This window comes from Phragmites australis, chromosome 14, assembly GCF_958298935.1.
Source record: "Phragmites australis chromosome 14, lpPhrAust1.1, whole genome shotgun sequence".
Taxonomy (NCBI): Eukaryota; Viridiplantae; Streptophyta; class Magnoliopsida; order Poales; family Poaceae; genus Phragmites; species Phragmites australis.
The window spans coordinates 18,493,890-18,628,271 of NC_084934.1; the positions used below are offsets into that span (position 1 = coordinate 18,493,890).

Sequence of the window (134,382 nt, forward strand, 5' to 3'; positions counted from 1 at the left end):
TCTTAGAGCTCTGAGCTCCTAGATGATTAGGCATCACCTGGAGAGCACCCAAGCTTGTGGAGTGCCTCAGAAAGTATGTGAAGGTCATCCTCGCTCCTGTAAGGAAAGAGAAAAGTCGAGTAAGCCCCGAGCTCGATCTTCGTGATCACTGGGTGAGGATAAGGGTTGAAAGAGACTCAGCTCTTTGTGAGCACCTCAATGGAGACATAGGATCAATGGATCCGAATTTCGGGAAACAAATTCATGTCTTTTTGCTTAGTTTGTTGTTCTAGTTGATTTTGGGCGATTCTGATTTACGTGATTGTGTTTCTAGCTACAGGTGATCTATTAAAAAGCTTCCATACATCCTTAGGAACCTGTGGTAACCCTAGATTCAACTAGACTTGCTTAGATTTTTCATAATTTTGCTTTTCTTGTTCCAGCCGGACTATCTGGGTTGAGCTCGGAACCTCCAGACCCCAGAGTCTCTAGTTTGACCCGGAGTATTCGGATTATGTAATCCTCTATAAAGTTTTAATTTTCAAGAAACTCCTATTCACCCCCCCCCCCTCTAGGCGACATCACCTACATTCACATGGGAGCTGTCAAATTTGAACCTTGGAAAGAGATCTAGAGAACATGGGCTCCACCTCGTTGCAAATTCTTCTTGTGGTTGGCCTCGTTAAATCGATGTTGGACTGCTAACTGGCTGGCCCGTCGTGGTCTAGACCATCCTGACCATTGCCCCCTCTGTGACTAGGAGGATGAGAATGTGCAACACTTGCTCACATCATGTGTGTTCGCAAGGGAGGTTTTGTTCTCTGTGTTATCAACTGTTGGCCTACAGCTGCTAGCACCAGGATTAGAGGACCAAGCGTTCACTATGTGGTGGCGCCAAGCACTACAGCACATTCCCATGCAACATGGCAAGGGGTTTAACTCGCTAGTCATTTTGGTTGCCTGGTGGTTATGGAAGCAAAGAGATAGATGTGTGTTTGAAGGTGCATCACCTAGTTTTAGTATCATCTTGCAAGATATTCGAGATCAAGTTAAGCTATGGTGTTTGGCAGGAGCCAAAGGTCTTAGTAGTTTCTGACCGTGATGCCAATATTAGTGTGGTCATTTGGTCGTTGGTCTATTTTTTCTGGTGATTCCTCATGTAACTAGTGTGGCCCTGATGGGCGCTTGTGTGTGTGGGGGGGGGGTTGTTTGAGTCATCTTAGACTCCTTTCCTTCTTAAATAATGATATGCAGTTCTCCTGCGTGTTTGAGAAAAAAAAATGATGCTTCACAAGGATGAAGCATGGGATTTCAAGAAAAATATACTCGTAGGAAGTTTCCAAAAGGTTGGAACTCGTTACATATTTCCTTTAAAAGTCTTACCAATTGAGCCATTCTAAAGGAGTTTCATTGGTGATTCAGGATTCTGCCCCTCCATCTCAAACAACTTTAGAAATGAAAGAAGGCTATTGAAAGAGAAAGCAACAGATTGAGCACCCATCCCATTCTAAAGCACATATGTTTTCTTGCTCAGTTCCTCCCAAAGAACAACGAGTAAATTTTCCATAGAACTCTACTACTATGAAATTCTTCGAGATCAGTACCTAAGCACATCTCTTTCTTTCTTGGTTTTACCTTTTCCCCATTTATAATCCTAGACATGTGAAGTGAAGCACTATGGTACATTTGGATGTTGTGCACCAACCACAATAGCACCACTCTACTCCGAGCATTTCCATGAGACTACCAATAAGCCGTCCCTAATAAGTTGTTATTGGGAGAGTCCCAATAACATTTTTAGTATTATTGGGGGAGCTGCTTCAACATACTACCAATAATCATCTCCTCCAATATTTCATTTCCTTTTATTTCTCTTCCCTTGTGCATATGAACTCTATTTTAACTCTATTTTCACATCATAGTAATTCAAACTATTATGTTTTTACTGCACACAATTCAACAATATTTCAAATCTATAAATTTTCAAATTCAAATTCAAATTAGAACATAACATAATGTCCAAATGAAGCAAATAATCTAAATAAAACATGAAGAAACATGATGAAACTATTGCCCGCTTGTTTGGGTCGCTTGTTGCACCCAATGTCAGTAAGCAAAGCCGCCACCATCTGGAAGTCATCATCATTGTCCGACCATGAGTCATCAAAAAACATATCCATAAAGGAGCTCATCCGCACAAAATCCATGAAAAAAATCCATTGAACTTCACCACACATCACAATTTGATCATACCAATTGAAAAAAGAAAGAAAAAATATCTTCTGGGATTTTGGTGGAACACCTTCCGGGCATCAACCACATCGCCAACCGGAGCAGCGTGGGGTGGCCGCGGAGCATGATGACGGGGTGGCGGAGGGGTGGTGGGACGCACTAGACCTCAAGCTGGCCACGCCAGAGCTCGCGGCAGCCGAGCTCGGGTCACGCGGCTACGACACGACACGGGGATGGGGCGGGGCCGCGGATGACCTCCAGAAGGAGGCGGAGGAGGGACTGTGGAGGGAGAGAGGGGGCTCAAGCGACGACAGAGGGGTTGCGAATGGCTGGAGTCGTGGTGGCGGCGGCGGACGCCATGAGCACGGGTGGCAGGAGGTCGCGGGGGCTGCGCTAGTCCAAAGAAATCGACACGGGGGATGCGGAGGGGATGGGGCGGCAACGGCGGACGGCCGGTGGAGGCAGACTACATGGATGCGGCGACGGAGGGAGGGGGCGAGAGGTCAGTAGGTACGAGTCAGAATGTTCACCCGCCAAATTTTCACGATATTGGGGGAGGGGGTCTCCCTTTCTTTTGGGGAGAGAGGGTTGGATTTTTTGTGGCCAACAAAAAAAATAAAAGGATTGGGGCTATTGGTAGTTTGTTGGAGCACTAAAAACCCCGATATTGATAGTTTTTTTTAGTATTGAGGGTTATAGGTAATCTTCTATGGATGCTCTCACCGAGGTGCTAAACTATCCAGCGCAGCTCTTTGGAAAGGTAGTAAGTCAATCAGCACTGACCAAACCTTTCCAAAGGGGATGGACGTGAAAGAGAACAAGAAAGCCCTCATCTTAATAGTGGGCCCCATATGTCATACATAGCAGTGGGCAGATGTTCCAAGTAAATTCATCAGAATTTTCACTATGTTCATTGTTGTTGGGTTTTTTTATGGTACACAAGGTGGATAGAGAAAAAAAAGTGAATATAATTGTTCCGTTTGGGAATGAGGGAGTATTTCTTTGTTTACGTCGGAATAGAAAAAAAGTGAATATAATTGTTCCGTTTGGGAATGAGGAGTATATCTTTGTTTACGGGGGAATTCAACTATTTTCGTATGAAATCCTTGCCAAATTCTTCTAAATCAACTTGCTCGTGTGGTCTATACTAAACAAAAAAAAAATCACTTGTACGCATGTACAACAAAATTATGATTCGATAAATCTAATATTTCGTACTCATTGACTTGAGTATCTAATCTCTGTTCAGATAGAGACACCCAAAGGCAAACTATCCAAAATATAATCATATCTAACAATTCTTTCCACGGGATTCTAAATCCTCATGCTCCACCCATGCAACTATTACTATGGTCAACAATTACAAATCTGCTTAAACTAATGAGAGCGAGTGCTCTTGCATCTAGTTTGTTAGGTAGCATCTGATCTACTAAGTATCTTTGGTTGGTACTAAGCCTCATGCATATCATATGGCCAATTGGGCATTGCTACTTGCTAGAGGACGTGATTAATGGTGGTAGAACCGTAGACCTGCCTTTTATTTTTGCATGGAACATTTTATTTTTATTTTTTTAGTTTAATTTATTTGTTGTTTTGAGATCTCCGCAACGTCTCTATGATGTCTCGCTTCTCCTATCCCACGGCCACGGCCACGGCGACGGTGACGACGCGACTCCACACCCACCAGAAATAGAACCCCGCACGCGGCGCACCAGCTGTGCTACTTCTCTCTGTCGACCGGGCCCCATAGGTGGAGCCCGCACGTCAGTGACCCGTCCAACGTTACCTTTAACCTTTTCCCCAACGGCTGCCGCTTGTTAAAGCGACGTGGTAGTGGTACACCCTTTCTAGTCTCTCTCTCTCTCATCTCACTTGTACTGGCACTAACCACTCCGCTTAGCTTCCACACTACTCCAGTCTTCTGCCCACTCCAGCGCAGCGTGGCGCCGACCGCGATGCCGAGCTCCAGGCGGACTACAGGCCGCGGCGGTGGTGGAGGTGGCGGTGGAGGCGCGGGAGCGGATGGAGGTGGCGGGGACGAGCAGGTGCCGCCGTTCATGGGGAACAACCGCGACCACAACCCGCGGGAGCTGCGCTCGTGGGCGCGCCGCACGGGGTTCCACTCCTCGTTCTTCTCCGGGGAGTCCAACTCGTCGTTCGCCTCCTCCGCCGCGCCGCAGCCCCCGCCGCCGCCTCCCCCGGCCAGCTCCCGCCGCCCGCCGCGGCCGCGGCCGCCGCCGGGGCGGGACCCGGACCCGGACACGGAGGAAGACCGCGATCCCGCGCCGCCGCTCGATCTCGAGCGCGGCGGCCGCGGTCGCCGCCGCAGCCTTGGGGACCGCCAACGCCGCCGCATCGACCTCCGCGGCGAGCTCGAGATCCCACCGGGCTTCGGCGGCGGAGGCGGAGAGGCGGTGGGTTCGGCGGAGCCGGACGCGGCGAGGGGAGGAGCGCGCGGTGACGCAAGGAGGAGGAACGGCGTCGAGAGGGAGGCGGCCAATGTGGGCAGGAATGTGAACGGCGTGCACGCGGACGCGGAGGCGAGGAAGAAGGCGGAGGAGGCCGAGGCCAAGAGGAAGGCTGAGGAGGCTGAGGCGAGGAGGAAGAAAGAGGAGGAGAGGGACGCGGAGCTGGCCGCGTACTACCAGGAGCAGTGGGCGAACGAGGAGGAGGGAGCTGCGGACGGTGCCGCAGGCGAGATAGCGCCGCTGTATGGGGCGTCGGGACTCCGTTGTGGTGTCACCGAGAACCCCGGATGGGGTGAGTTCGCTGGTCCCAACTTTCTATTTCTCCATCATCCATAGCGATGTGCTGATATTATGGCGAATTGCAAGCTGCATTTTGCACGGAGGATTTTCTTGGTCAAGTGTTGCTGATAGTGATGTTCTAGGATTAATTAATAATCCTCGTGATAGTGATGGTGGCCATACTGACTTCAATTCATGTCCCTTTATCTTCGCAAAAAAAGTCATGTCCAATTATTTGCTACTCCTGATGCATTAGAATCAGAGCAGCTGATTTTTGCAGTTAAAATGGTTGAAGCCAGTTTTGTTGGTCAATTAATTGTAAATGTCGTTGGTTTCCATTCTATTTTCCTTGTAGAAATTGGAATACAAAAATAGCTGAAAATGGAATGAGGTATGTTTGTGTTAATTTACTACAACAATAACAACAAAGCCTTTGTCCCAACCAAGTTGGGGTAGACTAGAGATGAAACCCACAAGATCCAACTAAAAAGATGATGAGAAAATAATAATGACAATAAAGGTAATAAAAGTAATAACGGTACAAGGAAACTAAAGCATAAGTTATGGTTTTGGCACATGGATTGCTAACCTCCACGCGCTTCTATCCGTGAATAGTTCTTTAGGGATAGCTGAAAAATTAGTTGTGCATTATGCTCAATTTGGCTATGCATGGCTTGAGTGTGATCTGGTTATGTCATGGATGTCTGCCCCATATGCTTCTAGTGACTGCATTTACCTGATACCACTTGAAATGGCTGTAGTTATTTTGAAACACTGGAAGGAGGCCAACTATTTTATTGTTTTGTTGATATTTTACCTAGATATGAACTCAAGTAAACAATCTGCCATCATTGTGTCATCATAGGGATAGGTTAATATGGATTCTTATTTCATATTTCAATAGTATTTGCCATCTTTTGAGTCCCAATAGGAATATTCCAACTCCAATATTAATCAAACAACTAATGCTGGAGGTGTGTATTCCTTTTATCTGGCCTCCATTCCCGCATGAACTATGTTTAGCATTTAGGGTTTAAAAAGTGATTTTAGGTTAGCTGACAACTTCACATCACTTTATTTTGGCTAATAATGAAATTTGCAATTTTTAGGAGCAACACGTGTTAAGTTTTTTGTTGATTAAATCACACTATTTATATCCTTAATTATTCATTATAGTGGTTTAAAAAAAATCAATTCCTCATATTAAAAAGGAGGGGAGGCCTTCTTCCATATGAATCACACTATTTATATCCTTAATTATTCATTATACTGATAATTTCCATATTAAAAAGGGAGTATGTACAGGTGAAAAATATGTACAAGGATCATAGATTCAAATGGAAAATCAATTCCTCATTGTAATGATCCATTTTTTATATAAAAAAAAGTTCAGCAAGAGAGCTTCTGTCATTCTTTGATTAACAGAAAATAATGATCCAAATTTGATCTGTGATTCTTTCACTGTTTGATGATTTCTTATGTCAGTCCAATTGCAACTGCTGGGATAACTATTAACGTAATTTTCTCTTTCAATTGCAGTGCCCCTCATATTTTATGGCATACAACATTACCTGTCAATAGCTGGTTCACTTGTTTTTGTTCCTTTGATATTGGTACCAACCATGGGTGGATCTGATGTATGACCTTCCTTTCCTTTCTTAATTCCTCTATTTGCATTGAAAACTGCCTTCAAATAATAAGTTCCTTTCATGTGTCAGGAGGATACTGCAACTGTCATTTCCACCATGTTACTAGTCTCTGGTCTTACAACAATACTTCATACTTTTTTGGGCTCTCGGCTTCCATTGGTTCAAGGAAGTTCTTTTGTATATTTGGCTCCTGCATTGGTAATTGCGAACTCCGAGGAGTTCAGAAATCTTAGTGAAAATGTATGATTCAATCCTAGACTCCTTTTACTTGACCTACACTTCTCCTCTTGCATCATACACGCAATGTGGAAATCAGATACTAACCTGCATGTAATGCAGTTGTCCTTTTTTCTTTTTGTATTTCTGGGAGGTTCAAATGGGATGACATCATGTAGTGTCAAGCTCAACTTTTCCCTGGATATATATGACCAAACCGTTAGGATTCAAATTGCGGCCTGTTTGGAAGAGGGGGGGGGGGGATTCAGATCTAAATCTTTAGGGTTTAGTTCAAATTTTAACTTAATCCTAAAATTTCTGGAGCAATCCCACTCTTTACGATTCAAATTGGGGCCTGTTTGGAAAGGGGGGGATTCGGATCCAAATCTTTAGGGTTTAGTTCAGATTTTAACTTAATCCTAAAATACCTGGAGCAATCCCACTCTTCCAAACAAGCCCTTGGTGGTGATGCACTGGTGGGAAAGTATCCATCCTTTTGTACCAATTATTCAGATAAGGGTGCAGACTAAGGAACTAAGCATGCCTTGGTATCTGGTTTCTGTAGAAGTTGAGTGTAATCACATCTAAGTTTTGCAAATTGACTTGAATACTCAAAAGGGAGATAAACAAAAAGAGCTATTTAACAAAGCATGTGTGCTGTGGACTAAGTTACACTTAAAGTAAACCTGGAATATCTTGGCACTCAATTATTAAACCTGGCAACAGCATTGCACCCGTTCAAGCTTACCATGAGCTCGAAGATGGAAACTTTATGGTCAGTTGTGAAGCATGAACATTGAACTGCTGCCCTACTGCTATGGACAATGGGTCATGTGTATTTGGTGGTTTGGAAACATATGAGCTAGACATCACCCTGAAAATAGGAGTATAAGAACAAGTGATTTTAGCTATCAGATTTGATAAGTCAAGGACATCTTTGAAAGACCTCTAAAAATATATTCCTCCACCTTTACCCCCTACCAAGCCAGTTTCTAGTGGCAAGGACGCAAGGGTGTGATCTACATTGATCTGCACCAGCCAGATCTAATCTGACAGCACCCAAGATTTTCATTTAACCATGTTCTTATTCCAATAAAAATGTTTCCTTGGTTATATATAAGAGGTTATGTTGCATGTGGAGTCATGTTGCCAAGATATGATGTGGATGGCCTGTTATTGCATTGAGCTAAATTTGAACATTCAGCATTGGGTTTATTTATCTACGGATTTAGCCTTGTAGATACTGTGAGCAAAACTTTCACCGTTTTGAAGATAAATGGGTCTGCATTAATTTTGGTTTGTCCTGTATGACATGCAGAAATTCAAGCACATAATGAGGGAATTACAGGGGGCTATACTTGTTGGTTCAGTTTTCCAGATAATCCTAGGATACACTGGTCTTATGTCACTGTTCCTGAGGTATGTCAAGAAACCTAGCCACCCAACTTTTCCAGTCTAGAACACACACCATGAAATAAGAATATATCAACACCTAACTGTGGTTTTGCAGGTTAATAAATCCGGTAGTCGTGGCACCAACTATTGCTGTAGTTGGTTTGACGTTTTTCAGTTATGGTTTCCCTCAGGCTGGCAGCTGTGTAGAAATCAGCATGCCCCTCATTGTATTGGTTCTTCTGTGCACTCTGGTATGCCGTGACTTGTTCATATATTACCATTTTGTTTTCCTTGCTTCTGCTTGCTTAATGATGTTTTGTAGTGTTGAATCATTCCACTGTGTGTGTGTGTTTTGATCATGTATTGCTCCCATACCTTACTGATTACTGTACTTATCCATTTCAGTACATGAGAAAAATATCCCTGTTCGGCAACCATATCTTTCTTGTCTATGCGGTATTTTTCTAATCCTCTCTCCCTGTAGATTCATCATTAATATTTACGCAATACTGGGTTGTGTGCTGACTGCACTGGTATCTGTATTGGCAGGTGCCCCTCAGTGTTGCAATCGTATGGGCATATGCATTCTTCCTAACTGCTGGTGGAGCATATAACTTCAAAGGTTGCAGCTCAAATATACCCAGTTCGAACATATTGTTGGATTCATGCAGAAGGCATTTGGAAACCATGAGACGTTGCCGAACTGATGTTTCTACTGCATGGAGAACTGCTGCCTGGGTGAGGGTTCCCTATCCGTTCCAGTGGGGAGCTCCGACATTTCATTTCAAGACGGGTATCATCATGGTAATAGTTTCACTGGTTGCATCAGTTGATTCGGTAAGTAGTTTCTATCAGCAAAGCGACCACTCTTCAACAACTGTCCAAAAACTCCAAATGCTTAACAACTATCCTGCATTGGCATGTTGGTACATCTGCAGCTCGCAACATATCATGCTGCATCACTGCTGGTCAATTTAAGTCCGCCAACACGTGGAGTTGTCAGCAGAGGGATTGGACTTGAAGGGATTTCAACTTTTATTGCTGGATTGTGGGGTACAGGTACCGGGTCGACAACGTTAACTGAGAACATACACACCCTTGAAACGACCAAAATGGCCAGCAGAAGGGCCTTGCAGCTTGGGGCAGCCTTGTTGGTCTTCTTCTCCTTCTTTGGTATGATAGCATTTCTTTATGGCAATTGTATGTCAGAATTTATTTATTAATTGTGGACTTCCTAAATCTGATTTCCTTGGCTGCAGGGAAAATCGGAGCTCTTCTTGCTTCTATACCTGTGGCTTTGGCCGCCTCAGTTCTATGCTTCACTTGGGCGCTGATTGTCGCACTTGGCTTGTCCACATTGCGATACACCCAAGCAGCAAGCTCGAGAAACATGATAATAGTTGGATTTACTCTGTTCATCTCCCTGTCTATCCCCTCATATTTTCAGCAGTATGAACCCAGCTCCACTCTTATCCTGCCAAGCTATCTTCTTCCATATGCCGCGGGATCAAGTGGACCAGTTCGCACAGGCAGCAGCGGGGTGAGTTCTTGTCAGTTAATTGCTGGAATAGTGGGACCCCATTGACGATGAGGCAGTTAATTGGTCTAATACTTTTGCTGCTCTAACTAACTCCAAATTGATCTGCAGCTAAATTATGCGGTCAATGCCCTTCTATCCATCAACGTTGTGGTGGCTCTCCTTGTTGCGTTGATCCTCGACAACACGGTGCCAGGCAGCAAGCAAGAACGCGGGGTGTACATCTGGTCAGACCCGAGCTCCCTGGACGTGGATCCTGCGACCTTGGAACCCTACCGGCTGCCTGAAAAGATTTCGTGCTGGTTCAGGTGGGCGAAGTGCGTTGGCATCTAACGGCTCTGTGCATAGTGCTGTTGCAGCGCTCGGTGGCAAATATTATATTTATTCCATTGCAACCTGCTATAGTAGGATTCACTATATATACGGATGCTACCTGGTCAGGGGCCTCTTGCTGCGGTTAGCTTGAAGGCTCTGTTTTTTCACGGTTAGACTAGAGGAGTCTGAGCTCACAACCCCTGTAAAGTTAATCGGCTTTGTTAGAGCCAGAACCACCTACGCCATGTATTTTGCGGTTTGTAGAAATGCTACGTTCAGATGGATGATCATTCACCGTGTTTGCTGCAGCTTCGCACAGTTCTATACGAACAACACATTCGATGATCCCATACGGTGAGATGCATCTTACAGATCTGTAATTGCACCGCTTAAGTGCGACCCGACCGAAAATCTCTACACAGGAAGGTTAAAATGTTGCAAAACTTCCTGCAACATTCAGGAGCGAAAAACTTCATGAAACATATATAGGGGCAAAAGCCTTCCTGCACTAAACAATTTGCAACAATCGCAAATGATACTCCAAAGCATAAGGCTCTTTCAATTGTCTTCAAGATTTAAAAGGTATACTAAAATCAAACATAACAAATCGAATCTCCCTCCAGACGGAACAGGAAACACATTTGTGCAGTTTACAGTTTACACGACCTGTATAGACTAAAAGCTAGGGTACAACAGTATTTCGACGATGGGGCATGGTGTGCAAGGTTGGGTTCAGTTGTTCGTCGGGGCCGGCCTGCTGTATGAGCATCCTTTCCGGTTGCACACCATGCGGAAGGGGTAGTTCAGGTTGTTGCACTCAGGGCAGGTCCAGCTTCCTTCAGGGGCATCCTTGTCCTTGCGAGATGAGCTCGTGTTAGCTCCCTGCAAGAGTAAAACAATTCATTCTCCAGAAAATTAAAAAGGGGATGATTTGCATTGTGGTATTTTCTTTCCATTTTTTCAGTAATTCAAACAATTGTTGCAAGAGGGCTTTATCGATTTTTTTCTTAACAAAGTAGTTGCAACAATTGCAATTGAAAAATAGACTGCATTTAACCCAAGGTGAAAGCACATGCAGGGACCCCCACAATGCTGAGCAATGAACATACAGATCTATGTATAAATGTTTGTTCATTGCTCAGGAAAATGCTGCTACCATGATCAAAGCACAAACAAGATACTCAAACTTTGTAGGAATGGAGTAATGATAATCATGCCCAAGGGCTTTTAGTTCATGACAGTTTTGTAGAGTTTATTAAGTAAAACACCTGGAACTTTGTCTTATAATCAGATCAAAAGATCTATGTATAGTCCCTTTTGGAAAGAAAAGTAGTACTTCTGTAGTAACCGCAAATCCAGTAAAGGGGTCATAACGCTTACAGGAGTTGGCCTCGGAGCTCCACATTTCTTCATGTTGCAAGTGTTTCTGAAGGAAAAATTGATATTGTCACATTTGGGGCAGATCCAGTCACCCTCAGAAAGTCCATCGGGGCCTATAAATGAGAATTTCATAAGAAACAACCAGGAATGAAAGGCAAAATCGGTTCCATGTCAAACCCAGGATCTTTCAATGTCATGAAACCAATTTTTACAAAGAAAAATGGGGACAGGAAAACTATGTTGTTATACGCAATGTAGACAGGCAAAGGGGAAAATGAACAGCTATATAGCATTAATGAAACTATGATAGACAGGTTCTACCACCAAAGAACAGGCTAATCAATTGTATTTACTCTGCACCACTTCTCCAACCTCGATCGAGCAAATATGAAAGATAATAACCAAAAGGTGAAAGCACGACTTCATGCTGATGAAAGCTGTTTCATTTTCACCAAATGGTTTAATTAATAGACACCCAAATTTAGATGACAGTGTAGAAAAATCTATTACGGCCCTGATTAACATGAGTCAAGACATGCTTGCACTTCAAGGTTGAATTAATCTATTCAACAAGATATACAAAACTATCTAAGTTTTTTTAACTACTGTATGGAACCATAAGTTTCTCAAAAAAAATGTCATAAGCATCACTTAACGTTCAAGAAGATATCCAAAAATGTTAAGCAATGTCATCAGAGATAATCAATAAATGCGAATAAAATTACAAAGAGACTATTGAAACAGAATAATGCAGCGAAAAGGAGAGTCTCACTTACCTCCACGGCGCTTTCGTGAAGCACTGTTGTCATTGTTTTCCACTAATGCTCCACCAGACCATGGGCTAGAAACCTTTTATAGGCACATAACATTATCACAATGCCCCAAGAAAAAGGCCAATATGCAATGCATAAAAAGATTAAGGGTAATAGTGAAGACAAACCGGCATTGGCGATCCTCTAAACCCATAGCTATATCTGCCCAGCTCGGGTCCAGGGCCATATCCCATGCCTGTGACAATTACCAAAAAAGAATCATGAGCCAATCCAAGTAAATGCTGAAATAACAGCAATTATCAACTGTGGAAGAAATACTGACCACCCATCGGCCCAGGTTGACCATAAGAAGAAAAAAGGCCATATGAAGCAGGAGGTCCTACTGGTGGCCCATAACCATATCGCATCCCAAGTTGTGGATATGGAGCACCATAGCTACCAGATCCAAGAGGGATGGGAGGGGGGGCACCACTGCCACCGTAAAATAGAGGTGACCGATCATATCCACCGGCAGGAGGTGCTGGCATCATTCTCTGTAAAACAAACAAAAGTTAGTAAAATGCGTTACAAACTTTTGATACCAGTCATGTGACAGCATAACTCATTCCTCTTATATAGCTTTTATCTCAAACGCATAAACTTTTAAGCAACCACCACCAGAAAGACAGAAACATACATCGTTTCCCAGCTTGCACATGTAGATGTTAGTGGGGGCCTCATGCGACATACAGATTAGAAAAAGCTTTGGAAGCATGAATGAAGACTAAAACCTATATGTGGATGATTGCCCAGGATGCAGTGGGGGGGGGGGGGGGGAGCAAGCAATGCTCCATTATTGACTTGTTTTCCATTAGACACTACAGATCATTAATGACATTACTTGGGGAGAATCTACGACAACTTACTGGACTTGGACTCGGTGATGGACGGGGTGCACCACAGGCTCCACGGTTGCAAACATTTCTAAAACTGAAGTTGACGTTACCACACTGAGGACAATTCCAGTCCCCCTCCCTTACAGACACTGAAAATAGTAGAACCTTTTTTTAACCAACAAGACTCAAAAGTAAAACAAGAAAGTATAATGAGTTTCTTTTCCAAAAGGTGTCGGAAAAGACAGTGTAGTACACAAAAGACATTTTAACTCTGGGAGCTTTCCTCCGAGCAATGCTAAGTAAACCATGGAACTGACAATTAAAGAACACAAGCATGAATTTTGCAAAGGAATAGCAACCACTGCAAGCTAATAACCATAACATTTTATTATATCACATAACTTTATACTCATTTTTTGGGTGATGATCTTTGAATCTCTAGAAACTATTTTACACAGCTAAGATAAACCACATGTACAATCCACGAGGGAGTAAACAGAACCAGTTTTTTAAAAACTGTGGTACTACCAAATAACTTAAACAAACACATTTTGCTCTCCATGAGGACTCCATGCAATACACATAAGATCAACTACTCTACCATAAGAGGGGATCAAACATAGCATGCAAAGATTAAGACTTCCCAAGCCTAACCAACAGCAAAAAGTGGATACCACAAAAATTACCCCAACCGTACCGAAGCCAATTCTAGAACACCTCTTCTCTTTATTGCAACTACTCGAGCCCTCGGATCACGCTCAATCATACCGCGCACGCCCCGCGACTAATCAACCCCTAATTTCCCAACCAAACCCTGCCCGAGAATTCCCATAATTCCCCGCTCAACAAAACCCTAACCAGAAGGACATATAGCAGCGAGCGAAAACAGATCAGAGTGGGAGAGTCCCCATAGAATCTCACCGTCGTTGCGCGACCTCTTCGACAACGCGCCGCGGTTCTCCACCTGCGGGGCAGCACCCAAATCAATCGATCAAGGAGGGGGGGAAACGCGTCAGAGACCAAACCCTAGGCCGAGGCCGGGACCAGAACCGAAGGGAATCGGAGCCAATGGAAAGGGGGATTACCTTCGCGGAAGCCATGGGAGAGTAGAGGGAACACGGCGGCGGCGGCGTCGAGAGGAGGAGAGGAGCGAAAATTATTTGTTTATTTATTTATTTCTTCGGGGGCGTGGAGATGGTGAGCTGCTGTACGTGGATTCGCTGCGGCGCTGGCCACGCGCTGCGGTGTCCCTCGCTGTGAGTGGGGCAGGGTCGCCGCCGCGTGGAACCCACCTAGGGGCTTCGGTGGCCGACGGGTGGGCCCGGGAAGGACATGAGCCGACCGGATGTTCGCTGGCCAGAGACTGCCTCCTCCGAGATGGCACAAAAACAGTTGGTTCTCAGTGTCATCATTAGCTTGCAGCTGCACAGGAACATTTCTTCATACTGAAAGAGGTCCCAAATTTCTTAATAAGCATTTTAATTGAACTGTAGCAGCACAACGATCATCTCTACTCCACTTTTCAGCAAATTTTTGACATAAACCTCTAGCTCGATGATAAGCTCACAATACAGCCACTTTTTCTTCAGTTGATTGACCATCAGCTTGCACAGTACCTTTAAAATTGTCAGCTCGCGGTGGTAGTGGCAATGGCGGACGACCACGAGGACTAGATTTGTGCTGATAGTCAGGATCAGGACGGCAAAAGTCTTTTCGTTTCCACGGATCTCCAACTTCTCCGGCAAGTACGCCAGCAGTATCCATATCAGGCGAACATTGCATCATGACAGTAGATCAATAGTTGTTTCATAGCAAGCTAACATATCGACCAATTCAGAGAATTTTTCTATGTATTCTGCTACTGTGCTCGTTTGTTTTATGTGGAATAATTGCCTAATCAGGGTTTCATGTTGGTCACACCCGAAACGATCATGAACCATTTTGCGGAATTCATCCTAATTCATGAAGCGCACCTTAAGTTCTACTGATTGCAGCCAACGTGTTGTTGCTCCCGTGAATTGCATATATGCTACCTTGACCCACATACTAGACTGCACACGATACATGTTAAAGTAGTTTTTGCATCTAGTTTTCCACAATTTTGGATTCTCCCCATCAAACTCTAGAAAATGCACTTTAGACAACCTACCCATCCGATGATAATACTATCAAATATGCCTTGGAACAATTGGCTAGGTGAAGGAGGTGGAGAATGAGATGTAAAAAATTGAGGAGATGTGAAATTAGCGGTACCATTGACCGGGAGATTGGTAAAGGTGGTTATCAACCCATATCCCTGTTGTATAATATGCGATAAACAGAGCATGGATTTCAATATTCCATAAATAAAAATATAAGTGTATGACAGATCAACACTAATACACATGATCGTTGTACAAAAAGACAGCATAACTGATATAACAGTTCCAAATATTATGTGTAAAACATGGACTAGACAGCATAAAAAATATTATGAATAAAAGTGCTCCCAGATTTAATGAAACAACAATTGGCCCCAAAACTTTTAAAATTCTGCTCCCTAATTGTTCTAGTGTAAATATCATGGATAGAGCAATGTTTCCGAGTGTCCAACTAGCAAATAGAGTTTAATCTAGTTCTCAAACATCTAAATAATCATCCGGTACATGGCTATCATGATCAAAACAAAATCATCAAGTTCTGCACAGGGGTAGCAAGCTACTGTTGAATCAAACAGAGACAAGAGTCAATTTGCAAAAGGGCATTACTGAACAGCTAGCTATCCAGGTACCAAGTACTGGAAAGATTAAGCAAAACTGAGCTTACAACAGCACATATACAGGGATCACAGTGACATGAAATTGCACTGGGCGGCAAAGCCAACAAGAGTTTAAGTGTATAGGAACAGAATGAATAATCACCCAAAATAACCTCCAAGTATAAGCTTTGTATCACTGAACTAGATTCATCACAGTCCTATGTTAGGGTACTCAGAAACATGCTCAATCTCAATATACACTCATCATCATCAAGCAACCATAAGTACGAATTTGTTGTCCATAGAATAGAAGGGGAATAATACTCATAGTGCAATTCTCTGAAAAGCACCGATGAATGAGGCAAGGCATGGCTCACTAGCCGCTGTCTCAGAAATCCGATCACCCGCCAGTTGCCCCCGGTGAGAGGAAGACGGAGATAAGAACACCTCAACCGTACCACCACTGCAATACGGGCAAGCGTTAACGAATACAACTCCGAGGAGCACCAACACAACACCTCCACCGATTAAACTCCCAAATAGCCAAGCTCTGACCACCAGAACTGAGTGCAACTCAGCTCAAAATTAGATCAAGAAAAGCAAATCAGTGAAGAACCGTGTGAAGGAGATAGGGAAAAGGAAGAAAGCTGATTTCTCGATCTGCCTTGAGAGAAGGAACCGGCCTCCATCATATAGGGCCGGATGCCACCATCCAAACCCCAAGCAAGAGAGACAGTCGGCCTAGGGAGAAAAAGAGAGCCCAAGAGACATTATAAATTCATAATTTCTCAACAATCCCATCTCCCGGAATAGGTTGTCGACATGGTGCCTCTGAGGGCTGACGGCTGGTTTTCGATAGAAATGAGTGTTGTAGCCATCTCCAGGTTCTTGAGCAGACTCGTTTTGGTCGATGCTTGCTCAAAAACTGCTCGATCCATGTGCTTAGTGAGTCTGTTCACATCTGCCTTCAGATTGTGGACTGTTGTCCCTATCTTTGGCTTCCACAACCCCATCGCTTCCAAGGTCACATCCATAACCTTGAAGCGATCTTTGTTCTTTTGGTCGGAGTGCAATTGCTTCTCCAATTCCAGTTCCATGCTATCTATCTTCTCGAGAATCAATTTGGTGTTTGGATCCATTGTCCCAAGCTTCCACTGAAAACGAGTGAAATGCTCATGGCTATCCAAACTTAGGTGGTAGGAAGGAGGGTCTTGGATACTAGATGTGAGCGACCTCTATGGAAAGGGAGGTCTCAACAACAACCAACGAGAAGACACAGTTGATATCAGAGAGAACAATACCATGCATCTCTCATTTTCCTCTCATTCTATTTATACCGATTACAATAGGCCCAACCTACACTCAAGCCTCAAGCCCAACCCGACCCACACACACGTTTGTTATCCTTCTTGGCCCTAAGGCTCTTTCTTGGTTGCACTTCGGATGATCCATCCTTCATTGGCATTTCCTATGTAGTGCTAACACATTGCTAGACGTATTTCGGCCCATAGTGAGCCCATCACAAACTACTTGTCTCCTCTCCGGAACAGACACGTATGACAACTCTATATCTCTACTACTTAAAAAGTATGTAGTTGTTCTTGGACCAGGCAGAACATCATACCTCCATGTCCTGCAAACTATCCTCAAACATCACAGAAATTACTCCATAATGGTAACATCCTGCCACTTCCGAATCATCGGATGCTTTCCGCTCGTCCCCCGCTAAACCCAGGCAAAACACAACCACCCACGCTACCTCCGGTGCCCCCTTCCCACCTCCAAAACCGCAACCAAACTTGCACATGCGCCGGCCCATCGCCTGTCCCCCACCCACCGCAGTACTCGCCTCCCAGATTTGGCTGCACCGCCCCTGTCCTCGCCCTGCCTCTTGCTCGGATGGCAAGCTCGGCCTTGATACCCTCCTTCCCGCTCTCCCCCCTCTGGTGCACACCGTCGTGGACCACCGACGGCAAGGGGGAGGTGCCAAACGTGGACGTTGTGGATGACGCGGACGAGGCAGTGGATTTGGTCGACGGGACAGCAGACTGCAACAGCAGCGACAAAACGTGCTCAACGAGGACGCTGGCGTGATGCCACCGCTCGGGGTCACGGGTCATGGAGCACATGCGAGGGAAAGGAGGAGGTCGCCTCGGGATGGCGAAACACCGAGGTTCTGACTGGTTACACGGGTGTGCATGTCGGTGTGCAATGAGGGACTTCATCATGCCATGCAAGTGCAAGGGGACATCCAAGTGCGTGCATCGCGACTGCCTCGACCACTGGAGGGCTGTAAAGGTGAGCACTTCTACTCCTAGCTGCTCAGTACAACAGTGCAATCCCTGAGGCTGAGCGTGAGAAGCTGAAGGATGGTGCCTTTGAGGATGTCCTGAGGGCGGCGCAGGTTTACATCAGATTCAGATATCATTGGATCACATTTGATCCTTTTTGTTTTCTCTGCTCCTGTCCTAACCATAACCAATGTTTTATCATGCAGGAGGCGATCGTTATCCCGCCATGGGTTGCCCTTGCCATCCACCCTAGGCCTGGTGCGTGGGAATATGTGAGGGTCAATGTGAGCGAGCTTGCTATTGAGGAGTTGAGGGTCCCTGAGTACCTGTAGTTCAAGGAACAGCTTGTGGAAGAAGGGTATGATTTACACTTGAGAATTGTGAATTCCAGATATTAGGATCATGCTAAACATAATTTTTTTTCTTCATATATGATAGCTTGTAATTCTTTCGATGTATATATTTCAGAAACAATAGCAACTTTGTGTTTGAGCTAGACTTTGAGTCATTCAATGCGTCCTTCCCCTGTCCTTCTATGTCGAAGTCCATTGGAAATGGTGTGCAGTTCCTCAACAAGCACCTGTCGTCTAAGCTCTTCCATGACAAAGAGAGCATGTACCCTTTGCTCAACTTCCTTCGCACGTACAACTACGAGGGGGTGGTGAGCCAATCTTTCATTTGTTTCCTTAGTCTAATGTTACAGCAGATATTTTTAGTCAAATAGAATGTCATAAAAATTTATTAGTAAAATAAAAACTTTGGATCATCAACCTGTGATATGTTAGCTTCTTACCTATTGATCCTAACATAGCACAGTTGGTAGACTTCCCTTAAATGTTGATCTGTCAGATAATAGCAACCAAAAGTTGCCGATTCTTCTAGGCACGACAAGAGGGCAGGTGGGCCTCCAAGGTGCTCCGAGGAAGGCTGAGGAGCATCTGTCTAGCCTTCCAGCAGATACGCCTCAAACTTTTACCATAGGTACTGATTATATCTTACACTCATTTTCACATTAACCCTGTGAAGTTATGTAGTATTCTTGTTACTTAACAAATTTCATCTGATTGGAAAAAATAGGTTCTGGGAACTTGATCTGGAGAAGGGTTAGGGTGATTGTGCTAAGCGTAAGTAGGAGACTATTCACGTCCTCTTGGACCTTCTTGAGGCCCCAGATTCGCCCACATTGGAGAAGTTCCTTGGAACAATCCCCATGGTGTTCAATGTTGTCATCCTCTCCCCCCATGGTTACTTCACCCAAGTTAATGTCTTGGGTTACCCTGACACTGGAGACCAGGTAAAATCCTTACTCAGTTTTGACAATGATACACACTTTGTCCACTAAACTTGTTCTTATTAATCTTTGTTTATAATTACCTACAGGTTGTCTACATTATAGATCAAGTCTGTGCTAGCTAAAGATCAAACAATGTGGTCTTGATATCACACCAAAGATCCTTATTGTAAGTGTCATATCTGATATGCTAAACAAAAAACTTTTAAGCTAAAATGATGCAATAGTGAAGATTTCTTTGGTTTTGCACAGGTCACCAAGTTGCTCCCTAATGCAGCTGGCATCACCTGTAGTCGGTGTCTTGAGAAGGTCATTGGCACTGAGCACTGCTGTCGGTGATATAGGAACCAGGGATCCCCGAGTCCCGATGCCAGAACAGCAGAATGCCACGTGGTGCCTTCCCTTGGGGACTATTTCCCCGAGGACCCGAGAAGGCAATTTCGGGAGAGAGCGCTCGGGGCCATGAACAGTGGTCCCCGAGTACCTGAGTTCCCCGAGGACCCGAGAAGGCAGTTCCGGGAGAGGGCGCTCGGGGCCATGAACAGTAGTCCCCGAGTACCCGAGTTCCCCGAGGACCCGAGAAGGCAGTCCCGGGAGAGGGCGCTCGGGGCCATAAATAGTGGTCTCCGAGTACCCGAGGACTCGAGAAGGCAGTTCCGAGAGAGGGCGCTCGGGGCCATAAACAGTGGTCCCCGAGTACCCGAGTTCCCCAAGAACCGAGAAAAGACATATCCGGAAGAGGGCGTTCAGGGCTATGAACAGTAGTCCCCGAGCACCCAGAGTTCCCCAAGGACCTGAGAAGCCCCTTGCCGGTGGACCCCATAAGGGCTCAGCGGTGAGGTGTCAATTGGTAAGAGACCCGATGCTGCATTTAAGAGGGAGCGTGGCCTGTCACTTCCAACCACTCCCCTCATGCCTGCTGTCAGTCCCTACCACCGCCTGGCAGGGAGGCGTGGGGAGATTTAATACGACTGGTCCCATCGCACGTCATCTTGCGTGGCTTGGAGATATCGTCGCTGGGCTCGAGGCTTATCGCCTGCCCCCCCTGCTGTGTCAGGCCTGCTCTGACCGAGCGGGCATACGGGGTGGTTCAGCGGCTGCCCAGTGGGCCCCCTCCTGCAAACGGCTAAAGCCGTACGTAATGGGTGACAAGACCGGTTGGGGACACACTTTTCACCCCCTGTAATGCCGAGCTGCAGCCCATGATGGTTGCTTTCCATTTATGGCTCATAGGGACTTGTGCCCTCCTTTCTGGGCACGCCAAGCCTCCCCGACGGTATAAAAGGGGGGTGGACACCCCGGAGAAGAAAAAGCTCAAGAAGTTGAAGAGGACGACGGACGGCAGACAAGCCAATGAAGTCAGGACACATGAAGCTCGAAGCAAGACCGAAGCTCTAGACTTAGACAAAAATCCTTGTAACGCAAGAGATCCACAGAGAGGCATTCCCAGAGCAATAATAGTATACACACAGGAGTAGAGTACTACGCTCCGTGCGGTCCGAACCTGTCTAAAATCCCTCGAGCATTTACTCCACTAGCATCCGATCATTCGTCCCACCTGCATCCCACATACTCTCATTTAATTCACGTACGAGGTAAATTCAGAATCATCCCCCGGCCGAATCTCAAAGGGGGTCCCTCCGGATCCCCGCTTGAGGAGTTCATCCTCCGACAACTGCCAATCCTTCATGTGCCATTTAGAACTGAAAATGGAATTGTTCGCAAGTGGATCACGCGCGCGCGCGATGTATCTTCTATCTCTATCATTGTGGATGTGAACTTGATCCTACAATTCTCATCCTCACTGTTATATTTGCATGCCTTGGTAAATCAACTAATATTCATACTTATTTTACTGATTATAGCATTTCTCATATTATGTATGATTATTGTGTGTCTTGATTTTGGAATCTTCATCTGAAGTGTTGTTGGCAAAAGTATTGCTTCAAAGAGTAATGTTGCAAGTGCCTCTGCTGAAAAAGAAAAGGCCAAGGATGTTGGCCGTGGTTACTTGCATATCTGCATCAATTAGCTGTTGCAAGGTTTACATTGACTACTATCTTTTGTTCTATTGTGATTTATCATCTGCTTACACTAAGTATACGGTTGCATTATTATTAAAAAGAGAAGTACTCTCTATGATTGTAAATATAGGTCGTTTTAGCCTCATTAACTATTCTCTAAATATAAGTCATTCTCGAACTTCTATGCACTTTTTTCTCTTTTGTTCCCTTCTTACCCATGTTTAATAAATGCTACCACTCTCACAAATGAATACGTTATCTTTTCCAATGCAGAATAAATAAAGGGCAACAAGGTTATTTGATCTACTTTCTTAATCTCTGTGTACAAATCTAAAATGACCTACATTTGCAATCGGATGGAGTATTATTTATTTTCAATTTCTTCCTCGAAAGTTTAATTTTTTTTCTTGTTGTTTGTAACTTCTTTACTAAATAGATGGGCAAGAGATTGATGGAAATTGCCAAAAAGGAAAGTATTCAGGCTAAAGAGTTGTGCTCAGTATCTTTTCCGGGTTCTGCTACTGATTTATGATGAATATATTTCTCCTTTTACAGCTATTGACAGGTATTGTCCTTTCTTTAGTAATTACGCTAACTGCAGCAATGTGTGTTGCATTCATATTGCATCGTTGTATATAGTCTCTTGTATGATTTGATAGCTCATGGATACATGTATCGTCATCTTTTGATGTTGATATACTTTGTGTAGGATATGATCTAAATATTATTCGTCCTAACATTTAAAAACCATAGCAACGCATGGACACAATACTAGTTTATACAAACAAACGCAACATGGTGCACGCTTGTACGTGCAAAACCAAGACCTATGGCTATGGTGGACATTGAGGACCTCAACCTCGGAGGCAACATTGACGTTACGAGACCAGAGCACGACAATATGAGCAGCTGTGGAACGCTGTCCGGTGGCGCCTGTGTCGCTTTCCCGCTCATCGCCATCTGCATCTTCCCAGTGCTCAATCTTCTATTGTGCCCATCAGACTGCCTCCCTGGGTGTTCGCGTGGTGGCTATTGTCCTGCTCGGCTTCGTCATCACAGGTTGTTGTTGCATTTCTCTCGTGGAAGCTTTTCTTTGCGGCAATGCATAGGGGAAACCGCAAGCCGATCGAGGAGTAGTGCCACCGCCATACAGGGGGGAGCACTGAGATCATCCATGCATATAATATAATGCGACAAATGGAGATCGAGTTAAGTTGATCGATCAGTTCTTCTTCGTGTTACTGCTATCCTAGCATGTTCTTCTTCTCGTTGTCGCTGCTGATATCAAGTCATTGTGTAGTTTGTCAGTTTAGGATCTGTTTTGCAAAGCTTCAGCCCATAGCTCCATATCAGATATTGTATTTATAGGTTAAGATAAAATGATTTAAGTCTCTATTTTTAGACTAATATGGAAATAAAATGGTTCATCCAAATACTCTCGGTGTATCTGCAGTTCCAGCTCTACGAATTTCTAGAGTTAGGAATATTCAACTCTAAGAATTTTTAAAACTAGAACTCTGACAAAAAAGACCTTAATTTGAGTACCAACATGGATCAAGTCAGACACTTAAAGATCAATGGATTTTAATTTTTTTTTAGGCAAGATCAATGAAATGCAATTGCTGTGTGACAAATTAATTAATTAAGGGAAAATCTACTTTACTCTCTCGAAGTATTGCGAGAGTATAGTTAACCCTCTAAAATATTTTTTTATCTACTTACTCCTGATGTAAGCTAATATTACAAACTCAGTAAGTTAAGTAGATCAAAAGATACTTTCCACGAAGTGGAATAGGGGTCATGTTGTATGTGTGAGTATTGGGAACTTATATATATACACATACCCATTTGAAATTTTGTAAGACTAGGCTAATGTCGCTCCTTCATTAGGCGAGAGCAAGGTCTCGCTCCATGAATGGGTCAGCCTGGCTTGTTGCTGACCTGGCACAGAAGGTGTCGCCCTCTGGCGACACCTTTATTTTGCCTAATCAGAGGGCAACAGTAAGGTGTCACCCAATCAAGAGGAGACATCTTGTTGTCCCCTAACTCGATTTTGTTTATGGCAGAATAGGCATTGTTCGTGTGCCGATATTTTTTGTTGTTGATTCGTCCAATGCCATTAGATATTTGTGAGATATTTTGGATACCCGGATTTGTCGTAAATGAAAGGTTGAACACAATCATTTTAATGGGAGCTATGACATACATGGTGGTATATACAGTACACGATCATGTACCGTGTCTAAATCTGACATGCCTTAAGGAATTTAAATAACAGGATTATAACATCTAGTTTACTGAGTGCAACATGAGTACTTTCCCTTCCTCACCACTTCTGGACTTGTCTCACGCACCTAACATGCTCTCTCGCGCTTCCTCTCCCTCTCTGCCTCATGGTCCTCCGTTATCATACGGTTATGCTCCTTCCTTATCTTCTGATGCTCCTCCTGAATGCGCTTGCGCGTAGCCTCCCTCATCTCGTCAGCTTCCATCTCATGGAAGCGTCTCCAAGCAGCGCAATGCTAAGTGTGAAGGAGGAACACATCCGCTTCCGACTGCTCAGTATCTAATCACTGTAAGAAGTCACATAGTGGTAGCAGAGACTACAGTGGAGACCAAAATATTCAGTGGTAATTCTCAATTGTATTTGGAGTAGTTTGGCCAGAAGTAATTACCTAACGACGGGAGCCAACATTGGTACTGTCCTGGGGTGGATTGTATTCATAAGGTTGCAGCACATGAAGAACATCCACAATTCGACACGGTAGAAGAAGCCTATCAGCATGCAACCTGCAACCAAAATACAGTTAATGAACCGTTGCAACAACAAGCTGTAGACAACGTAACATTGAAATGATACAAACCTTATGATCCAGGGAGCGTCAACCATCATGAGCTCATCCGGTATATGGGGTTGTAGTACTGGGAGCTCGTCACCCTGCACGACGGTGAGGTACGAACGGTGCTTCACTTCGAGCTAAGTATCAAGCAGCTCAAGATGCGCCATATCTGCATGTTCAAAAGTTATTTACACTTTGATAATCACAACAAACATAGAGTAACAAGTGAGAGTACAACATATGACATGAGAGATTAAACTGTTAAATATGTATACAAATATGTTACCGTAGTCCCATACATACATTCCACATGGCACAATGTACTCATAGAAAATAAGAATCATAACTTAACACGGTACAACCTCAAACATAATAATAATCTCACTACTACAATGTTGCGAATACGAATATTTATCACACAACGAATTACAACATTAATCGAACTCAATGAGTCGATGCGACCGACGATTGATGGGCACAAGGACGTCTCCCATCTGTAGCTAAGCTTCAGCGGGGTTGGTACTTAGCACACTGAATGGTGCATTTCTTGTAAGTGTGCTATGTTTGGTTACACTTGTTGCACTATTTCAAGATCATCTCTCTCCATCTGTTCAATTAGAGAAGAGATTTATTCCCACTTGTCTGCCTCACCGATGGATTCAATCGGATCATCCGATGATTATGTAGCATCCAGTTCGCCATCCTCATTACCCTCTTCCTAATCACACTCTTTCTCATCACCCTCCTCCTCCTCTGCATACCCCATCATGCATCTTCCTAACTCCTTCCTTATTCTTCCATTGCATAAACAACATAGGTGACCAACCTCTTTCCACTACATCCTATAGGTATATCCTCCATACTTGATTTTTAATGAGCGGGTACATCTCCTAGTACACACCATCTCTCATACGGTTGCCAACAATGCTAATGCTTATCTCTTGAACTTCAGGGTCTATTTTGAAACCTGGCATCAACCAGTTGTATAAGTGTCCAACACTCTTCTGCATATGTCTGAAAATACTATCCATTGACTCAAAGACCGACAGTACTACCCTTTTTTGACCATAAAATATTTCATTGTCCCATAAAAAATTTATAATCTATCACTTATCCGATATACCTGCCAACCATCGATATAAAACTCTGACATTATTCCGATAGAACATAAAAAAATATACATAAATCTACATCTATAATAATGCAGCATTGATTAAAAATATGATCCAATAGTTAATCTACATTGCAGTAAAAAATCCCCATATCCCTACATCAAAATCTCTAAACCCTACATCTATTACCTAAGTTCTATCTATACTATGTCTAAATCCTACATCTAATACCTAATATATATCTAAATACTACATCTAATTACTAAACTATATCTAACACTAGTTCTGAACCTAGATCTGTATTCTAATCTACGTCTAAATCATAAATCTAACCTCTAACCTATTTTAAAATTTAGCACTAGTGACTATCTTACCAGGTTTATAAAAAATCAGAGTAAAAATATATCTTTTTCCTCCGGTAAGACTTCGCCTCCTATTTTCCCTCCCTCCCTTCCCCTCTCCTCCTCTTCTCCCTCTCTATGTGCTTCTCAACTAGGCTACGGCTCAAATGACATGCTGACGTCGACCCGGAGTGCACGACACCCTTTTATAACCAAAAGGTCTCATCCGTACAGGGGCAACACCTTTTAGGTGGGGCCATTGTGGGGCGCTGTGATAGAAATCTCGCCCATTCACAAAGCGAGAGCAATGTCTCACTCGATGAATAGAGTGACATATTGACGTAGGCCGTCAGACCAGTCACATTATTAAAATCAGGCTGGTATAATCGTAGGGCTCATAAGGTATTGCCTGTTCATGAGGTGAGACCTTACTCTCACCTGATAAACAAGCGACTGTAGCCCATCTTACAAAATGTTCTACCGGACATGTAATTTTGTAAATATTAAAAAATATAGAAAAATTTCTGAGTATTGGTGCAAAGCCGTACTCTACCTTTTGCAAACCAGCACCCAAGTTTCTTTTATATTTAATTTTTGAGAGGACCAGCACCCAAATGTGTGGCATGGCATACTGATTCCAATCATTCCAGGAGACAAACAACGGGCCGACCCTCCGACTCTAAGGCACATAGCCCGTTATTGGACCTTTTCTCTGAACCGTTGACTGGATCTTTTGTTGATGCTAAAAGATATCATGCTAAATATGGAGTATTTCATGTGTAATATCTAGCAAGCAGCATTTAGAATACCTTGGTTGTGACGCTATGTCATTAGATCTTCATCGTCACCTAGCTCAGGAGGGGACCGTAAGAGCGTGGATGATCGACAGCTTACCCCTTGATAGTCGAGATCAAGAATAGGTAGCAATGTAGATTGTAAAAGAGAACATGACTATATGAGCTAGAAAAAATAGATAAAAACGAAAGGTAATGTAAATTGTGTTTGATCAATCGAGAATCAACCATGACTCTCTTCTATTTAAAAGACAACAGGTCTTAGCTGTAAGAGATTAGACTCTAATTTAAACCGTATAAGACTTACAGATATGATTCGGTTATACCATCAGGTCTCTAAACCTTCTATAACTAATATATCTTATGTATTAAATCACATAAGTTCTCGTATATCTACCCAAGTATCATTTACTGTGTAGTCTGGCATTCTTGAACTCAACTACCTGCTCGGCCTAAACCAACGTGCTCAAAATTTGAACAGCCACTGCTCGGTCTCAACCGGTCCTTCCACCTGCTCGGAGATGCCCGCGTCCTTGGATTCGACCAGTCACTGCTCGGTCAGACTACCTACTCGGAGACCAACATGCTCGAGATTCGAACAGCCCTTCTGCCTACTCGGAGATGCTCACGTGCTCGGATTCGACTAGTTGTTGCTCAGTCCGACCACCTGCTCGGTCCGATGTGCTCGAATCCGACCAGTTACTGCTCGGAGATACTCACGTGCTCGGATTTATCTAATCGAAGATACCTGGCTGAAGATCACCTGGTCCAGAATCATCTACTCGAAGCCTATCTAGCCAGAGATCACTCTCTCAAAACCCTCCTAATTGTAGATAATCTACTTAAAATTCCCCTTATCGGAGATTCCCTACCTGGATTCGATCAGCCTTGCAATTTTAATCTGCTCTTCGGTCTCGACCAGCTTCCGCTTTCACCTTCTCATCTTCCTAACATACGTGTTCCGATGTGCTAAAACTTCCAGGTCCAAGACTCTTCTCAAGATATCAATTTCTATCATCAACACCTTTCTTAATTTCCTTCTTAAACAAAGACCTATATGCATGTACTCCATTGACTTTCCATTTTTTATAATTAGGAACAACGTGCTGACTTAACTCGCAAAGTAATCGAGCCATGGCATAAATAGCTCGTCTTGTTTCATCCGAAAGCCACAATAATCTTCTACTCTAAACTTCCAAACATCTTATTATTCTACGGAGTATTCTGGCGCTCTAGTCGCTCTACGATCCTGGATGAGAGGTTCAACATCTCCTTACACGTCATCATCCCGCATACCTAGGAGCGAGCTTGTTGCGTCAGGGCTGTCAATGAGCTAAGCTTGTGCGAGCTTGTTATTTTAGGCTCGAGTTTGATAAAAGATCAAGCCGAGCTCGAGCAAGACTACGATAGAGATCAAGCTAGGATGCGCTCGAGTAGGCTCGAATTTAGCTCATTTAAGTTTGATAATGGAAGAAATCTCGAGAAAACTTAAGTAAGTCTTGTCACATTGGTTGGTTGTTATGATACGATCACTTAGGTATGCTTAAGAATGATCTCTGTTTTCGTCCCTTGCAGCGTCTGGCATTAGAGATACATTAGGCTTGCAAGCCTCGACCTAAGCTCGAATTTGGCAGGGTGGTAAATTCAAATAAAAATCGCAATACTCATTAGGCTTGCAAGCCTCGACCTAAGCTCGAATTTAGCTTGTTTTTTAATCGAGCCTAGAACGAGTCAAACTTGAGTAGCTCATAAGTTCCGAACTTTTTGATAGCCCTACCCAAGAGATGTGTCATATATATAGATCCCTCTAAATAGGGACCACACTTAGAAAGAGCTACCTATCATTCAGATCAATCATGCAATTAGTTTCCCAAGGATTAAAGAAAAAGAAAACCTTGTTAAATTTAGGAAAATGAAAAAGAAAACTTTTATTCGATCGCTACTCGAAAAGAAGCACTAGACTTTTACATGCCACTAAAAAAGAACCTATGCGTGCATTAATCCACGCATGGCTACAACGCTTCGACTGGTCTCCAATTCTGACTCTACGTCTCGACTTGAGCCTGACCGACCCACCGCGCGCGGTAAAAACTTGGTTTGATTTTTTTGGATTTCTATTTCTTGCATGTAAGAAACTAAACTAAACAATCTGGATATGAGTTAGTATTTAAAAAGTTCAAAAACTAGTTTATAAGAAAATAAATTAGAAACTAAGAAATTGGTTGAGGTGAGTTTTTTTAATTTTTTATAGGCTAAGAAGTTAAAAAAATTATTATAAAATCAATAAAAAATCATCCGTTAAAAACCAAAAACCAGAAAAACCCAAAGTCAAAACCTCAGCCCTCCCCGTGTCCGTCGGTGTGGAGCCCAGCCCTACGACGTGGACGGCGCGATCGAGAGCTAGCTACCATGGCACCACCTGCCGCGACTGCGAGGCCGATGCCGTCGACGTTGTCCCCGCGGTTCTGCGGCTGCACGGCGGACTCCGTCGCCGTAGCCCCGCGCACAAATCGCCAGGCGCCGGCGGCGTCCTTCGACGGCCTTGCCTCAGCCGCACGGCAAATGAGGCAGGTATGTGCGCGGCTTTCTAGCCATACGTGCACCCGCTGCTTCTCGTTTGTTACTAGCATGCATGTTCGAGTTCCTTGTTCAATCCAATCACGTTGGATTCGTTAGCAATTCGTTCGCCAATCTCTCTCTCTCTTTCTCTCAGCTGCACCGCCGGTCTGGTCGTCGCTCGCGACCTTCCCTCTAAGCCGTCGAGTCAGAGGAGAAGGTCCAGAGCGAGAATCGTGGTAGAGATCCTTCGGCCAAAAATTCGGGTGCCAACCTCCAACAAGATGCCGCGGTATCATTTAGCAATCCTAAAGAAAAAAAGGATGTTCGAAGGCCCACACAAAGAGGCCCGGTCCACTCTGATTGACACCCAAGTGCAAAGGCCGCCCTCATACTCCTCCCATTTCCCAGGCCACCCCCCGGCTCTCCATCTTTTACCCTTCTCTCTCTCTCCTTCCCGGCCGTTGCCGTTGCTCACTCTCCCTCTCCACTGGTAGCCGCTCCGCCGTCGCTGGCAGGGTGGACCCGCCGCCGTGCCATGTTCTCCTGGCTCCTCCGCGGCTGCCGCGACGAGTGCTCCGCCTCCGACCAGCTCAAGCAGGTTTCTCTCTCTCCTCTCACCGCTACATCGTTTCCCCCCATCAATTCGGAAGTGGCAGGAAAGGAAAGGGAGGATCTTTGTTGTTGTTTTTTTCTTCAATTTGAGAGTCTAGAGGTGAAGGAGAGAGGCGATCTCTCGCAGAAAAATCGATCGTTTTGTTCCTTACCAAAACGAATCAATGTGTGCTGAAACTGTGAGATAGATGAGAGTGAACAACTCGTGTGATATCTCGTTCTGGGTGTGCCCCCCTTCGATTTCCTGTTTCGTTTACTTCCTGGATGGAGTGAGCAGCAAGGAACCGACGATATGAGCTGAGAACTTTCTTCCTGATCTTTTCCTTTTTGAAACAAACCACTAGTGGAACAATGTGTGGGTTTTCCTGGTGTTCCCTTAGACTAGCCTCGAGGGATTCACTTCAGGAGTCATATTTTCGTTGTGAAAGGATTTTCGTTCCCTTCAGCGTTCTAACGGTTTTCTTTCACGGTCATGACGAAATTCTCAAGTCATTCTCTTCAAGACGGGATTCTATCTCCTTTTTCTTCGCGATTTTCTTCGAAGTGAAGCTGTTGAAGATGGGAGAAAATAAAGTAAATAAGAACGGGGAAGAGAATTGAGAAGGGAACGAAATAAAAGGAATATGGTTGGAGATGGTCTTATATTCATTCATTGTAATGCTATTACCAGGATTGAGGTGGGGATGAAGATGTACCGCCGCATTGTTAGCCAAGGGTAAAACCAGGATTGAAGTGGATACGGAATCATTTTGACCTCTTTTAAGAAATGGGGTCACCAAAGGAGAATCTACTCGATCCAGTTTTAGTTGTACTCGTAGCTTGTAACCGTTAGGTCTTTTAGGGCGTGCCTGAGGGTGATGCCAAATTGCAGAATGACATATTGCAAAGATACTAAAACACGCACTGCAGATGCAGTTGTGTATTTTGGGTTCGGGCATCCACCATGCGGTTGTTAGGATTTGCTATTATTGGTGGGACAAGGGTTCTTCTGAAATGTTGTTTCGCCACCCTTTTAAGTTCTATAATTAGGATCAACTGCCTCCCATATTGCATGGTCCTGCACTTTTGATTACTGAACTGGAACTAGTACACCGAATTCTAGTTTCTCTGAGAGGCCCTTTTCATTTCTTTCATTTTGTTGTCCCTCTGAGCCAATCATAAACCCAGCATTTCTGAATTAAATTAAAAGAGTGAGGTTATATGCATGTCCAATTCTGATCTGGTTGATGTATTTTATTTGTCGCTACTGAATTGATTACTTACAGTATAAATGTGGCTTGTAGGCTCGTGATGTCTTCGTGGCAAAAGAGGCAGTCTTGCAAAAGAAGATTTCTCAAGAGATGGAACGGGCCAAGGAGTTTACAAAATCAGGAAACAAGCAAGCAGCAATGCAGTGCTTGAAGAGGAAAAAATACTATGAAAGCCAAATGAACCAGGTTGGAAGTGTCCAGTTGCGCATTAATACCAAGGAGAAAATGATCGCTGATTACACGGGGAACAAATAACAGAGTGAGATCACAGCCCTGGAACTATGTCTCAACTCATCTTTGTTTTGTTAAGATATGTAATCTGTGAAAAGTCAATCGTTATTGTTCTCTGGCACAGTGCACACCACATTTAACATTGTGTACCCTTAACATACCCTTAACATAAGATTGTACATTCCGGACAAGAATTACTTCCAAGGAAAGATTCTACTTGCTTATTTACTAGGCGATGTTAGATTTGCAGTGATATGTGAAAATATTTTTCTACCCCGAATATGTGGCTCATCTCATGCAGTACAGTGTATATGGTGTGAGCCATAATTGTTATTTTTCATCCAGATTCTCACTGTTCAACCGAATAACATGTCATTTGATGGTTTAGTTTAGCGCACTCTGTACAGCATGGTTGCAGGATGATATTTTCCTGAATTCAGATGAAGGGTATATATTCCTCTTTTTGCAGACGCTCCTAGGCAGCAAGAGTACATCCATGAGTCCACGACTATTGACTAGTGCAAGTTGAATCATGCTATAACTGATAACCTATAATTAGACCAGAAGTTGGATCTATCTCTGTCTGAACACACTACTCTGCATGTCCACCTGAGTGGATCTGTTACTGCCACTGCTTCCAAATTTGCATTTCCTTTCTTTATCTTCCACTGTTGCTGTTTCTGATGCAATTCTTGTAGTGCTGTGTAGCTGTGGGACCTGGTATTGTTTTTTTAGAACAAGTGAAGATTCAACGTTTGTAGCATAATAGAGATTTGTTTTTTTTTTCTTGTGAATAAGAAATTAGAAATGTTGTCAAGAGAATGTATATACCTGAAATTCATTTCAAAATAACTTAGCCATTAATTTGTCCTTATTTTCAACTTGTTTTTCAAATTATTGTGCTTTCTCTCGTTTTACAATTGTCATTTATCCGAATCTGTTATCTTTTGCAGCGGAAATGATGGCGACCTTTACCTGGAGCAGCTGTGGTAACCTCTTTTTAACAGCGAATCAGCAAGCCACGAATCAATCATGTATTTACCCTAGAGATAGCCTTGGCTTCTTTTTTTTTTTTTTGTCATTCTTCAGTAAACTCCACTTGTAAAACAGTATCTTTCCTGCTGTTTTAGCGCTGTTTAACTGAACTTTCAGTTTTGTATCTGACATTTGTGTGAAATGTCCTGCCCGAAATGTCCTGCTCGCATCTTTAGATCATTTTATTGATTGTGTTGGTCAAGGTATTAAGCACTTTTGGATTGAATTTTCATTCTAGTTGTGCAGCTCCTGGTACGAATTTAAGGCCCTAACTCTAGTCAAATCGTGTTGCTGAAGGACTGCAAGTTAGGCTGGAGCGGCTAAGCTTAGTCTGAATGTTTTACTGAATTGAGAACAAGATGAGAAACTAAGGGGAAGAAGAGAAGAGGGGAATGTAATTTTTAAAAAAAAACGATTTCCCACCTTCATTTGAAACTAACCAAAAACCTAGCGGCTATGATATCTTCTAAATTCGCAGTGTGGTTGCAATGGGCAGTCTGATCGCTTCACTTCTAGCAAATGTACACAACGGTGATAAAACGCCATCACACCATTCGCATTACAGCTGAGAAGGCAAGCCTATGAATTTTTAAGATATAGAAACCACCTTTCCAAACATGCCCATAAACTACATGAAAGGTGAAACATTTTACTAGCACCTAATGTGTCTTGGGCCATGGACCCAAATTCGATGAGTGCGAGCGCCTCATCGCGAGCATAACAGAACCAAATGGAACTGCACGATAACCCAACTCACCAAAATACCGAGCCATAATCTCTACAGCGCTACCACCCTGTTTGTTTCGGATTATAAAAACTAAATTATAGTAACAATCTATAAGCCCAAACAAATAGTTGGATTGCAAAAGTTGAATTATGGTCATAATCTGCAAGCTAAAACAACCAGCTAGATTGTAAAAGTTGCATTATTACAATTTAGCCCCCAAATTGTAATAATACAGCAATCAGTATTCCACCAGCTTTTACAATCTACAAACTGCTTTTTATAATCTTCAACTGAATCGAACAGACCCTAATTCAACCATTTGTAATTCACTACTAAATAAATGCAGCGGTAAGAGGGACCTCCTTGTACATCTCTACCAAAAAGACAAGCAGTTTCTCCAGAAGGCAATAATAACAGACTAGCTTTAAAGGAGGCACCATAACTGAAGAATGTTTTACTCAACTCTGGCGTCAAAATGTCTCAAGAAAGGCATCAGTACTTCACATGCGGGGAGAGATGGGTAAAGACTTCATTGAAACTACGCCATTGGTTGTCGCCTCCTGCAATACCATATTGTATCAAATTACTCTAGTTTTGACGATAGAAGAGAATTTTATGAATGGATGGAGAATAGCATCGATAACACAACTCAGTGTAGATCATGTTGAAGTAAACATTTGCAGGCAAGTTTCACAGCTTATCCGGTTTTCAAATACTACAGTTCTATTTACCACAACATCGGCTTTCACTAAGTTGATTAGTTGTCCATGACTGACGGCTAGTTTATTGGCGTGCCTTACATTTTTTAAAAGAAAACATCTCTCCAAACTGACATAAAAATGCTAGATAAATTAGCAGGACAATACATAACTGTGCAGCAGGCTCAGATGGCATATAATCTATTACCTTTTTGGTCGGATGCGGTCCTCTTCAAAATCCATTATTCCTCCAGATTCAGAGAGAAAGTCGTCATGCCCCCGTAAGTCGATGTCTGCCTGCTTAAATTGTTCAACTTCTGCCATCAAGTAAGAAACATGGTTCGGCAATTCCACTATTTAATAAAATAGTTGCCAGTATATGAGCATCCAAGAAATCAGAACTGAGGGCATTCAGGTAAAAGGAAGTAGGAAAATGAGGATAACAAAGAATGATGTTCATCATTAGAAGATGTGAATCCATCCACTATTTAATGAAGTAGTTGCCAGTATATGAACATTCAAGAAATAATAATAATAATCAGAACTGAGGTCATTCAGGTAGGAAAATGAGGATAACAAAGAATGATGTTCATCATTAGAAGATGCAAATCCATTCCTTTTTTATTCAATTTATTTAACAAGAAACAGTGAATAATTGATACTTCGATTTAATCCAGCTCACCTTGATTGATTTTTTGGCTTCTTCCACTCTGTCTTCAAATTCTTTCTGGTGCTTCTTGTTCACCTCACTCATTGTGTCAGCCCACTTGATTTTCTCCTGAATTTGATGCAACAAGCTATCCGATGTTTCCAGCCTGTGCAACATGCACATTTTCATTAGAATTTGTGACAAGAAACCTTAATTCCCTTGAGTGTCACCTTATGGATGTACACATGTTATGAACTAACAAATTAGAAGCCATGAACATATAGATTGATTGCTAGTGATGTGTCAAAACCAAAGCATCAACAGTGAAGGATGTATATATCATTATCATATCGTCTCAGTGAGAAAACAGAGGTGATTCATCTCTGACCAATTTAACAAAAGTACTTGCATATGAATAAGATCATAAGCTACGTACAAACCGGAGAAATAATGGGCCTCTATACAGTATGAAAGAAAACTTATGAATCACAGAAAGCATAATATCTTGACTTTTAGTTTGTTACTCAAACAGACAGCGACTTGTAAAAAAACATTGTGCATACAATATCAGCACATCATCCTACTGCAAGAAGTAATATTCTAAAACTAATATAGGTTCACCACAACAGTAGCTTGCAAGAAAACGAGCAAAGAATCAAGAGAAAAATAAACATAGCAGAAAACAATCTAGTTGTGATTCCCATAATAAACGAACTGCAATATGACTTCAGAAGGTTATACATGAGGACTAAAATTAAATGGAGAAATATAAAAATAAGCATTTGCAGTTCCTGGAACAAACATAAGAAAACTTGCAGGAAACTTTTCTTAAATAAATATACACACCAGTCAGACAAGGTATCTATCATGTTGGTCAGTTGATCAGGTGTAAGATCCCTTCCAGCTGCAAATTGTACCTGACATGCATGAAAATAAAATAAAAACAAAGCAATAACTAGACAGATAAAAGACAATGTTCAAGAATGATATCTGCAGATACAGGTTGCAAGTATCTTACCTCAAAGCACCTTCGCAGCTGATCCAATTTGCCTCTAACAATACCCTAATTAAACATGTAAAATATTACCAATTTTGATGCCAGAAACACTAAATAAGAAATTAGCAGGTGATCTTAAAGACTAAATATCACCACCACAAAGAAGAAAAAATTCCACCAGAAATTCCCCCAAATGGATTGAAGATCAGATGAGTGATAAATGATAAATTTTCAAATTGGGCAGTTACGGGCTTTTCACTGGGAAGCTTTAAATGGGAATCTGCAGGGATTTTAGATGCCTAATTTGAAAGAGGATGTAAGGACTCACTGAGTACATGCACTCATTGATGAGGAAATCTTCGAGTTCTCTTACGTTGGAAACATCCAACTCTTGCATGAGTTGATCATACGGTAGTACCTGAAGGAAATATTAAGGGAAGAAAAAAAGGAAGTATGTCAGAATCTATACAGAAAAACATAGCCTGGAGCAGAAGGTAAAAGATAATGCCACAAGAATGTTCCTTGATTCCTTCCAATGTGTAGTTAAGCATAATAAACAAGTGCGAAAAAATATGGGTCCATGCATCTCATAAGACTAGATTTGGGACACATAATAGAAGGCAAGAAGTTTCTTCAGTCATTGGTTATCCATTGGTCAAAGAAAAAACACCAGTTATACCCTTCAGATTTGGTTCCCAGTCCCACAGAACTATTTGCTAATTAGAAACGAGGAGATTTAAGAAACTAGACAACAAACATGCCCCCATGATCTAGCAGTGCAGAACTGTAACTATCATTTACATGGTTACAAGTTGATGGCCATAAAGCATCACTTTTGTGCCCACAGTAGGAGATGCTATAGACGATTGCTCTAAATATAAGGTAGGTTTGGTCAGAATTCGCACCTTGGTTGACTCAGCAAGAGTTAGCACACTGAGTTGCTTCAGCTTCCGGACTTGATCAGGCAACAACGCAGGAAGGGAGCCAGAATTACCTACACTTCCACAACAGATACATTAGCGAACCAAAAATGTACATATCTTGCATAAGTATCCATTAGACAGTAGTACCAAAAACAACTTGGAAGTAACCCCAAAGTAAACAGTGGACATAAAATAGAGATCGTTCCCCATGCTGGCAGCAAAAGTAGATAAAACAAGCCAAAACTTCTAGCAATCACAAAAGTAGTAAGGTAGGATATAAACCCATAAGCACAAACAAGGCCATGTCCTTAATAACTTCGCCTATGAACAGCTACATGCGCATTCATGAATCATGGTGATATTGGCTGGTAAAAAGACAAAAATCATCTCAACAGCTCAATCTCTGTTTTCAGCGTGGCGATGTGATGTGTTCTCATCTAGTTTACCATAAAATCAAGTTTCCAAACAAATTTCCGAGTTCATACTCCATAGTGTATTACCCAAACACGGAGAAGATCAAACAATGTGTCAGGCAGACGATGAACTAGCGTGGGAGTTTGCAGTGAGTTGAGCGCGTGGTGGACGAATTGATTTGAATTGAAATGTTGTCGTTTATTGAGTGGGTGAGTTGTGTGTGTGGGGCCCGGAGGGCAGTGTCTGGGCTATAGGGTTTATAACCCAGCCATGTACTCGGTGAACTCTAAGATAGAAATGAAATGAAAATAGATTTCTCCCATTCCCGAATTCTTCTTCTTCCTCCTCAAGTTTCTTCCATGTCTGAGAATCCTATCTAGCTCACGTCCCGGTAACCTCGGCGGCGGCAACAGGTGTTACAAGTGGTATCATATTCAGTGATCCTCGGCGTGTGCTTCGTTGTGAGTTCCGAGAAATCCTTCGGCTCAAGGGGTAAATCCTAGGTGGTGGTTGAGATTGGGTTCGTCCGATCACGATCGCGACGAATTTGACATCCCATAAGTCCACTCCGGTTCGTCGAGTTTGAGGCGGAATAATCACGGCGCCACCGAAGCCTTCTCCCCAAACAGTGTTCGTGCTGGAGATGATGAAGGCGGCATTGAAGCGGACAGATGAGTGATGGGATCACATTCTGGAGAGTTTGGAGTTGTTGTTCGCTAAGGTGGGCACAATTGAGGACCCTCAACAGCAGATGCGTACTCAATTGGAGATCACATCCAAGGCGGTCGATCAATCCACTCGTGATCAACTGGCTCTGGCAAATCAAGTCGAGGCGATGTCCCATGCGATCACAAAGATGACACTTATCAGTTGGTGGATCCTTCTGATCACCATGACCCCAGTCCTCCTCGCCTCAGCAACACAAAGGGGGATCCGTTGCTTGCACGACCAGGACCGCAAGCCACCCAGGTTCCTTCCCCAACATATTCAGGTGTGCCCCACATCACCTGTTCAACTGTTGGTCTGTCTAGGAATGGGGACGGCACTATGCATGTTCCACACAATTCATTGCCCAAATTATCATATCCTAAGTTTGATGGTGCTCATCCACGTATTTGGGAGGATAAATGTTTGGATTATTTTCACCTGTATCACATTAGCACCGACATGTGGGCGACGGCTGCTTCTCTGCATATGAAGGGGAATACGGCTAAGTGGCTGCAAGTCTATAAACTGCAATATGGTTTGGGTACTTGGGAGCAATTTACTGCAGCAGTTGAGGAAAAATTTGGTGCTCAGGATTATAGAACAGCACTTGGGGCTTTGTTGGAATTGAAACAATCTGGATCGGTTGAGGAGTATACTGATGCATTTGAAGATATTAGGTACCAAGTATCCATGCGCAATTCAGGATATGATGAACTCTTCTTTGTGACTCAGTTTGTTAAAGGGCTCAAATAAGAGTTAAGAGGGGCTGTGCAATCTCAGAGCCCTGACACTGTTGATAGAGCTTCTTTGTTGGCTAGAGTTCAGTAGCAGGTGTTGACTCGAGGGAAATTCAAGTTCTCCTCTCACAGTTCTGTCTCTAAAGGATCTGTTCATCAAGGCAAGGAAGAATCCAAAGGAGTTCCAGTGGGGAATGGTCTCTGGAAGGAAAGGCAATTGAGGGATATAGAAGAGCAAATGGATTGTGCTATTATTGTGGTGACAAGTTTGATTCTGCACATGCCCAAACTTGCACTAAGAAGCCTCAAGCATAACTCAATGCTTTAGCTTTGGAAGATATGGCAATGCCATTATCTGACACAGTGCTTCAGCAGTTGGAACTGGAGGAACTGGAGGACAACCAGTGCACTGGTTCCTATCACTTGTCCTTAAATGCAATATCTGGAACAGTGGATAAGGATCAAATGCGTATAAGAGCAATGGTCAAGAATCGCGTGATGCTTATTCTGGTGGATAGTGGCAGTTCACATAGTTTTCTGAATTATGCATTGGTGACTAAACGTGGCCTACCAACAATAGCTGTCCGGCCAGTGTCAGTGAAAGTAGTTAATGGAGAGACATTGGTGTGTGACCGCCTGGCACCTCAGTTAGGCCATATTGAGTTTTGATTGGCTCAAACTTCATAGTCTCATGCTATGTCATTGGGAGCAGCAGACTCTCCAGTTCTGTCACAAAAGGGAACAAATTCAATTGCAAGGAACAGGGGTTCCTACTGCACATATCACTGAAATTCCTGCTGAACAAGCAATCAAATGGTATCATGGGAATGAGGTCTGGGCATTGGCAATCCTGCAGCTTTCAGACCAACCAGCTGACACTCAAATTTCTGAACAAGTGCAGTCTGTATTGTCTGAATTTCAGGATGTTTTTGGGGACCCAACCACCTTACCACCTGCTAGATGTTATGATCACTCTATTCCATTGATTCCTGTGCTGTCCCTGTGAATTCCAAACCATATCGATATTCTCCATTTCATAAAGATGAGATAGAGAGGCAGGTGAAACATTAGTTGGAGACTGGTCTCATCATTCCAAGCACCAGTCCTTTTGCCTCTCCGGTGTTACTAGTGCAAAAAAAGGATGGTTCTTGGCGATTTTGCGTGGATTACTGAAAATTGAACTCTCTCACTGCCAAGAGTTGGATGAGTTGAGTGGAGCACAATGGTTTACAAGCTTGGACATGAAGGCTGGATATCACCAAGTGAGAATGCAACCTGAAGATGAGTCCAAAACCGCGTTTAAAACACATCATGGGCATTATCAGTTCAGAGTTATGCCATTTGGACTCACAAACGCTCCAGCTACATTTCAATGTGTTATGAATGAAGTGCTGGGTTCTTTCTTAAGGAAGTTTGCACTGGTTTTTATTGATGATATCTTAATCTTCAGCCATACCAAAGAAGACCATTTGGATCATCTCAAACAGGTGTTGCAAAGGTTGAGGGAACATCAGTTTTATCTTAAGCCCTCCAAATGTTCTTTTGCCTAGCAGCAGTTAATCTATTTAGGCCACATCATTTCAGCTGATGGTGTTTACGCTGATCCTAGCAAGATTGAAGCAATGATCAAATAGCCACAACCTAATAATATCACTGAATTATAGGAAGTTTGTGAAGAATTATGGTATTATGGCCAAACCTTTAACCAATCTGTTGAAAAGGAAAGAATTCCAATGGAATGAAGAAGCTGATAAGGCTTTTGCTCAGTTGAAACAGTCCATGACGAGTACTCCTGTACTATCTTTACCCAATTTCAGTGAGCAGTTTACAATTGAAACTGATGCATGTGATTCTGGGGTTGGAGAAGTCCTTATGCAAAAGGGCAAACCAATAGCATTTATGAGCAAAGCTTTGGGAGCCTTACATAAACACTTGTCTATATATGAAAAGGAATTTTTGGCTCTCATCATGGCTGTAGACCGTTGGAGATCCTATTTGCGGAGGCACGAATTCCTTATCAAGACTGATCACAGAAGTTTATGCTATTTGGATGACCAAAAACTTCAATCTGATCTGCAAAGAAAAGCTATGACCAGACTCATGGGGCTCCAATTCAAGATCATCTACAAAAAAGGGACTGAGAATAGTGCTGCAGATGCATTGTCTAGAGTGGGTCACTTGTTGACTTTGCAAGCTATTTCTGGAGTTACTCATGTGTGGCTACAGGAGGTAGTTAACTCCTATGTTACAGATCCACAAGCACAATCTTTGTTGGCTCAGTTGGCTGTCTCTAGCCCTGATGCAAATGGCTATTCTCTTAATCAAGATATTATTAGGCATCACAATCAAATTTGGATTGGAAACAATTATGCACTAAAAACCAAGTTGATTGCTGCACTGCACTCTAGTGCCATTGGAGGCCACTCAGGTGTTAAGGCAACTTATCATAGAGTGAAGAAGATGTTTTGGTGGAAAGGATTGAAGCAAGAAGTAGAGAGTTTTATCAAGCAGTGTTTGGTATGTCAACAGTCCAAACATGAGCATATCCACCACCCTGTTGGACTTTTGCAGCCCCTTCCTATACCTGCTGGAGCTTGGCAGGACATTGCAATGGATTTTGTGGTGGGATTGCCTAAATCTGAAGAGTGTGAGGTAATCTTGGTGTGGTGGATCGATTCTCCAAATATGCTCACTTTATACCAGTCAAACATCCTTACACTGCCTCTCAGATTGCCAAACTCTTTTTGGATCATGTGGTTAAGTCGCATGGAGTACCTAAGACTATAGTATCTGATCGAGATAAAGTCTTTGTTAGTTCGTTTTGGCGTGAACTGTTTCGGCTGTTGGACACAAAGTTGTTGACAAGCACAGCTTACCATCCGTAAACGGATGGTCAAACGGAACGAGTAAATCAATGTTTGGAGATGTATCTCAGGTGTGCTGTGAGTGATTCTCCTAAATAATGGAGATCGTGCCTACCCTTAGCCTCGGAAACACGGATACTGCAGTCCGGTCCCGTATCCGCACCGGATACCGTATCGGATACGGATATGCGGCCGATATGTGGCCGATACGTATCCATGGAGTATCCGCTCGAAAATAATTGTAGAAAATACGAATACATGGGCCGGTACGTATTGGTGCTGTTGCGGATACGGCCCAGCCCAAATGAAGGCCTAACCTAACCTGGCCGACGCACGGGAGCAGCTTCAGCAGTGGCGGATCCTCCACGCTCGGGCGCTTAGCAGCTGCTCCGCCTCCTCCACGCACAGGCGCGGCTGCCGACGCACGCACAGACGTAGCTGCGGCGGACGACCTTGCCACGGTGGGCGCAGCAGCGCGGGAGCAGCCGTGGCGTGCACACGGGCGTAGGCGCACGGTTGAAGCTCCACTGGAGAATTCTCCTCCTTCTCCCCCTCCCCTTTTCCCCCTCCCGATTGCCTTAGGCGCTTAGCACTTAGCAGTAGTTGCCGGCTTGTCGCTGCCGACATGCTATGGCTCAGTGGCTGTCTGTTTCAGTGTTATCACCGTGATGGCGACCGAAGGTTCAAGTAGTGATGCTGTTGGTGGTGCCTCTGCAACATCGACAGATATTAGAGCTCCATTGTGGGATCATGTCCACATTTTAGAGAGACCTAGAGCAGGGGGGGCAGTACTAGATGGAAGTGCAAGTATTGTCCATATGAAGGATTCAGTAGCTACACTCGAGTTGAAGCTCACTTGCTGCAAAAGAAGGGAAAGGGAGTGGGTATTTGTCCGAAGGTGTCAATAGATTTGCTTAGCCAAATGAGGAGAGATGTTCAAAGGTGCAAAGAATTAGTAGAAAGGTCAAGACAGAGAACTGTGTCTTTGCCTACTACGGGTTCTTCATATGGTGGCAGCACGAACAAGAGGGGACCTGCAAGTGCATTGGAGAAATCTTGGGCAATGGAGCACCGCAAGCACTTGGATACTCTAATTGCTAGATCATTCTATTCTTGAGGTATTCATTTTCATTGCATTACACTAATCATTATAAAGTTGCAATTTTAAGTTTTCTTGTGCAGTTGTGCTAATTCTATTTTTAAATTGATTTACAGGGATATCTTTCAATTTTGCAAGAAATCCATAGTTTCAACAAGCAATTTCCTTTGCTTGTAACCGCAACTTGGCGGGTTATAAAATGCTTGGGTACAACAAGCTTAGAACTTCGCTTCTGAAGCAAGAAAGAGGTCACATTGAGATGCTATTGCAGAGTTCAAAGAGCACATGGCAGGAGAAGGGAGTGACAATTTGCGCTGATGGATGGTCAGATCCGCAGAGGCAACAACTCATCAACTTTGTTGCTGTTTCTGAGAAGGCACTTATGTTCTTGAGGGCTGATAATTGTGAAGGGCAAGTGAAGACAAAAGAATACATTGCTGAGAAGCTGAAGTCTGTTATTGAAGAAGTGGGTCGTCAAAATGTGGTACAAATCATCACAGACAATGCTGCAAATTGCAAAGATGCGGGTCTCCTTATAGAAGCTGAATATGAGAATATATTCTGGACACCATGTGTTGTGCATACTCTCAATCTTACTTTGAAAAGTATTTGTGAGCCGAAACTCCCAAAGAATGAAGAGGAGGAATTTGTTAGGAAACAACTTGAATTTATACATGTTATTAGAAGTGAAGCCCAAATCATCAAGAATTTTATAATGAACCATGGCATGCGGCTTTCTATGTTCAATGAGTTTAGCCATTTGAAGCTACTAGCTATTGCTGAAACACGGTTTGCATCAGTTGTGTGTATGTTGAAACGGATGGTGGAGGTAAAAATGCCTCTTAAGCAAATGGTAATTAGTGAGGCATGGGACATTTACAAAGATGATGCTCAAACAGCAGCTCTAGTCCATGACAAGGTATTGAGTGAGGTTTGGTGGAGGAATGTGGAGTATATACTTAAGATTACTACTCCTATCTATGAGATGATACGTGTGGCAGACACTAACACACCATGTCTTCACTTGATTTATGAGATGTGGGATTCTATGATTGAGAAAGTGAAGAAAGAGATATATCAATGGGAAGGAAAGCAACCAGATATGGAGTCAGACTTGTACTTGGTTATTCATAAGATATTAGTTGATAGGTGGACAAAAGGCAATAATCCACTTCATTGTATGGCTCGTTCACTCAACCCAAGGTAATAATCAACAGTTGCTATCTTGCTTATGTTTATAGCTCGATTGCTAATTCACTTGCCTATGTTTATATTGTAGATATTATAGCCAACAGTGGTTACATGGAGGTGTTGGCCGTGTACCTCCGCACAAGGACAAAGAGGTATCAAAAATGAGGATGACATGCTTCAAGAAGTACTTCCGCATACCAACATAATTGTCTCAAGTGAAAGAAGAATACGCAAGGTTCTCTAGTTGTTCTGAAGAATTCAATGATCCTGACTCCCTCCATGATAGATGGTTTGTTTCTCCCATGACTTGGTGGACAAATCATGGGCAGTCTGTTCCTTTATTGATCAATTTGGCCATCAAATTGGTTAGCCAACCAGCCTCATCTTCATGCTGTGAGAGAAATTGGAGTACATATAGCTTCATTCACAGTGTCAAAAGAAATGCCCTAACTCCAGAGCGTGCTGAAGATTTGGTCTATGTGCACTCAAATTTGAGACATCTCTCAAGAAGGACTGATGATTACAAGAAAGGGGAATCAAGGATGTGGGATGTGGGAGGAGATTCTTTTGAATCTCTAAGTGGTTTAGGAATTCTTGAAGTGGCTAACCTTTCCCTTGATGAGCCTGAATTGCAAGCCGTGTCTTTTGGAGATGCGAAGGCTGATATTTGGGAAAATGAATCTGAAGCAAATCCTGAACAAGCCTAGTTGGATGAACTTGCAAGCTACTATCCTAGCTATTATGTTATGTAATAGAACTTAAGTAGAACCTGCTATCTGCTATGTTGAACTTCTATGTTTTATTGTGTGAGCTACTATCTACTGAACTTTCCAATTTGCTATTCGTGAGATTGTGTTTCTTATATGTTCTTATGTGTTATTCGGTCAATAAGAGAAGAAGGGAAGGGTTGTAGGTCGGCTGGAAGTAACTCCTTAAGGGTGATGACCCAAATGCAGCTACTTATTTTTAATAAAATATTATTGAAACGTATCCGCGTATCGGGTTTTCTGGAAAAAAGACGTATCCGCGTATCGGTATCGGTCCGATACCGATACACGTATCCGTATCTGTGTAACATAACCCTTAGCTGAGTTTTGGTACAATTCTACCTTTCATTCGTCACTGGGGTGTTCTCCATTTAAGGCTTTATATGGACATGATCCAAATTTGGGAGCTATGCCTGATTTGCCTTCTGCAGAACAACCATCAGTGGCTGATTTCATTAAGGAAAGAGAAGCTCATCAACAAGCCTTAAAGGAACATCTTACTGCAGCTCAAAACAGAATGAAGTTACAAGCTGATCGCAATTGTTCTGACCGTGCCTTTCAAGTGGGGGCACAAGTTTTACTGACAATATGCTCAGTCTTCAGTTGTGCATAGGCCTTCTCCGAAATTAGCTTATATGTACTTCGGTCCTTATGAAGTCTTGCAGAAGATTGGTTAGGCAGCATATCAGCTGGACTTGCCAGATGGGGCTGCAGTGCATCCGGTGTTTCATGTGTCCCAACTGAAACCTTTTACACTGGATTACTCTCCAGTTTATTCTGTCTTACCTCAGGTGGCCGAATTGGATGCAAAGGAGGTTGCACCTGAGGAAGTTCTGGATCGCAGGTTAGTGAAGAAAGGGAATGCTGCTGTTCAGCATGTGTTGATCAAGTGGACAACATTACCAGCGGCATATGCTACTTGGGAGGATCTCTATGTGGTTCAGCAGCGTTTTCCTCACACCATTGCTTGGGGGCAAGCAACACTTCAAGCGGGGGGGGGGGGGGGGGGGAGGGGAGGGGGAGTGTCGTTTGCAGTTAGTTGAGCACGTGGCGGACGAATTGATTTGAATTGAAGTGTTGTCGTTTATTGAGTGGGTGAGTTGTGTGGGGCAGAGGGCAGTGCCTGGGCTGTGGGGTTTATAACTCGGCCATGTATCGGTGAACTCTAAGATAGAAATGAAATGAAAATAGATTTCTCCCATTCCCAAATTCTTCTTCTTCCTCCTCAAGTTTCTTCCATGTCTGAGAATCCTATCTAGCTCACATCCCGGCGACCTCGGCGGCGGCAACGGGTGTTACACAATGCACCGCGGCGAACGAACAGAGCAAGCGGACATACACAGAGACGCACAGCAACCAACCCACAGGGCAACGCAATGTACGAATTGCAAAGGCAGGTCGTAATCTTACTCTTGTAATCCTTCAAGGTGCCGTAGGCGAAGAGCCGGAGCACGTCCAGGGACGACGCGTACTGCGTGCCGGCGAGCTGCACCAACAAACAAACGAAACAACCACACACACACCACGTCAGATCGAGCCGGAAAACACCCAATCAGGGGGTGGGGGGGACAAAACCCCTAACCCTAGCCCGGCGGCGGGCGCGCGGGGACTAGCAGAGAGTGAGAGAAGCCGGCGGCGGCGCGTACCTTGGAGAGGGCCGGGAGGGTGAGGAGCTCGGAGAAGGCGAAGAGGGCTGGATGGGAGGTGGCCTCGAGCACCAGCGCGGCCAGCTGCGGCGCCGAGGACAGCGCGGCCGCCTGCGCCGAGAACTGCCCGATCAGCTCCGCCTGCCGCCGCTCCGCATCCATCGCCATCGCCGGCGACGAGCGGAGGTGGAGGGTTAGGGTTTGGAGGATCCGCGCGCTCTCCCTCTGGCTCTTCCTGGGGTTGGGGTTTCGCTTCCGCTTCCGCGCGTCCTTGATGTTCTCGTCTCGTGCGGCTTTGTGGGTCCGGATTAGGGGTGGGGGGGGGGGGGGAGGGGACGATTCGGCTGAGCGACGTTGCGGGGTTGCGCGGTGGTTGCAGGTGGCCGCGTACCCGGAGTCTCGGCTTGGGCCAAGAGGTACGGTCGCTTGCGGGTGCGCCGTGGTGAAGAAGCGGCAGGAGAGTTACAGAAAGTGCATGCGCTGCCCCCAATTGATATGGAACATTTTCGATTTGTCACTGAATAAATTGTCTATTATGTAATATGTTATCAGTGTGTCAATAACATAAAATCACATGTCATTAATACACTAATGACATATCATATAGAACAGTTAACCTACTCAGTGGTAAATAGTAGAATCTCTTATTTATATAAGCTTGATGTGTAAGGGCGTCACCCGCGGAGATGGTAAAACCGGCTATATTCCTATTCAACTATTCTTTTACCTATAGATGTTGCCCGCATCGTCTCCAGTGGAATTAGCTTCGTTGCTTTTCCTGTTCTCGTCTCCAGTGGAATTGGCTTCGTCGCTTTTCCCGTGCTACAGGGTCACATCAATAGACAGCAGTGATCGGTAAATTTACGGATGAAAAGAGAAGCTTGTATCACTATTCATAAGTGTATGTGAGGGTTTGAGAGGAGAAGCAGAGTAATGTAAGGTAGCAAATAAAGTAGTTGCTGGAGATAGAAAAAATAGGGATACTATAATAATGTTAAAGCATGATATAATAGTGTTATAGAGATGGATTTTTAGAGTATCTGCTGGAGATAACCATATATATTAATAGAAGAAGAAACTTGATCCAGTTTATGCGAGAAACCAGATCAAAAACCAAATAACTGGCCAATTAATTAGAGAAAAAATTGACAAAAATCCCAAAATAATAGGACGACACAAGGCGACAAAGACAATTAAATGTCTCACCCACCATACAACCATAACTCAGGAAAATCCCACCGCATATCATCGTTGCCAAGCTCGCTCTCAGCGCAATTGCCTCGCCATCGTCACGCTAGCATTCATAACCACCACGGGATGCTACTAGGAAACGCCATGCCTCGTGTCATCGTTTCGAGCTCCGTCGGACCTCGTCCACGTAGCAGCTCTGACTCCACGCAGCACGCCCCTTCCAAGTGCGTCAACCGACCATCCGAGCACAAAGCGAGATGACCAAATATCGGGCCCAAGTCGTCGACCGCCCAAACACGCGGAAGGATCTCCAAGACAACACCTCCACGAAGAATGTGACATCAAAGACGCCGTTGTTGCCCGTCCAGAATTTTGGACAATGGGTTTTTGTGATAGCCCAAAATCCTTAATTAAGCAATTAAGCATTCATGAGCTAGCATCATAATTGAAGTTTTGAGCAAGTAATTAATACAATTGACAATTAAACATGAATTATTAAAATTAATTTTAAGTGATGCTTTGTAAAGGAACTCACAAAATCACTGTGTAACATACGTATGGAAATAATTTTAGAAATTATTCCATACCAGTTAAAGAATATTAAAGATTTTCCCTAATTTTTAGGAATTGTTTTGAAGGCATAGAAATCACAGCAAGTTGGGAAATGTTGCAATTTTAAGGAATTTTAATTTGAAATTGGCTCAGTCTTTTTTAGTCAAACAAGTTAAAATTTGCTGCACATGAATTATAGTTGCACGAAAAATTTGTCCCATAAAATTTGGAGCATGGGAAGACATGTTTTTGGATTAAGTAAAGGAGGGATATTTTTCTTTCTGTTGGTCACTGTTCATCACGGCCCCATTGTCATCCTCTCCCTCCTCTCTCACCTTAGCAGCTTTGAGAGGGCGGCCGCCGGTTTTGTTGACTTCCACGACCAAGCCATGTCGTCAGCCGTTGAGGCACGCCTCTGAGCTTCGCGTGGGTTCAGTGCGCCCTTATCCCCTGCCCTCTCTCTGCTTCATTCGCTCACGCGGCATAGCACATAGCAGCACCACAGTCGAGCTCAAAATCCGTCGGAGCTATGTCGTCCCCATGCCTTCTCCACCTCCAAGCAGCTTGAAGACACGTCCCTGAGCTCTCCTCGCGGCAGCACCGTCACCTCCCCGCCGGATTGGAGCTCGCACCATTGTCTTCTTCTCCGACGCATCCCTCCGCCATCCGCCGTTGACCCGCCGCTACAACGCTTTCCTCGACCAACTCCGCGCTTGATGAGCTTCCCCATGCCCTTTACTTGCTTTCGCTCACATCCGTTTCTCTTTTGCCCGACGCCGACGCAGTTGTCCTCGATGACCGAGCACTGCCGCCCCCATGAGCTCGTCGTCAGCCATGCTCCGGCCAAGCCCACCGATTGACGCTTGCCCTAGGAGTTTCCCCATAGCACGCCATAGCCCACCATGCCATCGTTCGATCGAAGCTCGCACTGCTCCGCCCTGTCCTCGCCCGCACACCACCACCGCAGTAAGGCCGCCATCGTTCACCGCTGCTGGCCGCCTTTTGGTGATCCCCGTCAACCACTTGTACCTCAAACGGGACCGCGTGCTTGCTTTATGGCTGTTGCTGCTCTCTGCTTGCCGAGTTTCGCCGCCATTCGTTGCCGACGAGCTCGACCGGTGCCACCGGCCAGCCACGACACTGTGCAGCCACAGTTTGGGTCGATTTTGACTCGAGTCAAACGCCCGAGCTCCCTGTCATCTCAGTGGCTAGAGTCCCCCGGTGCAAAAGGGTTTTTGGCCTTTCAATATTCAGATTAAATCAGAAAATACAAAATTTATTTATTGTTGTACTATTAAATCGGCTGAACACTTGTAAAATGCATAGAAAAATGAATATTTTTCCAAAAATTATGAAACCAATTTTGTTAGCCTTTTATAATCATGCTCTACATGCTAAAAATATTAGCAGGCATGAAATGTGTACTAGAAATTAATTTAAATACTAAAATATGTTTAAGCTTAAATAATTCATAAGTAATTATTGGTAGGTCCACAATTGGTGAAGCCAATTTTGTTAATCTTATGAAATTATGCCATGTTCATTAAAAATAATCACTCTCATGTTAAGTATAATTAAGCTCTTAATTAGGTTTAAGCTTTGTTTTAAGCTTACTTAATCTAGAAAATCATCAAATGTTGAACAGGAATCCAAATTAAGAAAATCTTGAGTCTTTAACACTTGTGCCATGATGCATTGCATCTCCACTTTGATCATACACTGTGGAGCATCTCTCATCACGTATCATTCATACTCATTGCGATGCATCATTCTTTTATTTAGAACCTGACGCTTCGGTGTGATTGAACCTGAGAATGAACTTGCTGAGTTTTGTGAGTGCTGCACAGGAAACATCAGGGAAGCACCAGGCAAGTATATATCATATATCTCCTATATTTTGGTGATTAATTGGTCAACATTTTAGATCTTGCTATATGTCATAGATGCATGTGATAAGAAGTCGATGTCGGGAATCGGGTAGAACCTATTTGTTGCATCGTAACTACCTGGATGAAGTTGTTAATCCTGATCCTTATAACCTGGGTATTTCTATGACATGGTCCAACTTAAAAGTGATATGGTAATTACTTAGCCTTGTATAGGACATGGGTAAAAGTTGAGCGATGGATGTCATCGTTGTTCACGAGCTACAGAAAACAACTACAGTTACAAAGAAATGATATGCTGAGTTGATGAGTTGGAAAAATTTATACGAGATGTGAGTGGGTGCTAGGGGCAATTCAGGAGAGGAGACCTAGGTGTTATTGACCGCTTGCATCGTTTAAGCACCGTCCGTGGTATTATTTGACTTAAACACTTTCCGTACTTTCACATGTCGATCTAATGGTAAGATTAGCCGATTATCGTATGTCGGGCTGATGCTTGCCTTGCATGACGCGTAGAAAAGTACGAGGAGATGCAAGGTGACAGGGAGCCGGAGGTGTCCAGGACACGCTCACGGTAACCACGATGCCATAAGGGCAAGGGCAAGTGGGTAGTTCCGGGTATAAGAAAGGTTGTCTCGGGGTCAAGAGGATAGACCCGAGTTATGTGGGTAAAGATGTACCCCTGCAAGGTGTAAGAATAATTCGAATTACCACACTCTCGGTTGTAAGCATACTTATGTCCATTAGGCAACATCGTAGAGTTTCGTTCAGTTTGAGAAATGGAAAGTATATGGGCTTTTGGGAGAAGCATGTGCTAGTACCTATTTGAGTTAAACAAATTTACTTTATTGACTATTATGTTTATTGTCAGTCAATGCTAGTTGTTCATACCAGTATATTGGTTAAATTGCTTTTCCGTTGAGTCAGCTTAACTTTGTGGCCATTTCCTTGCTACTCAACTCGATGCATTATCCTTGGAGTCGGGATAGTATATACCCATATTATGTAAGTCTTGCGAATACTTTCGTACTCAAAGTGCTGCCCTTAAGTTGATGCAGATAATGAAGAACTGGTTTACAGTTACTTTTATCCCACTGGTACTGGAGATGGCTAGGAGTAGAGATCAAATGTCTGTGTTAGTCCCGATGATGCCTTATGGGCAATGGTGCCACTGATCTTATCTTTTATTAATATCTTTCTGATGCGTTATGAAACCTCTGATCTAAGTAGAAACTAGAACATGGAGCAAGGTCTGTAATAAAAGTTAAAACTTTTATACTTTGTTCATATCTTATGATGAAACTATATTGAAACGGTATATATTGTGGTCTTAGATTTTGTTGAGCATATATCGGGACTACCGGAATTACTTCCGTCTTAATGACTTAATTGTTGATTAAGTCAGGTGTAATTTGGACGAGTCTGACAGTTTTCACCCAGAAAACCCTCTGAGTAGGGGAGAGGCACCATGACGATGCTTCAAGGGAGGAAAGTGACGCCAATGGCGTCGCAGTCGTCAACACTGGCAGAAAGCCAGGCAAGCCTTTTACCCAGAGCCCCAAAACCCCATCCATTGCGCAATCGAGCCACACTGTCGTTGCCACGTGCATCGCCCGCTGTGCCACCACAAGCCACAGAGCTCCTCATGTGCCGAATCTGGGAGAAGAAGACAGATCGGCAAAGGGGAGGAGTCTTGACAGTCAGTAGCCATCGCAAAAACACCGAGACAGCAACAACGACAAGGCAAACAGTAACCAAGCAGCACCCGGTGCCAGCAGGAGAATGATGATGAGCACCAATAGACAATGGCAGTGAGCGGCAGTAGCCGTCACGAAGAGCACAAACACACCAGTAGCAGGATGGCACTGGCGACCACAGAACCGACAGTGCCACCGCACCACCACGCGTACTATGCCTAGCCACCACCCGTACTACATCACCAACAGCAGGAGCACAACTGCAGCAGATCGACGGTGGGCACAACAACAGGCAATAGTAGGAGGGCAACAATAGAACATCAATGGCGATCACTAGCAGCATAACAAAAACAACAGCACATCATCAACAGCAGCACCACATCATCAGCGATAGGACAGGATAGGGCACGCCAATAGCAGATCAGTGGCCAGCAACAACAGAATGCCGATGGCGATCACCAACAGCCCATCAACAAAAGTAGTACACCACCAACAACCAAACCACATCTCGGCGACAGCATCAGAACGAGGTTGTTGGGCTCCTTGCTAAACTAAACCTTGGCATTGTCATTGCCGAACTGCTTGACCAAGAAGGCTCACCGGCACACTGAACACCAATAGCAGCGCTAGTAGTCGGCATGAGGAGTAACCACCAGACACTGCCACTACACGGATCCAACCGCCACCAGCCAACGGGCCTAGCTGGAGCAAAGAAGTGGCCACTAGGACCGCCAAGCGCCACCACCACAAGCATCGAATGCCACCGGGCCTAGCCATGACACGTAGCCACACCGCAGCTGCCACCACAGCTCCACAACAGAGTGGCCTCAGGCGGCCAAACACGCCCGGATCACATCAGAGGCATGTGGATCCGATAGTCTGCGCACAGATCTAGCCCTCATGTGTGCAGATCAAGCCGCCCAATGTTGCATCACGGCTGACAACGACCTTACAATGATAACCGAACAAGAAAACAAGAGAGAAGGGGGAGCGAGGGAAGCCTCACCATTGCCGTCCTTGTGGCCATGCGGGCTTCCGACAACGCGCTCGGGCAGTGGCGAGGTGAGAGGGCTGGTTGGAGGGGGCGGCAGCGCTAGGGTTTCGGTGCCACCCGAGCCACCCATCTAGAGCGACGCGGGGGCCTCAGGACAACACAACACAATTGATTATTTTTATGGCCCTTTAAATTTCTTAGGTACATTCAAACCACTTATTTTCTTAGAAAAACATAACTACATAAAAGCTAGTAAACATGTCATGTCGCATTCTCACGGACATGGGGTTGATAGGGTTTCCCCCTCACATCATTTTTCCATCTTGCGATGGAAACAAATCTCCTATATATCCTTTTCCCACTTCCCCCTAGGCTTCATCGCCACCAAGTAGATGCTCATCCTCACTCACCCAATCCTCTCTCTCATGCACCCTTCTCCTAGGGTGTGTTTGGTTGTCTGATTCTGCCCATGCGTATATTCCCGCAGAAAAGGTCATTTGGTTGTCTGCATGCGCTGTTACTCCTTGCATCTGCGGATGTAATTATAAGGTTAGAGCTTGGCCCGGTGGACACGCCTGAATCGAGCTTCTCTCTAGAGCCTAGCCCGGTGGATGCGTTGCATCTGCTACAGTGCTGCAACATGCCCACTTGTGAGTCTTAGATACAGAGTCATTGCATCCACCCATGCAGACAACCAAACACTCTTATTTTCAAAGTCACTACATACACTCAGCCTACTTCTACTCATCCAGAATATACACTACAACTCTATAAAAACACATACAAACAATCAAACACACTCCTAGTCTCCAGCACCAGCAAGTGTTGACGCGGTATCACATCTCTGTTGCATCATGTCGTGTCATACAAACAAGGGGATGAGTAGGATGGTTCGAATCCTCGAGCTAGGGCCTTCTTGACAAATGATAAAAGGAAGCCAAGAAATATGATAGTCATCCTCTTTTATTCTAAGTAGGGGTGGATATCGAGCTGGCTCGATCTGGCTTGCCTCGACTCGACTCGGTCCAGCTCGGCTCGGCTCAGCTGGCTCAGCTCAGCTCATTTGAGTAACGAGCTAAAAGGCAGGCTCATCTCAGCTCGGTCCAGCTCACGAGCTAGCCGATTTCATCAAGTTGCTAGCCTCAATTCATGGTGCAAGTAGACTGTAACCTTAACTTGGTGGACATTGATCAGATAAATGAAATGTTGGAGCATTGCTTCAAGTTGCGACCAAGTGGTGTCCTAGAAATCATAATGCATATCCAAATGGTTCCAACTTGGAGTAATTTCCCCATGAGACGTTTGTCAAAAAAAATTCTTGACAAATGGTCCCATGAACACTCATCAGATAAACTTGATTGCTACGTAGCACAAAAGCGTTTTCATACTTGCTTTTGCAATATAGTTTCATGTAAACTGTAATCAAATTTGCAAAACTATGCATTTAACTTTTCGTACTCCAAATATAAGCATACTAGGAAGGTGGAAAGTCACACCCCATAAGGTGTACAACAGATTGACCAAATCAAATGAAACACAGAACCAAATTGCACCACACACATTCTTGACATGTGTCACATAAAACAGGCATTTCACGCAACCACAACCGAGTATGAAAAACATATAATCAACAGGCATCAATATGAACCAAACCATCAAATGAGATAGTAACCAACAAGTAAGCAAAATCTCAACTCTTGATGATTTGCATTAAAATCATATGACAACACCATAAATAAAATTCAAATGTCCAAATTGCTCATATCTCCTTGTCTCTCCTTAAAAATTGTTGTAATCTCCTAACAAACCCAAAACCATGCATATATGTAAACGCAAATCCAAAATGTAGAACATGAAATTACAGGTACTGAAACAATCTATAGCTAGTGAGAATTGACATACTCTTGTACTATGTTAAGGCCCTCATATTCTTCACCATAGTCCTAGCAATTGAAATAAAGTAGCCAAACGTCATGTTTGCATATATAAACTGATACAGTAGCATGCAGTGGTACAGCATGGAATCAACATGTTACCTTCATAACAACACAAGAGCATTACATATAAAGTTCCAACTAGTTGCTTGGCACCATACATTCTGCGAATTTCACCAACTCAACGTCGTCGTCATCATCTCCTCCTAAAATGACAATGCAAAATGAGTAAGATATATATGGCATTAACAAAAAATAATTTGAAAAGAGGGCAGATGTAAATAGAGGAAAGCATACCACATACATTGGTGGAATCATGTCATTCTCAAAACCTCGTATCCATCTCGACCCACACACTAATGCCTGAATCATGTCCGGACACAAAGAACTATGATAATCATCAAGAATTCTACCTCTAGTACTAAAAGTTGACTCTGATGATACACTGCTAACTAGTCTAGTCAAGATTTTTTTGCCATCTTGGACACAACAAGAAACCTATGAGCATTCACCTTCCAATAATCAAGTAATTTGAAGTCCTTGTTATCTATGGGCACATTAGCTTCATCTAGATAGATCAGTAACTACTCAGCATGTATCTACCACAATCTCCAATTCTATCTAGATTAGATTTCAGATAATGTCTGATGTACAATACATCAGACTTAGACATACGCAAAAAACTTTGGGCTCCCGGGCGACTCCATCAAAGTTACGCTCCAACAGTTAGGGGTGAAAAGGGGTTGGATTTTTTCCGCCCACCCAATCGCCCGAACTGTTTGAGATACTAATCGGATCTCGGATTTCTGAAAGAAATCTCGGATATCGGATCAAATCTCGAATAATTGTATCAGATATCATATTCGGATATATGGAGCCAGGTATCCATCGAATATCATATATTCGAGAATAATTTCAGATATATCTGAAGACTATCCGACCATATCTTCCGGAGCTTGTAACTTTTTATACGGAGTAGGATGAAGACGATCTTTCTATGAAAATTGTAGCTCTCAATAAGATCTACAAGTTTATAATTGACACTTTTTTATTCGAAGTAATTAATATGTTCAAATAATTAATAGAAGCTTCAATTAGCATATTGAGCACTCGTAGCTTCTATGATTTTGCTCTAACATAACTCCTTCCATGAGAGTATTATCGAGGGTTAATCCCTGATATGGGGGCATGATCAACATTTTCGATGACTGTGGGTGTGTCTATGTGTCAAAGAAACTCAAGAACACCATAATTTATCTAGGTTTAGACCTCACTCAGGATAATAGCCATACGTCATGTGTATTTTGTTATGAGTTGGATGAACTTATCCAGAGTCTCCTCTTACAAGCCTGATCCTCCCCACTTTATGTAGCAGGAGGCGAGGCGTACTGTGTACATACAAGTAGATTGTGCCAAAAACTATGGTTGCCCTATACATGATAAAAACAACTACTCCTAGGTCATCATTACAGGGGGTGGGCACACCCGACCCGCCTTGGTCATCCTGCACGCCCTGTCCCATCTACCAAACATTGTCACGCCCGCTACAAGCCCATCACACTCACCTGTCAGGCCATCACGCTTGCCTGCCAGGCCATCCCATAGCATTAAATGCTATGGGACGTTTCACACCATCTCTGCACCAGCCCATGCCCTTGCTTGCCGAAAGTGTGCTTGGGGAAGGAGAAAATATGAGTAGATGACATTAAATGCGAAAAGATTGGTTAAGTGAGTACTTGCCCCGCGACTAGCAAGGGCTGGTCATGGGGTTTCCATCTGCGACCAGGGGACTGGTCGCGCGAGCCCCGCCTAGTCGTGCGGGGGGAGGCATGGTTATGAAAATATCAACCTCCAGCTGGCATCCGCCGGTGTGGGTCCTCCTGATAGGAGACTCTCTTATTTTTTACATCGATAGTAGCCCCTAAGCTCCATTGTGGATAGGGTAGACTGAGTGGTTCACCATACAGTTCTGAGGTTGCTAAACACCATTTGGCTTTGGCCAAGCCTAGTTGAATCACTTGGGCCCCGCGTGAACATAAGTTTACCTAGGGAGTGGTCGTCGATGCATCTCGCTTTTGTGGTCGACTCAGGGAACCCTATCCTGAGTGAAGGTTTAAACATCTAGAGAGAAAAGTGCAAGTCAGAGAGAATCGTGGGAGAGAGAAACATGAATTGCCGCTAAACACGAGGGAATTTCGGTTCCTCACGCGCATCATTTCGAATTTTAAACCAGTTGAACTCTGCGACGGTTGGGATATCGCACCGGCCTTATAAATTTGAAAGCCAAAGGTTCCCCATGAATCCTTTCGCCACATCCCATAGCCTCTAATCCTTTGCGCTTAGAGCCCTTGTCCTCTATCCCCGTTCTTGCACCTACAATGGTGCCGCACATCGGCGAGGATTAAGCAAATGGGAGAAAACCACATGCTCTCTTGCCGCCTGTCCTCAGGGTACCATGCTGGCGAGAGCATGCCAAGCCCCCATCAGGGGGAGATTGTGATGTTTATTTCCTTTTTATTAGCCGGCCTCATGCCCCTTCTCTAAATTCTTCATCACCGCCATTTCCTTCTACGAGATCTGCCACCTTCACCTCAACCCTAATTCTATTATCATGCTGAGCGTCTTTGCCCACATGTGCGAGAATTTTATCGTGGTCGAGCCATGCCTCGATCTCTTTAGGTTTTTCTTCATGGCTAGGTTATAGATCAGACCAACCACCAGAAGCTGTGGGTTTCATCTCCACGATGGCGTCACGAGCTCCTATCTTGAGATTGGCCTTAAGTCATCGTGGTCGGGCTAGAGGGAGGATTGGTTCTACCTTGCGACAGAGGACTCTTGGACAACATCCATGTGCCTAGCAAACCGACATAGGTGACCGAGAACTGGGGGAACACCCTTGCGACAACTTCAGAGTTGATGACCCTAGCCAAACGGATCGAACAACTTGGAGAGGCTGGGTTGATGAGATTAGACGTTGTTCGTGATTTCATCAAGCCCCAGTTGTACCCCTTGCGGAGGAGAGCGCATCAGGCATCCTAGTACACCGGAGGTGACGATGACATCCGAGAGAGTTCCACAAGTAACTCCACCACCGTTTCCTTTTTTCTTGTTACCGATTGCGTGACATCTTAAGTATCATTATTGTCCAGATCTTCCTGATGAGGCCATTGACTCGCGGGTCAAATTCCTAATGGCAACGGCCCCCAGGAATGGCCCTCCGCGCGGTGCCCCTTCATTGAGTGATCTCCCTTTGTCGAAGAGAGATCGGATCAGACTGGTATATTTAGCATTTTCTCAAAATTTTCACCTCCAAGGCTTGTCCTGGGTGAGGGTGTCATAGTTTGCATCGCTGCAGGGTCCTCCCGAGGTTGACGTCCTGCATCCGGTGATCGATGAGGTCATGAGGGTCATCTGGGAAATCAAATCATGTGCCTTCCTAACTCCTCCATCGCCCAGCATTGCTCCGATCAGCGGTCAGTCTAGTTGCTATGACGATTAAGCTGCTCAAAGTCAGATATCGACCACTGGTGGAGACCCTGTGAGCGGTGCCAGACGACAAGGGTTGATATACCCTACCCTACTCAGACTCACTCCGACCAGCCTAGCACCGATCAGACCTGCTCGACCAAGTCCGCATTGACTAGACTCAATCTGACCAGCGTCGCCTTAACTAGGCCTGCACCGACCATACCCGCACTGACCAAACTCACTCCGACCAGGCCGGGGGCAATCAAGCTGTTGTTGGCCAAGGCCCTACACTAGTGGGGAAGAGAGCGACAGAGGACTTAGCTTCCACGAAAACGTCCAAACATGCTCGTGGGACACTGGTCACCGGTGACTTTACGAGGACGAGGCTCGTGCTCACCCCTCTACGCATGCGGTAAGTTTCCTGGTGAGGTGCAAATGCTTTGGAAGTTTTCTTTACTTTTTTAACTCTGTGATCTGTTGTTGCTGTAGGTCCTCAACCCCACCACAAGCCCCAAAAATAACTCCTCCTTCGGTGCCTTAGCAAGATGCTCCAGCCCCCTGGCCTTCAGGGGCTCTAACATCGGGAGCACTGGACGTGACCTCTGCGTCTACGGAGCCAGTCATAGAGCCTACTCTATCCTTTGACCTGCTTTCCTTGGTCAACATCCCTCCCGCCTCTATCCGAAGACTGATCGTCGAGAAGTAGGCGGAGGACAGCAGGTGCACCGAGCTAGAGAGGCTGGTACCCGAAGAGAAGGAGGCAATGCGCTTACTTCAGTGGGAAAATATGAAGCTTCAACAGGAAAATGTCGTGTTCACTGCTGAACATTCTTAGCTCAAAGAGGATGAGCGAAAGACTCGTGGTATTCTTGAGGAAGTCTTTAAGGCAATCCGGTGACCCCTGAGGAGCGTCGAGCTAGATGCTGCCGACTTGAAGGACGACAGGGCCACTCTGGACTAGGCCTATGCCATCGATGTCCTGATGGAGAAGTTTGTCCAGCTCCCAAGCATCCTGGCAGTGAGGGCCTCAGAGGACATGATGACAGCGAAGAAAGGTGTGGCAGCGTACGTTCTCAAGTGCTACTACTGTTGCGACCCCAGCTTCTACCTCAAGATTGTCCGAGAGGGGGTCATGCTCGTCGGTCCCCCTACCATGGAGAGGTTGGAGGCAGAGTGTCAAGGATCAGTGAATTTCGTAGGGTCTATCTTCCAGGTGGAGACCATCGAGGAGGTCGTAGAAGAAGAGTAAACCTCGAACTGTAATTTAGGATTATATTATGTATGAATTAAGCTTTTAATTTCTCTGATAAGCTTGTGTTGCTGCTATGGTCGTAGAGTCCTAGAATTGACCACCCCTCCTGCTTGCTCTGAACCCCTAACCACGCCTATTGATAACGTCGTCGACCAGTGCAGCCTGGAAGCAGTGGCTGAGTGCGAGCTTAGGTTTGTGGCCGAACGAGAGATCTTGCAAAGCGATCTTCGAGATGTGTTGGCCATGCCACCCTTAAGCCAGATGTAGTTCCCGGCTAGCCAAGTAAAACTCGACTAGTTAACTCTTGCATAGTTTGTGACATGTTTCTGTGACCAGCTTGTCAGGAGGAGCTGTTGGTGGTGAAGAGAGACTTAGAGCAGGTGATGAGAGAGGACGCCCAGTAGCGGTCTCGTTTCTATGATGGTCTCAATCAGGCCTTTACCGCCTTCGACTCACTGCTCTGGCCCACCAGCATTCAAATCCACCCCACTCTCGGAGACACCATAACTGGTTATGTCGACTGGTTCTTGGCGGCCTCTGAGGAGGTGGGTGCGCTCGAGCAAAGGCTACGCGGGAACATTAGCGACCACTTGTTTACATCCACCATCCACGGCACCTGCATTGCCTTTGCTTGTGTTAGTGAGCACTTCCCTGACCTGGACTTTGTCCCGACGATCTCTAAAGGCTTCGTCAGCATCCAGAAGACCACAGAGGAGCTTCACGACCTTACAGGATCATTTTTTTGCAGCTCAGTCTCTATTTTGGTCTATCCAGTTTGACCCACAAAAGGACATATTTGGATCCTAGGGATAATGAGTAAACCAGTTAGAAACATCCAACGGGCATTACCCGAGCAGTTATTTATAAAGCAAGAACCTGCTTTTATGTAAACTTTCGTTGTGTTCATGTAGCAAGTAGATTTTGAGTGCTCGTTACATTTAGGGGAGACCAAAGCTTTCCGTACCGCTCGCTAGTTAGGTTCATGGCCCCTAGGACAACCCTTGGCACGACAAGCCATTCAGTTGTGATCAGCTCTCAACCTGAGTTAGTGCTTGTGGCTTCGAGGTTGTTACCCCCAAGCCGCCCATATCCTCAAAACTGTGCGAGTGGAAACTTAAATCTCCACTCAGATGGTTTGGTACCCACCACATGACCGAACCGGCAAAGTAACTACATAAACAAAACTACTCCGAATAGGCAAAGTAACTAGCGGCCGGAATCTCCACTCAAATGGTTAGGTACCCACCACATGATTGAACATGCAAAGTAACTAGCAGCACGGAAAATAGGAAAAAAAGAAGACTATATAAACTAAACTACTCTAGCCCCCGACCACCTGGTCGGCAAAAAAGCTACCGACCAGACAGTCAAGCCTTTGAATCGGAAAACTTACAAGCTGGTGGGAGACTGTTCTTAGTCTTGTTTTTGTATCGAAAAAACTTTCAAGCCATGTTCCACGCTCGTCTGGAAGATCCTGCAAAACAGAGAGTCTAGTTTTTGTATCGAAAAAACTTTCAAGCCATTTTCCACGCTCGTCCAGAAGATCCTTCAAAACAGAAAAATAGGCTTGTCTTTGAGTAACCCTAGACATAGAACTTGCACAACTGGGCTATGTTCCAGGAGTTGTGCAATTCATGGCCGTCGTCCATGGCTAACTTGACTGCACCGAGTTGGGTAATATCGACCACCTTGTAGGGCCACTCCCACTTGGGGGAGAACTTATTCCGGTCTGCCTTATTTTGGATTTGCCTAAGAACGAGGTCACCTACGACCAGTGTCCCTTCCCGCACCTTATGGTTGTGATAGCGTCTAAGGCTTTGCTAATATCAGGATGCTCAAATTAGAGCACGATCGTGGAACTCTTTGATCAGGTTTATGTCATCCTCTTGTCGCGCCACCTGGTTGTCGTTCGAGTAGCTGGTTACTCGGGGAGACCAAAGGGCGATTTCTGAGGGGAGCATTACTTCTTCCCCAAAGACCAGGAAAAAAGGAGTTCCGACTATAGCCCTATAGGGGGTCATTCACAATGACTAGAGTATTGTGGGGAGCTCATCCATCCAACATTTTGAATAGCTCTTAATCCGATTGAAGACCTGGGGTTTGATTCCTTGCAGTATGATCCCATTTGCCCTTTCAACCTGTCCATTGCTTTAGGGGTGCACCACCGACGCAAAGCAAACCTTGGTCTTGATCTCTTCGCATTAGTTCCAGAAAGCACTAATGGCAAACTGAGTCTCTTTGTCCGTTATTATGCTGTTTGGACTGCCAAACCGTACTACCAGCCCCCGTATGAACTTGATCGCTGCTGCGATAATGATTTTCTTGATGAGCTCAGTTTTGATCCACTTAGTGAATTTATCGACTGCCATGAACAGGAATTCAAAATTGTGTGGGGCTTTAGGGAATGGTCCCACAATATCAAGTCCCTAGACAGCGAAAGGCCAAGAGAGTGTTATGGTTTGTAGTTCTTGGGCTGGTAGGTTCGTATATCGGTCATGGTACTGACATAACTCACACCGTTTCACCAGCTCGCAAACTTTTCCGACTAGAGTGCAGTATGAAGCGTGGATACCTCATATGCCTCCATAGATATAAGAGAGAATTGTGCTCCCTCTTCCTGAGTGATGTATTTCAATAAAAGGCCATTTCTTTCCTTGCGGTAAAGGTGTCCCTGTACCATGGAGTATCTGCGGGTTTGCCGCGTGACCTTTCAGCTGACATATAATCATTAGAGATTGATTGATTCTGAAGATAGTCCAAGATCTGATCCATCCAGGTCATACCGAATCGAGTAGAGCGACCATATGACGGCCACACGAGGTCAATTGCACCAAAGGAGGCATTGCCTCAAAAGGTGTTGCCCATGTTGCTTCATTTTCAAGCGGAGCATCCCCTTCACCTTGGCCTGAGACCGCAGTGGATGTCGTGTGAGTCTTTCTTCAACGACTCTGACCAAAATAGGTTTGCGAGAAGAAGCTAGATGTACCAGCTCATCGCCTGGTAGGTTGTCCTTGTGAGAGACATGCTTGACCTCGAAACTGATAAGACGCCCCTCCAATCTTCTCACTTTAACGAGGTATGCCGTCCTTGTTAGATCAAAGCATAAAAATCCTTTTACACTTGGTTCATGACCAGTAGCGAGTCCCCTGTCGCTAGTAGATGCTTTATCCCAAGTGCGGAGGCCCCTCGCATTCCGAACAAGAGGCCCTCGTACTCTGCAACATTGTTAGTGGCTGGAAAACACAATTGAACTATGTATTTGAGGATGTCGCCGGTCGGTGAAGTCAGGACCACTCCAGCCCCCTCTCCCTTCAACGTGAATGATTCGTCGAAGTGCATGGTCCAGTGCTCGTAAACCTCTGGTCGTTGTTCCTGCTCAGTTGCGACCTTCTAGAAGATCCCCCCTTGCGTAATCTCCCTGGATTTGGCCCGACTTCATAACCGGTTCTCGCTCGGGCTGATGGGGAACGGCGTGAGGTTGGGGATGACCTAAGGGCCCCGGTTGTTAGAGACTGAGAGAGGGAGGGTGTAGCAGTATCTAGGCCCCTAGGTAACTGGTAAGTGTTTTGGTGATTAATGAAAATCGTATCATTGTGACTAATAATTTGTTCTGAAGAGAATCAAAAGTTTAATATACAATGATATTTGGGTACTCTTGGTCTCTAAAGCGATAATCTGGTCGATTAAAGGACATGTGCATCAAGATTAAGGATATTCTAATTCTAAGTGTCACAAAGGAGATAAAGGACACTTAGAGTAATATAGGTTTCCTTTCTTAATCTTTTGACGTACTATAAAGAGGGGCTAAGAGTAGTAGCTTAATTTAGTTGAGTCTAGACTTAGTTTGATGCACACTTGTAAAATTCTAGCACTAGGTAGCTCATAAAAATCCGTGGTTGAGATGTTGAGAAGTTAGAGCTCAAGGAAAGTTTGAATTGGATGAGCTCTGAAAAACTTGCCTCACCGGATGATCCGGTGGTTGTGTTATTGGCCTCACCGGAGCATTATTTGCACAAGTCAGAAAATCACTTTTATGTTCACCGGATGCTCCGATGATCATGGCCAGGGTATCACCGGATAATTTTTTAGTTGACACGTGTGCAAAATTTCCAGAAATGTTACACCGGATGGTCCAGTGACCGTGTGTTTAATGCACCTGACTAATTTCAGCAGAAGAGAAGTTTTCGGGAAAAAAAATGAACTTGAACTCACCGGATTATCCGGTGATGGGAAGATGTACTCATTGGACTAATTCTTGCAGGGAAGCTTTTCTGGTGACCAAAGAAATTTGTACTTACCGGATTATCCGGTGATTGAATGTTGATATCACCAGACTAATTTCTACAGAGAGATTTCTTCGGGTAGTATGAAGTGGACTACTCACCGGATTGTCCGGTGATGGATATGTATGAGCACCGGACCATTTTCAATAGAGAGGCTTGCAAAGTGAAGATTGGATTGGTTCAACTGACCGGATGGTCCGGTGTCGGTGTATTGGACACATGATCTTATCATCGGACTAATTTTCAGCAGTAACGGCTAGTGACAGCTGGCAATTGGGTATAAAAATTGTACTCACCGGATTGTCCGGTGTGAGTAAGGATATACTCACCGGACCATTCGGTGATAACAAAAAATGTGGGTGGTTAGATAACGGCTATAATTTGGATCTCTAGCCTATAAATACATCTCCACTTGGTTTCATTTGGCACACAAGCGACCCAGAGGAGTTCATACACTGTGTGTGTCATCAAGTAGTAAGAGAGAGCATTTGAGTTGATTTCCAAGTTCCTAATTGAAGATTAAGGACATCATTAGTGCTTGGAGAGTAGCAAGTGTGCATCTAGCTGTAGTCTAGGCTTGATCCTGGTCAAATGAAGCTATTGTCTTGTTACTCTTGGTGGTTGGCAATACCTAGCCGGTCTTTGGTGATTGGAGGTGTCTCGGTGAGCTCTTGGAGTTCTTGTGGGAGCTCCGAGAAGAGATATGTACTTGGTTTAATACCCGCCAATTCGGAGATGGAGAAGTGGCAATCATGAGAGAACACTTGAGTCTTGGTGACTCAAAGGGGAGCAATATTATTGGTGGATGCTCCAACGAGGACTAGGGGGGAGTGACAACTCCTTGATACACCAGGAAAAAATCCGGTGTTCTCTTGTCCATCTCTTTACTATTTCGCAATTTAATTTGAGCATTTATATTCTTGCAAACTTTCTTCTCTGCATTTTCTTAGTGTCTTTGCTTGCTTGTTTTGTTGCCTTCTTCTAGCTTGTTAGTGTAGTCGTATTTCTTTTCAATCTAGGCTAAGATTGCTATTTGTTCTAGATTTCGGTAGAAGTTTTTAATTGCTCAATTCACCCCACTTTCTTGGGCCATTCGATCCTTTCAGAGGGTGACGCACGTACGTAGCCCAGAGAGCAGGCACACGGCTCAGGCTGGCTTAGGGCCTAGATGGAAAGGAGGGGGAAGAGAGGGATGGTAAAGGAGAAATGAAAAAGGGCAGGCTAGCGGGCTAAGAAAGAGAGGGGATAGGGCGGCCCGTGGAAAGAGAAGGAAGAGGGGAGAGTTGAGCTTGGGCCGAAACAGAGAGAAAAGAGGGGAAAAAGACGGGCTTCGGCCTAATAACTCAAAAGACTTTTCTATTTCTATTCTATTTTCTCTCATGTATATGCACATGTATATACATATTGCGTATATACTTATATATTAGCTCACAAAATCAATCAATCAATCAAGCAATCAAACAAATATATATCTATAAATATTCCCTTGTAAGAAAATATCCCTCAATGTATTATGTATGTATACATATAGCACACATACTCACATATATGTGTATATACACAATGACACACATACACACTTAGGAATTTAATTTAATTTTTGCAAGACTCTTTTATTTTCTTTAAAGAGTTTTTAATTTTCTTGGTTTTGAAAATTTGGGATGTTACACCTGCCCATATGTCCGAGGTTAAAACAATTGAAAATGTACATATTTTCAATATTTTTTTAAGCTTGCTACGACACACATTGTAGTATTTCACCATATCCCTAGTGGTTATCTATCTAGAAACATATGTGAACCTAGGATTATGAGATTGCTTAATATAATTTTCAAATACGGCAGACTCATCGATGTTGAGTGGTAGATCTACTATTGCAATAAAGCGCCATAACTTTTTTCTAACATTGGCAGAGTCATACTCCTAATGACGATTAGAGTCGTTGGGGTTGTACTACAGTATCGTCTACTTCATGGCTGCTCCACTCTTTCGCTTGTAAGTTCTAGCGTGCATCATCAAGTGTCTCGTTCCACTGAGAACTTTGCAGATAATTCATGTTTGCAAATATAACACCTAGCATATCTGATACTTACCCTGTCTTCCTTTACGTAGATCCTTTCGAAACCTTGCCAAACTTCAGAAGTAGTGGCTCTTCATCTTTTAGAGCAGGTGCTTGCTGACGTGTGTGCACTTGTATAACCCGACGATGGATGTGCTGCTACATATGAACTAACTGGAGGTTTACCATCGGGTCCTTCTTTACCTGCAGCACTACTATCAAAGGAGTCGTAGTCCCTAAGAGTCTTTGAAGAAAACATCATGATCGATGGACGTATTATCATGATCATTATCACCGACAACTATGATCAATGTCGAATATCACTATAAAAATTCAAATATTCAGAGTTAGAAATAACCAAATAATGAAACAAAGAATGGAAGAAACAAGAAAGAAAAATGATGCAAAAAATACCAAGATTTTGTCAAGACAGTAGGATGACGGTGTTGAAATTTCTCTCACTTTTTTGCAACAATTCAAACTAATTTTGTCAAATTATCGTAAATTCTCAAGAATTTTGAGACAAGGATAAGAGGAGGAAACAAGAGAGCAAATATTGTTGCTGGTGTGGAATAGAAGGACATAGTGATCCTATATTTATAGGTGAAAAATAGTGATTTTTGCAAAAAAAAAGTTTTTAGAGCCCAGACGATCAGAAAATAGCTAAAAAATTAAAAAAAAGGTTAATGGGTTAAACGGGCTGGGCGTAGCCTATTCAACCCATTAATCCGGGTGTACCCTCGCGTGCCAGCCCGTGCCCAGCCGGACCTACCCCACACGCCAACGGCTAGGCGCTAGGCCAGGCGTGCCGAGCTGGCCATGCCTCAACGTGTCTAGCTGGGCCAATGGGGTGACAAGTCGGCCATGCCTCGTTGGGCCAATAGTGTGCTACGCCAGGTCATGCCTGGCCATGCTGTGCCCATGCTGTCATGTCTCTACCCGTCATCACATGTCATGCCTATAGTGGCAGGTGTCGGACCAGCTTAGTAGGTATGGTCCATTTAGATAGCTTAAGTTGTTTGGATCTCGTATAGTATAAATTAGTTTTGATAAAACATGTTTTAATAGGATTTTTAGGAAAACCATTTTTAACTTGTTAGTCTATTACTATGCAATTATACACTATTTTGTTTGGATGAGAAAATATAAAACGATTATTTATCTACACTTCGATTGAGGAATACTAGGCCAGGTTTTCGCACCGAACGAGCAATGTGCATCTGCGAGTTTTTCTTTAAAAAAAACCACGTTAAGTCGTTTTTTTACTAATGCACGGAATTCGGGTGTACGAGAAAATGAGTTTTCTTTGTCCTCGAGTCAGTTAGAGAATACAAACATGATCTTTGTAAAATCAGACAAAAACCAGTTTGAACAATTCTGGTTTACACAAAATGCATGATCCAAATAAGCCTGAGTAGGCTAGACTACTCGAGGGCAAAGTCTGACAATCAAATCTGATCGTTAAAGTTGTCGCTCAGGTAGTCGGATCTACTTCAAAACTTATGCACAAATGTCTGGAATTAAGCACCAAAGTTCCCCCTCAACAATCTGACCGTCCAAATCGATCGAGATCGAGCCCCTTAAATTCCAGAAATTCTGTCACACATGCTCTCAGGCAAGGACAAGAAAGCAAAATCCGGTGCACCTTTAGCAGGGCCGGCACTCTCGGCGGACCCGAGCGATCCCGCACGACACGTTCGCGGCATCGCGTGAAGCCGTACGTCGCGATCGCGCGGGAGGCGGAGGCGCCGACGTGCCGGTGCACTGCCACCGACGCCACCGGGCCCGTGTAGCTGTCGCCCCCCGGGCCATCCCTCCCGTCGGACTCTCCCTGGCCAAACCAGCACGGCTCGTGTTGCCCCGCCTCGACGCCGAGCCCAAGCCAAGGTCGCCGTCTCGTGTCGTGGCGTGCCGGTGTGGGTGATCCGTCTCACCCCTCTCAATCATTGTGTGGCTAACTAATATCTGCTAATTATAAATGGCGGTCTGGTGTTTTCATACAGAGCACGGATGCAACGCAAGTCAGTTGGAGATGGTATTGAGGACGTGCGTGTAGCGCAATGACAAGACCGCGTGGCTAGTTTGAGCCCTGAGCTAGACTATGTGCCTCATCGGAATTTTTTTGGGTAGTTAGAGTATGCACAGGTGTGCACGTTTAATGAGGATCAGTCGGTAAGCGTACACGTGTGTGCGTGTGTTGAGCATGTGTGTGGTATACGTACTAATATTTACTTTTAAAAAAAGACAGCTGGATATGGTATTTGAGAACGAGCGTGTATAATAAACCGTTAACCTGATTTACGATATGATTGTATTGTTATATTAATTGCAATTAAATTAATAAAATAAATTTTTGTATAATTGTATTTTAATTAAAAACTAAATATATGACAAGCAAATCCAAAATTTTCTAGCCAACTCCATCCATATTATATCCGTTAAACCAAACAAGAATTGAATCACCCTATCCATACTAACAAACAAAAAATTTGATTGCACTATCCAATAAACTATAAATGATTATATTTTATTCAACCTTGTCCTCCAATCAAACAGTTGAAGACGAATTAGGGTTGTTTAGATTTGGATCCAGAGCAATCTTATTTTATCATTTCTTTATTGTGAAAAAATAACATATTATTTACAAGGAGAAAAGAGAGCACATCGGTTACCTTGCTAGGCAAAATCATAATACTATGGATATGAGTACAAACTGTAAGCTATGCGGGGTATTTTATAGGATCTTGAGTGGATGATAGAATGGTTCATGACGGTTGGAAATTGGGTCTACCATATAACACCTCGCAAGTTGCCCTGGACCCCTTGGCAAATGGTGAATATCGAGAGGTTACCTTCGACTCAAAGTTTCCTCGGAGAAATCTTGCCGATAGGGTTTGGACCTCACTTCTCTAGTGAAATGTTCGGATGAGATGCCTGGCCTGAGCTATAGCTTGACAAATTGTAACGATTGGCTCATTCCAATTAGCAACCTCGATATTAACACGTGTTTGAAATGCAGAAACTTCACATAATAAGATTCAATTCATGCATTAACCAGTAAAAAATTCCTGTTTTCTGCGTAATGACTAAACTCAAGATAACTCTATTTTTATGGTAAACTCAAGATAGTTATACTAAAAAAGCGAGTTGCTAATTTTTAATCGAGTGAAAATAAATATATGTTTCACTCAAAAATAATAAGCGTTGGATGAAGATCTAACGACGAAAAAACTAATTCATAAGTGAACAATATTTATTTTATAATAGTGATATTAACAATTTCACGATGTTTGTCAGACAAAAACTCATGACTGAACATAGATTAAAGGATAAACGTATGATCAAACAATTAGACAGACAATATATCAAATAAAATAAAGCTATAGTTCTAATCCATTGAAACATGATAATTCTGTAAAAAAAAAAAGACCGAATCCACTATAGTTGATTAGTTGTACTGCTCCTCCGTCCATTTCCTTCTGGAAAGTCTAGAACGGCCGAACCCACTGCACACGTAGAGGAAGGAGGAGCACGATCGAGCCCAGATCGCCGGAACCGAAAGACGTCACCGTCACGCACTCGACGCCGCCCTCGCTTTTACTATTATTCAAACCCTCTCTCTCTGTGCCTCTCCCCTCACTCCACTCCACCTACCCTTCTCTCTCAATCTTCCCACCACCCTCACCTCTCCCTCCCCTCGGTCGCCGGCGAGCCCCCTCCTCCGGCGCCACGCGGCTGAACTCTGACCCCAATATCGCCCGGCATGGCGTCCGCGGTCGCCTCACCGACAAGGGCGATCCCCACCGACACCACCGCTCCCTCGCCGGCCTCCCCGCCGCGGCGCCTCGCGTCGGCGCCGCCCGACGTCGACGCGTCCGCGGCCTCCTCCCCGGCCTCTGCGCACTCCGGGGACCAGCTTTCCGCCTCGGACGCCTCGGTGGGTAGCGCTTGCGTGCGAATTCGACCACCGGAACAACCCCTCCCCGGGGGCCGTTTGGTTTCTGACGTGGCGCGGTTGTTTTTGATCGTGCAGAGCCCGCTGCTCGCGAGCAGGAGCGAGGAGTACAGGCTTCTGTTCCGCCTGCCGCCGGACGAGGTAATTGGACGCGCGGGGGCGACTGGGGTCGACTGATCCCTAGCTGCTTTGTCTGTCTGTGCGATCTAGTTGTTGACTTTGGGTCGTGGTCGTTTCGTTCTGGGAATTTTTTAGTTTTCATGTCATGGTTGAGAGGATTTGATTTCGTGGGGGCTTTGACTTCCGATCACTGGTCGTTTTCTAGGACAGACCGTATCATGATTAATTCGCTGCTTTACCGTTTGCTCTCGACCATGGCAACCCGTTCTGTGGGAATTTGATTTCGTCTGTAGATGTGCAGTGCAGTGGTGCTATTGATTGAATTATGAGTGAATACGGAGGACCCTTGCAGTAATTGTTGCTGATATCTTCGCGTATTTGCCTTTATTTGATAGGTGGTTTGTAGTTTCATTGGCGTCTTCTGTGACTTAATTTGGTTGACAGTTGATTGAATTACTGTATAATTTGGTCGATTTTGAATGATAATGCTTAATAATTTGGCTGATAGTTGATTGGATGTTAGTCTGATAGGTGGATTTTGAGCGATAATACTTATACCAAGTGCCAATCTAACATGGTCTGTCACGATATCCGTCAAGTTCATCTTTCGATTCAATAGCAATGTTAGGGGTTGGCCATGGGATAATATTTATGGACTATCATGCCTACTTAAATAGAGCAAAACACTGATTTCCATGAGTGTCATTTGGATGGTACCCTTTTATGTTTTCAAGTGAGCATGCATTTTGCTGTTAGCCTTTTACTTAACATTTGGTGTCTTCCAGGTTCTTGTGCAAGATTTTAACTGTGCGCTCCAAGAAAATATTCTTCTTCAGGTAATTCTTTTTGACATCATTCTGCCTTACTTCTTGCAAATTCCTACATAATCCCCTCCATGGTAATATGATGAGATAGACATCTATCTAACATCCAGCGTGACTCCCTGGGAATGTTCATAAGCTGACTGTATTTGGTGAAAATTTAAGTTCTGCTGTGGAATCCCGGATCTGTCATGCATATGCTAAGAATCAACTATATCAGAATTGAATTTAATCTAATTTATATAGCAGGCAGCTAATTTGGTCTATATTTAGCTCTAGTTAAATTTGATTTTACCAGTTTAGGACATGTAAAAGGCTTTAATTTAAACTTAATTCATCAATACTTAATCTTGCAAGGGAATTTGCTTTTCCTACGATAGTGTGACAAGTCTAGTCTTTTCCATCCAGTTAAATAATCTCCCAAGAACCTGTTTTAAACTAACACTTAAATGTATTGATTACATGATGCCTTAAAAGTTGAGAGAAGGCATATACTCTGTCAGTTCATTTTTATAAGACTTGTTCGCATTTATTAAGAAAAAAAAACATAATATGACCACATGCCCCTAATGAATATGTGTTGCTTTCTACTAAATTTATCTCCTAAACCACCCATCTTCAATCTGAAGTGACAAATGAACAAACCGATTTTAGTCCTGTAAAAATGTAGTACACAATACATGAGTTAGGGGTATTTTCTGAATATGTAGGTATCTCTCTTCTTGAAACCTTGTAACATCAAATGAAAAAGAATACTCCTCTGCTCCTGAAACATCAGATAAAAAATGGAGGGAGTGCCTTCTTAAAATTTAAGGTTCATGGTCATCTGCTACCTTTGCTACCTTACATGTGTTTTTTTATTGCTTCATGCATTATTATACCTTTCGCTTTCATTAATGCTTTTAGCGAGTGCCTTGTGCCTTAAATCTACTAAGTTGTTCGACAATTGTAAAACAGTTGAATTAAATAGTTAATTTAGCGATTTCATTTATTTCAGGGAAATAAATGTATTTAATTTCAGCATCCATAGTGATTTTTGTTACTAAATGTGTGTTATCTTGCAGGGGCATATGTATTTATTTCTTCACCATATATGCTTCTACTCTAACATTTTCGGATATGAGACAAAGGTAATAAATGATCTAATGACAATATCATCATATATACTGTTCTAGTTTGCTCAGTTGCACTTTCTGAAGTGCTCTGACATTGTTCCTTCTATCCAGAAAACAATACCTTTGCAAGAGGTGACTGATATCCGTAAAGCTAAGACAGCTGCCATTTTCCCTAATGCGATTGAAATTATTGCCGGTAGCAAAAGGGTGAGGAACCTACCATTCTCTAAATTTCTTGTGTGTATCACATTATTAAATCTCTTGCACTCATGTTGTGTTACTTGCAGCACTTTTTTGGGTCTTTCTTGTCACGTGATGAAGCCTATAAAATTATAGTAGATGGTTGGGAACAGCATGCAAGTGATGCAAGAGTGCTACTCGAATGTCAGGTTAGCAGACTTTTTTCCTTAATAACCACATGGTAACTTACACTAGTAAGGTGCCAGTGCGTCGCTACGACATCCATATTTCGAATGTGTGCTCTATTATTACGATAGCATGGAAGAAATGAAGAATAATGTGATCTAAAATAGCATATCGTTCATAGATAACATAGGCATACAAACAAATAAATTGTTTTGTGTCGAACATGATATGGATACAAACAATAAAGTGACGTAGCACACTAATACATAATGCATTTACAAGGTGAGGACTTCTTTATAGACAATATTCTTGGTTAGTGTGCAGGCTGAATCTACACTAGCATCATTTCTTGATGTAGCAAGTATTTTTATATTGCTCCTAGCAATTGCTCGCGACAGAGCGACATAGAGTTGACCATGGGAGAAAACTAGGAACATTTCATCATTAGATGGGCACAAAGATATCCTTGGTAGGAATACTCTCTTCCTAGCATGTTGGCCTAGCACAATTTCTGCATTGATAGTGTTCCTTTGAAATGCTCGGACTATTAACCTTGTCCCATTACATAACCTATTAGCTGGATCTAGATTTCTGAGCAAAACCACAGGGCAATTGACCTTTAGCTTGAGGATATGCGGTGGTAGTCCATTTGGGGTGAGAGAATTCAAGAATTCAGGGGGATAGTAGTTGATAGGATCATTAGCTGCAAGATCATAGCTGTGATAGACCATCTTATCGCCAGGAAAGCGTTCGATAAGCCTCATATTTATGTCATTGACATTCTCATTCCTTGTTGACAAAATAGCTCGAGATGTGACGTAGTCTGGATTGGACATGTGTGTTGCTAACATAGGAAAGACTTATCAATAAGATTATCAATGTCAGATTCTGCACCAGTGTAAGTCACACAAATCTCGTCAGGTACCTTTACATAGTCATCTTCGACAGTTTCTTCAGTGCCATTCGAGCATTCTCGATACGCAGTAGGTAGTCAGAAAACCATGGATCTGATTGAGCCCTCATATTACGAACAAGCCTTAGCTTTTGCATGTTGTCCCATAGGTAAGATTTGCGTAATGTTGCATTTATTATTTGCACCCTTGTCACCTTCCGCACAACTGGAAGGACTTGCCTGAATTCGCCTCAAAAAAACTATCGTCTTTCCTCCAAATGATAGATCGGGCTTTTCCATGATGTCTCTCAGGCCTTATCAAGTGCCTCAATTTCCTGCCTTTTTGTCATAGAGACCTTATCCCATAATATAAATGAAGCCATTCAAAGAAGTTTGGTTGCCCCACTCTGCTTTGTGAAGTTACACACCCCTCCTTGTATGCTCAATGATATCTTAAATCTTGAGTGTGCAGTCCTGCCACCAGGCATGATGGAGGCAGCAACATCGGATGTCGCGGTCATAGTTGTTACGGCGGCGTGGCGTGGCGCGGCGACCCACCACCTTCACAACTTTACAGCGACATGACGCGTGGCGTGGCGACGCCATACACACGTGGCGAATAGCAATGTAAATGTAGCACAAAAGATAAATAGCAATGTAAATGTAGCACAAAAGATAAATAGCAATGTAAATGTAGCACAAAAGACATAGCACTCTCTCATCAATCATCATTCAAAGTTTCAAATCTCTCATCTCTCAAAAGTCATCCAATGCAAACTCATCGAAATCGTTTGAAGCATCCATGTTCTCCGCATCATCTTCAGTAGCATCCATTGGTTTGTCACCAAAATCATCAACATCAACATCATCCACAATGATGTCTTCTTCCTCTCCCTCCTCCTCATCATCTTCAACCATTCTTGCTTCTTCAACCACTCTTGATATATGTCTTGCACGACGAGCGTAGGTCCTAGGAAGGTTACGACCTCGAAGCTCATGTGATGCACGAATTGCTTCATCAACTTGGTCCCATGTGATGTCCAAAGAACTAGAACTTTGAGGTTGGACCGTGTGATCAACCCATTCATTTTCCCAATCAAAGTCTTCTATAACCAAAGGATCATAGCTTTTACCCGCTTCCTCACGGCGTTTTTGGAACCTACTAGTCATTTTCCGATTGTAGGCAACATAAACCAAATCATTCAATCTTTTATGCTCTAGCCGGTTTCTCTTCTTTGTATGAATCTACAAGCAACCATAAAAGCAAGCAAAGTTAACAAAAATGTATTATTAATTTTGCTAATTGAAATGTGAAACTTGAGTACTTCACTTACAAATTCAAAAGTGCTCCAATTACGCTCATAACCAGATGATGAAGCACAAAGACTAACAATACGCTTAGCAAATCTTTGTAAGTCAATAGATCGGCCACCATACGCACGCCACCAATCAACTAAATTGACAATAAACATGCATATATTACGGGTTAAGCTGTACATAACATGCTGTAATTAAAATTTAAAATTACTTACAAGGGTTCTTTGACTTCATAGTTTGGAGGGCCATACAATTCTTGAAGATGCCTCCACGTTGATCTTCGTAGAGCATGGATTGTTCTTCAATTTTGTTTCGAAGGGTCTCATCTTCCACCATTCGTGCAAGCACATCATTGAAACAACCCCTTAGGTGCCCAACATATTCATCATTCTCTTTTTGGATGGCATAGAATTTTTCTGAGTTCAAAAAGAGGGCAGCACCATAAAGTGGGGTGTCCATTTGCCTATCCCAACGACCCTCAATAATTTGTAAGATATTATTGAGCAAACTTCGTCGTCCGAGGCCTCCGCACTTCTAGTCCCTTGAGTAGCCATGTTCTGAAAACGAAGTGACAACAACTAAGAATATCAGCAACTAGAGCAATATGCCAATAGCCCAATATGCAATGCAACATCAAGAGCAATATGTCGGCACTTAGCACTTTAACTTTGAATAATATAAATACTGCAATATACATAGTTTATGACTCTTAAATCTTGACTCTGCAATATAAATACTGCAATATCTCTTCAAATAGCTGGTGTGTTTTTTCTAATGTAGCTCTTCTGCTCTTAAAGTTGGCATCTTTAAGATTTAGCATCAAGGTCTTCAATGCATCAAAAACTTCAATAATCCTTTCTTTAGGGATTTCTCTATCATAAAAATGTGAAAGAAGAGCAGAAAGAGCATTGTATATTTCTGAAACATGAGCATCCACACATTTCCGAACGGGGCAGGATGAGCAACTGAGTGAGTCTGCTTGGCTCAACTCTGACCTCGCTTTTCTCCATTCCACGGAACCACTTAGCACAGAGGTGAGCGACATACACATACCGGGCGACGGGGGGATCGACTCCAGGCAGCCACGGGCGGCCTCTGTTCTCCAGGCGGACGGGCGGCCGGAAGGAATCTCCAAGCGGACGGGCGGCCGATGTGGATGTGTACCACTGCAGCGGGCGGCCGGACAGAGGAGGATGCGCCGGCTCCCGGCGGAGGAGGATGCGCCGGCTCCCGGCGAGCGGAGGAAGATGCGCTGCGCCCCGGCGGAAGAAGATGGGCCTGCGCCCCGGCGGGGGAAGATGCGCCTGGCCGGCCGCTGGCGGAGGAGGAAGCGCCTGACCGCCTGTGCCCGAGCGGAGGAGGATGCGGCGCTGCAGCGGAGAACCGGAGACGTATGTGCACCAGGTGATGTATGTGGGTCTGTTCTGTTATGGACTCTTCTAATCCCCTCCTTTCAACTTACGGCGCCCGCCATATACTATGTGACGCCAACCGACGCCATATCGATGCCATAGCGCCTTCATTCCTATGTGGCGGACGCCATAGACTTCGGCGACGTGGCGTCGCCGTGGCGAGGTCCGAAATACCGCCACGCCGCCATAACGTCGATATGGCGACGATATGGCGACGCCATGATAAGTGGTCGCGGTAGCAACAACTATCTTTCCCTCACTACGGATTTTCGCTAGCAAAGCTTTTGTATAGGAATGTCTTTCTGGTCCCTCCAAGACTATCAACAAAGAATGCAGTTCCACTACCGCTGTTAACAGATGATAATATTTTGTCACAAGCATACTGTTGTTCATGATTGAGAGATGACGCGGCCAAGGCGAATTCATGGTCTACCTCTATAGATCTCTCTTCGAATATTTCCCTTATCTATCCAGACATGGTGTCATGTTCCTCTTCAATCTCAGGAAGAGGGAATGATGCTATGTCCTTACCCATTGATTGTAGCATATTTCTAATATCCAACAGACCATCTGTTCAACTACATGTGAATTCATTTGGTCTCGCCGAAAGTCATTGGACATTGCTAGGTTCGCAGAAAACCAATATTGTGGTAAACAGTCTTCGGAGAGATGATGGCATATGGAATATTTCGACCTCTGTTAGGCAATCATCAATGTTATTGTCTGACTTAATAAGACCTCTTTTCTCGGCATCTTCTTGGAAGGTAGGTGTAAGGATCGGTGATGTTCTAAGAGGTGGAGGGTGAATTATGACACTTAGAACTATTTCGGCTTAAAAAACAACACAAGATAAATCTATATCAATTTCTATCTAAATGTGCTCTAGGTTAGGTTTATCTAGTGTGTCTATTTTACCGATCAAAGCGCTTGCAACCTATCTAAGAAAGTAAATTGCAAGTAAATAAATGTAGAAACGTAAATAAGGTAGAGAAAACAAACTCGGCACAAGGATTTTTTCCTGTGGCATGAATGTAACCCTAGTCCACGTTAGAGCTTCACAAAGGATATGCTTCTGGTCGGCATCCGATCATGACTCTTGAGCTACCAAATCACAAAGACAAGGCCTCCACCCGGATAAGCCACCAAGCCACCAAGGCAAGGTTTCACTACCAGCCCCTCTTTTGGTTCATTGCCGCCGTGATCGCTTCGGAGCTTGAGCCAAATTCGGGTTCCCGTACACGCTTCTCATCGCTGCTCCACACCAAGTCGGAGGGTCAACAAGCTTGAGCAACTTCGGCTTAAGTTGCCGGTGATCCACTCTCTAGGCAGCAATCACCTAGCAACACACTCTCTAGGCATATAAGTACTAATCACTATCTAATCTTGTGTTTAATTGTCTTGGATGATCACTTTAAGTACTTTAGTGCTTGGATGTCTTCTCAAATGTATATGAACTTCTCTAGACTGCAGCTGCACGTCATACCTTCAAATGACTGAGTGGAAGGGTATTTATAGCCTTAAACCCGCGCACTAGCCGTTAACCCAACAGCTCTGAAAAGCTGTTAACACCAGATGATCCGATGAGAATAGTAGTACTAACACCGGATCATCCGGTGAGTACACTCTCACAAACTAGCCGTTAGAACCCCACTCAAACCACTGTGAACACCGAACACTTTGGTATATACTGCAACATCATGACCAGACATTCCGGTGAGTATACCTTAGCCATCCGAGCCAACATATTCTCTGTGTAAATTGCTCTGGTGCCTTCTTTGGTGCTTATCAATCTATCACCGGACTACACGGTGAGCAATCCTCAGCCATCCGAGCCAAATACAACCCTCTCTGGAAAATATGCTCCGGTGTACACGACTTCATCGCCGGATCATCCGATGGCTTAAGCTTCGTCTACCTCTTTGAACTGTTCATTATCTGGTGTATGTCCATTGTACTCTTGCTTCATCATCGGACTATCTGATGCCTTCAAAATCTTCTATCCAGAACCAAATTCTTCAGTGTGTATTTCTTGTCGAATACCGGATCATCCGGTTAGTTGATCTTCAACTTCAACTCTTGAAACTGCCTCTGCTGAAATTGCTCCGATGCTTCTACTCATTTGACACTGAACCATCCGGTGAGGCAAAATTGCCTGTCTATATGCACTGTTTATTGTCCGGTGTGTGCAACATATTCAATACCGGACCATCCGGTGAGAACAAAACTCCTGGGATTTCTCCAATTCAACCAAATTTTGTCCCTGCTTCGATGGTTTTTTCATGTATTACATCCATGATATCTACTAACATATATTCTTGGTAAACATGTTAGTCCCATTGACTATATTGTTATTAATCACCAAAATCATAAACATGGCTTAATAGAGCTATTTTCCCTACAGTAGGGTAGACAACACCATCAAATGTCCTTAGATTTTCATATGAAGTAGTATCTGCCATGTGGTTTAGTAGCACCCTTAAGTAGTATCTTTCTCCCTCTGCAGGATGCGTTGAGATGATCCACCCGAGCTTTGCACGTTGTTTTCTCTTATTCCATTTCTTCAATGTAGGGTTTCAAACTGCATATTCTGGGAATTCCCTATATAGTATGCTTCGTGCCCACGTGAACTCACAATTCGCCATAAAATACCAGGTTAACATGGTCTCAGAGGCGCTTTGTTGGTCTAAAATCTGACGTACGTCCGCGTTCTCCCTATGGGACATGAGATGCATGACCGGGAGATAAAGTTGTAGTTGCAGCACTGGGGGAGTGATAGGATAAGTCCTTGTGCTGCTGCATGATCTTTGTGGGGCTGCCACTAGGACACTAGGACAGCATCTAGGACAGCATCTTAGACTAGAGGACAGCATCTAGGACAGCATCTTAGACTAGCATCTTAGACTAGAGGACAGCATCTTAGGACAGCATCTTAGACTAGCATCTTGGCATATGCTTGGCTGGCCATGGGCCTATAAATATGTATCCCCAACCCCTCAGGTTGGCATGGCATTGTATGAGAAGTGAGAAATAGACCAGAAAAATTTGCCCCAACTCCTAGTGTCATCCTCTCTATGAGAGTAAGAATTCTGCTACTACCAAGAGTAAGAATTCAGCGACTTACAACTGGTATCAGAGCCTGTTTATCCTGTAGCCTGAGCATCTCTTGCTCATCTCCCCCCTCAGCCTCGCAGCAGCCCCAGCTAAGAGCAGCAGCAGCCCCGGTTGCTCCTGCTCACTCCTCTCCCTCTGCACAGACGAGCAGCAGCTCGTCTGAAGCAGCCCTCTCCCCACGCAGCAGCTCTCCCCCGGTAGCGCGTCATGTCCGCAGGGCAGTCTCAGCGCTCGGTCGCCTCGAGCACGCGGCGTCGGCAGGAGGCCGAACTTGCCGCGGCAGAGGAACGCAAGCGAGCGGCGGAAGAGACCGCTGCGGCGGCGGCAAGGGCGTCGAGGCTAGCAGCGGCGGAGCTGGCAGCAGCCAGAGCGGAGGCAGAAGCAGCGGCGGCGGCGGATGCAGTGCGTGCGGCGGCAGCGGAGGTCGAGGCTCTGCGCGGCAGCACCGGCAGCTCCATTTCTGCTGACGACAGCGCCGACGCGGATCTCGAGCTGCCGGAGGCAGAGGCAGCGCGAGAGCGGGCGGCACAGTGGGCAGCCGCGCACACCCACGAGCGCGGCGGCAGCCCAGACAGGCGCGGACGCGCCGGCGGCGCTCCTGGAGGAGGCGCGCACGCCGGCGGCGCTTCTGGAGGAGGCGCGCACGGCAACGATGGCGGACGGGTCGATGGAGAGCGCGGCCTTCACAGGCGGCGTGGCTCTCTCTCCCCGGATCGGTACCGTGGTCACCACGGGTTCCAGGCTGTCGTCAGGGACGTCGGCCCCGGTGGTGGGTGGCCTACCCTCACTAAGACCAACTATGTTGAGTGGGCTGCAGTGATGAGGGTAAAGCTCCAGGTGCGGCACATGTGGGAGGCAGTCCGGTACGGCGACGTCGACTACGACCAGGATCGACGGGCGCTGGATGCCCTCATCGCTGCAGTCCCGTCCGAGATGCAGTTCTCGCTTACCAATAAGCGGACTGCCAAGGAGGCTTGGGATGCCATCGCTGCGGCACGCATCGGCAGCGACCGCGCCCGCAAATCCACACTGCAGGCACTTCGCAAGGAGTGGGAGAACCTGGCCTTCAAGCCAGGTGAGGACGTTGATGACTTTGCTCTCCGTCTCAACACTCTGTTGCAGAAGATGGTGCAGTTCGGCGACGACACCTACGGCGAGGAGAGAGCCGTCGAGAAGCTCTTCCGCTGCGTCCCCGAGAAGTACAAGCAGATGGCTCGCTCGATCGAGTCTCTGCTGGATCTCTCCACGATGTCGATCGAGGAGGCGATAGGTCGCCTCAAGGTCGTCGACAGCGATGAGCCACAGTCTCTCTCGGGGCCCATCACCACTGGCGGGAAGCTCCTTCTCACTCGGGAGCAGTGGGATGCCTGTCAGGGTGACCGGAGGAAGGGGGAGCCTTCTTCCACGACAGGCGGCCGCAAGCGTGGCAAGCCGCGCAAGGCGCGCAGAGACGCCGAGGCCGGGGCGCGAGGACGTGCCGAGGGTGATGCCCGCGGAGGCGCCCAGGGCGGCGCCGCCGGCAAGCACAAGCCGGCACGAGACGACACCTGCCGCAACTGTGGCCGGCTTGGCCATTGGGCCAAGGACTGTCGTCAGCCACGACGCGGCCAGGCCCACGTCGCACAAGCGGAGGAGGAGGAGCCGGCTCTGTTCATGGCTCATGCGAGCATAGAGCTACCTCCAGCGGCACCAGCCGCAGCGGCTCTCCTCCACCTTGACGAGCCAAAAGCCCACGCCCTCCTCGGTGACAGCTCCGGCAGCGACAAGACTGACGGATGGTGCCTCGACACCGGCGCCACCCATCACATGACCGGTCGACGGGAGTTCTTCATCGAGCTTGACTCTAGCGTCCGAGGCTCCGTCAAATTTGGGGATGCCTCCGGCGTGGAGATCAAGGGCGTCGGTTCCGTCATCTTCACCGCCGTGTCTGGTGAGCACAGGCTGCTCACCGGAGTCTACTACATTCCCGCGTTGAGGAACTCTATCATCAGCTTGGGACAGCTGGATGAGAACGGTTCGCGCGTGGTGGTTGAGGATGGAGTCATGAGGATTTGGGATCGCCGTCGTCGCCTTCTTGCCAAGGTAACCAGAGGCACAAATCGACTCTACGTCCTTAACGTGCAGGTGGCACAACCCCTCTGTCTCGCCGCTCGTCGGGACGACGAGGCGTGGCAGTGGCACGAGCGCTTCGGGCACCTTCACTTCGAGGCCCTGAAGCGGCTCAGTGCCGCAGAGATGGTGCGAGGCCTGCCGTGCCTCGACCATGTGGAGCAGCTCTGCGACGTCTGCGTGTTGACGAAGCAGAGGCGACTCCCCTTTCCCCAGCAGGCGAGCTTTCGAGCCAAGGAGAGGCTCGAGCTTGTGCACGGGGACTTGTGTGGCCCGGTGACACCGGCCACACCGGGAGGACGACGCTACTTCCTGCTGCTCGTCGACGACCTCTCCCGCTACATGTGGGTGATGGTCCTCGGCAGCAAGGGAGAGGCTGCGGACGCCATCAGGCGCGCGCAGGCTGCTGCGGAGGCGGAGTGCGGCCGCAAGCTGCGCGTGCTGCGCACTGACAACGGCGGCGAATTCACGGCGGCTGAATTTGCGTCGTACTGCGCTGATAAGGGCATTCAGCGCCACTACTCCGCGCCGTACAGCCCGCAGCAGAACGGCGTCGTCGAGCGGCGCAACCAGACGGTTGTGGGGATGGCTCGGGCCCTCCTCAAGCAGAGGGGGATGCCGGCTGTCTTCTGGGGAGAGGCGGTGGTGACGGCCGTCTATATCCTCAACCGCTCGCCTACCAAGGCGCTCGACGGCAGGACGCCGTACGAGGTTTGGCATGGGCGCAAGCCGGCGGTCTCCCACTTGCGGGTCTTCGGCTGCCTCGCGTTCGCCAAGGAGCTTGGCTACATCAGCAAGCTCGACGACAGGAGTACTCCGGGAGTGTTCATCGGCTACGCGGAGGGCTCGAAGGCCTACCGCATCCTCGACCCGAAGACACAGCGTGTGCGCACGGCGCGCGACGTTGTGTTCAACGAAGGGCGAGGATGGGCGTGGGACAAGGCGGTGGACGACGGCTCGGCTCCAACGTACGACGACTTCACTGTCGAGTACGTCCACTTCGAGGAAGCTGGGGGAGTAGGCAGCTCTTCTTCGACGAGCGTGTCTACCCCAGTCCCCGAGCCTCCACCGACCCCGGCGCCTGCTACTTCAAAAGCACCACGCTCTCCAGCCAGGACCTCGGCTGCGATGAGTTCTTCGCCAGCTCCACCACAGCCGGCAACGCCACGCACTCCAGCACCGACAGGCACCTCTCCGGGCACGTCTACTCCAACACCAGCTCGTGTCGAGCACAGCCCGGTTGAGCTCGCTACTCCGCTCTCTCACGACGAGGAGCGCATCGACGCGTACCACGACGGCGAGCCGTTGCGGTACCGTACGATGGAGAACCTTCTCGGCGACCAGCCGGTGCCGGGACTGGTGCCTCACGATCTGGAGGCGCAGTTGCACCTTGCGTGTGACGACGGCGAGCCTCGGTCGTTTGCAGAGGCCGAGAGACACGCGGCATGGCGCGCCGCGATGCAGTTGGAGATGGATGCGGTTGAGAAGAACCGCACCTGGGAGCTTGCTGACCTCCCTCGTGGTCACCGAGCGATCACCCTTAAGTGGGTGTTCAAGCTGAAGAGGAATGAAGCCGGCGCCATCGTCAAGCACAAGGCTCGCTTGGTGGCACGAGGTTTCGTGCAGCAGGAGGGGGTCGACTTCGACGACGCCTTCGCTCCCGTGGCACGGATGGAGTCCGTGCGACTCCTCCTTGCGCTAGCTGCCCAGGAGGGCTGGCGTGTTCATCACATGGACGTCAAGTCGGCGTTCCTCAACGGCGACTTGAAGGAGGAGGTCTACGTGCACCAGCCGCCGGGATTTACGATCCCCGGCAAGGAGGGCAAGGTGTTCCGCCTGCGCAAGGCTCTCTATGGCTTGCGGCAGGCACCGAGGGCGTGGAATGCCAAGTTGGATTCCACGCTAAAAGGGATGGGCTTCGAGCAAAGCCCGCACGAGGCGGCCATCTACCGACGGGGCAGTGGAGGAACTGCTCTGCTGGTGGGTATCTACGTCGACGACTTGGTGATCACCGGCACCAAGGATGCGGAGGTGGCGGCATTCAAGGAAGAGATGAAGGCCACCTTCCAGATGAGTGACCTGGGACCTCTCTCCTTCTACCTGGGGATCGAGGTGCACCAGGATGACTCCGGGATCACGCTCCGACAGACCGCCTACGCCAAGCGCGTCGTTGAGCTAGCTGGGCTCACCGACTGCAACCCAGCTCTCACTCCGATGGAGGAAAGGCTGAAGCTGAGCCGCGACAGCACGACGGAGGAGGTGGACGCTACGCAGTACCGGCGTCTTGTGGGGAGCCTTCGCTACCTCGCCCACACACGGCCGGACTTGGCATTCTCCGTCGGCTACGTTAGTCGGTTCATGCAGCGACCGACAACGGAGCACCAGCAGGCTGTGAAGAGGATCATCCGCTACGTTGCGGGGACTCTCGACCACGGCCTCTACTACCCTAGGTGCCCTGGGGCGGCACACTTCGTCGGGTACAGCGACAGCGACCACGCCGGCGACATCGACACCAGCAAGAGCACGAGCGGGATCCTCTTCTTCCTCGGCAAGTGCCTCGTTAGCTGGCAGTCGGTCAAGCAGCAGGTGGTGGCCCTGTCCAGCTGCGAGGCCGAGTACATAGCGGCCTCCACCGCTTCGACTCAGGCGCTCTGGCTCGCTCGACTGCTTGGTGATCTCCTCGGCAGAGACACTAGAGCGGTGGAGCTCAGGGTGGACAGCAAGTCCGCTCTAGCCCTGGCAAAGAACCCCGTTTTCCATGAACGGAGCAAGCACATCCGGGTGAGATACCACTTCATCCGAGGCTGTTTGGAGGAAGGGAGCATCAAGGCGAGCTACATCAACACCAAGGATCAGCTTGCGGACCTGCTCACCAAGCCTCTTGGGAGGCTCAAGTTCCTTGAGCTCTGCTCCAGGACCGGGATGGTTCAATCTTCCCACAAGACGACGCACAAGACTTAGGGGGAGAATGATAGGATAAGTCCTTGTGCTGCTGCATGATCTTTGTGGGGCTGCCACTAGGACACTAGGACAGCATCTAGGACAGCATCTTAGACTAGAGGACAGCATCTAGGACAGCATCTTAGACTAGCATCTTAGACTAGAGGACAGCATCTTAGGACAGCATCTTAGACTAGCATCTTGGCATATGCTTGGCTGGCCATGGGCCTATAAATATGTATCCCCAACCCCTCAGGTTGGCATGGCATTGTATGAGAAGTGAGAAATAGACCAGAAAAATTTGCCCCAACTCCTAGTGTCATCCTCTCTATGAGAGTAAGAATTCTGCTACTACCAAGAGTAAGAATTCAGCGACTTACAGGGAGATCCCACTAAGATCAAAGCTAAAGATTCTCCACAATGCCTCCTGTGGGGCTACCCATCTAGCTTCCTTGTAATCATCGATCTCATTAATCTCATGATTGCCATCGGCATCATTGATAGAAATAGATGCCCTGTCACGCCCCTTGTAGATGTACTTGTAAAGGTATTTGACAGCCTTAATGCTTGAGCAAACCTCAGTGTTAATGTGGCAGTCATACCTTTTTAGTAGCTTAGGGTTATATGGCACAACCCATATGTTGTCCAAGTCATGCCCTCTTACATGTACCCTTCTGCCCATCATCCCGTCTTCTGCAGATAGGGTAAGAGTCCTTGCCTTGGAGAGTTATGTAAGTAAACTGGCGTGAATAATAACTCTTGCATGTACGATTTTGATTCTTCATGCATACATTATCAGGGTTTAACAAACCACATGGGCCATGCATCATGTGTCTTACTACCATTTTATGAAGCTCATGATACCTATCCTTGTTTGGAAGCTCTGCAGAAATGATGGTGTCGTACTGTTCTGGACATGTTAGCTTATAGCCTGACTGCATGATAAGGAGGAAGTGTACATGTGGTAGACTCCTTTTCTCGAACTCGATGACATGGACTTGTGCTGCAACGACACCAAGGATGTGATTATGGAAGAGCTGAAACTTGAGATCTTCTAGTTTAGCTCTAAATACTAGCACAACAAGATCACGATGGTCTTGTGGTGTCTGGCCAGGTTCAAGCTCCCTAAGTATTTCTTCCCAGTTAGGGTTGCAAGTCATGGTGAAGAAGATGTCTGGTTTACCGTACTTCTGCACCAAGGCCATAGCATCCATGTATCGTCATCTCATATCCCTCGGGCCACCAATAAATGACGCTGGAAGGACCCATCTTTTGCCCACTGTACTCGCTCGATTCTCCCCTGCAAATACACTATCAACTAAGCCCTGGTAAAGATCTGCGCGTATTCTTAATTGATTGTTCAGAACGTAGTTCAGGCGCGATGTTTCAAGCTTTATATAGGTATCAACTGCAAATTGCTGGAATAGACGCTTCCCATGCAAGATGGTGTTGAAGATTCCACGGCGCATTTGGAACTTGTAGCAATAATATTCACGCATCCTGACACAACTGGCTATTAGTGTCTATCAAGAAAAGAGTAAGCATGGTCAGTTAATTAGTGGAAGGTTGATAAGTACCATGAGAAAATGGATGTGATGCAACTATATATCACTTAACTAACCTAGGTTGTCGGAATTTGCAAACTGATACCTCCGTATCTGTCTAATATTAACGCCTTGTTTTGGTATCTCTGGATGCTAACCGAGCTCCCCGCTTGGGAAAAGGAGAGGATATGACAAAGGGTCATAGCACCCATGATGAGGTCTGATTGAATAATATATGTTGTTATTACCAAAGAGAGTTATGCTGCGATCAAAATGTTTGTGCAGCTCATTCCCCTTACCCACACAACAGCCACCTCTAATGTTAATGGCCTATTATATACTCTGGTCCAATTTGTATTCAGTGTTTAGCACAATACAATATTCATCCATATCTTCAACTTGTCCTAGGCTCCTGAATGTTTCAGATTAGGGGTTATCTCTGAGGATGCCCACCAAACTTCTAATGAAACTCCTATCTCTTGCTCTATATGCCTCATTCGGGCGCATCGAAAACGACGGGATAAGGAAGGATCTTCATCATAGAAGTATAGTTGCAAATGTTTCGGGTCATCATCTCGTTGTCTGAACGAGTGTATATTGTGGTTCATTTTTTCATGAGCTTTAAATGTGTACACTCCATCTCTTGCACTTGCTAGTTCTTTGTCATAATCACAATAGTGTGGTGAATGAAAAATGACCATTGAAATACCTAATGCTGTCACGAAAATGCTGCGATTCAGGATCCCCACTCGTGAATAGCTGTTGAAGCTCTTTAGGTGGTTCTGGCACCTGTAGTTTGACTTTCCCATCTTTGCAACAAAATCCAATGACTCATACTCAAACCTCTTCGCACCACAATGGCAACAATCTGCTGAGGCTTCAACATATGAGTGCTATCTAGTAGGTTTTGGTAGATAAGGTCGGTTGTATCAATATTGTTGGAGCTGACCCAGAGGCATTTTTTGTATCGGTGATATTTGAACCCAAGGCATAATTTGGATGGAGTGTGCTACGTCTTGCCATGTTTCGTTGGTTTTGTTGATCTCGTCTTGCTTGCCTTTGCTTGGGTGTCATACTTGTGTAACGAGCTCTATCACGTGCCCACCTATCTACTATTTGCTCAGGTGTCATGCTTGCATAACATGCCTTTTCATGTTGTTGCTTGGTTTCTACACGGTCCATCGTCCGGCCACGAGTCCTTGTTTCATCAAAACGTATTGATTGTTGCTGCTCAGGTATTGCAATGGCATGATTATTATTCCTACCTATTCCAAGTATAATGTTATTCATCATTAGTTAATTAGTTGGGAGGTCATTTATGCTGTGCTGCACTTGTACAATTCATAAAGTAGATGTACCATTGGATCCTTCGCCTTGTAACGGCCGGAGGATGTGAGAGTACTTCGGGTAGGAATTGCAAATGAGGAAGGTAGCCGACGATGCCCATCATCATCCGACGAACTTTCACACGTAACATAGGATGGTTCTTGAATAGAAATTCTAGAAGGGCCATGTGGCAAATAATTGTTGCAAGATCTCTTCCGTTTGTGATGTACATCCACAACTATTAGAAAAAAGAAACAAAAAAGCAGCGCACATATTTTTCATATTATTAGTCTAACGTTGTAGCATGGGACTACAAAGCTAGCACTATAATTAGGTGTAGCAAAGTGAAAACCTTATTTTCCTTTTCTTGTTGACTGGTTAAGATGCTCCAACATATTGGCAACTTTTGTGTTGATGTGCTACAACCTAAAACAGGAAGACATAATTTGACAATTCGATAGCTCAGAAAAGAAGGCAAATATTTAAATGTGCATACAGCCATTAACCTCATAGGTGTGCAAAGTCCAGTGCAAACAAAATATAAAAAATAACAGAGGAAAGACTAATTAGAAACTCTATTGCACATCAGATTTCATAAAGCATGTAGTTGGCGAGTATAAAACCAAAATAAAATAAGGAGATTCAATGTAGTAAGCTAATCATTGTAGACTTGGGAAGTAATGTACATTTTCAGCTAATTATATTAGACAACAGCTCAATTTGTTTGTTGTACAGCAATGGAAACTGCCCGTAATAACACACAATTGATTCGGGGAATGAGCAGATTCAACACGACACAGAGCTGATCAGCAAATGGAAACAAAGCTACAATGTAGGTTGTTCAGGCTTTCAGAAACGTACTTTGTTCCTACTGGTTGCTGCAATATCCCCTTTTTCTAATATTCTCTCTCTTGCTCACCGAGATGATTGCTGTCCATTAAAATCTAAGAAGCAAAAGGAGCATAAGTCAGATCTAAGATTTCAGATTTGAGTAATCAGAAGCAAATGCAAATTATTGTAATCCATACTCTGCTATGGCATAATCCACACACAAGCATACTTTATCAGAAAAGCTACATGATTATGATAATCACAGTATCTGTACGCCAGTACTGAATAAAATGGCATATTGATTTTCCATCCATCTTAATGGAAACACTGTACTGTTACTATGCACTTGATTACAAAAGCATAAAAAACAAATACATATTGCACCTCCAATCTCAATAACACGGTAATTGACCTCAATGCATCACCTGCAGTAAAGCCTGGTGAACTTATATAACACAACTTATAATTTCGGTTTGAAATCAAATTTTGAACAAAACTTGGTTACAATAGACAGTAGTGGCCTGAACAGGAGCATCGATAACAATAGTAAGGTGCCTGTACGTTGCCACGACATCCATATTTCAAACGTGTGCTCTATTATTACGATAGCATGAAAGAAAGGAAGAACAATGTGATCTAAAATAGTATATCGTTCATAGATAACATATGACATACAAGCAAATAAATTGTTTTGTGTCGAACATAATATTGATACAAACAATAAAGTGATGCAGCACACTATTACAGAATGCGTTTACGAGGTGAGGACTTCTTTGTAGACAATATTATTGGTTAGTCTGTCATGTTGCATGACGATTACTTGTCAATATGCACATTTAATCCTCATTCTTGCATGTTATAAATTGTGTGATGGCGTGTTGTTTGACAGTTTCTGAGATGCATAATTGTGAGATGTGGATGCTCCACGAAACAGATGACGAATATTTGACCACGATCAAACTCTGCTTTGGCCATTACCAAATAAAGGAGCATGGAATAAAATGACAAACTCATGGCAAAGGATAGACAAATACGTACATACTAACGCATAATTCGCAGTTACCAGTACACAAATTCAGCTTGAGGCACAAAAACACGGTAAACACGAATGAGCATGAAAGATAGAGAGATTGACGTGTCTGATCTTTTGAATCGTTAGGATATACTTAAACAACACGAACATCACAAAGAAAAAAACATCATAACCGATATACACATTAGCATGTCTGAATATTGTCTAGCCATAGTAGTCTTATAAGAACCTCTAGCCATAGTAGTCTTATAAGAACCTCTAGCCATAGTAGTCTTATAAGAACCAATAGCATTCGTAGCCATCACACTCAAACCACGGTTGCTAGGTTTGCCCATCTATTTTCAAGAAATCTGTTAACAAAACGAAGATCCATAGCTCCAGCGATCACCGACCGTCTTACAACTGCATTTTTTAGTAGGAATGTTCAATTAATATTTGTCTAAAATATTTTTCTATTAATTTCTTAAACAGAACACATTTGCATGTAGTGACTTTTACTTATGGTGTTAAAACTACTCACTCTACAATGCATGTGTTGCACGATGACTTGGATTGAATGTAAAAATCGTGTGGTCTGAAGTCTCCAAGCACCTTGTTGTTAAGTTGAAAATTTTTAGTTAGAGAAATAACTTAACATGTATATGTTGAAATTTTTAGTTAGAGAAATAACATGTATATGTTGAAGTATTCCATGGTTAATAAAAAGGAACCAATTACCGTGTCTCTTATTATTTTGAAGCATAGTTCTCAAGACTATGTCATTGTTAGCATTAGCCAATGACCAGCTAAGCGCGTGTTGGGTCAAATGGTTGAACCAAACTCCAACAACGAGGTTGCACCTACAAATTGCACATAGAAAACTCATAATTTTTTCTGCATATAAGTTGTAACATTTTTTATCTAGCTGTACCTTTTTGTACTAACAAAAATAAAAAAAGTACCTCATGTCCATGAGTGTCATCTCTCTATAAGCACTTCGTCCAATATGCTTAATTGGTGCCCAATACACAACTATTCCAGCTATGTCTGGACTATTTATTATTGGTCAGCTTTTTTGTTTGAAAATTCAAATTTTCTTTGATTTAAGTACAAGAAGATGGGAAGCTTGAAAACTTACCTCCAAAAGTTTTATTAGGACATCCGTACACTTCACAGAAGGCATAAGATTCTTCGAGTAGAGCAGAAATTGAATAGGCATGGTATACGATTCAACCCTAGTGCGGTCATTCAAGATGTAGGCTTATCGTTGCCTAATATTCGGAAATAGCACCGCTTCCTCTCAGTTAGGATCGAATCTCACTTCATGTAGGGTATAAATGCACCCTTCTGCGAGTTAAGTGCTGAATCTCTCAACATTGTTGTTTGATGTAATTGTTTCTATTTTGGACCTCTTAAAATTTAATAACAAATAAAGTTAGGTTGTGATAAAATTTCTTATAACACGATTGTTATCTCTATCCATTATACAAGTGACTTACATTAATATCCATGAGAATAAAGTGTTGGCTATCACGATGTGGAGTGGACCGGGAACTTGACATCTACCATAAGAAGACACTCCATGATGTCTCCAAGTCCAAATATTCAATGTCGTCGAATAATTTGAACCTATATAAAAGACGTATTTAAGCTTTACTTCTTTATGATTTATTATAAATTTGGTGATACAAGTGAATTGAACTCACCTATTAACAACCGGTCGGTGAGAGAAGTCTGCATACGTTCTCTTTTGACTAAGATGATTCATTGGTGATCACACACAACTGATTTGGAGAAAGAACAGATTTGACAACACAGAGCTGATCAACTAAGTCACTGATATTTGGGGATAAGAGGAATGAGTATATGCACTACAATCATATTTAGGTACAACACAAATTAAATTAGGCACAATCATATTTAGGCACAACAATCATATCTAGGCACAATACAAATTACAAACGTAACAACAAAATGACTCTAAATTACATCAATGTGATGCCACATCTAAATTACTCCAAGCAAGCATTTTTTACCCCCTAAGTTGGTCGAATTGCAAGTTTAACAGAGATTTTAGAAACATTCAACCAAGATCCAATTTCAGATATACACTACTATGCATTACATATGAAACCATCCAAGATCAAACAAAATGTCCAAAGATGGCTCTTCACTGAAATATTTTATTCTAACTTGTCCAATCCTTTGAATCGTTAGGATATACTTACTACATAACATGGAAATCTAGAGAGAGACTAAACATTTCCTATATTTCCTAATTAGGACCAGGTCAATAAGGGCTTTCTTAACCAAAACATCCATTAGCTTCAGGTAGAGACAGGCATTTGCTCTGCTAAATGAGGAAAAAAAAGGGATCTAATCTGTCACTACAACTTACTGGCACTGAATTCTCCACTAATGCGATACAGTGAATTAAAAACGTAACGGCAAAATGACTCTAAATTACATCAATGTGATGTCACATTTTAGAAACCAGGTAAGTTCCATCAATGTGCAGAGCGTTCCAAGCAGGCATTTTTTCCCAAAGCTGGTCGAATTGCAAGTGTAACAGAGATTTTAGAAACATTCAACCAAGATCCATGTTCAGATTCCAGACGGTAGGATCATAATTCTCTATCAGCTCAAAACAAAGACCGTTCTCTTTGATTATTTCTAGGAACATGTCGAGTGAATCACCTCTCTTGGGGCTAAGAAAGATGGCTTGTGAGGTTGCTGACAGCTTCAACAGGGATTTGACTACCCAGGCAAGGCTCCGATGGAACTTCTTGAAAAATGTGCTGCAGGACGAAGTGAAATATGAATAAGAAATCCTAGTGACATTTTTTGAGTGAAAATCCTAGTGAAACTGATTGACCTTGCTAATGCACTGGCACTTCTATATAAAAAGGACAATGAGTTTATGTATTCGATATGTTCACAGGAAATTAAGCAAAGGCAACAACGAACAAGGATCCTAGAAAAAGAAATTGCAAAAGTACTTAAGTTTCAGATTCTAAAAGTAAGAAAAAAAAAACATCTGCACAACAGCACTCTGTTTTACAGAGACTTTTTTGGGGTACACTGCCCTTATTCTTTCCTACTTCTATTGCTCATCAGAGAAAGTACCAGATTGGCACCTTGGCAGCCTATTATCAACTATTCGAATATGTCTAGTTAATTCCATCTCTATCCATATTGACTGATGTAATGAGAAAGAAAGAAAATGTGGACAATGAACAGATCAAGACCCTAATGATAATGCTAGCCTACTCATCTTCACAATGGACATGTCTAAGCAATGCTAAGCAACTGACCTGCACAACTCGATGGCGACGGGGAGGTGCGGGGCAGTCCATTTTTTTCCGGTTTTCTCAAGGTGGGGTTTTTTCCATTTTTTTATTAGGTGGGTGGTGGGATCGGAGGGATTGGCAGAGGACGAAACTGGTGCTTTATATTAGTAGAGATAGCTGTAGTTTGTTTCTAAACTGTCATTCACATATGCTCTTTTACCGCACTATAGGATGCAAAGTCAGCAAGTAGCAGTGAAGAAAATGTTTATCCTTTGTTGGAAGGAGCAAAGGGGTCTAAACAAGACAAAGAGTCACCACCACTGGACAGGTTTTTGCATTCTGAACAAAAATTCTCCACACTTGGGTTTCACATCTTCAAATGGATTTCTTCTCCTTTATAATTATTTATGGTTCTTGATTCAAACTTATTGGACTGTAGGTCTGTCATTGGTACAGCTGTCACTAGTGCTGATAATGCTGATAGTGGTGATTCGGACATCAATATTTCCAAAAGGTTTTCAAAAGTGCAGGAGGATGGAATTGAAGACAATACCATTGCACTTAACCCATTCAGTTTGGGGCCAGTTGATGATGATGATGCTCCTAATGGTTTGTTGTTATATTCCTTTTTCCTATTTGCTTTTTTGTGTCTTCAATTGTTTTGCTAGTCAGTCCTTTCATGATTGTTTTGCTAAACTGCCATCATGCCTTTTTACAGTACCTGAATCCTATACTATGATCGCGGAGTCAAAGTTTCAGGTTTGCTAGATTTCATTTGCTCATAGTGCTATTGACATAACTTCACGTTACTAACATCCTAACAACAGGTGTCTGTGGAGGTCTTCTTTAATTTGTTATTGTCTGATGGTGCTTTTGGTTTTTTGGATGATTTCCACAAAAAATGTGGTGACAAAGGTTAATACCAGTTTATTCCCTTATTCAATTAGCACCTTTTGGTCAATAGAAGTACGTTGAACTGAGATCTGGATGACCTGCAGAATTTAGTTGCTCCAAATGGCGATTGGATGAGCAAAAACTTGTAAGGGATGTCTCATTTTTGCATCCAATCAAAATTTATCTTGGTATGTCAAGAACATTCTGCTAACAGTTTGATTTGAGTTAATTGATTGGCATCGAAGATGTCATGTGCTATGAATTGCTTTAGATTTTCATAGTACCTTTTTTCGATTCCTCTAAATTGTCTTTAGGCGCAAAATTTGGGACTTGTCAGGAGGTGCAGAAACTTCGTATTTACAAAAACAGGTTAGTCTAAGACAGTACCATTAGCAGCCAGTCAAATGGTGTGCTCTCTAAACTTTCTGATGATTGTGGGGTCAAAATTGAGATGAAGTATTAGCATTTATTTCAGTGTCAGCTTTCTGTTAGTTTTATTCAACTTTGCTTCATAGCTGAATATTCATGTTTGTTCTAATTTCCCATGGATTATTTGGATTTTAGCTCGATTAGATGTACCTTTATGGCAGTTGATTGCAATGTGAATGCCTTAACTTTGTAACCCGAGAGAACGTGCTAGTTTCACAGTGGTAAGTCACCCAATAGTTGGTGCTACCAACCAGGGCTTGAACCCTGGTTCTCATAAAAAAAAAAAGCGCCTCACTGTGTGTCGCTTTTAGAGATGACATCATCCTGGGTGGCTAGCCTTCGGTGCCTTTTCTCGACCTTTAAATGATGCCATGGTGGGCTGTCTTCCCCCATAGGTCGAGTTTTTTTTTTTTTATAACTTTGTAACCCGATGTACTGATGCCAGCTTTTGTGTTTGTCATTTGCCTTCACTGAATTATCATTTGCATTCAAAGATGGTTGTGCAACCTATAATCTATTATTCTTTCCTGTTAATTTTACCATATTCTTGTTTCTTTAGTTTATGTTTCCCTCTTGAAGAATAATTGATGTTAAAACTTCTGGTATTTCCTTTTTTTTACTTGTTCACAGGCATCTAGTGATTCAAACCTCTCAGTCAATCGGTGATGCACCATACGGGGACCATTTCACTGTTGAGGTGAGGAATCCACAGTGCAGTTGATAATTATCTAGTTTGAAATTGCTTTTGCCCAATAAACTACTATTGGAGAACATTTTTTTGTTATATTGGACACAGCTTGAGGTATGTTATTTATATAGCTCTGTGTTAACTTCACTGAAAATCGATCAGTGGCTTCATTTTGGATTTTTTTAATAATATCATTTTAATGGAAAACTGCAAAAATAAAGTTCAAAAATGGAAAATTGCAAAAATAGGTGCCCGTCGGCACTCTGAGTGCTGACATCCCATGTGGCACACACGTGGTCGTGGGGAAAGGGACCTCGGTACTCCAACCTATTGGCACTCCAAGTGCCGACAGGTAAGGATTTGTTGACACTCTGTGTGTCGACAAGCATGTTGGCACTCCGTGTGCTGACAGAGTGACATGTCCCGCTTTGCAGGCCAACAGGGGTGCCGATAGGTCCTACTCTACAGGCCAACAGGGGTGCCGATAGGTCCTACTCTACAGGCCAACAGGGGTGCCGATAGGTCCTACTCTATAGGCCAACAGGAGTGCCGATAGGTCCTATGTGGCCACTTGTTGGCACTCGGAATGCTGACAGGCCTCTACGCATAGCCAACAGCCTCCGTGGTGCCGAGCTGGCCACTTGTCGTCATTCGAAGTGTCGACAAGGGTCTAGTCGGCATTCCGAATGTCGACAGGTGTCTAGGCCGACTGACACCTATTTTTGCAATTTTCCATTAAAATACTGTTATTAAAAAATCATTTTGTATGGTATGTGCTTGTGAAAATTTATGTGGTATTGTGTTAAATTACCAATCTGGTAAATGATTTTTTTAGCAGAGTAACATGTGCCAATGTGTGTCACTATTTTCCTATAGATTACTCCTCTCCTTAGTAATGGTTATTGGCTTGATTGTTGAATCAGAGCTGAGCAAAAAGTGAAGCAAATGCTTGTAGGTGAATCAAACTAATCAATAACCAGAGCTAATGTCAATTCTTCCGTTTCAAGAATTAGACATGGGCATGAAAACCAGTATTGTCGTGAGAATTAATTCCAGCTTCTTTTGGTCAACGGAATGCTATTTTTTAAAATTTCTACCTTATTTTTTGTTAATGAAATATGTTTTTTTTAAATTTCTATTTTGCTTCCATAAACTTGTAGTTGTTGGTTTTATAAACACTGATTGGCTCTTATTATTAATTAATGCTGTGAACTTATTGGTACCTACTCTGTACAGGGGATCTGGGATGTTGAACAAGATAGCCTAGATGGGAGCAGTTGTTACCTCAGGGTGTATATTAATGTAACCTTCTCAAAGAAAACAATATTTAGAGGTAAGATACATTCCTTGTATCCTGAATGCTCCAGCGAGAAAATGCTCCAGGACTTTCAAAATATCACTTGATATTCTTAGGGTCCATTTTGTCTTGCTTATATGCCAGCTGAATTCACCCCCACTATAGTCTCCCTGAGAAAGTTTGTTTGTTTGAGTTAAGCCAACTTTAAGCTGGGTGTTTGGCTCTTACAAGCTTGTGCTTTTTTCATGAGAACTTTCAGTTATTGGCCCTGTTTGGCACAGATGAAACTAATGGGTTTTTGTTGAAAAGCTGCTTATGGCTTCTGAGAAAAGCTATTTGCTTATGGTCTTAATTTTTAAACTCTCAGCACACAGTTTTTCAGAAAAGCCACTCTCAACCAGCTTATCAGCTTTTAATTCATTTCATTAGAAGCTAGCTTATCAACTTTTCAGAAGCCAATATAAGCTCAGCCTGTTTGTCCCATCTTATGACTTCTGAGAAGCACAAGCTGCTGATAAGCTGTGCCAAACAGGGCCATTGTGTTGAAAAAGCCTAAGCAAAATTTGCTATGCAAGCCCCCAGTTTTACCTATATGAGCTGTATATTTTAACAATAGAGCTGCACGTTTTCATCCTATTTTTGGTTTATTTTGTAATCACAAAGTCGAACAAATGTAAAAAAGTATTGTATCTCAGCTTCTGTAGAATGGTTTGCTTGGTTACAAATGGCACAAAAAGCTGAAGCATAGAGGAAAGATCCTCCTTGCAGTTATAACTTGTAAGATGTTGGAGAACCCCCCTTGCAGTTCAAACTGTTTTCTCCATTACCTTCCATTTGCTTTGTTTTCTTGAGACTAAATGTTTACATGTTTATTTGTCATTTGCTTGTTTGGTCCAGTTGTTTGTTCACTATTTTCAATTTCGACAAATGAAACTGAAGGGTTAAGTTCTAGGGATTTAACAACTATGAATAGTACTGTGGGGGTAATGGAGAGAGACTCATATACACAGATTTTTTAATTGTGGATCAAATTGAATTTCGCTTTTGTATGGAGTTATTTCTGAACTATTCTTGCTTGTGTATGTTCGTGCAATTAGTTTATTCCAACTTCCAAACATAATTATCATTTATTTCAAACTCATGGCATTGCTGTTTCTTATTCTTTAAATCTCTAAATCGCAGGGAAAATAGAGCAGTCAACAAAAGATGAATGCCGTGAAGTTTTCGGACTCTGGATTAAGCTTGTATGTCTTTTCTCATCCCATGGCTATATTGTTATGAGTGATGTTTCTATTTCAAGCTGTATATAATCTTTCCTACTACATGTTTCTAGGGTCATGATCTTTTGAAGCAGGAGAGCAACTCTCGATCAAAAGGTCTGTATATTGAGTTTGTAGTGTGCATATCGATTCTTTGCTACAGTTTCAACTTTGCTTGATCCGAATTACATCCTCTTTCGCTGCAAACTTTTTTAAGTTATGATAAATTAAAGGAAAAAAGTCTATTTTACTCCCTTGAAGTGTGCCTGTAGTCCGGATCACTCCCTGAACTTTATAACCGTTTATTTGATCTCCTAAAGTTCAAATACCGGATCACATAACCCCTTAAGTTTGGTTTTAATGGTGGTTTTGCCACCATGGCTACCACGTCACCTTTTTTTTGTCGTATGGCTGCCACGTCACCTCTCTTCCTCTCCCTCTCCGTCTTGGCTAGCGTCAAAGTTGCAGGTTTTCGCGGTGAGCAAATGTGCACTGGGTGGCGACATCCTAGCGTTTGGCGTTGGGGGGTGCTCAAACTTGTACCGGCTAGAGTTGGCAGGAAATTAGCTCACTGGTGCAATCCCCAATGACATTGGCAGCTGTAAGCGGCTGGTGAGCTTGAGGCTGCAGCACAACCAGCTCGCCGGCGAGATCCTGGCCGAGCTCGCCGCCCTGCCATCCATCACCGACATCGACCTGTCCTGGAACGCGCTCACCGGCATCGTTTCGATGGGTTTCATCAACTGCACCATGGTGGACACTCGATGTGTCCTTCAACCATCTGGCGCCGGCTGATTTGTCATTGTCATCACCAACTGCTGACGAGGGCAATTCCGCTAGGCACACAGCTGCAATGTGGATCGTCGTTGTGGCGGTGGCGTTCGCTGGGATGGTGGTGCTCGAGGTCACCGCTCGCTGGCTCCAGTGGTGAGAGGATGGCACCTCAACGCTGAGCAGAGGTAGGATGGGCGGTATAGGCCCCAACGTCATCGTTGGACCGTGGAAGATGACCATGTTCTAGAGGCTCAACTTCATCGCCGACGACGTGGCATGATGCGTCGAGGGGAGCGATGGCATCATCGGCGCTGGGTCATCGGGGACGGTGTATCGGGCGAAGATGCCGAATGGCGATGTCATCACTGTGAAGAAGCTATGGCAGATAGCGTCACAAAAGGAGGCAGCTCCAGAGTGAAAGCAAAAGAACACTGACTGCATCAAGAGGATGCTCAACGAGGTGGAGGTGCTTGACCACCTCCACCACTGCAACATCGTCTGGTTGCTCGGGTGGTGCACCGGGGTCGCTAAGGCCACGGGCAAGCCCAAGGCGCGGTTGGACTGGGACGCGTGGCATAGGATCGCCATGAGCGTCGTGTAGGGCATGAGCTACCTGCACCATGATTGTCGGTCGACCGTTGCACACCGCGACCTCAAGCCTAACAACATCCTGCTCGACACGGGCATGGAGGTGCGCGTGGTTGATTTCGGCATGGCCAAGGCTATCCAGGGCACCATGCCCATGTCCATCCTCACCGGCTCCTGTGGCTACATCTCACTTGGTGAGACGCCTCACTTGTTCATTCTCCGATCGTGACAATGGCATTCGTCACGTGTAATCAATTAAGTTTCTTCTCATCAATTCAGAGTACACTTTCACTCTCCAAGTGGACAAAAAGAGCTTGGTGTGGTGTTGCTGGAGATCCTGACAGAGCGGTGACCAGTCGATGCGGAATACGGCGAGGTGAGCAACATCGTGGACTGGGCGTGGCGCAAGGTCGTGGTGCGTGACGTGATTGACGTGGCGGCATGGTCAGACTAGAGCGGTGAAACGTGGGACGAGAAGGCGCTTGCGCTGTGGGTGGTTCTGCTCTACACTAGTCGGTGCCCACAAGAGCGACCGTCGATGAGGGACGTGGTGTCCATGCTGCACGAGGCTAAGCGCGACCGGAAGATGGTAGCGAACAAGAAAGCGCGGCCGGAAGACGGTGGCGAGGCTAAGCTCATATGACAAAAACCAGGTGACGTGGCAGCCATATGGGAAAAACTCAGTCAGTGACGTGGCAACCATGATGGGAAAACCATCATTAAAACCGGCCTTAGGGGGTTATTTCATCCAGGATTTGAACTTTAGGTGATCAAATAAACGGTTTTAAAACCGGCCTTAGGGGGTTATTTCATCCAGGATTTGAACTTTAGGTGATCAAATAAACGGTTTTAAAGTTCAGGGGTGATCCGGACTACGGGCATACTTCAGGGGAGTAAAATAGATTTTTTCCTAAATTAAATGTCCATTTCTCCTTTTATTCCTAAAGATGTTTGCAGCTCAACTAATGCTGATCTTAAATCATGGGCTTCAGCAAACAGGGAAAGTACCTTGGAAAATACAGTTCCCAAGGTGACTTCCACACAGGAAGAATCTGGTGTGAGAAGCATCATTCCTCTTATTCAAGACCAGCAGCAGAGAATAGGAAGAGATTCTTCTATATTATCCACATCGCAAGAATTTTGGGGTTCACTAACATCGTATATGCGATCAAACCAACTTGGTCCATTGCTAGCTGTGGCACTGGTGGCCATCATTATCCTAATGCAGGCAAGTATTTTGGCCATTTACGTGGGTGCACTTTATTACAGAGAATACATGTTATTACTGCTGGTTTTTCTTACTAGTTATTTGGGCATACCGTAGTGCCATTACAGAATTTTAAGGTGAGCAATGTATGAATGAACAAAACTTAACGAAGAAAGAATCTGACCATAACCAATGTCGGTAGCATCCTCTATTTGCAGATTGTCTTGACACTCAATTTCTGTTGCAGGTAACCATCATAGTTCTACTAACTAGAGCCCCCCAGGTCCAAATGGCTCCTCTTGGGGCCTCCGTGAGCAGCAAAGAAAGCATTGAGTGGGTGGGAAAGCGAATGAGCTTACTAGGTGAGGAGATGCAGCTAGCGGAGGCTCATATGGAGAGGATGAGGCACGAGTTTGCCTGGCTCAGGTCTCACCTGGAGAGACTAGAGAGGCTGAGGGGCAGTTACTCATGACTGGCGCGGTGCATGTACATGAGGGCAGACGCCGAGGTCGCAACGTGAATGCGACTCAAGAGATGCAACGCGTAATGTTCTTTTGTTCTTTGTTTCCGTAGAACGTACAGTTACAAAACAGGAAGGCAGGTGAAGTAGAGTTACAGAAAACATTGCTGTAAGGCGAAAATGCGAAACCATGGTTAGCATTGGGTGTAAATACGGGGACCTTCCCAATGTGCCGGGGTGGTGTATATCATTACAAGAATTGTGTAATTCGAGGTAATTACTCTGGTATAGTGGTGTTCAAACTTTCCTGACACCACACTGGACCCAAAAGGATTACGATATTCCCACATGGATTTGCTTTTGCGTTTCAGATTTCATCATCTGCCGTCACACAAGTCAGAGAGAACTACTGGTTTGTTCAGCAACTTCCTTGCCTATCAGGCGTGTCAGTTTAACCACCAGACGCATCTCAAACCGAAGTGATTTTCATCTCAGATCACCAAACAACGTACACAGTAGGACAAAACGTGACAGCTGCTCACACACAGTACCACGTCTGTTTTTTGCTCGTTGTTTACTTAGGTGTAATTGGATATGGACAGATATTGTTGATTCTATATTTTATAGTATATTTTTATCGATATAGATACAGATAATATCAGTTACAAATACAGATCAAATATGTGACGAATCAGATATAGATAATATCAATTACAAATATTTATTCGGATACTAAGTTAAACAACGGTCATATATATTACATATATTATGACTGTTAGATCATTAAACCATTTCACTAAAAAAACTCAGCTATATTAGAGATCCAATAAACATATCAGCAATATACTTTGGTAAAAAGAGTTATATTAGAGTAAAATCAAAAGAGTTATTTTAGTGTGCTGACTAAAAATATTATTAATTATTATATATATCCGACAAATTCCAAGCTCACTATATCCGAGATCTGAACAGATATCCCAGATTTGTTTCAGATATCTGTTAGCATCTAGAACGGTGACCAGCGGAAAAACTACAACCTTCACCCCTATTGGTTATGATGCTGAATTCTTCTCCAATGCATACCTTTTTCGAAGGAGTAATAATACAAGAATGGGTCACCAGGGCATACTAATACTTGTTACACTAATTCACAGCAATAATACTTCCGCAATCTTATACAGAATGTGCCACCCAGACATCCAGTAAATGATTATAAGAATATGACGATCCGACCAAATTTGGCTCACCTAATACCCTAACATCAACTTTGACACAGGTGCCACGGAATGAACCCAAAACATCTATTTCTCAGAATGACAATTCAGCTCAGAAACGAAAACTGAAAAAATTCACTACAAAATTCCATGCCAGATTCAAGCAAAAGAAGAAACACAAGTCTTTATTAGAGACGGTCAGAGGTGAAGTGTCAAGATATACGTACAACCATCAAAATCGAACAGGCACATCTCATAATAAGGCTCCCACCAATTCAAAAGTGCACAATGGATTTCAGAATCTTAACAAGACAGACCAGGCTATTCAGACAGTAAAAAACACAGTTTGTTGGTAAATATCCATACACTCCCACGTCCCACCCATCAGTAGAAGAAACCGAGAACTTTGCCTCCGACATTCTTCCGCCGTGCCTCCTCATGGTCCATGATGCCGGCAGAAGTTGTCAGCACTATGTAGCCAAACTGAACATCAGGCAAGAGGAAGTACAAGTTAGCACATAAGGTCGAAAGTTATGCATGAAAGGGGTAAGGATAATGCAATCACCTGGCGAGATGGCAGCAGCCTGGCAGTCCATCCTTCGATCTCTTTAACCCCCACATCAAAGCGAGGGCTAATGACACCACATTTGTTCAGTCTTCCATTCAACTCAACCACAATCTTTCCAGCACGGTGGTCATCCACATACTCAAACTCACCAATGTAACCTACAAAAAAGAACACCATTCAGGAACATATCCTCCACTAGAAGCAAAAATAAAACAGAATGTGCAACTGAGAATTCACCATGACGCTGCATGACCAGCAAAAACTTGATTATAACCTTTGAAGAGGGACGGATCATCACTTGCCGCTTGCCTCTCTTCTCAGCATTGTACATGGACTTAAGGGCATCGTTAAGAACACTGACCCTCACCATGCTGACCCTACCTGCAAAACAAGAAACCAAAAAAGTTGTAACAGCTCCTCTCATGGTGAATAGTGTGCAAAACGAACAGTTACAACTACACAACATCATAGGAACAGTACAAAACAGAGTAATCAACCATAACGCCATATTGTTGCAAATCGACATATAGATTACTAACCCAATAAAAACATGCAAATTCCTCTATTATTAATGTAATAATAAAAAAATGTATTCACTTAATGTATATGGATGATGTAGTAAGATTATCGCGCTAAGAGTTGCACACATAAGTAGCAAAAACAGGCCTAGTAAACATATAGGTGGGTACAGATAGATGAGAACTATCCTGAACTGATTCATCACAGCTCAGTTTGATATCTTGAAGGAAATACAAATAAATTTCTCTATCAGAGCTACTCCATTTCAAATTATTAAAAAAGATCAATACATGATCCTTACCAATAAAACTCACCAGAAGAAAGATCACAAAATAATGGCTAGAGAGTAGCAGGATAACACCAGGTTATCCATGACCAAACTCCAGGGATTGCGAAACAAATACTCGTTACATATATCTGTTTGCTTCATCAACCAAACTGTACGAGCTAAACTTACAGTTCGTCAACCACAGAACAAGAATGATGGAGACATATGGGTGATAGATCTATGGGATACACAAACCAACCATATATCAGGGTTTAAGCTATACAGTATGCGATCTTATTAACCCACTGCATTGATCATCTAAAAAAATCACTGCATTGACAAACAAGAATCAAATGCCTTGCCCAATGTACGACCTAATTAGCCAGCCTTTTACGGCAAGAACCACGACTAAAGCCCGTGCTACCAGCATACCGAACTTACAGTACAAGCTTCAAGAACCATGCGGAAAACCCAAGTTCATAGCCTAAATGTAACGCACAAGAACATCTGAAAGTACGATTAAATTACCACAGAAGTCGCCTTGAAAAGCAACTCTACAAATAGACATCATCACTCCTACAGGGACGAGATTATCATGCATAATCGATCGTCGTCCAAGGTCAAACTAAAACCATTCACCATCTCATCGCAAATCTCTACGGTTCATCAAGCGAACAGTACGAGAACCCACTCCTACTCGCATGTGGCCATAGGAGCTGCGGGACCGAAGCACACGCGCGGATTTGAACACGAGTGACGCATCTACTAAGCCGGGAGAGGGGGGAGAGGGATCTTGAGACTCACCTCAGAGGACGGAGGGACCGCAAGTAGTCGGCGGCGGCGGCGGCGGCGCTGGAGAGGAGAGGCAAGGGAGTAGGGTTTGTCTCTCAGCGCGGTGCACTTATAGAGGCGTTAGCGGGAGGTAGGGTTTCCTTCCTGGCCGTCCGATGATCTGTGTGATTCTCCGCCTCAATTACACCGTGGCCGTCCGATGGCCCAGCCGAGCTTGCTCTGTGTGACAGCACTGAACTGCCACTCGGCCCAAAAGCTCTTTCAGATTGCCAACACTGAAGATTACTTACCTCAAAAAGAAAAAAAAAACTGAAGATTATCTCCCCTACTTAAAAAAATCAGTAGTACATGTATGGTCTACCAAGAATATTCCTCTGCCATATAAAAGATTCCTCTGTCTCCCTCCCCTCCCCGTCTAAGCATTAGGCGTTTTCGGCTTCCCCATATCTCTCCTCCCCCAATCCTCGCCGCCATCTCCAATGTTCCAACGCGTCACCTCCACCTCCACCTCCTCCCCTCCGTGACGCCGGCCGCTGGTCCTCCGCCAACGCGCCGCCTCCACCTCCTCCCCTCCGCGCGGCCTAATCTACTGGTCGTCCGTGACGCCGGCCGTCGCCCGCCGGCCCGCCACCACCGCGCCGCCTGCACCTCCTCCCCTCCGTGACACCGCCTGCTGGTCCTCCGCCCGCCGGTCCGCCGCCAACGCGCCACCTCCACCTCCTCCCCTCTGCGCGGCCTAATCTGCTGGTCGTCTGTGACACCGGCCGTCGCCCGCCGATCCGCCGCCACCGCGCCGCCTGCACCTCCTCCCCTCCGACCCGCCACAATCGCCAACCTTCCAACGCGTCGCCTCCATCTCCTCCCCTCCGTGACGCCGGCCGTCGCCCACCGGTCCGCCGCCACCTCGCCGCCTGCACCTCCTCTCCTCCGCGCCACGGTAATGCTGAAGGAGTTCATCGGCAACGTCAACGCCGTCTTTAAGGAGTAAGCAGCCCCGCCCTCATTCTCCTGTCCCCTCCGCGTTCCCGCAGTTCGTGTGCGTGTCGGTGCTGCCATGGGTCTGGGGAATCGGCGAGTTGTCAGGCCGATAACATCTGAATACCGATGAGAATGATTCCTGCTTAGGTGCTCTATGTTCTGATTCTCCTTGAGGTGATCTCACTCTCCTTTACTCTGGTTAAATGTTGATATGCAATTCGAGCTAGTGCGTCAAATGTTGATACTGCGCCCTCTTCTTTGGATGTAGCTTTAGCACTACATGCTGTCAATTTTGTGGAATTCAATTGGCCGAATTGATGCATGTTGCATTTGCTTGCAATAGATCGCTCTCTGGTTGATTAACTAAATACATGTGTGCTTGAGTTAGGACACGGCTAACTATCACCCTTGAAATTGCACTGTTGCTTGAGCACACCAAAGTTCAACCTTTCTTGAGGTCTCTTCTAGAGCTACTTGTTGGCCAATTTACCCCTGTGATTCCTTAATGTGTCTATATGCTTCCAGTTGACCTACACTTGGGTGGCCCAGGAAGACAGGACAACACTGAATGGCCTACATTTGATCTATTGAATGAGAATGTCTCTACTGTTAGTTGCTCATCTCATAGTTTTTATGGAAGAGGGTGTTCTTAAAAATTTAAGTTTCACTTTCAGAGCTAAAGTAGAGGAACCATCTACTGGAGAGGTGCCCTCCCCACCTTCTCATACTGCTGTTGGAGGACCAACTTCACTTCTTCCTAAGCGCAAACCCCTGACTGAATAAGAGATTGAGTCTATTATGGTATGCACTTTGTTCACAGATGCTTACCGTCTATTATTTGTGTGCTTACCGTCTTTGGTGACTTGCACTCAACAAGTAATTTGTCCAGTTTTGATCCGAAATATTAATTATATACATGAAACTTGCAGGATGATTATATGATTGTTATTTAGCACGAACACATTTTTTGTATAGAAGTTACAAGCCTAAATATAATGAGGAAATGCATGCTAAATAGCCTTGCAAAACTTTAGTTTGTACCATAATGGGTTAAAATCTGTCACCCAAGAAATAGAAGGGGAGATCACTTCAAACAGTTATGTCCAGGACCTTCTATACACAAAGTGCTGAAATTGTGAGATGACACCACAAGCATTCTTCCCTGCTACCATCTGAATAGTGGTAATCTAGATCTGTCTTCACATATTTTTTTTTGAAAGAGGAACAGTAGGGGACTAAAATCACATTGTTGTATTGATGTTCCAACGAACTCAATAATTAACTGACTATTACCTTGCCTTGATCTACCATCCGACATCCGCCCTATGGTGCCTGGACTACGTGTCCAAGATCATATGATTAACTTAAAACAATGACTATTAGGTTCAGTGTTGACTATTAGGTGATGGCTGACATTAGGTCCATGGTTAAAACCTGCTTTTGTGAAAGAATTTGCTCTGAATGAGGACCTTTGAACCTTTTTATAATGAATTAGAGTCCTGTAACTTGGCCTTGGTGGCATTTGCAGTTTGGATATGCTTTGCAACTGCTTTCTTATCTGTTGACATTATCTCAATGCATTTTCGGTATAATAAATAGTTGTATTGCACTCCAAAGATTGATTTAAATCAATGCATTTTCAGTACGAGAAACCAGCAGTATTGCAGTCCGAAGATCTATTTACTGACCAGTCTTTTGTTTATAGTTTTTCATTAAATCTTGTGCAGTCATTGTAGTCCATTGGAATTAATTCCTCTTGCCGAATTGATGCATGTTGCATTTGCTTGCAATAGATCGCTCTCTGGTTGATTAACTAAAGACATGGTTGGGTAAACTTTATCAATCTCAAATGGAGGTGTGCTTGTGTTAGGACACGGCTAAATTTTCTGAAGGGCATGCCTTTGAGCAATCGAGGCAACTGTGGGTTTCAAATTTGACATGATCCTTCTATCTTGGAGCCTATGCAAAAGCAAATCTAAGCCTAATAGGGATGCAATGTTACAAGAGTCCTTGTCATAGCAATTTGTGCTTTGAAAAAAAGAAGTGCTCATTACCTTAGTTCATGGGATTTTAGCGGTTCCAACTATAACTATAGAAGATACCAATGGTTTAGATTCTCCATCACAGTCATGTGTCATTAACAACGGTAATGTTTTTTCCTGTATTGCTCTTTCCTCAAAATCCAATACAACATATACCCTGATGTATTGTACTCGTGTTGTTATTGACAGAAAATACCTCTCTAACCCCTCAAACTACCAGCGTTCAGGCGCCAACAACACGTCCACCAGTTAGTGATGATGGTAATTTCCTTGATTGTATTCATTTTGTAATTCAAAAGAATACAATCAGGGCCATCATATATGCTTATACAAATCTGTATGATGCGATAGGTGATGACGATGGTGTCGTATTCGATGAGGACTCTGAAGAGGGGGAGGGCTACATGTTCGCTGGTCAAGGTAATTTTTTGGCATTGTTGCACCTTACATCCATATCTTCTACAGCCTTATCTAACTCGTTCATGCTAAAAATCACTTCCGACAGGGATACCAATGATGAGGATGTCGAATTCGGTGAAGCTGAAGATGCCTCAGCTACTACCTCTAGCATATCCGATCCGTATGACCACATGTATGGTGAGCTGAAGCTTGTTGAAAACCGCAAGCATTGCAACGCGAAGAAGTTCGAGCATGAGACAAATGGGTTCTGCTGCCGTAATGGAAAGATTAAACTATGTACCCCAGAAACACCACCCGAGCTCATGAGGCTCTGGTTGAGTGCAGACGCTGATGCTAGGCACTTCCGTGAAAGCATAAGATTTTTCAATGGCCATTTCTCATTCACTTCACTATACTGTCACCTTGATGGTGAGACCACTGACATGACAAAAAGTGATATTTACACGTTTCGTGCCCACGACCAAATGTATCACAACATACGGTCGTTTGGTATAGACGGGACCAAACCCAAGCACCTGGAGCTTTACTTCTACGATGATGATCCCAGTCTAGAGCACCGGTATCGCTATTGCCGCGAAGAGCAGTACCAGCAAGACAAGGAACTCATCAGAAAGCTGGTTGACATACTTCGTGACAACACGTACTCTGAACAACTCAGGATTATGGGACAGGTTGAGGACCTTGATGACTACCATGTGACACTGAACCTTGATCATAGGTTGGACCAGAGAACATATAGCATGCCAACCACTTCGGAGGTGGCCGTTGTTTGGGTTGAGGGGAGCGAACATCGAAGGCACTTTGAGAATAGCGTTATCCTGCAAGGGAAGAACAAGAAAATATATGGCATCCGATCGTATCATGGATGCTATGATGCCCTGTCATACCCTCTCTTTTTCCCTAGAGGTGAACTCGGCTGGCATCCCGATATCCCAAATGTTGGTGTGTCCATCGATGCGGTGACCGCGGCTTGTATGGCTCGTGGTAATAATCATGAGGACCCATGTTAGTGTTCTCAAAAGATGATGTTTGCACCGTCAATTCTTGGCATTGTACTCGTTGATGTCCAACACTAACTTTGAACGTCATATGCTATGTGCAGATTCTAATGGCAGGCTATGCGTGTCCGTGCGGGATTACTACTGCTACAAATTCCAGATACGGCCAGGGATATTCAACCCAATACTGTTTGGCAAGCGTCTTTTTCAGCAGTTCACGGTCGACACATACATCAAGATCGAAAGCTCGCGGCTGGACTACATATGGGCTCATCAGAAGGAGTTAAGGGCGGACCTGTACCAAGGCTTGGTGGACAGCGTGCATGCCGGGGAGGGTAGAGCAGACGCGGTTGGAAAACGGACCGTGCTGGCTACATCATTTATCGGTGGACCTCGGGATAAGAGGCGTCGGTACATGGATACTATGGCTTTAGTGCGAAAGTATGGGAAGTCGGACATCTTCCTCACAATGACATGCAACCCAAACTGGGATGAGATCACACGTGAGCTCTACCCTGGCCAGATACCCCAGGATCATCCGGATCTCGTCATGCGTGTTTTCAGGGCAAAGCTAGAGGAACTAAAAAAGCAGTTGCTTGATAAGCACATGCTTGGCAAGGTGAAGTCCTACGTCTATGTGGTTGAGTTCCAGAAAAGAGGTCTACCGCATGCCCACTCCCTGCTCATCATGCAGGGGCGGTACAAGCTCACATGTCCGGAGCAGTATGATTGTATCATCTCTGCCGAGCTCCTGGACAAGCGTAAGTACCCAGAGCTATACAAGATGGTCGTCAAGCATATGATGCATGGCCCTTGCGGTGTGCTGAACCGCGATTGCCCGTGCACGAAGGACCGTCCGTCATGCAAGAATCATTATCCGCGGCCTTTCAACGCGACTACCTTACAAGGCAATGACTCCTACCCAGTGTATAGGAGACGCGATGATGGCCGACATGCAATGGTTCGAAAACACGAGCTATACAATAGGTGGGTCGTCCCATATAACCCTTACCTACTACGACTGTTCAACTACCACATCAATGTTGAGGTATGCTCGAGTATAAAGGCCGTTAAATACCTATTCAAGTACATATACAAGGGCCACGACCGAGTGTCTGTGACTGTGAACGAGGCTGACAGCAATGGCAACATCGATGAGATCAGGCAGTATAGGGACGCGAGATGGGTGACCCCTCCAGAAGCCTTGTGGAGAATATACAGCTTTGACCTGAGCAAGAACTCACCACCTGTGATGCAACTACAACTTCATCTCCCGAATATGCACATGGTTTCATTTCAAGAGGGTCAAGATATCCAAAAAGTGCTCAATCGGGAAGACGCTGAGAAGTCAATGCTGACAGAGTATTCTCGAGGCGAACAGAGTACATGAGCATGCTCAGGGTATCTTGTATCGGGATTTTCCCGAGTGGTATACTTGGCAGAAAGGTAAAAATAAAAATTTCTGGCAACGAAGGAGACGAGAAGGTGGACAGATTGGTAGAATCGTGTCAGCTCATCCAGCCGAGGGGGGACGCTACTACCTACGGGTTCTCCTAAACCACGTGACTGGCACCACCTCCTTTGCTAACCTAAGGATGGTTGACGGTGAGATCCTACCTACCTTTCGTGAAGCCGCAGAGAGAAGGGGCCTGATTGAGGCAGACAACACATTGGACGAGTGTCTTACGAAAGCCGAGTTGTTCCAAATGCCACCATCTCTCTGAAGGCTCTTTGCAACAATATTGGTATTCTGTGAGCCCAGCGACGTGCGTGGACTCTGGAACAAGCAACGGGAGGCAATGTCGGAAGACTATCGTCGCATCAATCCATGCACACTCGCGGTCCAACAAATGGTATTAATAGATATTAGAAACATGCTACAATCAATGGGTAAAGATATACAGTCGTTCCCTCTCCCTGAGATCGACGAGGCACATGACACGACAAACGGTGTGCCCAGGGAGATATTTGAGGAGTCCACGATCGAGATTGACCATGAGCACGCAACTTTGTCGGACTCCCTCAACGCCGAGCAGAGGGCCGCCTACGATGAGATTCTATCTGCTATTGACAGTGACGAGGGCGGCGTGTTTTTCGTGGATGGACCAGGAGGGACAGGGAAGACTTTTTTGTACAAGGCATTGCTTGCAACGATACGCGGGCAGGAGAAGATTGCCGTGGCAACAGCTACATCCGGTGTTGCAGCTTCCATAATGCCTGGAGGAAGAACCGCGCACTCACGCTTCAAGATACCACTTAATGTTGACGATGGTGCGTTCTGTAGCTTCACAAAACAGAGTGGGATTGCTAAGCTTCTGCGGGCGACTTCACTCATTATTTGGGACGAAGCCTCCATGACTAAGAGACAGGCGGTGGAGGCGCTGGACAACAGCATGCGTGACATAATGAGCCGACCAGAAGTGTCGTTCGGTGGGAAGACGGTTGTGTTTGGTGGAGATTTCAGGCAGGTCCTCCCTGTTGTCCGAAAGGGGTCAAGGGCTCAGATAATTGATGCGTCGCTGCGTAGGTCGTACCTATGGAATTTCATGCGTCACCTAAAACTTGTACGCAACATGAGGGCACAGAGCGACCCGTGGTTTGCGGAGTACCTACTGCGCATCGGTGGTGGCACTGAGGAGGCCAATGGTGATGGCGAAGTACGTCTCCCTAGCGATATATGCGTGTCGTATAAGGGGAGGACACGAACCTCGATAAACTGATAGATAATGTTTTTTCAATGCTTGATCATAATATGTCGGATCCAAACTACATCACCTCGAGAGCCATCTTGTCCACACGGAACGATTGTGTGGACCAAATTAATATGAAGATGATGGGTTGCTTCCGAGGGGAGGAGGTGGTATATCATAGCTTTGATCGTGCAGAAGACGATCCCCATAACTACTACCCCCCTGAGTTTCTTAACTCACTGACACCGAACGGGCTACCTCCACACGTTCTAAAGCTCAAGATGAACTATCCTATCATATTACTTAGGAACATTGACCCCGCGAACGGACTTTGCAATGGGACGAGCTGGTGGTCCGGGGGTTCCAGAGAAATGCAATAGATGCAGAGATTGTGCTGGGGCAGCATGCTGGAAAGAGGGTCTTTCTGCCTCGGATCCCCCTGTGCCCCTCTGATGATGAGATGTTCCCTTTCCAGTTTAAGAGGAAGCAGTTTCCTATCAGGCTCAGCTTCGCCATGACAGTCAACAAGGCACAAGGGCAGACCATCCCCAATGTCGGCATTTACCTACCCGAGCCGGTGTTCTCTCACGGTCAATTATACGTCGCGCTATCTAGAGCCACCGCCAGAGCGAACATCAGGATCCTCGTCGTCCCAGCTGATGACAAAAAAAAAAGAAGTGCTCAAAGCAAAGTGGGACATAAACGAAGAACATCATCTATAGAGAGGTCCTTACGGCATAGGTGAGGTATTGTTTCCTTTTCTGGTACTCTGTAGAGCTTAGGTTAACATGTGTCTGACATAACAATTTCCTTTTGTAAATAGTTACAATATTTCACCTAAAAGTTGAAGAAGTTTGCCATTTTAATATCTCAGGAATTGAAAGAAATGATTAGTAGTTATGACTCTGTTCAAACATTATACTACTGAATTTTGTTGATGTGATGCAGACCGTTGCATAACTATCTTCTTGGCATGTCTCTGCAGAGAAACATTCATTCATACATTTATGCTCCAAATTGTTGTTTTGTCTACCGTTGCATAACTATCTTTCTTGGCATGTCTCTGCAGAGAAACATTCATTCATACATTTATGCTCCAAATTGCGGTTTTGTCTAATCACTTGAATAGGAGGGACACTCATATCCGACAGGTCAAGATATATGGCCCACGCCCGTAAGTTGGACTCCATACAAGCACCCATCTATCCATGTATTAATTTCTTTAGGATAGTTTATGTTTGACAAGTTCTGATACTGGCTTGGCGGAAAAGGTAAATGCCATACATTGTATAATGTTAGCATTCAGTTGATGATCCATTAGCTTAGAATAGAATCAATGTAGAATCGGATGCTTATATAATGTCAAATACTTTGCCTCCTATATGACCTTGATCGAATTTGCTGTTACTCTTGAAATCCTCATTCTTATGATGTCTCTTGTTTTCAGAACCCTGTTCCCCACCAACCATTTCATTTTACTTAAAGGGAATTCATAATATATACTCCACTGTTAGGTGACAGTCGATGGACATACTCCACTGCCTACTCAAGACTAATGAAAGCTTAGGAATCAGAGTTCAGGTTCCCAGTGGGAACCCTGATTGTGCTTCATTCCTCCCATAATGGCCATGCAGAATTCAACATTGAAGATTTGAGTAATCTATTGGAGCACCAGTTGGCTCCCTGAAACAGCAAACAGAGAATTGTTTGCTGATTTGTCTGTCTGTACGATTGTACAATTTGTACCCATGTAATCTAACATGACCCACCTCCATGTGCGAGAGAGGTCCTCTGGGAGAGCATCGTCCGCAGAAATCTCTTGCCTCTTATTTTTACCATGTACCTGGTTCATTTGATACAATTTATTTATGATAGTTATCTTTTTTAGAGGAGTTTATGATAGTTATCTTTTTCCATGTACCTGGTTCATTTGATACAATTTATGTACCTGGTTCAATTCGTTTTCATCTCATTTCGTGCTCCATCAATGGTATCCTCGAGTCACGTGTTCTCGAAGTCGATTCGCATTCCCTGTAAACACTCTACTGCTGCGATATTCCCTGTAACAACAAGAACGGTCATTGGTACGTTCCATGTAACAAGAACGGTCATCGGTACGTTCCCTGTAACAAGAACGGTCTTTGGCAGCAAACATAAAAGGATAAAGAAAGCCAAAAAAAAAAAGAGAATTTCAGGTTGAGACGCATTATTTGGGCTGATTCCAGACTTTCTTAGACCATTCCCCTTTCCACCTGGGCAGCAGGCCCTTGCTCTCTCTATTGGGCTGAGGTCCGGACCAAAGCACATCTCACGTTGCCTTTTCCTTTCAGGCGCAGGACTCATCTCCTACCTCCAACCCTTTGCAATCCAACTCCAGTTGAGGCAAAACCATATAGAAGCTATTAATTAAGATAAGTATTGAGTCCTCAATTGAATCCCCATTTTATCTGGAGCCAAATCCAGTCCCGCTCATCCGCTCAACCCGCCACCGCCAGCCCCGCCCCCGGCCGCCTTCTCTGCGCGCCCCCGACGCCCCGTCGTGGGCCCCCATCGCCTTGCACAATGCCCTCGGCTTCTCCGCGCTCCCCCTTCCCGCCCTCCACCCCCGGCTTCTCCGCGCTCCCCCCTCCCCGCCCCCGGCTTCTCCGCGCTCCCCCCCTCCCGCCCTCCGCCTTCTTCGCGCCCCCCTCCTGGCGCCCCTTCATGGGCCCATGGAGGTTAGCCTGCCGGAAACACCGCCAGCCCTGCCCTCCGGCTCCTCCGCCCCCCCTATCCCTCCGCCTTCTTCGCACCTCGCCCGGCACCCCATCGTGGGCCCATGGAGGTTAGCCCGCCAACAGCACCGTAGAAAACACCGCTAGCCCCGCCCTCGGGCTCCTCCGTGCCCCCCTATAAGAATTTTGCTGCTTGTTCCTTTCCATCTCCAAGTGACGACGACAACGACGAAAGAGGTGACACTGAGGTAAGGCGCTTCTGTCCCCCTTCGAAAGCAAATCTATGCTAAAGCAACTTCTTTAGTTCTACTTTGACTTTGATATATTTCTGTATTTAGTTTTCTGATATTAACCTGAAATTGTGGGTAGCTTTGGTTTGAGGCTATTCACTTTTACCTGTTTGGTTTACTGAGAATGATTCTTCTTCATACCCGTATTAGATACATGCTAACTCCTGTTGTGCAATCCTTTACAAGTGCGAGGAAACATATTTTGCTAATATGTTACTTGTTAATGTGTATAGTATAGTCTGAATTACAAACTACTCCACCGGGCATTTCTGCATTTGAAGTTAGGCATACTATAGACTCTGATTTGAATGGGGTTTGTTGGTTTCAGACATGCTGCAGAGTGCTGTATTGCGAGAACATACAAATATGAGAGCATAGATATGCCAATGGTCAACACAAAAAAGGAAAAAACGAAAATACAGACCAGTACTGTGCAACCTAAAATACTTGAAGGTGCAAATTGAATGATTGGCTAGGTACTGGATGTGTTTTTGGTTATTTCTTCATTTCACTATTTACTGATGTTAATGGTTAAAACAGAATCTTATTCTACTATTTTACAATACATTAGAAACAGTTTCAATGCGTAAGTTATAAATGTGGTTACAGTGTTTTTGCACCTAGACTTCCACCTTTTGTCAATATTCCAAACAGACTAAACTACATAATTGCCATATTATGAACTGATGTTCTATCTGTTGCTAATATGTTACTTGTTAATGTGTATAGTATAATCTGAATTATAAACTACTCCACCAGGCATTTCTGCATTTGAAGTTAGGCATACTATAGACTCTGATTTGAATGGGGTTTGTTGGTTTCAGACATGCTGCAGAGTGCTGTATTGCGAGAACATACAAATATGAGAGCATAGATATGCCAATGGTCAACACAAAAAAAAGGAAAAAACGAAAATACAGACCAATACTGTGCAACCTAAAATACTTGAAGGTGCAAATTGAATGATTGGCTAGGTACCTGGATGTGTTTTTGGTTATTTCTTCATTTCACTGTTTACTGATGTTAATGGTTAAAACAGAATCTTATTCTACTATTTTACAAATACATTAGAAACAGTTTCAATGCGTAAGTTATAAATGTGGTTACAGTGTTTTTGCACCTAGACTTCCACCTTTTGTCAATATTCTAAATAGACTAAACTACATAATTGCCATATTATGAACTGATGTTCTATCTGTTGCCACATTTGCAGCTACATTAATTTATTCCAGATTTTTATTTGAATGTGGTCCCTCAATTTCACATGCTGCAGAGTCATATTTATTGCCAAAAAATGAAAACAGGTGATGATCAACTTATGGCTAGGGCTAATGAAAAATGAAACACAAAATAGAGTCCGTTATTGTGCAACCACTGTTCTTTGTGGTCTACAGTATAACAAGGTTGTGTAAGTGTAACAATCCCATTGTTCTAGAATTGGATGTCTATTGCATTGCTCAGGTTAATGAAACTTATATCTAGCTACTTTATAATTTTGCTCCACTTTAGCGTAGGATTGCCTGTGTATCCTCTCTGGGTGACTCAATGGCCTGCTTGTGTATTTGGGGATGGCAATAAGGTCTGAGGGAGCAATTAGAGTAGGATTGAATGAAGCTGGTCCCTATTTGATTCCATGATATGAACTCACTTTATGCATGTTTTGTGTTGCACTGATGAAACTTGAAAAACCAAATACAAAGATCAAAGACTATACTGTGCCCCCATAGAACTCGCTGTTACTTATGCATTTTCTGTTACACAAGGGAATTATTTGCTTTACTTGTGATGCTCATTTGTTCTTTCAGGTTAGGATGAGGCCATTGAAGCGTAAGAGAGTTGAAGCGCCACGGGTCCCAACGCTCGAGGACATGCATCCTTACACCACGTGGAGTATGTGTGTCCGGGTGTACCACAAATTCCATGTGGAGAGGTTCGCTGTTGGCAGGAAGAGGCTCAGCATAGTGTTACTGGATGAGAAGGTAGTACTTATGCACACATTTAATTTCAGCTGCAATAAGTAATATTTTAATCAAAGTTAGATTGTCACAATCTATCTACTTCTTTAGGGTAAGAAAATGGCAGCTGTCATATATGATGACGAGGTGGATGTTTTGAGCCATTACTTGCAGAGGGACGGGTATATTATGTGTGGCGGATGTCCACAGAACCAGTTATGAGAAATCAAGACTACATGTTTGCAGATAGTCACTTTGTGTGTCGTTTCACATCAGTGACAGCACTTAATGAGATAAGAAATGTGAACGAGCAATTTATCCCATTATCTCCACCGTTTATGCCTTTTGACAAAGTTTGGCAGTTCACTCTGAATAATGATATGTATGTTGGTAAGTGCTTCAGTTTCTTTTTACATCTTCCAAATGTTGTTTTTAACAAAAGTCCTATTAATTTTTTCCTGTTCAAATGCTAGATGTCATTGGCATGGTTATGTATGTGAGTTCTATGGGGGCACAAGTACAGTTTCTACAACCGAAAGGTCCCACTGAGAAATATTGTTCTGATGCACAGCAGGTATCTAATTCAAAGTTCTTACATTTGTATTTTAAAATAGTGCTGAAATTGTAATTGTTTTTGCAGCTATAATATTGTGAAGTTAGTTGTATGGGACAAGTTAGTGACTGGTAATCTAAGTACCTGGGAGAAAATCGCAGAGGACCGTGCTATTGTTGTGGCCACGATGTTAAGTGCAAAGCGCGACGGTAAGTCCGTAAGTGCATGCATTATTCTATTCCTTATCAAAAACACGATAATAAACTTACCTAATATACACTGTTATTCTGTCTTCAATAAATTAGACCGTAGCCTGCACACTACGGATTTTAGTAGGGTCTACTTTGATCCGGATATCGCAGTTGCACATGAATTACGACGAAGGTAATTGGAAGTTTGATTGCAACTATATTGTTATTTGGTCGATGTGCTATATTAATTACTTGCAAATAATTGTGTAGGATCAATAATGAGCTCAGCAGGCCACCCTCTCCATGAGTCAAAGAAGATGAACTATGATCATGTTGCAGAACTGGAGTCTTAGCATAATAGGACTATGTTTTATTTAAGCGTCGATCTTGTACATGGTGCAGAACCAGTACTCAATAAAGTAGTATAGATTGTCAAAGATGAGGTAAGGGGAAGATGATTTGTAGCAAAGTTTAAGTTGTGACGGTAGACGCTGAAATCTTTAGTCATTCTTTTTTATTGAGAAAGCATATGGGAACTTCGTGTCAATCAACATATACATTAAGTTTCAAATAGTCTTGCTGCTTAAGAAATTCTTTATTTGTATCTTGTAGCATTTCAACCTTTGTACCGTTATTTTGGAGAATATTCACTGCAAAAATGTTTATTGGCAGCATTTTGAGTACATTTGCTATATATGCCTATTTATACTTTACACCTGCACATCCTTAACTTACAAATACTCATGCAGGAACAAACTACGGTGATGATCAGAGTCTATTTTGTCAATAGCACCAGTAATCTGTTTGTACATTTTAAGTAGGGGAGATTCTGCCTGCGTGGATTAGCTGGGACGGTTGTTGTTAGTTGTCTTTATGCTTCATGTATGCTGTATTTGAGTTCTGTAGCTTGGTAAGGGAGCTGCACTGGACAGTTTTGCAGCGTCATTCTGTACAAGTTCATGACAAAGGAATTAGGTCTCTGGACTTAATATTTACATAATCATGAATTGATGATGCAATGACTGGGCATGGTTAACACACAAGAGAAAGATCGATTGGCATGATGTATTGAGTATCTTTTTTTGGCGAAGTGAGCAATATGCAATCTGAATGTTCTTGGGTAACGAATGCATAAAAAGCTTAACAAGTAGGACTGATTAGAGCCGCCATGAAAATGCGGCACATGCAACCTTCCCTAGATGACATGTTCATATTATATGGGTATGTGAGGTTTTGGAGGAAAATTACCATTTCCTAACAATATTTGCACTGTTTAAGTTCCTGCTGCTTGACATTTCCTAACATTGTGTCCATTGTGTAGCTTATGACTTGTGTTGAAAAAATTAATCATGGTTCCTATATCCCCTGCCTGTTTGGTCTATATTTAAGTAGTTTTTATGGTGTAGGAATGTCATCCATGGAAGCGATTCTGTGGATAATGCAAAGAAGGAGATTGCTCTTTGGTTCCCTGAAGGTGTCGCAGAGTGGAGGAGCAACCTTCATCCTTGGATCTACGAGGCTTGAGCTTCGGGGTACTGGATGCCTGGTTTCCTTCAAACTTGAGTTTTGTCTTCAGACTTTCCTGTTGGCTCTGGCTGTAGAGTCATACTTAGTGCTTTGTGATACATAACAGTCAAATGTGCCTGAACCTATATGGTTTATGAGTTCTGCCTTTTTGCCTGCTTTGATGTACTGTGATTGTCGAACAAGAACAACTGATGTGATCTAAAATAAAAACAAGAAGGCCAGTTTTTGTTAGAAATGTCATATCGTTTTAATTTCATTTGCTTTAACCGTTTGAAGCTTGCGGATCCTGCATTGCTCGATGCATTGTGAACGTAACAACCAATGTGATACAAAATTCCAAGACTTGTGTCATTCTTCAACAGTTTTGAGCTCCCACAATCCTACCTACTTGAATCTTTATCCTGCAGTTTAAATGAGCAGTGTTTGCCTGGAGCAAAATCTCAATGCCATGATGGGCAGACTGGGTGCAGGTTACACCAACAAAGTATGACAACCATTGTCAGTGGGCATATAATGTTCAGTTAGAGAGCACTTGCAGACTACAGCGAAAGTATTCATGGTACTACTACATACACGTGTTGCTTGCCCTCTAGCTGTCAAGCAAACTTCATTTCAGTATTAAACATATTTACAAATTTGAAACTGTTATAAAGTCCATATAGTAGCATCGCCAATGCGCCACAGCTCTCCCTGAATAACACGCCACCTCCCCTTGAGCATCACCAATGCGCTCTGCACCACCGTCATCGCTGCCGTGTGCCGCTTGTGCCGCTTGTTGAATTCCGCTATGGCCGCCGGGAGACCCTGTCCTTGGTATGGGGTCATGAGCCAGGGAAGTAGAGGGTAGCTTGCATCTCAAACTATGTACTCCCTAACCACTAACCCTCTAGGAAGCTCTGCTTGCCCGTCCAGCCTGACGCCTTTTTCGCACAGCCTGTAGAAGCTCAAATAGAAGCTCAAATTGTACAGAAAATCACTTGTGTGAAGAAGGCTGCTTACTGATAACGAAACAAATTAGAATGTTAACGTAGAATAACTACACAACTATACAAAACTCATCTGAAGAAAATAAGGATCCCAATTGTGGATTTCAGTAAAAATGAAAAAATATGCGAAGCAGTAAAGTTACCTTAAGAAATTACCAAAGATTAAATAATTACCACTAAGAAAAAGGATTAAATAATTATGACTTACAATGCAAACATATCAATTAAAAATGTGTGTAATTATGGCATACGAATACCAGTCATATAACATTGCATAGAACTTTACCATGTCACGCTTATGCTTCTCTGCAATTTGCTCTCGCTCCTGCTGTCGCAACCTTTCACTTTCCTCACAAACCTTTTGTTCAGCCCACATTCAATCAATTAGATTGGATTCAGGCTGATACTCACCAGCCTTTGCAACACACAAACTGGAACATGTAATATAACATTGATCAAGAGCAAGAAACCACATGAAGCCGGGTACAAAGGTCAGGAATCCGAGACGTTCAGTGTGCACCAACTTTAGCAATGTATCAATAAAATCTCCCATCACAACTCTCATAATTTCATATGCCATTATATTATGATCCAATTGAACACTTAGAACGCATACTTAACGAAAAGCAGTACAAAATCCTTGTTGAACAATGTAAAGCATACAAAGAAATTATGAGAGTATGCAAAACTCAACTGAAGTATGCAAAACTCAACTGAAGTACAAAATCCTTGTTTGTACACTTAGAACGTACAAAATCCTTGTAGAATAACTACACAAGTATGCAAAACTCATCTGAAGAAAATAAGGATCCCAATTGTGGATTTCAGTAAAAATAAAGAAATATGCGAAGCAGTAAAGTTACCTTAAGAAATTGGATAGCTTTTTATGATGCTGAGTTCACAGAATGTACTACATCTCCAACCTCTTTTCTTCTGCCTTAGCAGCTATACGAGCGCGAAGCATCTAAACAAGAGCATCCAAAGATTAAATAATTACCACTAAGAAAAAGGATTAAATAATTATGACTTACAATGCAAACACATCAATTAAAAATGTGTGTAATTATGGCATATGAATACCAATCATATAACATTGCATAGAACTTTACCATGTCACACTTATGCTTCTCTGCAATTTGCTCTCGCTCCTGCTGTTGCAACCTTTCACTTTCCTTACAAACCTTTTGTTCAGCCCACATTCAATCAATTAGATTGGATTCAGGCTGATACTCACCAGCCTTTGCAACACACAAACTGGAACATGTAATCTAACATTGATCAAGAGCAAGAAACCACATGAAGCCGGGTACAAAGGTCAGGAATCTGAGACGTTCAGTGTGCACCAAATTTAGCAATGTATCAATAAAATCTCCCATCACAACTCTCATAATTTCATATGCCATAATATTATGATCCAATTGAACACTTAGAGCGCATACTTAACCAAAAGCAGTACAAAGTCCTTGTTGAACAATGTAAAGCATATAAAGATAAAATCAGCCCGTCAGATTCAGCTCTAGAGTCCGGGCACCTGCATGCGGCGGCTGGCCTCGGACTTCTTGCCACCGAGGAGCTCGTCGAGGACGACCTTGAGCTGCTTGCGCTTCTTGGACTTGGCGACCTTGAGCTGCTTGAGCTCCGGGACACGGGCCTGGTAGGCGCGCTTCAGCGATTTCTCCCGGGTGCGCTGCTCCAACGGGATCGGCTTCCGCGACGCCACCACGGCCGAGGCGCGCCCGGTGCGGGGCTCCTTCCAGCGGTGGCCCGACACGCGCCCCGTGATGATGCTGTCGTAGGTCGGCTGCCCGAAGGAGGCCGACCGCCTCGATGGGTCAGACAGGGACGACACGGAGCTTCAACGGCCGGGGCATGTCGGCGTCGAGGTCCATGGAGTCATCAGCAGTGGCGGCCTCCTCGGCATCTTCCTCCCGTCGCTTGCGCTTGCCGCGCTCGCCAACGAGGCCCTCGTCGAGGTGGGACACCATGGGGGAATCGGTCGGGTGCTGGGGGCGCGGGTTTGGGAGAGAGGAAGGCGGAGGCGAATGAGGCCGCACGTTCATTGGGGTTTGCGAGAAGCGGCGGCTGGTAGAATGGGCCGGGCTGGGACGTCTACATGCTACGCAGCCCAATTTTGGCGGGGGAGCGCAGAATGACGGACGGAAGGAAAGCATGTATTCTCCTACGCGGACGGATGGATGGAAATGTTTGTATTCTCATATACGCAGACGGACGCACGATGGATTGACGGCACACGGTGGCGGCGCACACCGCACGGCAGGGAGCACAAGCCAAAACAGAGAAAATTTCCTATTTTCCTCCATCGCCAAAGTTCGTCGGGGATCCGACGCTGACGTCCTACGAGCACGAGCAGATCTTCGACGACGTTTTGGTGAGTTTCAACATTAGTTCGGCTGTTTGAGTGTTTGTTAATCAAGGAATAAATAGAATATATTAGTTAGTGTTTTTGATTAGATCATGTGTCAAACTGCATCTTCGCTGTCAGTAGCGACCATGTATAACTCGTGCTATGTACTGTAACATCTTTTTGAAACTTTCGATCTATTCTAAATGTGCATATGGTCACCTGTTTGTATGCTGAATGTAAGGTTTAGAATCTAGAAATCAGATATTGAGCATGTATATGTGGGTTTGAGGGTTACTTGTGTAAATTAAATGATAGATTTTTTTTATCAATGAACTGCCAAACCATTCATTAGATGTTTGCTTGAATTACTATGCCATTCATTGGTTGTTTTCTTTAATTATTATTACGTACCATACATACAGTGTGCATAAATCAAATAATAAGTTGAATTCTTGTGCCGCGGCTTTGATATCTCAAAGTACCGTGGATTTGGTAGTGACAGTGTAAACTGGCATATTATCAGAACATATTATGTGTCACAACGGTGGCTTGGTGATTACATTGGGTATTAGTGGTACTAATGGCTTATTTGGTTGTAAACACGAATTATCGAGCTTTCTACAACAAAGCGTTCGCCATTAGTACGGCAATTTTTGGTACGAAATTGTGCGTATGCCATATGCATGTGAGACATGCAGCCAAGAAAGTCTGTGGTGCATAGAATCAAATAAAATACTCTGAGCCAAAGTAAGAAACGTTTTGGATGCTTGGTTTTGGTTTGCAAAAAGCGAGGGGTTTCTAGAATTTCGTACAATATTTTTTCTAGCTTTGCTGACTGTTTTGGAATTCTTTTTATGATTCTTGTACTGCTCATCCCAATAAGTAGTCTTGCTCTTGTCTTGTGGTTTTTGTTTGTTGTTTAAGCATGCATCAGTGCTCCCATGTAAAAAATCATGCAAGGAATTTTTACATATTTGCATGTCAGGTGGTAGAGATTGATTGCCTTCTACATGCATGTGTGTCATAGATGGATTATTTTGAGGATCAGAAAGAATTAACTGGTATAAGTCTCGACATTCAGATGTTGGAAGAGAGCCAGAGCACATTAAGCTGTACACTATCAAAAGTTATATCATGGCATAACAAACCAAAGAAGACGTATATAACTAGAGTTGCACCGCAAGGTACATATTTTCACTACGTTTGTTATTCTTTTTCTTTAGCTATATTAGTCTCTTATTCATCTGTTTTGTTACAGATTATATTTGTACTGAAGAAGATATTGCCATTGTCGAATCCATCAAATCATCACCTAAAAATAGAATGCTTGTGGACATCGATGATGCATTCGTAGACAAGTTCCATTTCGAATACCTTCTACAGCCTAACGAATTCTTAAATGATGAAGTAAGTACACATGCATAAATCAGTTATATAACATGGCCCTATAATTTAATCATAACTTTTAACTTGTAACTATAGGTCATAAGCGCATATATTCATTGTATAAGGGTTGAAGAGCATCTACATTATAGGGCTGGTGCAAAAGTCTTCGTAGAAAATACTTACATTTCTAGCATTCTAAAGCGTGATGGCGAGCTTACTATGGACAAAATAGATCCTAGGTATGACACCATCGAAAAAAGGGTAGATAATTATCTGAAGCATGATATGGTAACAATCGACACCATATCTATCAATTTTATGTTAATATATCTGTGACTAATGCTTACGACAAATATGTGCTTTAGGTATTCATTCCAATTAACATCACATAATGCCATTGGTACCTAGCAGTTGTGAACGCCTAAAAATGTAAGATACATGTTCTCGACTCGCTAGAGACTACAATAGACCGCAATGACCTCACTCTTACCGTGAGTATTTATATAACTTCTCCATGTGTGATGTTCAAGGAAATAGAGCAATATACACAAGAAAAAACACGGTTCTTGAATACTGAGTACTGATGGAATTCATTCAAGTATCTTGAAAAATTGGAGAAATTATACCATTTCTTTGACGAGAACGGTCCATTTTTTTACGTGTAGGAAGAACAGTTTCTTTTTCCAGGGTAGCCGTGACCAAATTAATCCAACTGATCTCCCAAGCCTGAAAAATGGACATCTTCTCTTCACATAAAAACTTGTACCCGAACAGTTGCTGCATGGCTCTTAGCTCTTACTACCCAATTCCAATTCCAAGCACAAAATTAACAAATTCTCGATTTCCAATATTAACAAAAGACTACAGAGCAGAGCCTCTTCTTTTGTTTTGTTTTGTTTTCTTTTCTTTTCTCTTCTTTCATTATAATATAATAAGTCTTTTTTTGTTATTAATATAATATAAGTCTTTTTTGGTTATTATCTTACATTTGATTCTACTATTTCTATTTAATAGATAAGAGGATTGGAGAAACAAATAAATATTGTATCACAGTTGAAAGAGTTTAAAGACCACAAGTGGCAAGACCTCAGGGTTGGAACATGGCCTGTTATAAAGAAATTCTAGCCAATACAAACTGACAGGTATACTAAAATATCATTATTTGCTGAAATAATTACCTTTCATTGATTTATTAAATTAAATTAATAATTATATGAAGTATCTGCAATACTGTAGCGTCTCTTGTGGTCTGTTCATGCTAAACTTAATGGAATATTGGACAGGAGATAAACTGTCTGATAGTGTGACTCAGGTATTTTAAGCTAGATCATAAAGGTTTGCGACATGTTTAAATATTTATATTATATTCAGATATCCGATTAATTTCAATTACAATTTTGTAGCGTGATATGATGAATTTCAGACTAAAACTAGGAGCAATTTTGTTGGACTCCAAACTAAACACGAGGAAAGAACATTCATATTCCAAACATGACATCAAAGAAGAAAAAAGTTCAGATGATGCTATGATGGTAGAGAGTCCTACCAAGTGTGGCAAATTTTTGAAGACATCACATCAGATGGAAGATCAATAGTTACTATGTGCTCTTCCCATTGTCACCATGCCGACAAATGCATCTGAGTTAGTAGGCAAGCTTTGCAAATTTATCATATCTATAGACCAGCTGAAACTTTAGAGTACGTCTATCTAATTCTATATAATATGTATTGTTTATATACATTATTTTTATTTGTTATTGCACCTAATGCAATACATTGTTTTGTAGGAAAGAATGGATTCGGAGCTATGAGCCTCAACCGATTAGTTTAAGCCTAAAAAAGATACAGGAAATAATGGATGTGCAAAAGCCTATGGACAAGGATTGCTTCAACATGGGTGTGAGGATGTTCGCTTGCGACGAGATCAACTTGTTAATGGACACCCAATATCACTACATGGACCTTCAGTTCTGGGTACGATATAATATATTCATGTAATCATCATGTTTGCACATAATCTTACGAGCTCTCTTATTTATCACAGTTGTTGTGTGACTTCGGACGACATCCAAAATATAAAAGGAAGCTTGATGTCCAGTTGTTGGCAAAAACATTTGATACGTGGCCTGGGATGATGTACAATATTTCACAGTGCAAGTTGGTATGTGCAAGTTGGTATGTTTTGTTTCGTTGTTTATTTGTGTCGTGGTTTAGTTTCTCCTAACAATAGTGACTGTTGTTTACAGATTCTATTACCGATATGTCAACACGGGCATTTCATACTATTTGCATTCGACATGGAGGCTAGAAGTGTATCGGTATTGGACCCACTGCCTATACCGGATTTTTTTAAAGGACATGAACCCATATGCTTCTATCTATTGAGAACTCTCAAAATTTCCAATAAATTGAATCTAGCTTTAGAAGTAGCAAACCCTCCTGGAATGACGACATATGTGATTGACATCGTATACTACCAAATTGTGTTCCAAAGACAAAGGATTGGTAAATTTCTTACAACATCGGTTATATCAATTAGACTATCAACGTATATGTAACAATTTATTCTTCTGCAGGTTCGACTCGGGTTTTTTTTTATTAACTTCATGCGCGCGTGGAACGGTAACAACTACAACAACCGATTTGCACTGTGAGTGTTCTCAACGGAATTGTTGTTTACATTAAGCAATTAGACATCTGGTTATGCACTTTTTTTAACAATTACAATGAAATATAATGCGATTACAGGATGTGCGCGAACTAGAAAAAAGTTCTTGGTTGACCTGCTGAAATACAATGGGAATGAACCAAAAGACAACATCTCTGAAGTTGTACAAGAATTTGTTAAACGCATTAGATAGTGCATCGTTTTGGAATGAGAGATTAGTTGTGCTATTATTTTTGCTTATGACTATTGTTCCGTTTAATTTTTCTCTTTAACTAAGTTTTTCTCATAACTTTGGTTATCTATAATTGTAATAGGTTACCGTAAACATCTACCCGTAATACTTGTACAATTTATCTTCCGTTACAACGCACGGGCTCTCAACTAGTTCAGATAAAGAAAGCATTGCAGATTACTAGAATGTCACTGTCTGGTCAGTGAGATTTCCATGTTCCAAGACCAAACCCAAGGAAAAAAAAACACTGAAGATTACCAGGTTGATTAACGCCGTTATAAACTGAGACGTGAGAGTTTGCTCTTTCCTTATCATTACTGGTTCCATCTTGTCTGATAGAACATTCTGAAGACTTACATCACACGACTTTTGTATGAATCTCTTACAACTTTTGTAATTCTGATTTTGCAAGCCTGTTGTCTGATAGAACAAAGGAGTTCATGAGAGTCCTGGATGCCCCTCTCATCTGACGAGCTCTACTCCCTAGTGGACCGTTGAGTGGAGGACACTAACCACTGGATCATCAGAAACAACTGCAGGTAACTCATCTTCTTGGCTGCTATGGCCCCAGATTGTTGCCATTGCTCATCTCATCTCCTCCGATGTGCCTTCAATCTTGGCACATTGCTTCCTGGGCCTTCGGACGTTTCGCCCTCCTGTAGCACCCGCCATAAAAAACGTCGTCTTTTGCACAACCAATCTGGGCAGCTTGAGGTTGAATCCGGGTCACTTTTCCGATGACAATGATTCTGCAGCCCCAGATGTTCCCGAACCATTGTCAAGTACCATTTGGAACTCTGAACTTACCTATCTGACGGAGATGAACTCCTCAAATGAAGATTCGGAGGGACTCCCTTTGAGATTCGACCGGGGATGATTCTGAACTCGCTTCGTAGGTGAAATAAATAGGAGTAAATGAGATGCAGGTGGAGATAGAATGATCGGATGCAGGTGGAGATAGAATGATCAGATGCAGGGAGGAGTAAATGCTCAGGGGAATTTTAGACAGGTTCGGGTCGCACTGAGCGTAACGCCCTACTCCCGTGTGTGCGCTATAAATGCTCTGAGAATGTCTCTCTGAGGATCTGTTGTGTTACAAAAATATTTATCTAAATCTAGAGCTTCGTGCTCCTTGTTCTTCGGTTGATCTGTCTTCTGTGCTTTGGTGTTGGTTGCCGGTTGTCAAGGATTCGATCCCTGGTCGGTCCTCGCGTTCTCCGGGGAGCCCGCCCCGCTTATATACCCGCCGGAACGGTAGCATGCCCAGAAAAGATAGCGCGAGTTCCAAGGCGCTATAAATGGAAAGCAACCATCATGGGCTGCTGCGCGAGGTGACAGGGAGGGTTGAAAACGCGCCCCCGTCCGATCTTGTTCGTCATCATTCCATTTTTAAGCGGGCGCTGTGGGGAGGGCCCACCGGGCAGCCACCGAGCAACCCGGCGTGCCCGCCCGGTCAGAGCAAGCCCGGCACAGCAGGGCGGCAGGCGGGGTGCCTCGAGCTCTGCGATGCTATCCCGAGGCACGCCGGATGACTCGCGATGGGACCTGTGCATTAAATGTCCCCACGCCTCCCTGTCAGGCCGTGGCAGGGACTGACAGCAGGCGTGGGGGGAGTGATTGGAAGTGATAGGCCACGCGCCCTCTTTAAATGCAGCATCAGATCTCTCACCAGTCGACACCTCACCGCTGAGCCTCTATGCGGACCACCGGCGAAGGACTTCTCAGGCCCTCGGGGAACTGTGAGTGCTCGGGGGCAGAACCGAGTGCTCGGGGGCCACTGTTCACGGTCCCGAGCACTCTCTCCTGGAACTAACTGTTCGGGTCCTCGGGGAACCGAGTGTTCAGGGGCCATTGTTCATGGCCCCGAGCACTCTCTCCCGGAACTTGGCTTTTCTCGTTATCGGGGAACTTGGGTGCTCGGGGACCACTGTGCATGGCTCTGAGCACCCTCTTCCCGGTACTTGGTCTTCTCGCGTCATCGGGGAACTCGGGTACTCGAGGACCACTGTTCATGGCCCCGAGCACCCTCTCCCGGAACTTGGTCTTCTCGGACCTCGGGGAGATATCCCCCGAGGGAGGGCGTCACGTGGCACTCTGCTGTTCTGACCTCGGGACTCAGGGACCCCCGGTTCCTGTGTCACCGACAGCAGCCCCTAGGCCCATTGGTAGGCGATGGCCCAGAGACTGCGAATGGGGCCCTCGTCTTCATCGAGGCCGATCCCAGCACCAATGCCACGTGGCCTGTTCTCAGGCGCTGGTCTCTCTGGCCCAGGCTTTTGGTACGGCCCAGCGGAGAACCGAAGGGACGCGTGTCCTTTCGGCTCCCGAGGAGCGTGATATCGAGGCGGGCGGCGCGCGTGGCGACTGCGCAGATCGAGGATAGTGCACCTGGCAACCGCACAGATCGAGGGAGATTCGCCTGGCACCCGTTCCGAACGAGGAAAATGCGCCTCGCCGAATGGGGCGCGGAAAGCGCAGTTTGAAATCCCTAGGATATAAAAAGGAGAGGGGAGCGAACCGTTGCCCCCTTACGCCATTCTTGCGATCATCGCTTCTGCTTTCTTCTTCCTTGCGCTCGAGAGCTCTCGCCCTTTCTTCGGCTCGCAGCGCATTCTTTCCTCCACCCTTTCCAACACACTCCCCACCCCCGAAAAATGCCGAGGGCAGGAAGCAGCCGCCGAGACAAGGGCCTCGACAACGTGCTGCCGGAGTCGTGGATCATCAATGAGGAGGGGGCAGAGAAAGTCCGCAAGCTCATGGTGCCTGATGACCAGCGGGAGGCGTCGGTGGTGTCACTGGCGAGCTTTCCGCCCACCACGGACCGGCTGGAGCGCATCGTCATCTTCGTCTCCTTCATCGCCGCCGGGCTGGTGCCGCCGTTCTCCACCTTCTTCCTCCAGGTGCTGGATACCTTCGGCATCCAACTCGTCCACTTGAGTCCGAACTCTGTGGTGATCCTGGCCATCTTCGCACACTTATGCGAAATGTTCGTGGGAGTGCAGCCGTCGGTGGCCTTGTTCCGGCATTTCTTCGTCCTACGAGTGGCCGGGAAGAAGAGAGGATCCTCCGGCGTGGATGTTGCCGGCTGCTGCAACATCCGGCTACGGGACGGGCTCTGATGAGTAATGTTGGCCTGATCTTCCGATAGGTAGCGATAAGTCGGTGGATGGAGAACTCGACGTTGATGATCCAAAGGCTTCGACCCAAACAGATCGTCTCCCTTGCAATTATTACACCACAGCTCTGTTGGTTATCAACCGTGTCGCACGGTTGACCTCGCCAAGAAGGCTCAATCCCTGCAAGCGTACCGAGAACACAAGCAAGAACGTAGAAGATGCAATTTGAAATATTGTGACTAGAATTCAAGCACTCGAAGTTAGGGTTCCACAAACACTTGCGGCGGCCTAGCCGGTCCGGAACAAGAGCGAAAATCTCACAATTCGTGTGTAGATCAATATCTAAGCAAAACCCAACCCTAATTAGGGCGGCGGCTACTGTATATAAAAGACTAGGGTCGGCCAAGGACCCCTGGACGCGTCCCTAATGGACTCCAACACGATACACGGCCCAACGGCCCAAAAGATGGTGGCGCAGCACCCTGACAGATTCTGGACGTCCATTTGTTTCGACGATTCCGGTTTACTCAGAAAGAATTTGGACATGGGACCAGTCCCGTTGGAAAGCTTATCTCCTTAGCTTTCCAACCATGTGTAGAACGTCGAAAACGGAGTCCGTATGCGTCCTGGGCAACGATTTTAGTGCAGGCTGGTCCTGGACTCCGAAACGGACTCGAACTTGATTGGACCTCCACCTTGGCTTGGGCGCCCTTGCTATTCTTCTCCCGTGTTCCTAAGTAACAATACATCACAATTATTCAGTAGCATCCCATCATCATCAAAATATAAAGGAACACTAAGGAACGAGGTCACCTCATGATTTAGTTGACGTGCACGAGCTCGTGTCAATGGACCTATTATTGGAGGAATACTCGGTGTGTGTGTATCCGAAAGAGTGATATCCTCATCATCCTCCCCCTCTTGAATTGGAGTCGTCCTCGACGCAATGTCATCTTCTTCTCCCAAGTAAGGCTTTAAATCTAAAATGTTAAATGTGGGACTAACCCCATAATCTGCAGACAACTCAAGCTTATATGCATTATCATTGATCTTTTCCACAATTTTAAAAGGACCATCAGCTCGAGGCAGCAATTTAGACTTTCTCAAATCAGGAAACCTATCTTTGCGCAAATGTAACCACACAAGATCACCAATTTCAAAAGTAATATGTTTCCGACTTTGGCTACCATAAGTTCTATACTTCTCATTCATCTTTTCAATATTTTGCTTAGTCAACTCATGCATTTTCAGAATCAAATCAGCACGTGTCTTAGCATCAAAATTCAATTTCTCGGATGTTGGTAAAGGAAGTAAATCAATAGGGGCACGGGGGTTAAAACCATACACTACCTGAAACGGACTTACCTTGGTGGTGGAGTGAACTGATCTGTTGTAAGCGAACTCAATATGGGGTAGACACTCTTCCCACATCCTCAAAAAAAATTTCAAAATAGCCTACAACATGGTGGATAATGTGCGGTTCACAACCTCCGTTTGTCCGTCGGTTTGAGGGTGACATGTCGTCGAAAACAGCAGCTTTGTCCCAAGTTTATTCCAAAGTGTCCTCCAAAAGTGGCTCAAAAATTTTGCATCACGATCTGAAACAATGGTGTTAGGCACTCCATGCAAGCGAATGATGTCCCTCAAAAACAAATCAGCTATGTTTGTAGTATCATCGCTCTTGTGACAAGGTATAAAATGTGCCATTTTTGAAAAACGATCCACAACGACAAATATACTATCCCTCCCCCTCTTGGTCCTAGGCATTCCTAAAACAAAATCCATAGAAATATCCTCCCAAGGCACACTAGGAACAGGAAGAGGCATATAAAGTCAATGTGGGTTCAAGCGAGACTTAGCTTTATTGCAAGTAGTGCAGCGTGCCACGTAGCGCTCGACGTCGCGCCTCTTCTTAGGCTAAAAGAAGTGAGCAACCAGTACATCCTCGGTCTTTTTCACTCCAAAATGTCCCATCAAACCACCTCCATGCGCTTCCTGCAAGAACAATAAGCGAATAGAGCTAGCTGGGATGCATAGCCTGTTAGCACGGTATAGTAATCCATCATTCAGCACATATTTATTCCAAGTTCTTCCTTCTTTACAATGTTCAAAAGCATCTTTAAAGTCCAAATCAGTAGCATATAATCCTTTAATTGTTTCTAAACCAAAAATCTTATGATCGAGTTGGGACAGCATGGTATAACATCTAGATAACGCATCTGCAATGACATTGTCTTTTCCTTTCTTGTGTTTAATGATATAAGGAAATGACTCTATAAATTCAACCCATTTAGCATGACGTTTGTTCAGTTTGGCTTGGCTTCTAATATGTTTCAAAGCTTCATGATCAGAATGAATAATAAACTCCTTAGACCAAAGATAATGTTGCCATGTTTCTAAAACTCGCACTAAAGCATACAACTCCTTATCATAAGTCGAATAATTAAGAGATGGCACATTCAATTTCTCACTAAAATAAGCAACGGGTTTATCTCCTTGTAGTAGCACTCCTCCAATTCCAATGCCGCTAGCATCACATTCTAACTCAAAAGTCTTACCAAAGTCCGGAAGTTGGAGTAGAGGTGCATGCGTAAGCTTATCTTTCAGCGTATTAAAAGCTTGTTCTTGTGCTGGCCCCCATTGGAACGGAACGCCCTTCTTTGTCAACTCATTGAGTGGGGCAGCAATGGTGCTGAAATCTCTCACAAAACGCCGATAGAACCCTGCAAGGCCATGAAAGCTTCTCACCTGTGTGATAGTCCCAGGGGTCGGCCAGCTCTTGATGGCTTCAATTTTAGCTTCATCCACTTCAATTCCCTGTGGAGTAACAACATAGCCAAGAAAAGCAACTCTATTCGTACAAAATGTGCACTTGTCAAGGTTAGCAAACAAACGTGCCTCTCTCAAAGCAGTAAAAACAGCACGTAGATGATCAATGTGTTCTTCATGTGACTTGCTATAGATCAAAATATCATCAAAGTACACCACCACAAATCTTCCTATGAAAGCGCGTAAAACCTCATTCATCAATCTCATGAAAGTGCTAGGTGCATTAGTTAAACCAAAAGGCATCACTAACCACTCATATAGACCGAACTTAGTTTTGAAAGCAGTTTTCCATTCATTTCCCAATTTCATTCTTATTTGGTGGTAACCACTACGCAAGTCAATCTTCGTGAAAATAATAGAACCACTCAACTCATCAAGCATGTCGTCTAGCCTAGGAATAGGGTGACGATACCTTATTGTGATATTATTAATGGCTCTACAATCAATACACATGCGTCATGTACCATCTTTCTTAGGAACCAAAAGAACAGGAACAGCACAAGGACTAAGGTTTTCTCGTACGTACCCACGGTCCAAAAGGTCTTGGACTTGTCGCTGAATTTCCTTAGTCTCCTCCGGATTGGTCCTATATGCAGCGCGGTTTGGCAATGTCGCTCCCGGGATCAAATCTAATTGGTGCTCTATCCCTCTCAATGGTGGCAGCCCCGGGGGTATCTCAGCTGGAAAGACATCCTTATACTCCTGCAAAAGGTTAGTGACAGCAGCAGGCAAAGAGCTAGGTATATCATCAATTGAAAATAAAACCTCTTTGCATACGAAAGCATAGCACAAAGTATCATTATCTTGAATTTCAGCAAGGTCAAATTTAGTAGCAAGCATAACACCACCCTTTAACTTAATGCCTTCGGACCTAGGTGTGTTCTTCTCTTTCTTAGGTGGAAAAACAGATTGAGCTACTTGCTGATTTTCAGATTCCAAAACACGTTCTTTCTTTTCTTTTTCAGCTAAAGCTTTATCACATTGCACAATTTCAGCAGGTGTCAAAGGAAGCAAAGAGATTTTCTTTCCCTTGTGCATGAGAGAGTATTTATTACTTCTACCATGGTGTGTAGCATCGGTATCAAATTCCCAAGGACGGCCTAACAAAAGTGAACATGCCTGCATAGGCACTACATCAAAATCAGCATAATCATGGTAGGAACCAATAGAAAATTGTACCCTCGCAGATTGTGTTACCTTAACCTTACCGCTGTTATTGAACCACTGAATGTAGTATGGATGAGGATGTGCACGTGTTGGCAAGGAAAGATTCTTCACAAGATCGGAGCTCAAGAGGTTGTTGCAACTCCCGCCATCAATTATGGTACGAACACGTGCATCTTTGACAATGAGGAATGTCTGGAATAGATTATGGCGTTGTAGCTGCTCTGCTTGCCCCATTTGAGAACTCAAAACTCGCTTCACAATGAAGGTGCGTGCTGCATAACTCTCCGTGGCAGCGGTACCACTAATCTCCTCCCCCTCACTATCCATGTCATGATCGACTACAAGATTAGCTTCAAATGCATATTCTTCCTCGACATCACTATGACTAACATATCCACCATCTGCTGTTGCGGAGTATACTCGCTGGCTTGGGCAATCCTTCATGACGTGGCCAATACCTTGGCAGCGACAGCACACAATGCCCGTTGTACGACCCGTGGTAGCTGCACCTGAAGAAGAGCGTGGCATTGGATCCTGCGAAACAGTAGATTTACTCACCTCACGTGATGGTTGTGGTGCTCCTGTTGAACGCGCCCGAGTGTTGGAGGAGGGGGCAGCAGATCGTGTAGATGTAGAAGGGAATGTTGTTTCTTGTCCCGGTGGTACTCGTGAAGTAGATGTACTCCCAAAATTGTTCCGTAATTTCTGCACCTGTTGTCGACCCTGCAGTTCTTTTTCTGCCAAGATAGCAAAATGGAACAACCTATTGGTAGTATTGTAATCTTTATAATCAACAAGGTCCTGAATTTCACATCTCAACCCGGAGTAAAAACGAATCATGGTATCCTCATCATTCTCTTGTATACTACAACGAAGCATAGCAATTTGAAGCTCTTGATAGTAATCATGCACAGATTTAGAACCTTGATTTAAGCGCTGTAATTTCTTTTTCAATTCACGTGTATAATCAGGAGGAATAAATCTATTGCGCATGGCACGCTTTAGTCTAGGCCATGATTCAGGTTCTAAGCCACTAGAAACTAGACCATTCCACCAAATAATAGCATAATTCGTGAACTCACAAGTGGCTAGTCTAATTCTATGCATTTCAGGAACCATATGAGAACTATACTTTTGATCAACCGTCATTTCCCAATTCAAATAAGCATCAGCATCATATGCACCATCAAAAGGAGGCATTGAAAACTTAATCTTAGAATAAGGATCATCGCGACCGTTGCGATTAACATTATTACCTCCATTACCTTGACGACGTTGTTGTTGGCCATGACGTAATTGTTCAGCATGAGGACGTTGCTCAGCACGCGCATCTTGCCCAACAAAAACCTCACCATCTTCTTGGTCACCATTATTAGTATCATCATCATCATCATGTGAATGGTCATCATCCTGTGGTGGCTGTCGCAACTCAAGGTCGTTGACTCGCGTGACGAGGTTAGCAATGCTTGTTCTAATGTCTATCAATAGCCTAGTATGATCCTGCAAGGCTTTGTTGAGTTCTTCCTTGGACACACAATCCTTAAAATCCGACGGAGAGCCATCACCTGACATGGTTAGTAGAAAACAAAGGACAACAAATATTATCCCTATCAACTACTAGGTTGTGGAAGGTGGAATCACACACACTCAAGCGTCTTACCACGCTCTTACAAATGTTCTTACCAACACAGCAAGGAGGAACAACCGGTGACGAGTCTGGAAGCGTGGGATGATTACAAGAGTGAACATGTTCGGATCAAAGGAGGTGGAGCTTGGAAGGCACAATATGGTAGCAAGGATTAGCAATAACTGTAATCAAAAGAGTAAAGCTAAATAAGTGTCCAAAGTATAAATAAAAGTTGCTAGTCTATCTCGTGTCCCTAGTCCTAGCACAACAGCTAAAACAAAGCTAAAAAGGATGATCAGAGAAAGACACAGCAAATAGCACAATGATCTGGGTGTTCTCTATGTGCTCCTCTTTTTTGTCTTTTAGCACTAGTAGGAATCACAAAATTTGTTTTTTTTTTGTATTTTTCTGATTTTTTTTTCTGAACTAGGAGCACACAAGCAATAACCACAGAAATTTTCAGCTCAAACGGATGCAAGATGTGGCCTATATAAAATCAAGCACGTTCTCTGAAAAGCGTGGGGAAACTTCGCGGCTCGAATACTCAATCTTCCGAGCCAAATTTGGGAAAAAAAATTTGGCGGTACCTAGCAAAGTGGGGGAGCAACGGATGTAACTTTTTCTGTAGATGTCCGTGAAAAAAAAATTTGCCTGATTCCGAGTCCGTATGAGAAAGTTATGGCTGTTTTACTGAACCCCTGTCGAGTTAGGGTTTTTTTTTCAAGCAACTCTTGCAGAAATTGACCTCTTTAAGGTATTGCAAGCAATAGGATCACGAGATGAACAAGGATGGCAGCGGTGGCAGGGCAATTGATACAAGGTGGCTTGCGACCTATCTAGGGTTGGCGTGGCGGAAAGTAACACAAGGCGGCTCGCGGTGGCAAATCGAGTAATGTGGTGGCTCGACTTGTTGGTGGGGATGGTGGCGATGGGATAGCGGCGTGATCAAAACAGCACGGAGCGTTGACTAAAAACCAAGAACACGACTCTAAAACCAGCAACAAGACTCCACCACGGACACAAACTCAACAACGCGCAACTAAAAACAAAAATTGCAAAGGCACAAAGGGTTCTAGGGCAGCGGAAATTGACGGAATTTTTTTGGCTTTTTCTGGACTCTTGGTAATGAAAAACAGACTAATCTAAAGGGAAAAACGAAATTACCTAACGGGCAACCTAAAAATCTGATACCAGTTGATGAGTAATGTTGGCCTGATCTTCCGATAGGTAGCGATAAGTCGGTGGATGGAGAACTCGACGTTGATGATCCAAAGGCTTCGACCCGAACAGATCGTCTCCCTTGCAATCAGTACACCACAGCTCTGTTGGTTATCAACCGTGTCGCGCGGTTGACCTCGCCAAGAAGGCTCAATCCCTGCAAGCGTACCGAGAACACAAGCAAGAACGTAGAAGATGCAATTTGAAATATTGCGACTAGAATTCAAGCACTCGAAGTTAGGGTTCCACAAACACTTGCGGCGGCCTAGTCGGTCCGGAACAAGAGCGAAAATCTCACAATTCGTGTGTAGATCAATATCTAAGCAAAACCCAACCCTAATTAGGGCGGCGGCTACTGTAT

The 134,382-nt window shown here is 44.2% G+C and overlaps 7 protein-coding genes, 1 long non-coding RNA gene and 3 pseudogenes across 14 annotated transcripts; 6 read left to right on the forward strand and 5 right to left on the reverse strand.

Moving 5' to 3' along the window:
- Positions 1-4,061: 4,061 nt before the first annotated feature.
- On the forward strand, positions 4,062-10,570 carry LOC133890540 (nucleobase-ascorbate transporter 11-like). Its single transcript, XM_062330942.1, has 10 exons — positions 4,062-4,971; positions 6,498-6,595; positions 6,677-6,847; positions 8,142-8,242; positions 8,334-8,469; positions 8,624-8,674; positions 8,768-9,055; positions 9,157-9,391; positions 9,478-9,758; positions 9,867-10,570. The coding sequence occupies exons 1-10, from the start codon at positions 4,167-4,169 to the stop codon at positions 10,086-10,088; spliced, it is 2,388 nt and encodes a 795-aa protein (XP_062186926.1). The 5' UTR covers positions 4,062-4,166; the 3' UTR covers positions 10,089-10,570.
- Positions 10,571-10,603: 33 nt separating this feature from the next.
- Positions 10,604-14,334, reverse strand: LOC133890541 (ranBP2-type zinc finger protein At1g67325-like). Of its 2 annotated transcripts, XM_062330943.1 has the most exons (8): positions 14,184-14,334; positions 14,020-14,062; positions 13,129-13,247; positions 12,546-12,756; positions 12,391-12,458; positions 12,227-12,299; positions 11,451-11,563; positions 10,604-10,952 (listed from the first exon to the last, which is right to left on the reverse strand). In XM_062330943.1, exons 1-8 carry the CDS (start codon positions 14,196-14,198, stop codon positions 10,803-10,805), a joined length of 792 nt encoding a protein of 263 aa, XP_062186927.1. In that variant the 5' UTR covers positions 14,199-14,334; the 3' UTR covers positions 10,604-10,802. The 2 variants fall into 2 exon arrangements, with proteins under 2 accessions (XP_062186927.1, XP_062186928.1); XM_062330944.1 differs by lacking the exons at positions 13,129-13,247; positions 14,020-14,062 and having other exon boundaries at positions 14,184-14,320.
- Positions 14,335-17,734: 3,400 nt separating this feature from the next.
- Positions 17,735-21,449, forward strand: LOC133890288 (sucrose synthase 2-like; annotated as a pseudogene).
- A 7,958-nt stretch (positions 21,450-29,407) lies between these two features.
- Positions 29,408-31,334, forward strand: LOC133890774 (vacuolar protein sorting-associated protein 32 homolog 1-like). Its single transcript, XM_062331315.1, has 2 exons — positions 29,408-29,685; positions 30,983-31,334. The coding sequence occupies exons 1-2, from the start codon at positions 29,623-29,625 to the stop codon at positions 31,202-31,204; spliced, it is 285 nt and encodes a 94-aa protein (XP_062187299.1). The 5' UTR covers positions 29,408-29,622; the 3' UTR covers positions 31,205-31,334.
- Positions 31,335-33,053: 1,719 nt separating this feature from the next.
- On the reverse strand, positions 33,054-46,023 carry LOC133890773 (COP9 signalosome complex subunit 7-like). 4 transcript variants are annotated; one of them, XM_062331314.1, is made up of 9 exons: positions 45,636-46,023; positions 45,400-45,475; positions 36,192-36,280; positions 35,615-35,704; positions 35,308-35,352; positions 35,136-35,206; positions 34,323-34,455; positions 33,849-33,954; positions 33,054-33,502 (listed from the first exon to the last, which is right to left on the reverse strand). In XM_062331314.1, the coding sequence occupies exons 1-8, from the start codon at positions 45,801-45,803 to the stop codon at positions 33,883-33,885; spliced, it is 744 nt and encodes a 247-aa protein (XP_062187298.1). In that variant the 5' UTR covers positions 45,804-46,023; the 3' UTR covers positions 33,054-33,502; positions 33,849-33,882. The 4 variants fall into 4 exon arrangements, with proteins under 4 accessions (XP_062187298.1, XP_062187295.1, XP_062187297.1 ...); XM_062331311.1 differs by having other exon boundaries at positions 33,849-33,940; positions 45,636-46,021; XM_062331313.1 differs by having other exon boundaries at positions 33,849-33,957; positions 45,636-46,015.
- A 22,403-nt stretch (positions 46,024-68,426) lies between these two features.
- Positions 68,427-99,021, forward strand: LOC133890754 (protein VASCULAR ASSOCIATED DEATH 1, chloroplastic-like). 2 transcript variants are annotated; one of them, XM_062331281.1, is made up of 18 exons: positions 68,427-68,888; positions 68,985-69,047; positions 69,812-69,862; positions 70,912-70,977; positions 71,074-71,169; positions 71,250-71,351; positions 91,343-91,440; positions 91,552-91,721; positions 91,831-91,871; positions 91,940-92,027; positions 92,111-92,194; positions 92,321-92,375; positions 93,066-93,132; positions 94,360-94,456; positions 95,603-95,664; positions 95,754-95,796; positions 97,989-98,269; positions 98,496-99,021. In XM_062331281.1, the coding sequence occupies exons 1-18, from the start codon at positions 68,715-68,717 to the stop codon at positions 98,718-98,720; spliced, it is 1,863 nt and encodes a 620-aa protein (XP_062187265.1). In that variant the 5' UTR covers positions 68,427-68,714; the 3' UTR covers positions 98,721-99,021. The 2 variants fall into 2 exon arrangements, with proteins under 2 accessions (XP_062187265.1, XP_062187264.1); XM_062331280.1 differs by having other exon boundaries at positions 98,034-98,269.
- LOC133890755 (uncharacterized) lies at positions 72,885-74,086 on the reverse strand. The gene is made up of 3 exons (XM_062331282.1): positions 73,753-74,086; positions 73,555-73,673; positions 72,885-73,465 (listed from the first exon to the last, which is right to left on the reverse strand). Exons 1-3 carry the CDS (start codon positions 73,994-73,996, stop codon positions 72,977-72,979), a joined length of 852 nt encoding a protein of 283 aa, XP_062187266.1. The 5' UTR covers positions 73,997-74,086; the 3' UTR covers positions 72,885-72,976.
- On the forward strand, positions 95,804-97,793 carry LOC133890756 (leucine-rich repeat receptor-like protein kinase TDR; annotated as a pseudogene).
- A 1,059-nt stretch (positions 99,022-100,080) lies between the features above and the next one.
- Positions 100,081-102,235, reverse strand: LOC133891589 (small ribosomal subunit protein uS8z/uS8w-like). Its single transcript, XM_062332316.1, has 4 exons — positions 102,082-102,235; positions 100,728-100,871; positions 100,488-100,648; positions 100,081-100,405 (listed from the first exon to the last, which is right to left on the reverse strand). Exons 2-4 carry the CDS (start codon positions 100,858-100,860, stop codon positions 100,307-100,309), a joined length of 393 nt encoding a protein of 130 aa, XP_062188300.1. The 5' UTR covers positions 100,861-100,871; positions 102,082-102,235; the 3' UTR covers positions 100,081-100,306.
- Positions 102,236-103,303: 1,068 nt separating this feature from the next.
- LOC133891343 (uncharacterized) lies at positions 103,304-105,510 on the forward strand. 2 transcript variants are annotated; one of them, XR_009904187.1, is made up of 3 exons: positions 103,304-105,193; positions 105,279-105,350; positions 105,441-105,510. It is a non-coding gene; the product is annotated as an uncharacterized LOC133891343 (long non-coding RNA). The 2 variants fall into 2 exon arrangements; XR_009904186.1 differs by having other exon boundaries at positions 103,304-103,848.
- A 12,194-nt stretch (positions 105,511-117,704) lies between these two features.
- On the reverse strand, positions 117,705-119,508 carry LOC133891356 (uncharacterized; annotated as a pseudogene).
- Between the last annotated feature and the right edge of the window lie 14,874 nt (positions 119,509-134,382).

Coding starts and splice junctions, on each gene's coding strand:
- LOC133891589 (XM_062332316.1), bottom strand. CDS start 100,860: ATGGTGAGGGTCAGTGTTCTTAACGATGCCCTTAAGTCCATGTACAAT. Junction 100,649..100,727: donor GCTGGTCATGCAGCGTCATG/GTGAATTCTCAG, acceptor TCTTTTTTGTAG/GTTACATTGGTGAGTTTGAG. Junction 100,406..100,487: donor GGCTGCTGCCATCTCGCCAG/GTGATTGCATTA, acceptor CCTGATGTTCAG/TTTGGCTACATAGTGCTGAC.
- LOC133890773 (XM_062331311.1), bottom strand. CDS start 45,803: ATGGCGATGGATGCGGAGCGGCGGCAGGCGGAGCTGATCGGGCAGTTC. Junction 35,353..35,614: donor TCAATGAGTGCATGTACTCA/GTGAGTCCTTAC, acceptor ATGTTTAATTAG/GGTATTGTTAGAGGCAAATT. Junction 33,941..34,322: donor AAGCCAAAAAATCAATCAAG/GTGAGCTGGATT, acceptor GAACAATTTAAG/CAGGCAGACATCGACTTACG.
- LOC133890541 (XM_062330943.1), bottom strand. Junction 13,248..14,019: donor GAAGAGGTCGCGCAACGACG/GTGAGATTCTAT, acceptor TACTATTTTCAG/TGTCTGTAAGGGAGGGGGAC. Junction 12,459..12,545: donor TCAACCTGGGCCGATGGGTG/GTCAGTATTTCT, acceptor TAATTGTCACAG/GCATGGGATATGGCCCTGGA.
- LOC133890755 (XM_062331282.1), bottom strand. CDS start 73,996: ATGGACACCCCACTTTATGGTGCTGCCCTCTTTTTGAACTCAGAAAAA. Junction 73,674..73,752: donor TATGAAGTCAAAGAACCCTT/GTAAGTAATTTT, acceptor TTGTCAATTTAG/TTGATTGGTGGCGTGCGTAT. Junction 73,466..73,554: donor ATTGGAGCACTTTTGAATTT/GTAAGTGAAGTA, acceptor GGTTGCTTGTAG/ATTCATACAAAGAAGAGAAA.
- LOC133890774 (XM_062331315.1), top strand. CDS start 29,623: ATGTTCTCCTGGCTCCTCCGCGGCTGCCGCGACGAGTGCTCCGCCTCC. Junction 29,686..30,982: donor CCTCCGACCAGCTCAAGCAG/GTTTCTCTCTCT, acceptor TGTGGCTTGTAG/GCTCGTGATGTCTTCGTGGC.
- LOC133890754 (XM_062331281.1), top strand. CDS start 68,715: ATGGCGTCCGCGGTCGCCTCACCGACAAGGGCGATCCCCACCGACACC. Junction 69,863..70,911: donor AAGAAAATATTCTTCTTCAG/GTAATTCTTTTT, acceptor GTTATCTTGCAG/GGGCATATGTATTTATTTCT. Junction 70,978..71,073: donor TTTTCGGATATGAGACAAAG/GTAATAAATGAT, acceptor CCTTCTATCCAG/AAAACAATACCTTTGCAAGA.
- LOC133890540 (XM_062330942.1), top strand. CDS start 4,167: ATGCCGAGCTCCAGGCGGACTACAGGCCGCGGCGGTGGTGGAGGTGGC. Junction 6,596..6,676: donor CAACCATGGGTGGATCTGAT/GTATGACCTTCC, acceptor TTCATGTGTCAG/GAGGATACTGCAACTGTCAT. Junction 8,243..8,333: donor CTTATGTCACTGTTCCTGAG/GTATGTCAAGAA, acceptor GTGGTTTTGCAG/GTTAATAAATCCGGTAGTCG.